The sequence below is a fragment of the Myxocyprinus asiaticus genome, chromosome 14, assembly GCF_019703515.2.
Source record: "Myxocyprinus asiaticus isolate MX2 ecotype Aquarium Trade chromosome 14, UBuf_Myxa_2, whole genome shotgun sequence".
Taxonomy (NCBI): Eukaryota; Metazoa; Chordata; class Actinopteri; order Cypriniformes; family Catostomidae; genus Myxocyprinus; species Myxocyprinus asiaticus.
Genome location: NC_059357.1, coordinates 38,726,237 through 38,848,132, shown reverse-complemented (window position 1 = coordinate 38,848,132; position 121,896 = coordinate 38,726,237). Strand labels below are relative to the sequence as shown.

The following is a 121,896-nucleotide window of genomic DNA, read 5'->3' as shown; positions in this document are numbered from 1 at the left end:
ATTTATATTTAAGTTGTATTCTCTTTGTACTGGAAGCTTCTGTCACCATGACAAGTTCCTTGTGTGTGTAAGCAAACTTGGCAATAAATCTCATTCTGATCCTGATTCTGATTAACTTGTATTGAACCTGGAATATTCCTTTAATGTTATTCTCAAAAGAAAAAAGAAAAAATTTGATTTTTATTTGTCAAATTCATTATGAAAATGTAGTAAATTAGTATCAAAATACCGACTATATATATATATATATATATATATATATATATATATATATATATATATATAATTTATAAGGAAGTTCCTATGGTTATGAATTTATGTATGGTTATATATAAATATTTATTGAAATCAGTCTTTTGATTGAAACTAAATTGACATTTTTGCTGTCCAATAGCAACTCCTCCGCCTTTTGCGGCTAAAACGAAGGTTGAACCAATCGAAAGAAAGAACACACCAGGAAGCGCTCATGAGAGCCAATCAGATATCACGACAGTTGTTGACAGGAGGCGGGACTGGCGTCACCGGTGGAGGTCGGATGTCGCCTGACCGGATGATAGCGAGAAGTTTTGTTTCTTGAGTTTACGAATGATTGAGCCTCTGACCACTACACGAATCTTAATGCAAGCGCCGTAAAACGCATCACCTGACCGTTACTGAATGTTTTATGAGTAATTTGTCTTTGATAGACTGGACTGAAAGTGTTTGAAGGGTGGAAATTGAACACTTGACAGTAACCCGAGCTCCCTGCTGCTGCGAGCCCGTTCCTGAGCGCTGAGAGACGGCCAGAAACCATGGGCAACCGGGGGATGGAGGAATTGATCCCCCTGATCAATAAACTCCAAGATGCTTTCAGTTCCATTGGCCAAAGCTGTAACTTAGACCTGCCGCAGATCGCAGTGGTGGGAGGACAGAGCGCCGGAAAAAGCTCCGTGCTTGAAAATTTCGTCGGCAGGTTGGTTGCTACGTTACTCATTTCACAAACTCTCACCTCGCTACTTGTATCTGTATGCAACTTATTTGTGAGATAAACGCCTCAATCGTTGCGTTCCCAGCTGCGCGATCTATTCACTTACCTAGGGTGTCATTCACGAACGCGAGTTACGTAGTTGACGTAAGCGGACGCCCGTCGCCATTCATTGCAATGAAATGGGCGTAAGTGAGAGGGGAGCGCAATATGGGGAAGTTGGCGGCACATAGATGAAGTTACATAGCCGTAGTGTCCTTGAGAGCTTCAAAATACCAAAAAGGAAAATTAAAACCACGAAGATATCCATTGCTGTTTCACACCATTAAAGTAATTTCATCTTTCCTCTTTTGTTGTTTATTAAGTATTGTGTGTATACAAGGGAGAGTGAACGCCCCCCTGTCCTGTTCTCCCTGAAATGTTGATGTAACCACCTGTTTTGCAGTATTCATGGTCACTGACATGCCTGTGTCAGACCTCAAGCTCCAACACTGATAGGTATTGTCATTAAAGTCTTACTGAATCAGATCTGTTCATTCTCAGACAGGGAGAGGAAGTCTGACTTGGACAGAATATGATTTTAGCCATGATATGTCTCATTTTCTATTGGTCAGACAATAACATTCATTCTTAGACAGCAATAATGAAGACGGTAAGCTGCTTTTGCCAGTAAAAAAGTACAAACAAACATAAGATAGGAGTATTTGTATTTGATTTCTACAGACACCATATAGAGTACCCTAGCAACTCAAAAGATGCTTAAGATGAACATATTAGATAAGTGCCGCACAATTTAGTCAAAAATATTTAGATTATTTTGACAAATATTGGATTTACAATTTGAACTGCTATACGATAAACATCTCGTATTGCTGCTGCTTGAGTCATTTTGCCTCATAAAAGCCATGACAAATCCTCTAGCAGTCATGTCACTATTATGTTAGTTACTTCCTCGCCTCTATTATGCTTTTATGACAACTAGGAGCAAAGGGGCCTGGTGAATGACAGTACATGTCACACATCCACATGCTTGTACACATAACCTTGAGGAGATGTTCCTTTTACATCCGTTCTCCATAACGTAATATAGGTAGTGGCTGACCGATATATCGCTAAGGCCTTTAAATCGTCCGATGCTGACAATTTAAAAATACCAAATATCAGCCGATTTATCGGCCGCTGCAATATATATCAGGCAGCCACTACCTATATTTCTTTATGGATACATTTTCCTGTTTGCCCGATTGGTTTCTTAAAGGACAATTTCGGATTCAATAAAAGTTAAGCTCAATCGACAGCATTTGTGGTATAATAATGATAACCAAAAAAAAATTATTTGACTCGTCCCTACTTTTCTCTAAAAAAAAAAAAAAGGAAAAATGTTATGTCGTCATGGCAATTGGCTATAACTTTACAAAGAAAGGGTTAGTAAGTGATTTTATCACAAAAATCATGTTAAGACGCATATCCTTTATGTGTAGTGGCTGTACTTTTGTAACTGAATATTTTAACATTTACGAATTGGACGCATTCTCTTCCATTTTAAGTGCCTCTATGGAACCCAGATTTTAGCATTTTTTTAAATTTTTTTTTGCACGTACCACCCATGGTTCCTAGACTGCTGTGTGCACTGTTGTTATTAACTTATTCCTGATGTGTTAGCATACAATTACTTTATCTGCAAGCAATTACTAAAATGGGAAGACTAAATAGAAACTAGGAGAAACTAATATCTACCATCTAAAACACACACAATCGTATTCTTAAAAAATATGTATTTTTAAAATTATTTGTTATTGTTACATTTTTGCATTAAAGTTTGTGTAAATGTAATGCTTAATAAAAGTTAACAATTTATTTTTTTATCCCCTTTTTCTCCCAATTTGGAATGCCCAATTCCCACTACTTAGTAGGTCCTCGTGGTAGCGCGGTTACTCACATCAATCTGGGTGGCGGAGGACAAGTCTCAGTTGCCTCAGCTTCTGAGACTGTCAGTCTGTGCATCTTATCATGTGATTTGTTGTGCATGACACTGCGGAGACTCAGCATGTGGAGGCTCATGCTACTCTCCGTGATCCACGCACAACTTGCCACACTCCCCATTGAGAGCGAGAATCACTAATCGTGACCACGAGGAGGTTACTCCATGTGACTCTACCCTCCCTAGCAACCAGGCCAATTTGGTTGCTTAGGAGACCTGGCTGGAGTCACTCAGCACGCCCTGGATTTGAACTCGTGACTCCAGGGGTGGTAGTCAGCATCAATACTCGCTGATCTACCCAGGCCCCCAAAGTTAACAAATTTTGTAGACAATTTATGTAGATGTAATTTACTGTCATAATAAATTGTGTGATATATCGTCATTATAACCACCTGTCGTATACCCTGCTCTCTGGATATTGGCACCGGCCATTAAAAAACCCATATTGGTTGACCTCTAAATATAGGCCTACAGGGTTCCAGGGTTCCAAGTAATGGAAATCCTGGAAATATCATGGAATTCTGAAATTGTGTTCTTCAGGCCTGGAAAACCCTTACAAAAATTGAGTTCATGGCAAACTTGCCAAATCTTTCTGCAAATTCGCCACTGATTCTTTTCACATGCAACTTAGCTTTGCGGCAAACTTGCAGTAAATTTTTATTGTTGCCAAAGGTTTGCTGCAGGTTCACCACTACAGGAGAAGAGATGCAAACTTCTGGCATACATTTGCGGCAAATCACAAGCTCTTTTGCATGTGAAACTAATGAGCGGCAAATTTGTGGCTAGATTGCCAGAACTCAAGATTTGTTGCAAGGGAAGTCATGGACATTCATAAAATCTTAAAAGACTTAGAAAAGTCAAAGAAATTTCTAAAGTGAATATAGGTACATAACTAGTGATAGACCGATATATCGGCCACGCTGATTAATTGACCGATATTTGGCCATTTTGCCAATAACCAAAATTTAAGTGTTTGCTTGGCCGATAAACAGAAGTGTTAATGTTCCCTTGTTTTTGATTCACTTAAGAAATTTTGTGTACATGCTGTTGTATTTTGTATGTCAGCATTTATATCGGTCATTGACCAACATGCTCTCCAGCTATTGGTATCGGTATCGGCATCTGTCATTGAAAAACCCATATCGGTCGACCATTACTAATAACCTAATTGGTTTGAATGATTAACTGGCTAATTGTAATTAAATTTGAATTATCAACAAAAAAATCCTTATCCGTTAATCACAAATGACCAGAATGATCATGGACATTCATTGGTTGACATTATTTTACCCATTTTATAAACATTTTTTCTTGTTGGGACTATGGATGTCACAACAAGGGGATTTTAACAGGTTTTACACACACACACACACACACACACACACACACACACACACACACACACACACACACACACACTTACATAAATAACATGTTTGTGTATGAGAGTGCTATGGTTGTGATGGAGGCAGGGCTTGTCCTTGTGGAGATCAAAATGGTGTCACAGCGCTAGAAATAATCACAGTACGACACTGGAGGGAGGGCCCGCTCACCTGACACCTGACGGCTAATCAGGAATTTCTGGAAGCTCTCGTTTCTATTTACAGACTTTTAGTCCAACCAATTAATTTAGCTATTGTTACTTGCATGACGTTGATATTACACTTATCTGTATGTTCTAGTGCTACCATAATAGTTTTGTAAACTTAATTAGGCCTAGTCATTGTTTATTGGTCTTTAGTTCTAAGGCTGTAAGGCTCAAAGGAATAGTGTGCAGGCGGGTTTTCCAGGAATGGGCTGTGTCTCACAGATGTTGTAATGTGATGTCAGTCACTCTGGTTTATTATTGAGTGTTCTACAAGGGTGGATGAAGAAGTGCTGCTTAAACCCTAAAAAGCTTAAGGAATGTTTTTTAAGAAACATTAAGAACATTTAGAGAAAAATCTGCATTACAGTAAAATAGAGCTGTGGCACAGCGATTTAAAAAAAATTCAAATCAGCAAAAATAAAAGTCTTTACCGAGGGAGTACTACTTGCATCATGTATAAATACTTAATTTCATTAATATCTTATATCTAACAAAGTTACTGCACAACTTGCGCAACTTTTTTACTCTCATTTGGCGCTTGGTGAGTTTAATTTGGAACTTTATGTAGATAGATGTATATGTGTAGACAGGAAGAGTGAGTGTGCATCAAACGCACGCAGACAACCACAGAATTTGAATACAAAGCCTCTGATTCAGGAAGAGGCAGATAAACAGTGTCTGTTCAAATATTAAAACAAAAACCTTAGTTATTTAACACACTCTCTGACCTTCTGTTAGGGTTGTATCTGCCATGTTAACATTTAGACAGCTGGGAATTAACAAACAAAAGCACTATTCATCTCTCGGACACAATCTGACTGCAGTAAACATTAGTAAGTTACACATTAATTAGCCTAATCCATGTTGCATCTGTTTTTTTAAGGAATAGTTCTCTCAAAAATGAAAATTCTGTCATTATTTACTCACCCTCATGTCATTTCAGACCAGTAAACTGTTGTTTTTTGTGAACTCTTAGCACAGCTTTCCATACAATGTCAGTTCATTGTGACTACTTATGTCAAGCTCCAAAAATAACAAAACACATCATGAATACACCATAAAAGTAGCCCATACAACTCGAGCACTATATTCCAAGTCTTCTTAAAGAGCACCTATTATGGTTTTTCAAATATTACCTTCGTTGTAGCTGTTTGTGAATGTAAAAAAGTCTGCAAAGTTTCAAAAATCAAAGTGCACGACAAATGGAGTTATTGACTCCCAAACGAAAGAACCGATTCTGAACACCTGAAACGAGTCATTAGTAATTCCAGACTTACTTCCTGTACTAACCTACATAATTTGGTAACAAAAAACCTGCCTCTTGTCTGTTTACATGTACAGCCAGTGCACGCTGTTAGCCTGTTAGCTGTTAGCCTCTGCTAACCGGCTAACTCAAGTTATTGTCAAACTACATATAAACTTACCACTGAGAAACGTCCTGTTCTCGTGGTGCTTGCGATAGTGGTTCGGTTTGATCTTCCGATGTATCGCTATCGGACTCGGGCTCAAATTGGTAAGGTAAAACAGACATTTTTTCAGACGGAGCTGAAACTCGGATATGGTAGTGGGCGTTTCCTTTCCGACACGCGCTGTAAGCGGTAGACCAATCACAACAGACCGGGACATCTGACCAATCAGAGCAGAGTTGGCTCTCTGAAAGGAGGAGTTTAGAATGAATCCTTTAGAACGGATCATTGAACGAGTCGTTTTTGACACTGGGAAAAAAAGGTAATGCTGCAATTTAAATTTATGAGCAAATTAAAGTGTTTTTTGACCTTGGATGCATGTAAATCTATCGTATGAGACCTTTAAAATAAAATTAGGCACGTTTAAAAACAATAATAGGTGCACTTTAAGCCATATGTTAGCTTTGGGTGAGGAACAGACTGTAATTAAAGGTGTTATTCACTGATGTGATGAAGCTTTCTTCTAGCCCACATTCTTGACGCGACATGTTCAGTTACTATACATGCGAGATCCAATGTCAGTTTGGCATCAATAGCTGGGTTTCCATCCACATATTTTTATGCGAAGTTTGGGATATCACAAAAAAAATAAAATAAATGCTGGATGGAAATAAGATGCGAATAAAATCAACAAAATGCTCATAACAAAATATATATGATCGCTAGAGTAGGAAATATTTTTTATTCAATACGAATATGTGCAGAAACTGTGATAGAAACTAGAAGTAGATAGATATATCGGTTTTACCGATTAATCGGTGTCGATAGTTGCTTTTTGGAACTATTGGTTATCGGCAAAAAATCTATGCAGATAGTTGCCAATAGTTTTTTCATCATTTCAAAAAAAGAATCCCTGGAGTGTTTCAAGCTTGTTTATACTTAAAAGTAGGGATGGGCATTCATCAATAATTTGGTATTTGAATATTTATGCTCATAAAAAACGAATAATCAAATATTCTATTATTTAAATGAAGGTAATTAATGAGAAAGAGACGTTGTAAAATTATTTTACATAAAGTCATAAAGGTTGCAAGCTTCTAATTATATCCAAAACAAGCTTATATTATGTCCTGTTTTTTTTTATTTTTTTTTTTTTTAATATTTAAATGAGTAATGCGTGAAAAAAAGTATCGAATGAAAGCAAAAAGAAGAAAAAGAAACCACAAATGAAGTAGACTGACGCAGTTAACGAATATAAACACTTGACATATAATAGTTATGTTTATATTGTATCTCATGTTTTTGTTGAGAAAAACAAGCATATCCACATGCTCAGCAAACTATACTCATTTATACACACCAATTTAAATGATGGAATGTCCCTCCGCTAGCAAAGTCTTTCTCGGATGCCATGTTTGTTGTTTACAGAAGCGTCACGGGGATTACGTTGCTACAGGGATGCTGCTTTCTGACGAGCTGCACATATATGGGAGTAAAGTGTACACCGCTTATCCAGTACATTTAAACAGGAACCCAGCTTTCTCGCAATAAGCCACATTCTCAAAATAACTCGCTTGTTTGGTGTCCATCTAAACGTACTGACAGAGCGGTTTGCTCATCAAATGTGATCAACTTGTGATCAACTTATGTCCACACTCAACAGCGCCACCCAGTGCATTCTGTTATAACTGCCAGTTTTACTTTGTGTGTTCAGGATTTAACATGCATCTCACATGGCCAGCAAAGCAAAACGTAACAAATTTAGATTAGTATTTTTACTTTTTGCAGAACGAATACTCGAATATTCAACTACTCGTGCACATCCTAGTTACCGCGTTATGCACCAAATCTTCATTTTTTTCTGGGTATTATTGGGATTTTGGTTGAACAAACTGCATCTGAGGTTTTATTCATTTTGGACTCTTTCTCTTTGCCCACCATAATAAAGAAAGAATAAGACATTTTTTTTACATTTATAAATTGATTTTAAGAGTTATCGGCCGATTAATAGGTTATCGGCCTTTCGACCACTAATAGAAACACATTTACCTTTAAGACATAAGGCATCTGCCGCTAAACGCTAGCAAACATGATGTTTTATCTGTGCGCTCTAAACAGCAAGACTAGTGATAGAACGATATATCGGCCAAACCAATTAATCCGATAACCGTGTTTGCTTGAAAGTGAAGTGTTAACTTTCCCTTGTGTCAGTTCCAAAATCTACCAATAGATTTGTCAATGGATAGTCAACACTTTCTGTTTTTTAAGGTTTTTTCTTTTCAATTTTCTGCAAATTTGAGTAAATGCTAAAAATTTTATAAAATGTGTGTACATCTGATTTGCTGTTGTTAAATTGTATTATGTTTATTGGCAATTATACCAGCTTTTGGCCAATAGTGCTTTTTAGACCTTTGCATCGGTCACTGAAAAACCTACATCGGTCAACCACTAATATGGACTACTTTGATGTTGCTTTTTTTAATTCTGTCTTCAATGGAAAAATTAAAGATATATGGGCGAGAATAATGACTGATGTTTCATTTTTGGGGTAGCTGGTTCATTCTATTATTTAGGGTACATTCAGTGCCCATTGATGATAATTATATATTTTCTAACCATTTTCTTCAGAAATATCCCATTTTATCCATTAAGGGAAAGCATGTTACAATATCACACAAACATTTTGTGCACCCCATGTTTCATTTTGCTTGAAATTTCCAAGATGTTTCTTAATTGCGAGTTTTTGCATTGTCCGTTTTTAAAGTGAGTGGGTCTTAAGTTCAAAATAATGAATAATTTTTTTTGTCACCATTATCTATATTTTATTTTTAAATTCTAAACACTTCAGAAAAATAGCCTTTTTTAGATTGAGTTTGACATTTTAATAAAGAAAATATCTTATTTTACTCGTGTCCACAAAAGTTCTGTCAACTATGTTACGAAAAAAGCACCCCCCTTCAACCAAAATATTGTGTATCCCAAAAGCATGTGACTAGCATCATGTGATTTCATTTTCCTCTATGGGGGACATTTTGATCACATAATGGCAATGTCCTTTAATTTTTTTCAATATCTTAACTACTTTAGCATATTGTCAAGTAGTATATTAATTGACTGTCAACTATGTTGGGTACATTGTAATGGTTTGCAATATTTTTATGATTTTAACTAAAATATATATTCAAATTTGAGGTTAACCTGATCAAGAAAATGACATGTTGTTGGCCAGACAAGGCCTACCATTGAACTTATGAGTCAAAATGGGGGAATTGTCAACTCTGTTACGTTAAATATGTAACCTTTTAGGGCCTATTCTTGTGTAACATAGATGACGTGACCCTACTGTGTCCACTGATGTGAACTGATGATGATGAATTATTGTCAATAGATCAGTGTTTTTTTTGTTTTGTTTTTTTTTTCAGAATTTAAGCCTGTATATGTCAGAGGACACTGAGGGTGTGTGTGCCCTTGTGCATGTGTATGCATGTGAATCATGATGATAAGGGACATTTAATTGATTTTACAAAATTAACTAGATATCGTTCCTTGCAAGTTATATAGAGATCTTCCTATGTATATGGTGTCATTGTATTTTGTGAAAAACAAACAAACAGGATATTGCAGTTTCAATCATTTTACTTAACTGTCAACTATTTTACACCTGATTTTACACCTTTTTTACATTTCAAATAACAAGATTGCACCTTCTGGTATCCTTCAAGGTATATTTTACATCCACAAAGGTTAGAGTTTTGCATAACATCTCTTAAAACTACCAACATTATATTTAAGGCATATTTATGAAAAAAAATGTTACTGTCACTAGTGACCATGCTGAAAATATCACATGAATATCTGCAAAAACATAAAATTCTTAAAATAATTTTAAAAGAATTATTGCACATATGGCAGAATAGAAAAAAGAACCCTTAATTGTGTGTGTTACTTGAAGTTTAGCATTTAATCAGTCTCTGTAATGGCATACAGTTTGCCCGTAACATAGTTGACAAACTCACTAGGGAAAACATCCTTTCCCTTGTAATATCAAAAAGGTGTTTGATGCTTAAGCTTTGCAACTAATAGATATGTTACACTGAAGAAATACATTAAACCAATAGTTGCTTTATTTAGAACCACTTTGTTTTTGTTATTTTTTTGTTGACTTGAAATGTACCCCCAATTATAGAATGAGCCAACTATTCCTTTAATGTTTTCAACATGTCAAGTCACATGGGACTAATGTTGAGATTGTTGGTCAGATTTCGTCTTGCAGAACTGGATTTTCAAGATCGATTGGTGGTTTTACACTTTGAAAGAGACCAGTGCCTCCATCTTGGCTGTTTATTGTGGGGCTGATGTCATTGTTCTGCGTGACTTTCACTATCTGCCTTTGCTGGCTGCTTTAGGAGGGGCTGTTGTTCAGTTTGCTGTGTTCACTATGGGAGGAGTTTGAAAAACCTTGTGAAAAGCAGATAATGCCAAGCAGGTTTTGTGTCAAATTTGCTGAGGAAACTGAATCCATAAATTATTAATTGGTGGAGACAAAAAGTTGAAAATGTTTTTTTTGGTATTGCATATGTTGTTTATTGTAAGTCAAGTATTTCCAACAATTTATACCTTTAAGAACTGGTGCAGACCCTTACAAAAAAGAACAATGGTGGTACATGTTACAGCAATGGTATCAGATGGTACTTTGATTATAGCTCTAAATGATTACAATTTTAGTGTACCATGATATTTAAAGAATTCTTCAAAGAAGACCATGATAGTATAATGGTACATCAAATCCATAATTTGAAACAAACAAGGAAAATCCTTTCAATGAGTGAACTCTGCTGAGGTGCGGTGTGTCCTGGAGTCATGCAGTCATATTTTGTATAATGAGAGCAGCCGATAAGCCCACTTTTCTGAGACTCATGCTGAGTGTAGCTGAAAAGAGACAAGCTCTGTCTCTCTCTTTCCACTCTCTCTGCATTCACTTTGCAGTTCTGCATGCATAATGGATGAAATGATACACAATCTGCTCAGCCTCCTCTATCATTTACAGCACATGAATAATGGACAGCCGCCCACCTGCCTATTTGCACTGGAAATAAGTGAGCGTATGTGAACAACAGAGATAGAACTAGAGAAATGGGCCTTCTGAAGTCCAATAGCATATTGTTTCCTGTGGTCAAGTCATTTTTATTTGTATAGCGCTATTCACAACTCGCATCGTTTCAAAGCAGCTTTACAGGAAATCATGCTTTAAAAAAAAAAAAAATGAAACTGTAATATCTATAATGTCTTACAGTGATCATTGAGTAGTTTGATTAAATATAATTGTAAAATGTGTATAGAAATTAAATAATAATTGTATTTAGAACCCCTGTGAGCAAGTTGAAGGCGACTGTGTAAAGGAACACAAAACTCTATAGTGTTATAGTATATGTTGGTGAATGGTAGAGCCTGACCGATATGGGATTTTTGAGACCGATACCGATTTTAGTGAGGGAAAATTCACCGATTACCGATATGGTGGCCGATATATTTAATTTTTGAGCTGGGATGAAAACAGACCTTTTCCATGTGGATTTTTCACCGATTTTGCACCGATATGACTATGCAAAGGTACTCAGAAGGCTGCTTTCTTAAACAAATATTTTTATCAAAGAATATTTGACATTATTATTATTATACATTGTCAACAAATTCTAGAAATGAACACTGAGAAAATAAAGAATAAATAAAAGAAAATAAATAGATAAATAAACATCAGTACTGTTTAGTATCAGTCAAATGCTGACTACATTAATACTGCCGAGTCAAAATAAACAGATAAGCAGCGGTGTTACACCATATTCTGCTATACAAGTTCAGGGGAAACTTTCAACGGTGGAAAACCAGACTTTTAAATATTACATTTTATAAATGCAACGACGAATTGTTCGGTTGAAGGGGGTACCATACTGTGAATCCTGAACAAAACAGTTTGGTGAATACATGTTTACACATTAGCTTCCACTCAGCTGACAACAATAGCCTAGTTTCCATCCACTTTTCGCGCTATTTTGTTATCTACAAAGTGAAAATGCGTAATTTTTTTGCGAAATTTGCTGTCTTCTGCCTGTTTCCATTCAAATGGCCTTTTATCGCTAAAAATGGTGTGCATGATGACGTCATGCCTAAAAAACACTTTGTCGCATAAGTTTTGGTTTATCGCAAAAGAAATCTGCCCTTAAGCCGTTTTCATACAGAAATATGTTTATCGCTGATTCGCCTCCCAGATGTCCTTAATTTTTTTCCTCTGAAGTTTTAGTAAAATGGGGAGAGTATTGAGACAATTCATTGAAATTAGACAGCTAACTGTCATTTTAATTTCACAAATAAACGCAATCAGAAGATGAGGAATTGCAATCAAAAGGGAACAGTTGCCCTTCTGATAGGACTGTAATATCGGTCCTGATGTTGCGCCTAACATAGGTTGCCATCGGTTCCGACCCGAAAGCAAATCGTCATGGCCCTGTTCAAGCTGGCAACCTGCACCAAGTAGTGGGGAAATTTTCGGTCTAAGTATAATGACCATCCATCGACGTGTATATGCTGTGTGCACAGCTATTAAAGAAAAACTGATGCAGTGTAATATTAGGGTTTACATATGATACATTCCTGATATTCAATAGGCTATTTTGAACAATCATCTAAAGCATTGCCATCACAACTGCATTATGTCCCGTATATTTGTCCCACAACTTTTAATGACCAACTGAACTTGATTATCATCTAAAATTAATTTTAGCATCATAATGCAATTTACATTTTCTGAAGAAGCTCAACAAATGCGATCCGAGGTAAAGAGGCTTAGGTTTAAAATATTTAAACATTTTAAAATGTTCAAAAGCTGGTTTTCTGAAAGTGAACTCCGCATTGGACAAATAGTTCTGATAGTTTATAGTCTTGAAGTGTAGACAATGTCATTCAGCCGACTTTATTCGTCTACAGAACAGGGTATGGCTAATTTAAGTTTGTGTAAAGAAAAGGAATATATAGGTCCAAAAATATGTATGTATTTCACAAACTAGTAACTTACTGAGACACCGTTTAACTCCGCCCTGTCTGCAGAGCCACCATCAGCTCAGAGTCAGCTCTGTAAACAATGGAGTCGGAGCACGCTCTGCTGGACAAACTACGCTATGACACCAATTCTAAAGCATTGTTTTCTGCATTATATGTTCTGAAAAAAGTTTTCATATTGGTGCATATCGGTAAAGTATACGCCGATACCGATATATTGGTGAAAGGCTAATATCGGCCGATAATATCGGTTGGGCACTAGTTAATGGAGAAAAATAACCTTGGGAGAAACCAGGCTCACTGTGGGGGCCAGTTGCCCTCTGGCTAAACAACATGAATATAATGCCAATATTAGTTATTTGTGTGCAGTGCAAGTCATGGTTTTAAATGTGTAAATTAAGCGTTAAGGTCCATTGTTTAAAATAATAATAATTATTTATATATATATATATATATATATATATATATATATATATATATATATATGTGTGTGTGTGTGTGTGTGTGTGTGTGTGTGTGTGTGTGTGTGTGTGTGTGTGTGTGTGTGTATTTTTTATTTATTTTTTATTTTTTTTACTGTAAGATTAATGACTAATGTCTTTGAAGTCCATCCTGGATTAACTGCAGAAGTGTACATAGATGCAATTGTCCTTTGTTAGTTGGCTGATGAAGGCTTTTGTTGGTGATTAGTTGATAGTTCATGTATTCCATTTCAAGAGTGTAGTCCATCAGTAAACAAAAGTGATAATGAGGAGGTGCATCGCAGTTCAACCTGCAGGTCATTTCGATGAGGTTTGGTGGGGTCCATCCTAAGTCCAAGGTTCAGGCTGTGGCATATGAAGTATCCGATGTCTTACAGTTGGAGTTGGCATCAGTTCATCCTCTGAAGTAAAAAAACTTAAGTGATGTCTGGCTAGCACTGGCTGTAGTTTGTCGTCATCTCTCAGCAACACGTGGCAGTGAAGTCCGACACCAAGCAGGAATGGAGCTGGATCTTGCAGGCTCTGGTAACCTTGGGATAAGACATGGATACAAATAGAATAATATTAGCGTAGATGCCATTCAATTTTATGTAGAGTTATAGAATATGATGGATGTTTCTGGTTCCGGCAGACCTAACTAAAGCAGCCTAATTGTGAGTTGATGGATAAATTAGGTGTATGTCTGGCTAAATAGATGAGTCTTTAGTCTAGACTTAAACTGAGTGAGAGTGTCTGCATCCTGAACAGTGGGAGACTATTCCATAGTTTATGAGCCAAGTATAAAAAGGATCTACCTCCTTTTGTGGAATTTGATATTCTAGGAACTATTAACAAGCCAGAATTATGTGATCGTAATGAACGTGACGGAATATAGCGTGGTAGAAGGTCACTTAAATACTGTGGAGCTAGACCATTCAAAGCTTTGTACGTAGTTAACAGAATTTTAAAATGAATACGGAATTTAACAGGTTGCCAATATAATGACGATAAAATTGGGCTAATATGATCATATTTCTTCGTTCTAGTCAGCACTCTGGCAGCTACATTTTGAACCAATTGAAGTTTATTTATTGAACTTGCTGGACATCTTCCCAGTAATGCATTACAATAATGTAGTCTTGAGGTCATGAACGCATGAATTTGTTTTTCGGCATCAGCAACAGAGAGCATGTGTCGTAATTTAGAAATATTTCTCAGGTGGAAGAATGCTGTTCTACAAACACTGGAAATTAGATTTTCAAAGGACAGATTGGTATCAAATATAACACCTAAGTTCTTTGCTGAAGAAGATGATGTAACAGTACATCCATCGAGAGTCTAATTATATTTTAGCGGTTTATTTTTAGAGGTTTTTGGTCCAATCATTAGTACCTCTGTTTTGTCGGAATTGAGTAGAAGGAAATTTCTGGCCATCCAATCTTTAATATCATTTATACAATCTGCTAATTTGGAGAATTGTGAATTTTCGCTGGGTTTAGGAGAAATATAAAGTTGGGTATCAAAGGCATAACAGTGGAACTTATTCCATGATTCCTGATAATATTTTCCAGGGGAAGAATGTATAAGGAGAAAAGCAGATGTCCTAAAACTGATCCCTGTGGCACTTCATACTTTTGTTTGATTTGACAATTCCTCATTTACATAGACAAAGTGTTAGCGGTCTGATAAGAAGGACCTAAACCATGCTAATGCAAGTCCACTATTGCCAACATACAGTTGTGCTCAAAAGTTTGCATACCCCGGGCAGAAATTGTGAAATTTTGGCATTGATTTTGAAAATATGATTGATCATGCAAAAAAACTTTTATTTAAAATAGTCTTTTATTTAAGGATAGTGATCATATGAAGCCATTTATTATCACATAGTTGTTTGGCTTCTTTTAAAATCATAATGATAACAGAAATCACCCAAATGGCCCTGATCAAAAGTTTACATACCCTTGAATGTTTGGCCTTGTTACAGACACACAAGGTGACGCACACAGGTTTAAATGGCAATTAAAGGTTAATTTCCCACACCTGTGGCTTTTTAAATTGCAATTAGTGTCTGTGTATAAATAGTCAATGAGTTTGTTAGCTCTCACTTGGATGCACTGAGCAGGCTAGATACTGAGCCATGGAGAGCAGAAAAGAAATGTCAAAAGACCTGCGTAACAAGGTAATGGAACTTTATAAAGATGGAAAAGGATATAAAAAGATATACAAAGCCTTGAAAATGCCAGTCAGTACTGTTCAATCACTTATTAAGAAGTGGAAAATTGTGGGATCTATTGATACCAAGACAGGGTCAGGTAGACCAAGAAAGATTTCAGCCACAACTGCTGTTGACTGCTGAACTACAAAGAAATATCCACAGGTAACCTCAGGAGAAATACAGGCTGCTCTGGAAAAAGATGGTGTGGTTGTTTCAAGGAGCACAATACGACGATACTTGAACAAAATGAGCTGCATCGTGGAGTTGCCAGAAAGAAGTCTTTACTGCGCCAATGCCACAAAAAAGCCTGATTACAATATGCCCAACAACACCTTGACATGCCTCATTGCTTCTGGCACACTGTAATTTGGAGTGACGAGACCAAAATAGAGCTTTATGGTCACAACCATAAGCGCTATGTTTGGAGAGGGGTCAACAAGGCCTGTAGTGAAAAGAATACCATCCCCACTGTGAAGCATGGTGGTGGCTCACTGATGTTTTGGGGGTGTGTGAGCTCTAAAGGCACAGGGAATCTTGTGAAAATTGATGGCAAGATGAATGCAGCATGTTATCAGAAAATACTGGCAGACAATTTGCATTCTTCTGCACGAAAGCTGTGCATGGGATGCTCTTGGACTTTCCAGTATGACAGTGACCCTCAGCACAAGGCCAAGTTGACCCTCCAGTGATTACAGCAGAAAAAGTTGAAGGTTCTGGAGTGGCCATCACAGTCTCCTGACCTTAACATCATTGAGCCACTCTGGGGAGATCTCAAACGTGCGGTTCATGCAAGACAACCAAAGACTTTGCATGACCTGGAGGCATGTTGCCAAGACGAATGGGCAGCTATACCACCTGCAAGAACTATTACAAAAGATTGCACGCTGTCATTGATGCTAAAGGGGGCAATACACAGTATTAAGAACTAATGGTATGCAGACATTTGAACAGGGGTAATTTCATTTTTTTCATTGTTGCCATGTTTTGTTTTATGATTGTGCCATTCTGTTATAACCTACAGTTGAATATGAATCCCATAAGAAATAAAAGAAATGTGTTTTGCCTGCTCATTCATGTTTTCTTTAAAAATGGTTCATATATTACCAATTCTCCAAGGGTATGCAAACTTTTGAGCACAACTGTAATTCTCCAGCCTATTCATGAGGATGTCATGATCTGTGGTGTCGAAGGCAGCACTAAGATCTAAAAGCACTAGAAGAGAAATGTAGCCGCAATCAGATGATAAGAGCAAGTAATTTGTAACTCTGATAAGTGCAGTCTCTGTACTGTGATGGGGCTTAAATCCTGACTGAAATTGTTCATACGTTCCATTTCTCTGTAGAAATGGACATAGTTGGGAGGACACTACCTTTTCTAGTATTTTTGACATAAATGGTAGATTTGAAATCAGTCTGTAATCATAAAAAAATCCTCCATGTGCAGCAATGACAGCTTTGCAGATCCTTGGCATTCTAGTTGTAAGTTTGTCCAGATACTCAGGTGACATTTCACCCCACACTTCCTGTAGCATTTGCCATAGATGTGGCTGTCTTGTCGGGCACTTCTCACGCACCTTACAGTCTAGCTGATCCCACAAAAGCTCAATGGGGTTAAGATCCATAACACTCTTCCAATTATCTATTGTCCAATGTCAATAATACAATGCAGGCTTGTAGTTCTAGCTCTGCTTCATTGGTCCATCTCTTTACAGTCCTTACTACAGGGTTAGCAGATTTAAATTTCTGTCTGTAGGTTGGAAGAAGATGAACCAGACAGTGATCAGATAGTCCCAAAACTGCTGTAGGAACAGAGCGATATACATCCTTTATTGTTGTGTAGCAGTGATCCAGTATATTTCTGTCTCTGTTTGGGCATGTAATGTGCTGTTTTGTATTGGGCAGTTGACGTGTGAGGTTTGCTTTGTTAAAATCCTCAAGAATAATTATAACTGAGTCCGGGTATTGTTGTTCCATGTCTGTGATTTGATCAGTCAGCTGTTGCAGCGCGGCATTCAAACACGCATTTGGCACGATATACACACTCACCAGAATAAACGAGGAAAACTCCCGTGGCGAGTAGAAAGGCTTACAGTTAATAAAGAGCGCTTCCAAATTAGGACAGCACATCTTCTTTAACGTTGTTACATCTGTACACCAACTTTCATTGATGTAAAAGCATGGTCCACCACCTCTCATTTTCCCCATTAACTCGGCGATGCGATCCGCTCTGAACAGCTTAAAGCCCGGCAGATGTAACGCGCTGTCCAGAATGGCTTCACTCAGCCAGGTTTCTGTGAAGCACAAAGCAGCAGAGGTTGAAAAGTCCTTGTTATACAGGGCTCGAAATTAACTTTTTTACTTGGTAGCACTGGTGCTCCCAACTTCAAAAAGTTAGGAGCACCAGCAAAAATTTAGGGGCACCCACCGAAAATTAAGGAACACCACAACTACAATTTATATAATACTAAATAGGCTATGTATTTAAAAAAAAAAAAAAACATCCTCACCATCAGCATTGGCGTGTTCGACCTCAACATGTCCGACGAGGATGTTTGTGGGCTGTCCATCAAGCAGGATGCAGACATACACTATCACACACTCCTTGACAGACAGGTCAGTGTCTCCATCAGTGATGAATGAGATGTACTGAGCTGACGATACTTTAACTGCGGTGTCCTCGCGGATGGTATCTGCTATCACGCCAATGATATGGGCACATGTCATTTGCGTACGTCATGTTGATCTCAACGCCGTTCATTTTCATGAGCTGCAACATGGGTTTAAATTTAGTGAAGGCGAGCTCTTCTTTGGCGATGGTGTAGGCGGTTAAATTTCATGTTCAGCTCTGCCAATTGAGCGGAACGTCCGGCAGCATCCTGATGATTAAAAGCTTCAACAATCGAACCTGATCCTGAATTCTTTGCCACACACTTGTCCCGGCATTTCTTGTGCTTGGTCTCTCCCCGTGTTTAATCAAGCTCTTGTGCTTAAAATGTGTGGATTCAGTGGCGAACGCAGTGTTACCTGCAACCTCTGTCCCACAGGCTTTACAGTGAATGCAGTGCATTGAGCCATTTTCATAGCAGAGCCATTCGAAGTCTTTCAGCCACTCTCTCCGAAAACTGTAAGCTTTCTTTTCCGCTGGTGGATCCACATTCACCACATGATCGCCATCACCAACTCCAAGAGTTACATTATCTGTAACTTAGGCGGCTTACAAAATAAATCTGTGTTCTTTTCATCTTCTCTCTTCAGCTCTTTACATTTTGCACGCTAAATAGCTCCCTGTCACGTGACAACGGAGCACGGTGAAAGGGAGTGATTGATGGCTAATATTAACCAATCTAAAATCTGCATTAAAGTTAAGAATGTAAAGATGAAGTTGAATTGGTTATGTAATGTTGAATAGAACGGTGGACCGGTCACTGTATCAGCTCACAGCAGGCACATAGTGCAGTAATTAGCGAACGTTTTGTAGAGAAGTGAAAACAGGTTGCACCACAACAGTTATTTGCACTCGCACAAATGCTCCCAAATATATTTTGAGGTCACACAGATTAAATTTCGGGAGCATATGTGACCAAAATGGTCGCAATTTCGAGCCTTGTGTATATACAGTGGTGTGAAAAAGTGTTTGCCCCCTTCCTGATTTCTTATTTTTTTGCATGTTTGTCACACTTAAATGTTTCAGATCATCAAACAAGTTTAAATATTAGTCAAAGATAACACAAGTAAACACAAAATGCAGTTTTTAAATGAAGGTTGTTATTATTAAGGGAAAACAAAATCCAAACCTACATGGCCCTGTGTGAAAAAGTGTTTGCCCCACCTGTTAAAACATAACTTAACTGTGGTTTATCACACCTGAGTTCAGTTTCTCTAGCCACACCCAGGCCTGATTACTGCCACACCTGTTCTCAATCAAGAAATCACTTAAATAGGACCTGCCTGACAAAGTGAAGTAGACCAAAAGATCTTCAAAAGCTAGACATCATGCCGAGATCCAAAGAAATTCAGGAACAAATGAGAAAGAAAGTAATTGAGATCTATCAGTCTGGAAAATATTATAAAGCCATTTCTAAAGCTTTGGGACTCCAGAGAACCACAGTGAGAGCCATTATCCACAAATGGCAAAAACATGGAACAGTGGTGAACCTTCCCAGGAGTGGCTGGCCGACCAAAATTACCCCAAGAGCGCAGCGACGACTCATCCAAGAGGTCACAAAAGACCCCACAACAACATCCAAAGAACTGCAGGCCACACTTGCCTCAGTTAAGGTCAGTGTTCATGACCCCACCATAAGAAAGAGACTGGGCAAAAATGGCCTGCATGGCAGAGTTCCAAGACGAAAACCACTGCTGAGCAAAAAGAACATTAAGGCTCGTCTCATTTTCGCCAGAAAACATCTTGATGATCCCCAAGACTTTTGGGAAAATACTCTGTGGACTGACGAGACAAAAGTTGAACTTTTTGGAAGGTGTGTGTCCCATTACATCTGGCGTAAATGTAACACCGCATTTCAGAAAAAGAACATCATACCAACAGTAAAATATGGTGGTGGTAGTGTGATGATCTGGGGCTGTTTTGCTGCTTCAGGACCTGGAAGACTTGCTGTGATAAATGGAACCATGAATTCTGCTGTCTACCAAAAAATCCTGAAGGAGAATGTCCGGCCATCTGTTCGTGACCTCAAGCTGAAGCGAACTTGGGTTCTGCAGCAGGACATTGATCCAAAACACACCAGCAAGTTCACCTCTGAATGGCTGAAGAAAAACAAAATTAAGACTTTGGAGTGGCCTAGTCAAATGCTGTGGCATGACCTTAAAAAGGCTGTTCATGCTCGAAAACCCTACAATGTGGCTGAATTACAACAATTCTGCAAAGATGAGTGGGCCAAAATTCCTCCACAGCGCTGTAAAAGACTCATTGCAAGTTATCGCAAATGCTTGATTGCAGTTGTTGCTGCTAAGGGTGGCCCAACCAGTTATTAGGTTTAGGGGGCAATCACTTTTTCACACAGGGCCATGTAGGTTTGGATTTTGTTTTCCGTTAATAATAACAACCTTCATTTAAAAACTGCATTTTGCATTTACTTGTGTTATCTTTGACTAATATTTAAACTTGTTTGATGATCTGAAACATTTAAGTGTGACAAACATGCAAAAAAATAAGAAAACAGGAAGGGGGCAAACACTTTCACACCACTGTATATTAGGGGTTTAATGGTTCAAATTTGTCACGGTTTGGTTTTTATCACGGTTTTAGGGTCACAGTTTCGGTATGGTTCGGTATTTGTTGTGTTCAGGGGAGAAAAAAAATATTACTGCCAAATAGGGCTGGGTGATACATCGATAACCCACGACATAATCGCGATGATTTTGCTGCCGATGTAAAATTCAACAATATTGTGATGATTTTAATGAGCCTTTTATTTGGCATCAGTAGACTAATTTTACGATCCTTCAGTGCTGGATAATTAATCAAAATAACATCAAAATAGAGATATGACCATATGTGATTGCCAAAGGCTGCGATTAAAGACACCTGCATTGAAGTACTGCAGGTTCAAGCGTTTGCACAATTCCAAACATTAGTAACAACTATTAAGTTATTATACAAATCTACAAACATGGAACAGTAGAGTTTGACAGCAGTTCACAAGGTGCGAAACTCATAACTGTCAAACAAATATGTCCCTTTTCCTTTTCATAATAAAAGCTCTTGGTAAAGGTGAAATGAACACAACTGCATGCAGCGTCAAAATAAAAACCCCAGATTAAGGTGAAGTAAATGGGACAGAAATATTTTTATTTATCTTTAACAAATCTTATCCTGAAAATAATAATAATCCAGTATTATATTATAATAATAAACTTGACTGGGTTCCACAGTAATAATTTAGTATGATGCAATATTCATCTGTTTTCCAAAAAATTTAGTGTAGTAGTTTTTGCACACCTTGTTCATTCAGAAAGAAATATGTTTAAGTAAAAAGATATGAAGGTGAATACGATTTTTATTAAGCTTCCATATATGATTGTATGTTAAACATAAGTATAAACGTGCAAATTAATGAAAATGATTACTCTCCCTTGTTTTAATTTAGTGAAAAACTGTGGGAAACATGCCTTCATCATTTTTAAATAGATTTCTATTTAATTCTACATGGCTACAATGGCTGTTTAAATGAAATGATGGTTCCTTTGATAGAAAAATACAAAATAAACGTAAAAAATACAACTTTATGCTATTTCAGAGCAAAAACATAATTATCGAGATATATATCGAATATCGTCAATTTGCTGAAAAATATCGATATATAAATTTTGAAGCCCAGCCCTACTGTCAAATCCAAAGTAAAAATATTCTATTTGATAGAGACTTCGAGATTTGCCCTCACTACAAATCACCATGCTTTTACTACAGTAACCGTAGTTTAAACATTGTATTTGTTGTAAAATCATAGTAACCACAAAATTAACATGGTTACTGTCATGGTTACAATACTTCAATGTATTAGTAAAATGGGCAGTAAAATCAATGTTACTGTAAACTACAGTATGACTGTTGTAAAACAATGGTTAATTATATCAAAACTATGATTTCTGACAAGAAAACAATGGTGACAGCAGTCATTGTTACTTCAGTCATAGCTAATACAATATTACTATAGTAAAACCATGGTTACTATATGACTACTACAGTATTACTACATAAAACCATGTTTAATTCCAAATTAAACGTGCTGTTAAAATGAATACAAGAATGGATCTCGTAACGCAACTCGAGTAAGTTAATCATATGCGGAAATCCCACATCTTCATCAACGGAGTTAAGGGAAACATAACTTTGGCTATGACAACACCCCAAGCGCTTTAGTTCTTGTTTCATGTCTGTTTGAACTAGCACCGAGTGCCTGCATAAAGACGGAAGGGATTGTGTCTGTGTGCAGTTTCGGACTCACCTGCGTCTCTGAGCATCACACGCTATATATCCTAGGGAGTGGTTAAAAAAATGAGTTTTAATGACTTCAACCTAAGTGTATGTAAACTTCTGACTTAAACTGTATATCATGTAAAGGTGCATTTCCACTGTGCAAAGTTACAAACATATTGTATGCAGGAGGCATCAGATAAGATTACAAAAGTACAAAAAGAATGAGTAAGCTTCAATTTACAACAACTAATTGGAAACAGGCAACAAGCATTCCGCATCATGAACTCTACAGATAGTCCTGGCCCAAACTCAAGCCTATCGATGTGTTTACATGTGCATATATAATCAAGCTACAGTGGGTTTTTGGTGTAGTCAAGCTACTGTCTTCATATGTCTGTCCAAATATACGGAACACAATGCGTAAAAGAATATTTGAAGGAAGGACGTCAGCTGAGGAAGTGTTAACTACATGTTGCGGTTCACCTTTCAGAGGCAGCATGTCGATATTTTTTTTTTTTTTTGTGAGAACATGTTGGCACTATCTATGTCTGTTAGTCCGAATTCGCAAAAATCAGACTAGGACAGTTTCAGTTGGAAGTGCGACCATTTAGATGCAGACTGGAGCATTGCAAATTCTTTAAAGGGAATAAATGTATTTGCGTACATTGGAATTACAATAGAGCGGAACAGTTCCTGCCCACTTTCTCAGCTGTCTTGGTTCCTGCAGTATTTTTCCAATACATTTTTTTCATATGAACTAAAGGATAAAATCATTCATTTAAAGAGTTTGAAGTCATGAACCGAACAATCCATCTCTGACATGAATTGCAACATTACAAACTTTTAGCTGAAGCAAAAAAGTATTTGAAAACCGGGCAAAAAGACAAAGGTTCAAGACTGTGTACTTAACATCTTTAATGGGATAGTTCACCCAAAAAATTTTAATTCTCTCATCTTTTACTCTCCCTCATGCCATCCCAGATGTGTATGACCTTATTTCTTCTTCTGAACACAAACAAGGATTTTTAGAAGAATATTTCAGCTCTGTAGGTCCATACAATGCAATTGAATGGTGGCTAGAATTTGAAGTTTCAAAAAGCATATAAAGGCAGCATAAAAGTAATCAATACGACTCCAGTGGCTTAAATCCATGTCGTCAGAAGCGATATGATGAGTGTGGGTGAGAAACAGATCAAAATGTATGTCCTTTTAAACCATAAATCCCCACTTTCACATTCTTGTTTTTGTTTTTGACGATTCACATTCTTTGTGCATATCACCTCCTACTGGGCATGTAGGAGAATGTATAGTAAACTTACAGTTCATTTACTTTATTGAGGTAAGGAACTACAATCCCATGAAGCATTTAGAAAGATGTAAACAAATTTAAAATGATGGGAAAATATACACAATCATTTATACACAATTTTTATTTTGAAATAATGCGAACTGATGCCTTTATCAGAACAGCATATAACATCGATTAGCAACATTGAAGCTCATGGTAGGTCTGTATTTAAAGGTTTGTTAGCTATTGTTAAAATATCAATCAAAATTAATGGGATTTTTACTTCCGGAACCAGACTGTTGCACTTGATTGCAGTGGGATGGCATAAAAGTTAGTCACTTTGGACATTTCATTTAAACAGCAAAGCTGCCTCTGATACTACATTATTAGACTTTTTTTTTTTTTTTTTTTTCTATTGGTTGTGGAATCTTTACACAGAATTTTGCAACAAGCCACTTAAACTCGCCCCTACACAGTTGCTTTGAAAATTTAGTTGCATCAAGAATCTTTTTAGAAGATTGTGCATGAACAAGGATGTAAAAACATATTCGGGGGGGGGGGACCAAATGTAATTATAATAATTAACCATGGAAAAAACCCATATCAATAGACCACTATTATGAACATTGGGGGGACATGTCCCCCTCAGTGTCTATGGTGGCTATGGCCCTGTGCCTGATTGAAAATAAAATAAAATTGTGAGGTGCCTGAAGATTTGCATTCCTGTCTCAATGGCCTGTTTTTGTTGTTTCCTCTCCCACGATGGCCTCCAGGCTTTGGCTGTTGTCTTGTCATACAGACACGTGCTTCATACAGCCACAAGGAGATGTCTTCACAGGCTGCCTTTCATATACACACACACACACACTTGAAATCTCTGCTTTACTTTTGTGTCTTCTGTTTTTGTATGGCCCTTCCCTTTACTCTATATGTTTTTAAAGCATGATCTCTCTCTCCCTTCAGGGTTCTGCTGCATTGTGCATTAAGTGGGATGAAAGATTTCAGTAAAATGGCTAGATTCACAGCTGACTGCACAGGCTTTGATCAGGCCCAGATGTAAAGCAGGAACTCCTGCAGAGTCATACTTAAGACTGGTGCACTTTAGGGCTATCAGTACAATCATATCGAAGTTTCACAATTCTTTTTCTCACTATATTGCATCGAAAATTTAGATTCTTGTATCGATTTATTTTTTACAAATGTATTCATGTGTGCATTCATATTTGCTCAGTGCGGTCAGCCCTGCTTCTACGATGCGTCATACTGGCCAAATGTGAAGCAAATAAAACTCCCAATTTTCATAATAGACTATGCGGTCGGTTGTTTTAACGACTAGTCGGTTTTAAGAAAATAATGCATAATTGGGCTCTGTTTTGTTCACGTGACCCTGATCAGACCCCTTTTAGAGGGATATATGACCGCTAAGTGCAGCACTTCAACATGGTGACTAACGGATATTCAACAAATAAATAGGCTAATTATCTTATTACACCATACTATCAAAGTAAGAAATAAGAAAGGCTCCAATACAGAGCAGCACGAAACCGCTTATGTGCATCCTGAATGCAGAATGACACACTTCGATGTAACTGGAGTGCTTCAGGGCGATCCGCGCTGCTCATTCAAAAGTGCAGAACCGCAAGATAAAATTGTGGGTACACATATAGTTCATAACATCAAGCAGTTTAAACCTTTCTTTACTGAACTATTTATTTAAGCAGTGCCAGACAGAATCGGCGAAAGACTTTAAACTCTCCAAAGAACCTCACAATTATGGGAGTGGATTTCATATCCAACAGTGATAGTCTTGAAATGTATTCAACATCAACAGCAACAGTGCATAAAAAGACTAAAACTTAAGCATTAAAGAGACGAAACTACCGTGCTGAATGACTCCAGTCAGAGTTCCTAAGCAACCAATTGGCCCGGTTGCTAGGGTGGTTAAGGTCACATTGGGTTAACCTCCTTGTGGTCGCTATAATGTGGTTTGCTCTCGGTAGGATGAGTTGTGCGTGGATGCCGCGGAGAATAGCGTGAAGCCTCCACACGCGCTAGGTCTCCGCGGTAACGCGCTCAAGCCACGTGATAAGATGCGCGGATTGACTCTCTCAGACACAGAGGCAACTGAGATTCGTCCTCTGCCACGCAGATTGAGGCAAGTCACTACACCACCACGAGGATTTAGAGGGCATTGGGAATTGGGCATGCCAAATTGGGGAGAAAAAAAAAAGAGACGAAACTTCTTGCAGAGGGTTTTACTGTGCTGACTGTTATTCACTGTTAAGCACAGCAAGCTATAATCTCGCAAAAACGCTCTCCAAGAAGTTGCATCTCTCAATTAATTTAAGATTTGTATCTCCCATTAAACCATTAAAAATAGTCAGCTGATATAGTCGACCACCCTTACACATCCCTAGAAGTGAACCATACAGGATAGATTGAAACATTTACTTCTCTTGTGTGCATTTCCCGCAGTTTCAGGCTCAATATAACTGTGCATGCCTCTTCTCAATAAATTGCATAATTTGAGGTAGCTTTCATGTCTTTAGCACAAATGGTGCGGCATGAGTTTCGCTCCTAAGTTTAATACTTAGCGTTTTGGATGTTAACAAACCCCTTACCCTAAGTATGAGCATAAAAAATAGAGATGCTTTCCTTAATTGCTCTGTAATTTCCTGTCTCTGGTGCAGTTATTAGAACTGGATATATTTTAGTATTAGGCCTGCAATTGCCCAGCTCTCTAAAGTTTGAACTAAAGTTTGAGGGTGTTTATAATATGAGACAGTGTTATTAAATGCACACCGGTTCGGCTGTGAGTTACAAAAGCATTGCAGCCTTTTGGGAATCGTGGGCCTTCAGGAGATAACGATATGTTTTAAAATTCATTGCTACAGAGGCCAGATACATCTTAGAGTGAGTGTGTGTGTGTGTGTGTGTGTTCTGAGATGAATGCAAAGAGGTTGCTCCTAAACACTCGCCCCCTCACTCATGAATAATTTGATCAGTCTTGCCATCCCTGAAAATTGAGCTTGATTGCTCTGAATGACTTGAGAGTGGCTGTCTCTCCTCCTCCATTGCAAACACTCTCTCCAACGCACATACTCACTTTCTCTCTCTCTTGTTTTTCAGGGATTTCCTTCCTCGAGGTTCAGGCATTGTCACTCGCAGGCCACTCATTCTGCAGCTTGTTAACAACAAAGCCGGTGAGTGTATTGACCAGCACACTGTTCATTTTCAAAGTTTTTATTTTAGTAATAATTTTTTTGTGTTTTAATCATGCCATTCATTGATTTTAGGCATTTTTACTCTGATTAAAATGGCATATAAGTTTAGTTGACAAAAATAGCATATTTTAGTTGACGATAATGTGCAAAATGACAAAACCCAGACCAAACTACCAAATAATCAAACATTTTGAAAAATGTATAAACTACTTACAATTATTTAGACATGTATCAAACATATTAAAGATTAATATGCTCCTGAAATAGTAGCATATAATGAATATACTGAAGTTAGGGCTTGGCGGTATGGCGATATATGTCGTGGCGATGGTATAAAGTGTCAACCGGTAGAGATTTTTCTATACCATCTACACTCACAGAGCACTTTATTAGGAACACCCGTACACATATGTATTCATGCGATTATGTAATCAGCCAATCGTGTGGCAGCAGTGCAATGCATAAAACCATGCAGATACAGGTCAGGACTTCAGTTAATGTTCACATCATCGATTAGAATAGGGGAAAATGTGATCTCAGTGATTTGGACCATGGCATGATTGTTGGTGCCAGACGGGCTGGTTTGAGCATTTCTGTAACTGCTGATCTCCTGGGATTTTCACGCACAACAGTCTCTAGAGTTTACTCAGAATGGTGTCAAAAACAAAAAACACTCCGTGTACTCTGTACAATTGTAGTGAGCAGAGTAGCATCTCAGAATGCACAACATGTCAAACCTTGAGGCGAATGGGTTACAACAGCAGAACACCACGTCAGGCACTTTATTACGACCATAGTGTTCCTAATAAAGTGCTAATTGAGTGTATATTGCGGAACTTAAATGTAATTATCTGTGTGCGCAACGCTCCACCTGGCTACACGCGAGACTGATTGTGAGAGAGACCAACAAACATGGAGAATGATGAACACGCAGGACACGGGACAGCTCCTAAACAAGTCAAACGCAGGAGAAGGAATTTGTTTTTGCATTGAAAGGTGCCGTTTTTACATGTTTTTGGATGAACACCCTTTCTGACACGTGCACAGAGAGAAGAGAACCTCAGGTTCTAATCACTGTACAGGGACAGGGATGAGGTGAACACAGACGAATGGAAAGTAGGGCAGTAAAAGTACAGTTATAGCACTTGAAATGTACTCTAGTATACCATTTTTAAACAACTTAATAAATAAAGGACAATTCCTGATAAAAACTACTTACAGTAACGAGAGTAATTGTAATTTGTTACTTTACACCCCTGGTTTTTCTCGTCATATTGTCGTCAACAGTATGCTTTTATTAAAACGGTTTGATTATCGGCATGAGACTTTTTCGCCTCATCTTCATTACCATTGACAAAATAAAAAATAAAAAATTGTCAGCAATTTCATTGACGCCGCCAGCACAGCTCAGCTGAACTCCACTTCATCAAGTGTGTACGATGGTAAAAAAACTACATTTATATGTGTCCATACATACTGCCCATAATGTTTACAACAGTACTTGAACTGCACGAAGTGTAATGGGGTGTAACATTAAATAGTGCCGCATTAAATTAGTTGTGGGATTTGGCAGGGACCTGGCAATGCAGTATTATATCGATAACAGGATGGTGATACAATAAATTTGAGATTTTTTTATTTTTACTGGATTGCGATTAAAAAGTGTGATTAATAGGATCTTATAAACACTTGTTTCTCATTCATCTTCAATGGACTTGGGTGCTTTGCACTAGAATTACTGAGCTTCCAGCTTCATCAGCAGTGTCAGTATGAAAAATAACGTGAGGGAATAGCGTACATTGATTCCAGCTTGTTTATCATGGCATGAAAATCCCTAGCTGTACATCAGTTATCGACTTGTATTAGGCTATTAGCTCATTCTAAGTTTACATCTTGAGTGTTAGTTGACGCTGTGCATATTGTAATTCTTTTTTTGTCCACCTAAATCATATATGGTGATGATAAATAAATTATTCATACATTAAATGATATAAATAATGATACCAATAAATCATGTGGGGTGTCACACTGAATGTGACACTAGTCACATCACAGATAAACATGTAACTATAAAAATAGTTTTTCAGTACAACTGTGTGGTTTTCATGTTCTGTTTGCTTTCATGTTGAAATGTCAACTGGCCATTTCGCTATCATCCTAAACCACACCCTCTCTATCTTTGTCTGTAGAATATGCAGAGTTCTTGCACTGCAAAGGGAGGAAGTTTGTGGACTTTGATGAAGTCCGGCAGGAAATTGAAGCGGAGACAGACAGGATTACAGGGTCCAATAAGGGCATCTCTCCAATCCCCATAAACCTGAGGGTCTACTCTCCAAATGGTAATACCACATAGGACTCAGCCCACAAACATAATGATGGCAGTCATTATTAAAAATGTCACCCATCTGACACTCCTCTCTTTGTTTGACAGTATTGAATCTGACCCTCATCGATTTGCCGGGTATGACCAAGATTGCTGTGGGCGACCAGCCACCAGATATCGAGCACCAGATTCGAGACATGATTCTGCAGTTTACCACAAAGGAGAGTTGTCTGATCCTGGCCGTCACCCCTGCCAACACTGATTTGGCCAACTCTGATGCCCTCAAGATGGCGAAGGAGGTGGACCCTCAAGGTAGGGATTGCTGGGAGTTGGGATCCACTGATATTGAATTTCAAGGCCGTTTCGGCTGAGCTTGTTCTAGCGTAAACCGTTAGATATTATGTATGCATTTTAACCCATTTTTTTTATTTTAAAGTTTAAAATCTGGACTTTACAATAGAGACCAAACCATATGCAATTTGACCAACTCTTAACTACTGCTTTTTAATTTGCTGAAATCATTATTAATAGACCGATATATCGGTCATGCCATGCATTTGGACATCGCAGAATATCCAAATATCGGCCAAGGACTAATGATTATGTTTATTTTCTCTAATTCAGCCAATTGAAATGCAATATTTAAGAGCTGGTCAAATTGCATAACCATGTTCACTTGGCCGAATAACAGATGTGTTAACTTTCCCTAGTGTCAGTTCTAAAATCTACCATTATATTTGTCAATGGATAGTCAGCACTTTCTGTTTAAGTTTTTCTCTTTTTAAGTTTATGCAAATTTGAGTACATATTGCTTAAAATAAGTTTTTGATTTACTTAAGAATTTTTGTGTACATCTGGTTTGCTGTTAAATTGTATTATTTTAATGATAATTAATATCGGCCATTCTGCAGTCTAGATATCGGTATCAGCACTGGTCATTTAAAAAAAAAACATATCAGCCTACCACTAGTAATTATGATATGAAAAACAAGATTCGTAAAAAATATCATACATATCGAATAATCGTGCTGTATCGTTGGAGAGGTCTCAACTAGTAGAGTACAACAAGAATATATATTTTACTTAGAAACTATAGCAAGTATTTGTAGTCAAAAATCTTGGGACACATATGTTAAAGGAATAGTTCACACAAAAATAAATTCTCTCATTATACACTTACCCTGATGCCATCCCAGATGTGTGTCTTGCAGAACACAAATGAAGATTTTTAGAAGACAGAGCTCTGTCATGTCCTTATAATAGAAATACATGGGTGCCAGCATTTTGACAGTCCAAAAGTCAAATTTAGGCAGCATAAAAGTAATCCACATGACTCCAGTGTATCAATTAATGTCTTCTGAAGCAAATTGAAATGTTTGTGTAAAATAAGATAATTAATAGATAATAGATAATTAAAACTTCATAAAATTTTAAAAAGCGCTTCCTGCCAGTAGGTGTCGCAGGACATAAGCGTGTTGGCGAGTTCACGTGAGAATTCGGAAGTGTATTTACAACAGAAGAACGAACATCACGTGAGTGTTTCAAACAGCATCAGAGCCCTGGATGGAAGCGGCGATTTAATGTTAAGAACATTTTAATCATCGACTTGTTTCTTACATAAGCCTATCGATTCGCTTCAGAAGACGTTCATTAGGGCCCAAGCACTGAAAGTGCGGAGGCTCTATTGTTCTTCTAAGGATTATTATTATTATTATTATTATTAGGGCCCAAGCACTGAAAGTACGGAGGACCTATTGTTCTTCTAAGGATTATTATTATTATTATTCTTTTCAAGGTTTTTGGTACTTTTGGGGTACTTAATGTGTGAAAACTCTTGAAATTTTGCATACACATCAGAGTCATCAGCCATTAGGGCTGGGCAAAGTTGTAGGGGGTGGCGTGCCGGAGGGTGGCTCTGTAGCACCCCCTTGAAAATGGGCATGTAAGGGGGGTTCTGTAGCACCCCCATTTTCACCTACAGTCACCAAAATTGGTACATATATCAGAATCAGTATGAGCTTTTTTGGTGATAGGAGAAACAAGCAAGCAAGTGCACACAGAACATTATAGTGAGACACAGAATATAAAACAAGGTAAGAGTATAAATAGACACAAAAAAATAGGACATATAACATAGAATGGCGTATGTACATGTGCAAGTGGTAATATATGTGCAAGGTAGGGGTATGTACAGTTATTGAATTAAATATGAGTGAATTTACATATGTACATGATATATTTATACATTATTGCAGTATGTGAGTCCTGAAGGCAGTTAATTGTTCATGTGGTAAATGGCCTGAGGGTAAAAACTGTTCTTGTGCCTGGTTGTCCTAGCGCTGAGTGCTCTGTAGTGCCAGCCAGAGGGCAACAGTTCAAAAAGGGAGTGGGCAGGGTGTGTGGGGTCCAGAGTGATTCTACCTGCACGTTTCCTCACTCTGGAGATGTACAGGTCTTGGAGGGTGGGCAGGGGTGCCAATAATCCTCTCAGCAGTCCTGACTGCCCCTTGTAGTTTCCTTCTGTCTTATTTGGTGGCTGAACCAAACCAGACAGCTATAGATGTACACAGGACAGACTCGGTGATGGCTGAGTAGAACTGAGTCAGCAGCTCCAGTGGCAGGTTGAACTTCCTCAACTGGCAAAGGAAGAACAACCTCTGCTGAGCCTTCTTCAGTCTATGTGGGTGTCTCACTTCAGGTCCTGAGAGATGGTGGAGCCCAGGAACCTGAATGACTCCACTGCTGCTACAGTGCTGTTTAGGATGGTGAGGGGGAGGACTGCAGGGGGATTTCTCCTGAAGTCCACTCTCATCTCCACTGTCTTGAGTGCGTTCAGCTCAAGGTTGTTGTGACTGCACCAAACATAGACGTGAAAGCGACAGGTCTGTAGTCATTAAGTCCTGTTATTTTCACACTGTTTCAGTGATCTATTGAAGATCTGTGTGAAGATGGTGGTCAGATGGTTGGTCAGCACAGACTTTCAGACAGGCAGGTGAGACACTGTCTGGGCCTGAAGCTTTCCTAATATTTTGTTTCCGAAAGACCCGGCACACATCCTCCTCACAGACCATAAGTGCAGGTTGAGTAGCGGGGGGGGGGGGGGGGGGGGTTGTGTCTTATACTTTTGTAATGCTTTTCAGGCCTTTCCACACAGATGCAGGATCGTTGGCTGAAAACTGTTTTCAGAGTAGCTTCTTTTAGCCATGTAGAAGCCAATAATGTAATAACTACTGTTAATGTAATAACTGCCAATAACGTAATACATTTTCCATTCTTAATGTAATTAGTCAATAATGTAATAAATACCAATAATGTAATACAATTTCTGAACCAATAACGTAATACCTTTTTGCCTATAATGTAATAAGTTCTTACATTATTGGCTGGCTGTTACATTATTGGCTGGGATAATAAAAATTGTATGGAAAATGTATTACATTATTGGCAGTTATTACATTAATGATAGTTATTACATTATTTGCTGCTACAAGCCACTCTGATTTCCTTAGTGTAGGAATTTTAGCTCATTATTGGTTATAAGGGGGAATAATGATCTAATCTCTAGGGAATCTAACAGAATTAATATTTAACACCCAATCAATGTATTTGTCCATGATATGTTGAAACTTGCATCTTTATCCATTCTGGAAGGAATATCACCTTGTGGCCAACAAAATAATATCCTAAATTTAGCGTAAACACTGTGTTTAAGCAAGTAAAAGGATCAGACAGTTTAAGACATTAAACTTATGAGCATGAAGTACAAGATACTTCTCTTTCAATACAAACAAGACCTTATTAAACTTTTCTAAACCTAATACATAAACTAATCTAGCGCGCACACACACACACACACACACCACACACACACACACACACACACACACACAAAGTAAACAGTAAAGAAAACAAGATTTGGAATACTGGAAATGCAGAATATTGAGTTATGGCAATGTATGTAATTTAGCAAACCATGAAAGAACGAACCATCAATCTGTTAATTTCACCTTCGTATTAGCCCGCATAGCGTTATCGATTTTTATCTAATACACCAGTTTAGCGAGACATGGAAATACTGTACTTGGTTACTTGGTCAGTTGATGGGTTATTTCCTTCGTTGCGTCGGTGGTTTGGGAGTTGAGCCAAAGATGATGAAGGGGTCAGAGAAGCCAATCGGGAATCACGAGTCAAGAGATGAATGAGCCGGGTTTCATTCATAGGCAGGTTGCTGCGGTGCGTTCAAGGGCCAAAGGCAGTTGCGGCGAAGTAAACCGCTATCGAGAAAGACTTTTCGGAAAACAAAGACTGTATGATAATGCTAATAGCTCAAAAGAAAATGCAGACTTGGCGTCGACTTTGTGTTCAGCGTTGATTCGTTGCTCAGCATAGACTCGTATTAGGCATAGACTCTTTGTTTAGCATAGACTCAATGGTTTGTTCAGTGTCATGAGGTTTTAACCTTTCTGACTGGGCACAACCCAAAAGACTTCTGACCAGTCAGAAATTAACTTGACCACGGGCGTAAACAGCTTTTCCCGCCTCAAGTCAATTAGCATATCATTCTCTTGTTACTTGCTTTTCTTTAGTTTTCTGCTCTGACTAGAGGTACTTCAGACTTACACTTTGATAGCAACAATACAATGCAAGTTATAGGATTTAACCCAGCATCAGCATTCTGGAAATTAACTATGGACCTCATAGATACCAAGCATGGGGGGAATTATAGTAATTGCAATGGAAATAACATGCAGGAAAAGCGATTTAAAAGAGTAATAAGAATAAATCATATGGTTAAAGCAAGGATAACATTACATGAGGTAGTCTGACAATCTCAAAGGTAGATGTACATATTAGAAAGACAAGAACAACATTAGTTCCATGTATTTAAAAGGGTAAAATATTATTAAACCCAGTCTTGAAATTTCAAAGCTTCAGATCTTGCTCCTTTGAGTGTAACTTCAAGAAGGGGGGTGGGGGGGACCTCCTTTTGTTTTTCAAAAGCCACTGGGTGGAAATGGACCAGTTGTGCTTGGGCCTGCCATTGCAGCTTGCAGATATATTTGATCGACTGGAGTCGCATGGATTACTTTTATGCTGCCTAAATGTGACTTTTGGACCATCAAAGTGCTGGCACCTGTGTACTTCCATTATTAGGACCTGACAGAGCTCTATCTTCTTCTAAAAATCTTCATTTGTGTTCTGCTGAAGAAAGATCAAGGGATGGCATCAGGGTAAGCGATTAATCATTTTTGGTGAACTATTCCTTTAAGAGCTGATCACACAGGACATGTTCTTGTGTTTAGTAACAGCTAGACAGAGTGAAATATTGTGCAAATCTGACTGTGAGGGTCACTCACAGCTAAAGTACAGAGAGTAGGTGGATTGGACACAAACGCTGATAAAACCCTGAATTTATATATATTTTTATTGTACTTTTTTTCCAGGACTTTAACATCAAGATCGATACATTTACAAAGTTATACTTTTTCTTCCCACATCAACCCTTTCTGCCTAATAGTTAACAAAATTATGGTTGAAGTTTCTTATTTGACAAGTTACTTGGTATATATATATATATATATATATATATATATATATATATATATATATATATATATAGAAGGAGACCTATAGAAGAGGGGACATCTGTATCAAGGAATTTCCAGCCAACATGACTTTTACATGATCTTTACATAAGATCAACTTTGACTCAGATGGGCCTGATTAATCCAAATATTCACAGTGACATGTTTTACATTGTTTGTCAGTGATACTCCATTTTCCAGGACTCCGAAAATAGCAGTTTCCACATTAGGTTTTACATTCAAGTTGAAAACATAATTTAACATTTTAAATATGAATGACCAGTAGTCTCTTAATTTTTGGCATGTCCAAAATGTGTAAAAGGTTTGCATTATTACTTTTAAATCTGTCACATTCGTCTTCAACCTGGGGGTACATTTTTGAGAGCCTAGATTTGGTATAGTAAGCACGGTGAAGGACCTTAAATTGTATAAGATTATGACGGGCCTGATTTATTTATTTATTTATTTATTTTTAAACATGTATTTGTTTCTGTGTCAACAGGACTGCGTACCATTGGTGTGATCACGAAACTGGATTTGATGGACGAAGGCACGGATGCCAGAGAGATCCTAGAAAATAAACTCTTACCACTGCGTAGAGGTGGGCAGTTAGTAGTGACATAACCACACTGTATGGCTGGTCAGTATGACCAAAATCTTGACAACTAAATAGTTAATGTTGATAGAATTTATATTTTAGAGAAAGAGGTCTTTTTGGGGCCCACTATATATTAAATAAAGTCTCCGGTAACGCATATAACCTCTGTTCACTGAGATGAAGGGAACGAGACATTGCTATAGGGAATGGTACTTTTCTCGACGACCTAGTTGAAACCCTTGTACAATAACGCCAATCTTTCTGATTGGCAATGGTGTTTGAGCCCCGCCGCTTCAGGCGTGCACTTGGCCTATATAAGCGAGTGCTCAGTCACCATTACTTCAGATTTTTTTAACTGAGGGACAGAGAGAATTACTCTTACCTCAGTCTTCTGAAGTAGTAGTGCGGCCAGCTTTTGCAATGTCTCGTTCCCTTCATCTTAGGAATCCCTTTCGATTCAGTTCACTTTGACATTGTTATTGGGAACAGAATCCCATCCCGCCACACTACATGATGTTACACTCCCAGGGAAATAACACTTAATTATAGATATGAATAAAGAGGTCCGCAGACCAATGACTTAAATTACATATTTTAAACGTGTTTTATATATATACACACAGATCAGCCACAACATTAAAACCACCTACCTAATATTGTGTAGGTCCAACCCGTGCCACCAAAACAGCGCCAACCCACATCTCAGAAGAGCATTCTGAGATGCTAGTCTTCTCACCACAGTTGTACAGAGCGGTTACCTGAGTTACCATCCTGTGCGGTATGATGGCTGCGTGGTCTCATAGTGTTTATATTTGCATACTACTGTTTGTACAGATGAATGTGGTACCTTCAGGAATTTGGAAATTGCTCCCAAGGATGAACCAGATTTTTGGAAGTGCACAATTTTTTTTTCTGAGGTCTTTGATGATTTCATTTGATTTTCCCATGATGTCAAGCAAAGAGGCACTGAGTTTGAAGGTAGGTCTTAAAATCCTTCCACAGGTACACCTCCAATTGACTCCAATTAGCCCATCAGAAGCTAATTGGCTAATTGCCTAAAGGCTTGACATCATTTTCTGGAATTTTCCAAGTTGCTTAAAGGCACAGTTAACTTAGTGTATGTAAACTTCTGACCCACTGGAATTGTGATATAGTCAATTAAAAGTGAAACAATCTATCTGTAAACAATTGTTGGAAAAATTACTCATGTCATGCATGAAGTAGATGTCCTAAAAGACTTGCCAAAACTATAGTTTGCTAATATGAAATCTGTGGAGTGGTTAAAAAATTTGTTTTAATGACTTCAACAAGTGTATGTAAACTTCTGACTTCAGCTTTATATGTATATATGTGTATATATGAATGAAAAACCCATGTGGAAATACCAGATGGGAATAAATATAATCTGGGGTTTTTATAAAGATACACATAGTGTAATATTAACCCTTTTACAAACACGGTTGGAAAAGTTGGTTTTATGTTTATAAGGAGTGCTTGTGACTTTCTAGAGTGGGTATTATAACCACAGCTCTACATACAATTGACAGCCTACCTGTAACAGAGGGTTTCTGGTTTAACATACTGGTTATAAAAGCGCTCTAAACAGAGAGGACTTGAGAAGAAATAGAAGTCACATCGAGGTTGTAAAACCTCGAAAATGTATTATGTGAGGACCATCCTGCTGCCAAACATATGTCCTGTAAGGACACGCTGTTTGTCCATGCCCATGATGATGCCATGCCTCTAGTTGAATGCACTTTGACCCCGATAGGCCAGTTTATACCTTGCGACTCATATGCGAAGCTGATCGCATCTATAATCCAGTGCGAGAGCCTTTGTTTGGAGACTGAAATGTAACCTCTGTAGCAAAGAGCTGGTCCGACAGCCGAAACTGATGGGTGCATTCAACATATGTATATAATTCCTGCACAGAGCATAACAAATGCACTGATCGTTCCTCATCTGAATTAAAAGGTAGGGTTTAGAAGGCTTGCAAACGGACCACCTGAGCCCTGAAGGATGCTGATAAAACCTTAGGCACGTAGCCTTTTCTAGGTTTATTTGTGGCTTTTGAAAGGTTTGGTCCGCACTCCAGACATGAGCTGACAGTTGACAGCACCTGCAGTTCACCCACCCGTTTAAATGAGGCCAGGTCTAACGGAAGTGCGGTCTTTAATGAAAGAATGTGTAACTCAGTAGATTCCAATGGTTTGAACGGGGAGCTTGTAAGTGCTTTCAGCACTAAATTTAGGTTCCAATCTGGCACTGTAGCGGGGCAAGAGGGGGTCAACCGCCTCGCTCCTCTAAGGAATTTTATGGTCAGATCGTGTCTGCCTATAGAGGAGCCTGTCTCTGGGGCATGAAACACAGAGATTGTCGTTACATAGACCTTAAGCTTTGATTGGGTAAGACCAGCATCTAATCGCTCTTGAAGGAATTCAAGGATTTCAGCTATGGAGCAATTGACTAGGTCTTCGCTCCTTGAAAAGCACCTGTTTGCAAACACCTGCCGTTTTGACACATAGAGACGTGTTGTGGACGGTGCTCTAGCCTGTAAAATGTTGTTTAACACTGACTGAGTAAATTTCGGCTGGTTCGATGTGCTCCATTCAGGGGCCACACATGTAGGTTCCACAGCTCTGACTGGGGATGCCAAGTCGTGCCTTGGGCTTGAGAAAGGAGGTCCCTCCTCAGTGGTATTTCCCATGGGGGGCTGTTCAGTAATTCTGTCATCTCCGCAAACCAGGACTGGTTAAGCCAATATGGCACAACTAACAGAAGCGTTTCCTCATCTTCCCTAATTTTGCTGATTACAGAGTGAAGAAGGCGTACCGGGGGAAACGCATATTTGCGTTTCGCAGGCCATTTGTGGGCCAATGGGTCTACTCCCAGCGGGGCTTGGGACATGGAGTACCAAAGAGGGCAGTGGGTGTTCTCTGTGGAGGCGAATAGGTCAACTTTCGCTTTGCCAAATATTTCCCAAATCCTTAGAACTGTCTGAGGGTGGAGCCTTCACTCCCTCTATAATGCTCCTTGGCATGATAACAGGTCCACGCCGTGATTCAGATGGCTTGGGACATATGTATCACGTAGAGAGAGGAGATGACACCTGCTCCTTTGGAGGAGGCATTTTCTCATGCTCATCAATTGTGGCAAATGGACTCCGCCCTGGCGATTTATGTACGCCACCACCGTCGTGTTGTCTGAACGAACCAGGACGTGGTGGAACGTCTTGAGGGCTAGAAATATAGCCAGTAGTTCTAGGCGGTTGATGTGCCATGAGCGCATCGCATCTGTCCAGGTGCCAGAAGCCCGCTGGCCATCGCACACTATGCCCCATCTCGTGTTGGACACATCTGTGGCCACCACTTTTCATCTGAATACTTGACCCAGCATGACCCCTTGTTGACAGAATGCTGGAGCTGTCCAAGGTGCTAAAGTAGCCAGACAGCGGCGAGTTACTTGAATGCGCATGCGCCTGTGGCGCCAGGCGTGTTGCGGTACATGCTGTCTGAGCCAATACTGGAGAGGTCTCATGTGTAACAGACCTAACGGTATGATGGCGGATGCTGCTGCCAGAAAACCCAGTATTTTCTGAAAAGACATAAGTGGACATGTCTTCCTCAGTTTGAACTTAGACAGACACTGAAGAATGGCCTGAACGCGCTCGCACGTGAGGTGTGTACGCTTGCTCACGGAATTGAACTGAACCCCTAAGAAGGAAATTTGTTGACTGGGGGAAGTCTGCTTTTCGCCCAGTTTACATTCAGACACAAATTGTTCAGATGTCAAAGCAACAAGTCTCTGTGTTCGCTCAGCAGATTCTCTGATTGGGCTAGCAATAGCCAGTTGTCAAGGTAATTCCAATACATGCTCGCCGTTCATCTTGAATGGGGCGAGTGCCACATCGATACATTTCGTGAACGTACGGGGAGCCAGAGACAATTTGAACGGAAGGACTTTGAATTGATAAACAGTTCATTCGAATGCAAATCTCAAAATCTGCAGCGCAATTGGTACATGAAAGTACGCATCCTTCAGGTCTATTGATGCAAACCATTCCCCTGGACGGATGTGCGATAAGATCTGTTTCTGAATTAACATTTTGAATGGGCACTTCTTTCGATTCAAGCATCTTAGATCTAGAATTGGTCGAAGCCCGTCGCCCTTCTTTGGAAAGAGAAAATAAAAAATTCCAGCAAGTAACATCAAAAAATAAATAAATAAATAAATACAATAAAAATGTATTGTGAAGTAAATTAATGAAAATAATTGGCTTAAAAGACCATTGTCCAGCTTAATAGACAGTAGCTCTATGGTGTTATAATTCTGTTAAATGTCATGAATGCATGCATATCATGCGAGAGCGCATCTGTACTGGTTGCTTGAGTGCGAATCTTTCCGCTCGCACGTGGATTTACAATACGCTGCTCTAATGAAGACTGTTCCTAAAAAATTAATAGGTCTGGCATCAGTACAAACAGTGTCACATTATTTCACACTTGATTTTAAAACAGACACAAAGCAGTAAATCTAATATTATAAAAAGCATGATTCTGACTATAAATTCTAATTGGATAAGCTACATTGGAATTATTTTTAAAACAGCCAGTACACACACACCTATTACTTACATTATGCTGTGAAATGTACAATGTTAAGTCTGTTTCTCTGTCTCAGGTTATATTGGCGTGGTGAACCGCAGTCAGAAAGATATAGATGGTAGGAAGGATATTCGTGCCGCGCAGGCGGCAGAGAGGAAGTTCTTCCTGTCCCACCCCAGTTACAGACACTTGGCTGAAAGAATGGGAACACCACACCTGCAGAAGATCCTTAACCAGGTATGACCAAAATTTGCCATTGACATAATTGATTTACTAAAGCCAGCTTCCCATTTATCAATTCAAACACCTCGATATCAGTAGGGAATGTCACAACCATTGACTGATGTTGCTGAGATCTGGCCACTCACTTGTGGGTCCGTCACACTCACTGCTGGAAATGGAAGAGTGAACGGCTGTATGATTGAACGACTGCCCTCTAACTTTTCTCTGATTTCCTGCAATGCCTCATTTTGAGAGCAAATCAACTTGTGGTCTTGGTTTTAGATGGCACTCTGCAGAAAGCTTAGCACACTTTTACAGAACACCGTTAATTTTTATATCACACATATTTTTACGTATCACACATGCAATTCCTCTTTTTCTGTCATTTTTAGCAATTGACCAACCACATCCGAGACACACTGCCCGGCCTGCGAAGCAAACTCCAGTCTCAGCTCCTGTCTCTGGAGAAGGAGGTGGAAGAATACAAGAACTTCCGCCCAGATGACCCCACACGAAAGACCAAGGCCCTGCTACAGTGAGTGTTTACACTGAGGTGGCCTGTGTTTTGTTTTTGCCACACCCTGAGCCTCTTACTTGAGTGCTTGCAAAGCTATGGCACTGTGTCTGTGTAGCTATCTAAACTGGAAGTGTTGAAGCTGCATGTCTTCTCAGAATGTTTACTAACAATGGACCAATCAGCTATAATCTCGAGGCTAGACTTAAAGGGAAATAGTTCACCCAAAAATGAATCCACTGTCATCGTTTACTCCCTGTAGTATCGCTATAAAACCCATCTGACTTTCTTTCTTCCTTGGAACACAAATGGTGAATTTTTAAAAAGTCTTCACATGATTTATTTGCCATAGAGCGGGGCGATTTTTAATTTTTTTTAATTAATTCGAGGTTTTGCATAAAATATAAGCAGACGCTGTAGATGGATACACTTTTAATCCACCAATGGCTGAATATAAAAGAGAAAAACAAATGCCCCGAAACAAAGTGTGTTGCAAGCTTTATTTACCATCTCACATGTGGCTTTGACTTACAACTGAACATTTAGTCCACTTTGTAGAAAATACTGAGATATACAGTACTGTGCAAATGTTTTAGGCACTTGTGAAAAACTGTGTGGATTTCTTAAAAAAAAATAATGCCATAAATAGTTTTCATTAATCAGTTAACATCATACAAAGTCCAGTAAACAGAAAAAGAGCTAAATCAATATTTGGTGTGAACACTTTTGCCTTTAAAACAGTACCAATTCTCCTAGGTACACCTGGACACAGTTTTTCTTGGTTGTTGGCAGATAGGATGTTCCAAACTTCTTAGAAGAATTGTGGTAAATTCTCCATCTATTTAGGCTGTCTCAATTACTTCTGTCTTTTTATGTAATCTCAGACTGACACGATTTTCAGTGGGGGGATTTGTGGGGGCCATGACATCTGTTGCAGGGCTCCCTGTTCTTCTATTCCATTCTATTTGCAAAAGGAATGTTTGGGAGTATAAAATTTATATTACCTATTGACACAATAAAGTAGCAGATATAAATAACCATCTTAAGACAAATGCTTTTGCGAAACATCTTATGTGCCTAAGACTTTTGCACAGTACTGTATATCGTGTATCGCCATTTAACCTAAAAATACAGAGATATGATTTTTGGTACATATCACCCAGCCTTAATGCCACCCTCAATCTGATAAGCTGAACATGTGTGGAAATATGCGCTATGTTCTGTTTAAGTCATGAAGCACTAAGCTACATTTTCTGAGATGTCAACAGAAATTGATGTGTTTATAATGAAGATGTTTGAACATACATGACAGTTATGGGCGCTTCATATCAAATCATATAATGGATAGGCTATAAATGGGAGAATCATCCACATCTACTTCTACCATGATGATTCAGATAGATCGCTAATTATTGATTTGTTTTGTGACGAGTTTCAAATGTACTGCATTTATAGCTAACATTTAGGAAGCGAAGCGATCATTTTGACAAATAGCAATATTATTTAATTTTGCTGCTCTGCTCAGCGTGTACCGCTAGATGGCGCCGTGTGCTCACACCACTGACTGACACCATTATTTTAAACTGAGCTTTTTTTCTTGCATCTTCAACTACACTGACATTTTTCTGATATCTGGACTGTACATACAAATTGATTGATATACTAAAAATACTTTATAGGTAAACATGACTATTTCTAGATACTGATTTCTAGACAACTTTCTAGATGGACTTGATTTAGATAAAAACAATAGCTAAATTGGCTGTGAGGTATTTTGTAGTTTTCTTATTTTCTCAAAGCTGTATACCCCATGTGCATTTACTTTTAAACTGTAAAATAATTGGATAGTTTAGCATGTTCAAAGGCAAGATGACGCCTTACCTCAGGCAAGAAGAAGATAAACTTGTTCCAGCTGTCATCTGATTTTTATAAAATGCATAAAATACATCTGATATCATTATTAAAAAATATATTTTTGTCATTTAATTTTTGTCATTTTGTCCCCTCGACCAAGGGAAGGCTAAGCCTTGCCCAGCTTTGCTTGCATTCTAATAAGGAACATGTTATTTGAATCATGTTGGAGTTACTTTTTTGAAAAATACCTTTAAATGTAGGAAAATCTAATCAAAAATCATAAATCATCCTTATGTTTAAAAAAAAAATCAAGATTTTATTTTTTTGCCATGTCGCCCAGTCCCAATTTGCCATAATGTAAGTAAATAGTTTCTAGTCTGTCAAGCTCAAAAAAGGAAAAAAACAATAAGAACACAATAAAAGTTATCGGTATGACCAGAGGTTATTTAACAGAGACAGGCCACTTCTTTTCAAATGAATGGGAGATATCTGAACACCCAGCGGTCAACAGATGTAGAAAGGAAGTCCCACCTTATAGGTAAAAGAGCCAATCACCTTTTAGATACAGACATCGCCTGTCTATCAACTCGAGAATGCGCATGAGCTATATAAATCGTTTTTTAGCGTAGTCTGAGGTAAAGAAGCACAATTTATGATTCCAGTGTTGTCAGTTTTACTGCTGATTTGAAATATGTTCTTTGATCGTAATCTTGACCAACTGTTTTTGAGATTTCAGTCTTTCCCCATTCAAGTAGATAGGAGCTGCACTTTCATGACTGGAAATAGCTTCCTGGGAGCATTTCAAAGATGGCCGACAGTGAACTGACTTACTAGAAAGACTTTGGCATGACTCATGCACTTTATTCCAAGTCTTCTGAAGCCATACAGTCATTTTGTGTGATGAACAGAATTAAATTTAAGTCATCAAAAGTTGAGTTGGATAATTTGCGTCAACATTCTGGCAACCCGCATGAGCTTCAAGTCTGCATCGGGGCAGACAACTCTCCAATATTTTGAATTTGGACTGCAGTACCCATTTCAAACACTTGTTGTCAATCTTACATATAGCACCTTTAACTTTGCTAATATGATTTGATTTAAGTGAAAAATTATTCTATAGAAAATATAACAGATTGAGTGTTAAAACCAAACAAAACTAAATTAAAATGAAATGACAAATTGAATATAAAATAGAAATATTAACTAAATATCCAAAACCTGACGTGTATTGATTACTTTTATTGTGGTTGTAGGCTGTTTTTGTCCTTTGTCCTTTTTTGAGCTTGAAAGACCAGAGTCATCATTCACTTACATTTTGGCAATAAATCATGTAAAGACTTTTGAAAAATTCACATTTTGTGTTCCACGAAAGAAAGAACGTCATACGGGTTTGGAGCGACAATATAGTGAGTAAATCTTGATAGAATTTTCATTTTTGGGTGAACCACTCCTTTGAAATCAATCAGACATTAATTGCATATTTTCTCACATAATGTTAGTATTGCTACTATTCCGTATTCATATAGGCTTAGTTAAAAACAAAAGAGTTTAGGATAGAAACCACATATCATGGGTTGGCTTCTTGTTTTAAGCCAAAAAAGTTTTATATGTAAAAAAAATGGAAAAATCACGCTTTTGGTATTTTTTTATAAAATCATGGGTTGAGAAAGTAAAAGTGACTTTAGTGACTGTGGATCGCATCAAAAAAGAATCTGGCCATCCGTCAACTAAACGAAAGCTTCCAGTGTAAATAACCTTTCAACAATTCAGATACTGCTACCAATTCAGTTGACGCATGGCAACACGGCACTTGCATGCGTTTTCGACATGTTGTAGAGTGTGGGGCAGATGTCTATAACTCTGGATTACACTCTCAGGATGGTCCAGCAGTTTGGAGTGGACTTTGAGAAGTGCATCGAGGGGTCTGGAGACCAGGTGGACACGGCAGAGCTGTCTGGAGGTGCCAGGATTAACCGCATTTTTCATGAGCGCTTCCCCTTCGAGCTGGTTAAGGTAAATGCAACATCCTTCCGAACTTTCAGGTTTGAGCTGTTATGATGTTTCTAAAAGATTGTCTTGCTAACTCCAGCAAATACGGCTTTAATGTTAAGATAACAAGTTGCAGCAAGTTCCTGGAAACCCCAGTACTATACCACACAGGTGCACTGGAATGCCTCTCTTTCTCTTTCAGATTGTTTTTGATGAGAAGGAGCTACGGCGAGAAATCAGTCACGCCATTAAGAACGTCCATGGTGTCAGGCAAGTTGCGTCCCTCTGATTTTGCAGGCCATATGGTGGCCAGAAAGCCACACCAGTTCTTCCATTCTCTGTTCACTGACTAATCCTTCGCTCTATCACTCTAATCACACACTCTTTGTCTTTGTTTGTTTTGATAAGGCCGTGCTCTCACAACAAGAATGGCAGACTTCCAGAATCGCTGTACTGCTCACTTTATACACAAGAGACATACTTTCATGTCACCAGTCGTGTTATTTTCGTAGAAGCGCACATACAAGATTTAAGTGTGTTTATTTAATTCACGTTTAAAAATGTCATTATATTTAACAATAACATTATGCATTAATAAATCATGTATTTAATTTGTTTAAAATGCAGTTAAATATAACAATAAAATAGCACATTAATAAGTCATTTTTAAACGCACCTTTTAATTGTGTTTTAAAAAAGCATTTGCCAATGGCTTTTCTTTTTCGTTTGACTTTGGCTTTTCTTTTTCCATTTACCAATTGCTTTTCTTTATCCATTTGACAATCGAGTTTAAAAATGCCATTGGACAGTTGACACGTGGAAGCAAACAATTAATTTTTGACTCAGTTTTAAGACACACCCCCTCTTGCACGTCCCACTCGAAGGAGCTGTAAGACAGCCTGTCATTGGATGGTTATTTATAGAGGTTTCGAGCAGTTTGTGCTCTATGAAACCTGCGCAAAAGAAGGGGATGCCAAACGTATCAGAAGTTAATTGTCTCTTGTCACCTCCAGAAGTGGGTAGTAACACACTACATTTACTCCGTTACATTTACTTGAGTATCTTTTTGGTTAAAATGTACTTTTATGAGTATATTTAAAGGTGGGTACTTTTCACTCTTACTCATAATTTCTATTGAAAAACGTACTTTTACTTTGTTACAATGGGCGACGTTCCTGTTGTTACATTACTGGTTTTAATTTAATAAATGTAAATAAAGGCGTAATTTATTGAGAGATTTTGGAAAGGCACTTTTACGACAGCGGAACTTTACATCTGCACTCTGTAACTGGAGTCGAGTCCACCACTGCAGCAGCAACAAGCACGCCAAATAAACACTTTCTTTGCTCCACACCATGAAAAAGAGTAGTTTCATCATGCAGTGCCTTCACTTTACACCAAGGCAAGCAGATATTTCAAGATTAAAACTGCAGCGTGGTAAGTTTTGGTGATTACAATAGCGTGGGCTTGTCTGTGTCACTGTCATTTTCAGGGTGATTCTGTAACTATGGGCTCTTATGACATCAGTTTATAAGTATATATTTTTATATCAGTGTTGCATTATATCAGATCCTAAATCCATGTAAACATCTGCGTTAAGTGTAAATGTCTTATGCTTTGCGGACCGTGTGCTTGACTTCTGGAGCACGTGCTGACAGTATATCTGCGCCTGCACAGCATTTCTGCGTTTGACAGATGTGGTGCGTTTTTCACATGGACAACAAAAAGCAATATCTGAACTTCAATAAGCCCAACATGCTTCCAAATACAGAGATAAGTTGCAGTTTACCCTTAGTGTACAAAACTAATGATCTAAATTATTTCAACACTTAAAATATTGTAACTACACTGAACTAAGAATTCATACAGGACTTTAAAAAGCGGCAGGAGTTTTGAAATAGCAACAGTAGGCATTAATAAAGCATGATCTTGTTTCGTTTTATTCAGCGTTACATATATGTTTTTCACCATAATAATTACTAGAAACTGGTTTCCAAACTTCTCTTCTAATTGACAGATTTGTCCAAATCTGACAATTATCCTTAAATTGATTGTCCAACCATAAATTAATATGGTCATACTTTCACGCCCTCATGTTGTTCCAAACCTGTGTGACTTTGTGTATTTTGTGGAACCCAAAAAAGATATTAGACATAATGTTAGAGACTGACAGTCTCAGTCACCATTCCCTTTTAAAATATGGAGGAAAAAACGTGCAGTGACAGTAAATGGTGACTATAAGGCTAATATTCTGTCTGACATCTCTTTAACTGTGTTGCATTGAAGAAAGTCAAATGGTTTGAAACAACACGAGGGTATGATGACAATTTCCATTAATAATAATAATAATAATTATTATTATTATTAGTATAATTATTATTAATCTGTAAGACATGTTAAATATGTATTGTGTAATGGAATATTGGGACGTAATCATCCATTATTTTTTATGTGGAAGTAACTAGTTACTCACTACTTGAGTATTCTTTTAATTGGATACTTTCTTACTCAAGTAGTTTTTTTACATAACTACTTTTACTTCTACTTGAGTAATAATTTTTTTTAAAGTAATTGTAATTTTACTTGGATAAAGATTTTGGGTACTCTACCCACCTCTGGTCTCTGCTGCTGTTAAATGCCGAGCGCGACCCTCCTCGAGTGTGCACAATGGAAGGTAGCCATTAAGGTACCGAGCCGCTAGAGAAAGCCGCCGGACCTCCTGGCTGCAGTGGCAGGGGCAGATCTACCGGGGTGGCATGTGGTGGCAAATGCCACCCTAAGAAAAAGCATTGGCACCCCAGCATATCCAATTGTATCAAATATAAATTGAAGTATATTATCATTGATTTTGACATTGTGTAGGGGTTTATTCATGTCAAACTGCCTAAACTCTCACGGAACACAAATGACTGCGGACTCATTGATTGATTACAGCAGCAACCAATCCCGTTATTATTTACAGCAGCAGCCAATCACAGCATCAACCAATTGCCTTCATACTAGTGCAGCGCATGTACGGTGTTTGGGCTCTCGCGGGTTGATGAGCTTATTTCCTCAACAGTAATTATCACAATGACAAATACGTGGAAAAATTTAATTTCTCAGTTGTTTCCAATATTCACTGAATGATTATAGATACATCGCTGTCAGTTATGGGTTGACACGGGTCCTCAACACTTTTTGAAATAGCTTCCGTCAGGTACAACATGTGTATTATCCAGATGAAACATCTCCAGTTCTAGAGTTGGAGTTTCTATTTCATCTGTGTGTGTTTTGACTGGTGATCCGACGCTGGAATGTGTTATTTTGAATCTTATGATAAGTGTTTGTTGCAGCTGTTATCAGTGTCGTTTAGCATCAGCAGTTTTGCCGCAGCTTGCGCTCCGTGTCCCCCATTGTGATGACCTTCTCGGCTGTATTGTTTGTGTGTATGTAGTGTATGTGTGTGTGTTGTCTTTTTCTCTTTCTTTCCCTCTCGCTTAATCACTTTCAGGTGTGGGGTAACCAGGTGAGCTAATTGTTGATGCAGTGTGTTTCCTCCCTATATAAACTGAGTGTTCCGTGGCTGGGTTGTGCTATGGGAGAGGGTTGTTCGTGAGCTGTGTCATCTCGTTCACGGGAGCTCAGGCGCATATTGACTTCTTTTCTGGGTTCCCGCTGCTGGAGCGTAGAGTTTGTGGTTGTTGCTGTCTGAATTTTGGAGTTTGCTGTTTTTCATATACAGAACTGTCAATAAACGTGTCTGTGTTTCCGCTACTCTTGTCACCCCTCTCCATCTTTTATTGCATTTTATTTTTAAACACCCATCCACTGATGTACAAATGCAATCTTGTTTTATTCAAATAAATAGTTATATTGGGGCAAATTAGAATCCAAACACTCTAAAAACTAAAGGCAAAAAGTTTCCACTAGATCAATCAGTCATATTCTTAATCAAAGTGCTGATCTATGTATTCATCTACTGACATGAAATGAAATGACCATATTATGTGAAATATTTATTTGGGTGCTTGAATCAGTCATTGAGAATTACTGTAATTTAAAAGAATCTTATACTGTGCATAACATAATATTCATGAGTTTTGCAGCACTGCCCCCACAGTACAATTTTCTGTACAGTTTATTTTTATTTAGACCTAACTTTGTGTTAATCTTCGCTCTCAAATGGATTATTCCAGCTGTTACATAGGTGATAGGCCTTCAGGACTTTATTAGCAGAATAACATGGGATATGCATGCATTTTCCATCCATGGGTACACTTAACAAAGGTAGTGACGTTTAGTCCAGATTGCCGGTTCTAAATGTCAAGCTAAGGAACATTTAGTATTTATTGACATGTTTAATAGACAATGTCTTGGTGCTCTGGAGATATACATTTTGTTACTTCATTTTTATATATACACTACCATTCAAAAGTTTGGGGTCACTTGCCTGAAATGTTTCTCATGATCTTAAAAATCTTTTGATCTGAAGGCGTATGCTTAAATGTTTGAAATTAGTTTTGTAGACAAAAATATAATTGTGCCACCATATTAATTTAATTATAAAAAAAAAAAAAAGTTTTTGAAATTGATGATTTGGACCAAATAATAAAGAAAAGCAGCCAATAAGTGCCCAACATAGATGGGAACTCCTTCAGTACTCTTTAAAAAGCATCCCAGGGTGATACCTCAAGAAGTTGGTTGAGAAAATGTCAAGAGTACATTTTGGTGACTACTTTGAAGATGCTAAAATATAACACAGTTTTGATTTGTTTTGGATTTTGTTTAGTCACAACATAATTCGCAAAGTTCCATTTATGTTATTCCATAGTTTTGATGACTTTATTATTATTCTAAAATGTGAAGAAAAAAAAATTATAATAAAGAATGAGTAAGTGTTTCAAAACTTTTGAACGGTAGTATATGTCTGCAGAAACATTAAAAATGTAGTCTTTTCGAGTGGCGTCCCCTTCACGCAGTGCCCTTTAAGAGCGCAAAATGCTTTTTAGAATTTGCCCCTTATATGGAATTGTTTATATAGTGTGGTTTTCCCATGCTTTAAACACGCGTTTGAATCCCAGCATGTTAATTTGGTGGTCGTGTCTCCTAATGGATAATATGGATTTGAATAAAACTTTGGACAGTGAGAAGCTTTTAAAAAAAAAAACACAATTAATGTAGCAAGATTTGGAATTAGTTTGGGGTTTGCCTGATGAGACTGGGAAAATCCATCTGCCGTGAATGTCGACAAAGATTTCAAGCCAAAGGGGGAAACACCAGCAACATTATTTAACACCTTCGGACACATCCCACTGCTTCTGCAGAATACACATGGGTTAGTGTCACTTCATTTAGCCTAAATGCTTTATCTTAACATTTACAGATTTACCATTTCTCTGAAAAATCGAATGTTACACTCGTTTATTTTTTTTTTTCCAATTACAATTGCATGGTGGCGGTGACTTCACACTTAATACCAGAGCTGCGTTTCCCAAAAGCATCGTAAGCACTGGTGCCAGTGGTCTCTATGATCAACTTAAAGGAGCAATATGTAACATTGACATCAAGCGTTTAAAATGGGTACTGCAGTCCAAATTCAAAATATTGGAAAGAGTTGCCCCCTCCTCGCCAGACTCGAAGCTCACGCAGGTTGCCAGGTTGAGGACATGCAACAGGAACGAGCAAACTGACAATGGCAAGTGACAAGCCTTTCACTGTGAGCTGATCAGCTAATGTATACTTTTGCCATGTTTTTATTGTTTGCAAATTATAAACCAGCTCATTGTCAGTCAGTGTTAGCTAGATGTATTGCTGGCTTTCATGTCTGCAGCGCGCTGTGTTTGCCCGCTAACTTGTTTCAAATCTGGCAACTCGGGGTGTCGAAATTCTATTGGGAAATGGGCAGTGGGTGGGATCACACAGGCCAAAACACAAACAGAAATTCCAGCACGGAATGGACATTTCAAAGTAGAATATACTGGCTGTAGCATTGTTTTCGGTGATGCCAGTATTTCAACTTAGCATGTTTCCTAATCTCTGAAAACATATTATGATAATTTTATGCTTTAGTACAGTAAATATATTACATAATTCCCCTTTAAGCTTGCAATGCTTTTGGGAAACGCAGCCCAGATCGGGTTGGTCACAGTTTGCTCGCGTCCCTGAGCCGTCGCGCTGCTCTTTACCAGGAGAGAGGGGCTGAAGTAGTTGTAATGAGAGGAGATGAAGTGGTTGTAATAATGAAACGGCTGCTCAAAATAGTCTTTTCAATGTTACAATATTTTTTATTTTTGTTACCAACATTCAAATAATCACAGAATAATGGAATAAATGTTTAAAGCTTTTGCTGTTTGAACTGGTTGTTTTGATGCGGCGAAGTTTTTTTTTTTTTTTTTTTTTTTTTTATACATCAAACTAAGAATGTATTAGATAACAAGTTTGTCCATTTGAGCCTTCTCCTAGTTCATCCATCAGTTATTTTTAGCACTTCTGGAGCAACAAGTGGAATGGCTAGTTTCTAAAACCCACTATGACAAACTGTGTTAAGAATTAACACACTATCGTGTGGTATCTTGATACTACTTGGTATCATGATACTTTAGCTGGTATAGTATCGTTAGATATGATTATGGTATCTTGTCAACCCTAATTTGCACAACACAAGATTGAGAAGCAGACTTTATTTGCGACATTTAAACATTCATGTACAAAGTAGGTTGATTAAAAAAATATATATTATATTTAAATTAGTAAAATACTAACAAGTAAAATACAACAGTAGTTTAAGCTTTACCATTTTTTCACAAAAGTGTGCTTGCTTGCCTCCTGTGTATCCTCTGCTGGTCCGCCTTTTCCCGATACACATGCAATTATTTTAAAGAGCCCATATTATGCTAATTTATAGGTTCATAATTTTATTTTGGGGGTCCACTAGAATAGGTTTAAATGTTCAAAAAACACATTATTTTTCTCATACTGTACATTTCTTTTCCCCGCTCTTCATACTGAAACGAAAATGCTCTGATTTACCTCCTGTCTCTTTAAAGCCCCCCTTTGCGAAAAGCCCAGTCTGCTCTGATTGGTCAGCTGACCCAGTCTGTTGTGATTGGTCAACAGCGTAGTGTGTATGTCGGAAATGTAACGCCCCTTTCCATAACTGAGTTTCAGCTCCCGAGTCTTCCTGAGCAGCTGTAAACACTACTGTAACTATGGTAACAGTGACGTCGGTTTTTGCCGTACCAGTTTGAGCCAGAGTCCGATAATGAATTAAATAATGAAAGTTATCACCTTCGCACGACTTGAGCAGGACGTTTCACAGTGGTAAGTTTTAATTTAGTAGCTTTCTTTCAAGTACACTGTTGATTATTGTGGACCTAACAAAGTTTCAAGTAAAAGATACGTAGTGCAACTAAATTAGACATCTTTTGCTGGAATGGGTGTAGCCAAACTTTTTTCACCCGAGCTATGAATGGAGAACAGAGGCTTACTCCCGGTTAGTGAGCAAGTTTGCCGGGGAGTACCGTGGATAGCGGCTGTAACATTACAGCTTATAATTATATAAGACTCTTGAGATCGACCATTTTGTTACACAGTTTTAGGTCAAAGCCGGCCCACAGCTGAATAGTAAACTCTTACCAAAACAATATCATACATAGCAAGTTAGTCGTCACTACAGTGGATTGCAGATTTAAAATTAGATTTATATGTAAAAATAAATCCATCTCCACACTTGATCACTATTCATGATAGTAAGAATGACAAACAATCTGCATAATTCTACACAGTTGTAGGTAAAAGTGGGCCCGCAGCTGATTAGCAAAGCTATTTCAACACAATAACGTTAGCTAGCAGGTTAGCAGAGGCCTACAGCTGTGCACTGGGTGTACACCATAGCTACAACACAAAACTCTGCATTTGAACTCTCGGTAGAAGATAAATCCACAAATAATCAAACATACATACAGGTGATCCTGAAGCACCAGATTGTCCCAACAAAGCGGGAACTACACCATCTTTCAGGGGTAACCGACTTGAAAATCCGGCATTGGTTGTGGATATACTGCTGAAGAATAGTGGTAAAAATACATTTTTACCACTTATTCTTCAATTCGTCTGCCTTTGGATGTCCAAACATAGAGGTTTCGTTTTCGAAACAGTGTCTTCTCGACATGGTGACAACACTAACCCAACTCATTTGTTTGAGGGCGGGCCAATGTAGCCCTTAGGTGGGCATTATGCAAATGTGTTGCATAGTGACGTAGATACTTTATGGAAGAAAAGGCTGGACTACAATCCAGCCATTTTGTGTAGTTCTTGAGCAGTGTTATCTGTGGGTGAGTATAACTTCCTTTTGCGTGACTTTGTTCTTTGTAACTTTGCAGACCTTTTACATGCACAAAGAGCTATGTTACACACTAAAGGAAAGGTCAAATATAAGCAAAATAGGGCCTCTTTAATAAAAAGGACCTTAACATATTTAAAAGGTGGACATAAAGTGTCTTAAAAGGAATGTGATATAACTGACAGTGGATGTGGTGTCACTGCTTGACAGGAGTTGCTGAAGGAAGATTAGGCAGCACACGGAGAAGCGTTTGCTTCAGGTAGGTTTAAGATCCGGTGGCCGCTGCATCCCGGAGGATTGCCGGCTTTCTCCAGTGGCTTGGGTACCTTAACGGCTCTCTTCCATTGTGCACACTCGAGGAGGGCCACACTTTGCATATAACAGCAGCGGTTACAAGAGACTATTAGCTTCTGATAAGCTTCGCGTCCACTTCATTTGTGTGGGTTTCATAGAGCACAAACTGCTCAACCTCTATAAATAACCATCCAATGACAGGCTGTCTTACAGCTCCTTCGAGTGGGACGTGTAAGAGGGGGTGTGTCTTAAAACTGAGTCGAAAGTTCATTAGTTGCTTCCACATGTCAACTGTCCAATGGCATTTTTAAACTCGATTGTCAAATGGATAAAGAAAAGCAATTGGTAAATGGAAAAAGAAAAGCCAAAGTCAAATGAAAAAGAAAAGCCATTGGCAAATAGATGAAGAAAAGCTATTGTCAAATGCTTTTTTAAAACACAATTAAAAGGTGCGTTTAAAAATGACTTATGTGCTATTTTATTGTTATATTTAACTGCATTTTAAACATAAATTAACTACATGATTTATTAATGCAAAATGTTATTGTAAATATAATTAACATTAAACATTTAAATGTGTCTATTTATTTGTCCATTTATAAATTGGTTTATTCACTATTTTATTTTCAAATTAATAGATTGATAATTTATTTCTTCATTCTTTATGACTCGGCACTCTGCGGCTTTCTTGCGCAAAGACGTGGACTGTCCGCAGGTCTGGAAAAACTAGGCTGCACACAAAGAGTCGACGCATACTGCGCCGATGACTACATTTGTGCCATGGAAACCTAAGTATACTTTGTACTTAACACGCGTTGGCACCTGGAACGAACACCGATTTGGCTACGATCTGTTTCTGTTTTGTTTTTTTTCACAGACCTTGAAAATTCTACAAAAGCAAAATTCGAACAAAAAAATTGTGTAGTGAGGGCATGGCCTAATGTGCTTTAGAATCACCTTGATGTCTGAAATGTCTTTGAAATGTCTAATTGGCTTTTTATCCAACAGAGCTATCCACATTTATCCATCCATCTATTTCATTTGATTCACTTTCATTTGTTTTTGTTTTAGTACTAGTAAGCTAAACCTATGTTTTTCACTCATGCTCTACCATAACTTCTTGATTTCACTTCCAATATTTTTAATTTCCATGTTATGGCAACAAATATCTGGTTTGAGTTTTTTGCTACTTTTTTGTTTATTTCCTTCCTCCTTTCAAAAAAGTTTTTTTTTTTTTTTTTTCTTTCTCCTGTCTCTGTCTGTCAACATCCTCTTATGTCCTGCTGTCTGTCTGTCCCTGTGCGTTCTCAGAACTGGGCTGTTCACTCCAGATCTGGCGTTTGAAGCCATCGTGAAAAAGCAGATCATTAAGCTGAAAGAGCCCTGTCTGAAATGTATCGATCTGGTTATTCAAGAGCTCATCAACACATTCAGGCAGTGCACCAACAAGGTACTGCAGTACCCCAGCCTGGCCACCGGGGGGGGGGGCTTCCTTACGAGGGGGTCACACGACACCTGAGGCAAACAGATGATGCTTTCAGTGAAAAGCGCAGAGGGAGAGTTGGTTTCGGAGAGTGTGTTGCATGTTTGCGTGTTCGTGTGACCCCTTCGGCCCTCCGGCTGCCTTGTGCACAGGCTCTGCTGTCGTGTGTTGGGGTGTTGTGACGGTCTTGTGAAAAGGTGATGAGCAGAGGGAGACTTTCTCTGGTCATCTGTGGTTTAAAAGGGATGAGCCGTGGGCCTCTTTCACATCCTGCTTAAGTACTTTAGGGCACGGATGAAAGGTTAAGGCTTTCTTGAGGCCTATTCACACCAAGTCTGAATTTAACATTTTCAAGAACTGTTAACGGAACTGAATGTTATATATCATTTGGTTACAGTATTTTTTTTTAAATTTTTTTTTTAATGAAATGCATCTATATTTCCACCCCTAATGAAAAGATTTAAAAATAAAATGATGCATCTCTATAAACTCCTTCACAACGAATCCAAAATATTGTATTGAGACGATTTTTTTTTCTTTCTTAATTTGATCAGTTTTTTAATTGTTTGGATGATGATAATTCAGTTCCGTTTTGGTGTGACAAGGCTTGTAGAGTATGTTTATTGTGGTGCAGCAATACATAATTCAAGGTGTTGTTTTTATCATGATGTGAAAACCTGCGGCTGCCCCTTTTGGACCTCATTTTCTATCTGTTCATAGATAAGCAATGATTAATCAACTAAATTTTTCCTTTTTATTCTTCCCCTTCTTCATGTCCTCTTCTCTGCCTTCTCTCTCTTTTTTGTCCTCTTTTAACACATGAACACTTCTCCCCCCTGCCCAATGGCAACCCCCTTCCCCCCTCAGAACAGGGTTGTTTACCCCTGACCTGGCCTTTGAGACTATAGTGAAAAAACAGGTCCGCAAACTGAAAGAACCCAGCCTGAAATGTGTGGACCTGGTGGTGTCCGAGCTCACCACCCTCATCAGGAAGTGTGCCAACAAGGTAACCAGAGTCAAAAAAAGAGGTGGAGTCCCATGAATATAGCCTAACTCCTCCCACCGTTTCCACATGCTGCTGCCCACCTGCCCATTCAGCTTTCCATCAATATGAAATCAGCCCGCCCCCTCCGCTGCACCCATCATGTTTTTTTGGGATTGTATTCATATCACCCTCATGTCCGAGTTGGTGTACAGTCCCGAAAAATTTAGGCATCTTGGGAAGTTTCCAAGTTTAAACGACTCCCAGCTTTAGAGATCCATTTCCAGCATTCTTTAAAGGGATTATTCACAAAAATGAAAATAAAAATTCTGTCATCATGTATTCACGCTCATGTCATTCCAAACTTGTATGACTTTTCTTTCTTCCTTGGAAGATGTTAGGCAGAATGATAATTTCAGTAACTATTTACTTTGTATGGGGGAAAAAAAGATGCAATGAAAGTGAAAAGTGATTGAAACTAACAAATTGGTGAACATCTCATGTTGTGCTCCACATAACAAAGTCATCCAGGTTTAAAGTGACATAAGGGCGAAAAAATCATGACCCGTTTCATTTTGGGGTGAATTACTCCTTTAGTTGCCCTCCCAATTTCACTGACTCTTTGTTGCTTTAGTAGAGCATCAGTTAGCCTGAATCACTGACTGTAAAACTAGAGATTTTTTGCTCAATGCTCCAGACTTGGCCCAATACAAAAGGCTGCTGCTGTTGCCATAGCAACAAAGATTGTTCACCTGCCATCTTGTGGTCGCCGGATGAACTGCAGTGCAAAACTGTCATTGATTTTTTTTTCCTTCCTCCCCAACTTCACCTTTCCTTTATGAAATGTTATCCATTTTCACATTCTTTCCTTTCTTTAATCTGTTCACTGCATCACTTTCAGTGCTGGAAGAGTATCCTTGTGACTTTAACCTCAAATATTTTGAGGTTATTTGCAGCAGTTCATAACATATTTATCATGAAAAAAATGTTAGCACCTTTTAAATACAGCTAGGATTGGGAATAATAAGGAATTTAACAATTCTGGTTCTGATTCTATAAACAATTCTTTGTCTTTTTTAGGAAGCACCAAATTATTGATCCTAAATAAATAATACCATATAATTATGAAAATACCAAAAATAACTGTTTTGGTACCAAATTCTGACACTTCTGACTGTATATAATTGAAGCCAGAAGTTTACATACACTTAGGTTGAAGTCATTAAAACTAATTTTTTTTAACCACTCCACAGATTTCATATTAGCAAACTATAGTTTTCGCAAGTCATTTAGGATATCTACTTTGTGCATGACATGAGTAATTTTTCCAACAATTTCTTACTTTTAATTGACTATATCACAATTCCAGTGGGTCAGAAGTTTACATTACATACTAAGTTAACTGTACCTTTAAGCAGCTTGGAAAATTCCAGAAAATGATGTCAAGCCTTTAGACAATTAGCCAATTAGCTTCTGATAGGAAGTGTACTGAATTGGAGGTGTACCTGTGGATGTAATTTAAGGCCTATCTTCAATCTCAGTGCCTCTTTGCTTGACATCATGGAAAAATCAAAAGAAATCAGCCAAGACCTCAGAAAAAAATTGTGGACCTCCACAAGTCTGGTTCATCCTTGGGAGCAATTTCCAAACGCCTGAAGGTACCACGTTCACCTGTACAAACAATAGTACGCAAGTATAAATGCTATGGGACCACGCAGCCATCATACCACTCAGGAAGGAGATGCATTCTGTCTCCTAGAGATGAACGTATTTTGGTGCACAAAGTGCAACTCAATTCCAGAACAACAGCAAAGGACCTTGTGAAAATGCTGGAGGAAACAGGTAGACAAGTATCTATATCCACAGTAAAACGAGTCCTATATCGACATAACCTGAAAGGCTACTCCGCAAGGAAGAATCCAGTGCTCCAAAACCGCCATAAAAAAGCCTTTGCACATGGGGACAAAGATCTTACTACTTTTTGGAGAATTGTCCTCTGGTCTGATGAAACAAAAATTGAACTTTTTGGCCATAATGTCCATCGTTATGTTTGGAGGAAAAAGAGTGAGGCTTGCAAGCCGAAGAACACCATCCCAACCGTGAAGCATGGGGGTGGCAGCATCATGTTGTGGGGGTGCTTTGCTGCAGGAGGGACTGGTGCATTTCACAAAATAGATGGCATCATGAGGAAGGAAAATTATGTGGAAATACTGAAGCAAAATCTCAAGACATCAGCCAGGAAGTTAAAGCTCGGTCACAAATGGGACTTCCAAATGGACAATGACCCCAAGCATACCTCCAAAGTTGTGGCAAATTGGCTATTCAAAGTCAACAAACAAAGTCAATTGGAGTGGCCATCATAAAGCCCTGACCTCAATCTGACAGAAAAGTTGTGGGCAGAACTGAAAAAGCATGTGTGAGCAAGGAGGCCTACAAACCTGACTCAGTTACACCAGTTCTGTCTGGAGGAATGGGCCAAAATTCCAGAAACTTATTGTGAGAAGCTTGTGGAAGGCTACCCAAAAAGTTTGACCCAAGTTAAACAATTTAAAGGCAATACTACCAAAATACTAACAAAGTGTATGTAAACTTCTGACCCACTGGGAATGTGATGAAAGAAATAAAAGCTGAAATAAATCATTCTCTCTACTATTATTCACATTCTTAAAATAAAGTAGTGATCCTAACTGACCTAAGACAGGGAATGCTTTCTACGATTAAATGTCAGGAATTGTGAAAAACGTACGAAAAGTTTAAATGTATTTGGCTAAGGTGTATGTAAACTTCTGACTTCAACTGTATATTTAAAAGGATAGTTCAAACAAAAATGATTATTTCATCATTTACTCGCCCTCATGCCGTCTCAATCTCATAGGACTTTTTTTTTTAATTTTGCGGAACACAAACGAAGATTTTTCATTTTTTTTGCAGGATATACGGTTTGATGTGTCTTATATCCATACAATGGAAGTCCATGGGATCCAAAACCTTTAAGCCAATAATTACATTGATTTTAAAGTCTCATAAACCTTAAAGGAATATTCTGGGTTCAATACAAATTAAGCTCAATGTACAGCATTTGTAGCATAATATTGATTACCAAAAAAAAAAAAAAAATCTCATATGTCTTTTTCTTTAAAAAAAGCAAAAATCAAGGTTACAGTGAGGCACTTACAATGAAAGTGAATGTGGGTTGAAAGGCAGAAATGTGAAGCTGATAATTTAATAAAAGCACTTTAATTTTATCATATTAATTCTCCTGTTAAAACTCATTATTTGAGTTGTAAAGTTGTCTAAATCATCATTTTAGGGTTTGTTGACATTGCATCATCATGGCAACGAAGTTGTAAAATTGGCTATAACTTGCACAGAAAAGGTTAGTAAGCGATTTTAACACCTTTAAATCATGTTAACATGCATATTGTTCATGTCTTGTGGCTGTACTTTTGAAATTATTTGCCAGATTGGCTCCATTCACTTCCATCGTAAGTGCCTCACTGTAACACAGATTTTTGCTTTTTTAAAGAAAAGGAGAAACTAGTTGAAATTAATTTTTGTGGTAATAAATATTATGGCATAAATGCTGTTGATTGAGCTTAACTTGTATTTAACTGAATATTCCTTAAAGTACAACATAACACGTTTTTCGGTTTATTTTGAGTCAGACTGAAAGTAATGATTTGTGTGAGTCAGTGTTAATACTGTAACCATTCTGACTGAGTCGCTTTTAGATCAATGAGTTTGAGAATCATTTTTTGAGTTATTTTGAGTAATTCATAAAAAAAAGTAATCTATACACAAATTAGACTACATTCAGTAAATTTGCATGCCCTTTAAAAGTTTTTTTTTTTTTTTTTTTTTTTAAACAATGTATATGCTTTAGTTTAACTTAAAAACCTAAAAAAAAGTAATCTATACACAAATTAGACTACATTCAGTAAATTTGCATGCCCTTTAAAAGTTTTTTTTTTTTTTTTTTTTTTAAAAACAATGTATATGCTTTAGTTTAACTTAAAAACCTAGATAATGCATTTGTAGTTCAGTTTCATCCAGCATGCTTACACTAATCAGATTTAATAATTTAACCACAACTAGACTCACTGTTGTGGCATGCCTTCTCTAAAAACATATCTTCCGTTGTGTTTTCTATAATAATGAGAAGAATTAAAACAGCAGAATTTTGTCAAAGATCTAATATTTCTGTGCATAAAAAAGATTTCCCACCATTGTGATTCCTGTATACATTTTTGTCACAGGTAAACATTGCATTGCATATGTCAGTGCTCATTCTGGAAGAGAGAGACCAAATGATTCACTGCAAAAGTACAGTATAATTCAGGTTTAGTTAGAACTAGGAATGTTATTTGAGAAAAAAAAAAATCAATAATATAATTACATGAGATGCTGATGAATCGCAATTAATCGTATATTAATCGCCCCTTACATTATTATTCAATATATAATGATTAAATAATTAGAAATTAAAAATATATCATAAATACAATAATTCCGATAGTAAAAAAACATTGTGGCAGGTGAGTAAAGCATTGATAAGACAATACAAAAAGTGGCTTGTTTTTTTTTCCATATTGTTAAACATAAGCCTATCATTAGCCTATAGTCCACAGCAATCCATTTTGCAATTTAATTCTTCAATCTGTCCGAGATAGCTTTATTATAAGGTCTTTTCTAAGGACGCATCAGTGTACACATGCATCAGACGTACACTTTTGGAGCGTCTCACTTTGGTTGCATCGCTTCATAAACTGAGCGTTTTTTGGTCGCTGTGTCAAGTTAAACATAGTTTAAAACTTAGAAAAACATGTTTTGCGATCCCTGCACTGGGGAATGTGCACCGTACAGTTGTGTTTGAACGCAAGAACGCGTCCTGATCTTGTTATCTTGTCCTGAAACATGTGTATACATACATATATATATGTACTATACATATACATGTACTGACTGATTGCGCTGTACAGTTATTGTGGCATGTAACCAGCGAGGACAACATTATTCAGACTGGAAGCATACAGTGTTCATCGGCACAAGGTAACATTGTCAGAGTATTTTAGTATTGTGTTCCATTCGCGTCGGCAGAAGAATGCTTAAGAACTTTTAACAGAACCGAACTTCATAGAAATCATCTAGTTTCAGTATTTAAAAAAAAAAAAAATAGAACCGGTTCTGAAGAACCAGTACTCAATTCCCCACCCTAGTTACAATATCCATAAAGTGAATGTTTACTGCAAATAGAATTTAATTCATTGATTCACTGTACTTTCTTAGCTGAAAGTGAATGCTCTCTTACCAGCACAACTTGCTGAAATAGACAATTCTGTGTGTGTGTGTGTGTGTGTGTGCACATGCTCTCTCTTGCATTGATTCCTCTTGTGCATGGTGGCTTAGCTACAACTAGTCCTTGTATACATCCTGTGTGAAAAGGAGTTGTTGTGGTTAGCTCTGTGTGTGTGTGTGTGTGTGTGTGTGTGTGTGTGTGTGTGTGTGTGTGTGTGTGTGTGTGTGTGTTTTTATGCAATTGAATGTGGCTGTGGTAGCATGTACATGCTGTAGCCTGCATCTATGTGCTGTTTTTCCCCACAGCTGGGCTCTTACCCCAGACTGCGAGAAGAGACCGAGAGAATTGTTACCACTTACGTCAGGGAGAGAGAAGGCAAGACCAAGGACCAGGTGCGAGACCAGCGAGAGCACTTACCACTTTTGGACTTTTGTCCTATTTTTGCTCATATAACTGAATTATTTTCATCTCCAGGTTCTTTTGCTGATTGACATCGAGCTGTCTTACATCAACACCAATCATGAAGACTTCATTGGATTTGCAAAGTATGTGCAGCAACTCTTTTCTTTCTTAACCAAAAGCTTGACCTCTAACCTTCAGCAATGCATAGTGGGTGAATTCCAATTAAAAGTGATGATCCCTATGCCCTATTCTCTTCAAAGGGCAGAGCCCTTGAAGTGGGTACTCTAAAGTAGTGTTTCCCAAACCAGTTCTGGAGGCACCCCAACACTGCACATTTTGTATGTCTCCCTTTTTTGACACACCCATTTCAGATCTTGGATTACCCTACTAACAAGCTGATGAGTTGAATCAGGTGTGTTTGAGTAGAGGGATATCCAAAATGTGTAGTGCTGGGGTGCCTCCAGGACAGGTTTGGGAACCACTGCTCTAAAGCAAGCATGGCATGACTGTATGAATGTACCCTTCATTTAAGGTGCTGTAAGTGTATTTTTTATTTATATTTATTTATTTATTTTGTATGATATGATATGGAGAAAATATTCCTTCTCTCTGAAAGATATCACTAAATAAGTGTCCTGAAATACCGCACTGGTTTCTGTGACAGCACTAGCGGGCCGCGGTCATATTCTTTGATTGACCAATCAGAAGACTATGATGTGCTTTCTGCCTGTCAGTCATTTTGCGTATTCTCTGTGTGTAGTAGTTGAAGTGGATCATTCAGGTTTGATGCAATATTTAGATTTAGAACAGTCATCAGTTGAGGGTGCTATTTTGTTTCTGTTGTGAATGACAACCTTGAGAAGACGCACTGCTGCTCTTCTGCTTGGTGACGGTCTCAGTGGTACAACCGTATCTTTAGAGGGTGGGGTTTTGGAAAGAGGGGTGTGTCTATTTCAATTGCTCAGTTTCGTGGAAATTACAGAATGGCTAAAATTGCTTACAGCACATTTAACAGTCTTGTGGAAGGGCCCTGAAAAGATACATTTTCTAACTTTCATTTGGAACGACTCTTCGGGTGGCGTCCTCTTCACGCAGTGCCCTTGAACGGCGCAAAAGTGCTGTTTGGAAATCGCCAAGTGTCAACAAGGTTGTGGGCATAATGTCTGATCTGCATTGCAGCTGACTCATGTAGACAGGAAGGGGCTGTCTGACCAACATGTACAGCATTCAACAATGGTTCGCTTATTTATATGACGCTAGAACAAAGCAGAATATACAAGTGTGCACAATATCTTGTTTACTTGCTGCTAAAGGCTGGGTCACACCACGTGAATTTAAAAATCTGAACATATTCCAAAAATACTAGGTAGTATCACATGTCTCGAATAGGAAAGGCAAGACAAAATATGACCTCTAGAGACAGCAATTCGAGTTGGACTCGAACTCCACTTTTTTCAATTTCTTGAGATGTGCCAACCTGCATGCTCGATTTCCATTGGATGCTCACCCTATGACTTCAGACTCCAGAGTCATGGAACATCAAACAATATGTGATTTCCTCTTTTGTTGTTGACAGTCGGCTCAAAAAGATGTAACATGTTTGATATATCCTCAGACTAGATGGAATCGTAGTTGGAGGGTAAGAAATCAGAGTTTGTACCCATCAAAAACTATAAGAATTTGTCAACTTCGACTGCCCCAAAATCTGCAGACTGGAGCCAACTAGCACTGACTTGACCAACTACATATCGGGGCTTAAATTGGTATTAAAGTCATGTATTGTAATCCAGCCTTATGTGTCTCAAACAGTAGTCTTAATATCTTAAACATTCGATGCTAGGAACTTTGACTAGGTTGTCCTTGCAAGCACTCATGAAACAGTGAACTTGTAAACACAACTTTGGCAGTGCTAGCGTAGCTGCAGTAGCACTACTGATCGCCATGTTTTTCTGTTGTGCCTGTAAGTATTCACGCTTTCATTCAGGCAGCACACAGATGCAAATGTATTCATTTTAATTCTGTCACCTGTATCTACTTGTTTCGAAATTAGTTAGTACTACCAAAACTAAAAAGAAAAATTTGTTTAATTTTTTTTTTTTTTTTTATTGACGTGGTTCTGAAGTACCAGTACTTTGATGCCCCTATACTGAATTACCTTCTCTATATAAAAATAGATGTTTTAGCATGTTTTTATCCTGAAAAAATGTAATAAAATGATTAGTTTCATTCCCTCGGCCTGTGCATTTTGGGTAAAGCAAAAACATAACCAAGTGCACTAAAATCATTAGTGCATGTCCTTGACCTCTCAGACAGCAAGTTTACAACTAAGGACTGATTGCATGTACAATGTTGGCATGCTCAGTTAACGTAGAACTGGCAAGAGACCAAGGCAACATAAAGCATCGACCCTGCTCGCAACTGCGTGTGACCCCATGCGCATGCTGTGAGTTTGCTGGCATTAGCTGTCACTGCCTTTCTGATAACGGTTTTCGTGCCGTCACTTTCAGTCTTGACTTCAGATGGATGGATGACGGTACCCTGCCAGGGTTCGGGAACAACAGGTGTGCTAGCACCCCCTGAAACACCCACCCACATTCAGATAGATCTTAACCAGGTCTCCCATCTCCTTTTTTTCTACCCACCCATCCTCTTCTCATGCCTAAGTGGCGGGATTGCTCCCACCCAGAGCGCCAAGGAAGTTTATAAAGTCATTGCTTCACTGTTGTGCTATTTTCACAAAACTGACAGCGGTGTTCAATCAGTGCATAATCAGTGTTTGTCTGCATCTTTTCCCCACCTGCAGTGCCCAGCAAAGAAACACTGTCAACAAGAAGAGGGCCGTTCCCAACCAGGTACAGATCCCTTTGCTTCCAGAAACTCTTGAATCCCTGCTGATATCCCACTTTCACTTCCTCAGTATCCCTTGCTCCAACACCATTATCCCCTCCACCATTTTCACTAAACGCACAAGGCCCTAACCTTGAATCTTGTCGAACCCCTTTCATACCACTTCTTTCTCTTTACCCTATATGATCTATCATATTCAAAACTAAACGATACATTTTCCCAAGGTCTCTGACTTATTCACATGATTATCCTCAACCTTTTACACCATGTTCTAACCTGGCATGACTCAATAAAACTATAAAAGCAATAAACAAAGTGTCAAGCATTAATCGGTATTAATTGTTTTTTGTCCTAACCAGCTGTGACCACGAAATGCATCAGGACATTTTGTCAGTCGCTTGGTTCCTCTCTCTGCTGCATCGTCCTAGATAGCCCCGCCTACAGTGAAATCTCATTGGTCCAAAATACTCTTTCTTAGAACTATATATTATAAGTCAAATATGTTCAGATTGGCTTTATTGTGCTGCGTCATGCAGCATTTTCGCTTTCACTGTGGACAAATGACTTTTGCTCGAATCTTGTCGCATTGCACCTGGTTAGGACACTGTTTGTATGTGTACCGTTTTATATAAATAAATATTGCTCAGCGCTGAAGAGTAACACGTTTAAATTGGTGAAAGAGCCAAAAACAGCCTCCTTATGTATAAAGGTTTTGAGAGAAAATTACATAAGCATCTCAAAAGCACACTGTGTTTTTAAAAGGGGGAGTTTAGACAGGGACATTCCCTCTCATTTCCTCCACTGCATTTGAGAAATTGCTCTCACTTGCATCACCGCAATACTAGCCGCTAGTAACACTGACACATGCAATGCAACTTACGTAACAATGACAAAATGAATAATCAATGCTTTATTTTTTTGTTTCTATTTGTCTTGCCCTAATTTAATGCAAACTTCCTCTTTTTTTGGAAACGCCATGTTAATAAAAAGGGGAGTTTAGACAGGAACATTCCCTCTCATTTCTTCCCTTGCATTTGAGAAACTGCTCTCACTAGCATCACAGCAGTATTAGCCGCTAGTAACACTGACACATGCAGTGCAACTTCTGTAACAATGACGAAATGAATAATCGGTGCATATTTTTTTTTTCTATTTGTCTTACCCTAATTTAATGCAAACCTCCTCTTTATTTTGAGTGTAATTCAGAATGTGCATGGATCCAGCTGTGACAATGACACAACCTTAGATAATTCTGATTTGTGGTAATGTCATGTGTGTTAATCTAATTGCATGTAACTTTGTTCTGTTGCTCTCTCTCTCTCTCTCTCTCTCTCTCTCTCTGTCTGTCTGTCTGCCTGCATCCATGTCTTTCCAACTTCTCTCTCTCTCTCTCTCTCCCTCTCTCTCCATTTCCATTTGGAAAACATGTGTCTTTCTAATCCACTGCCTTGGACTGTCTCCCTTTTCTCGCTTTGCTTGTTTCTTGTGTCTCTTTCTCATTTCTTCTACCCCAAACTTGCCCCCACCCCCCATTCCTCCTTATCACTGCAGGGTGAGATACTGGTAAGTACAACATGCATACAAGCCACGCCCAGTTAGAGGTCACCAGCACTCACCCATTCATGAGAACTGAGGCCAGTATATGTCAACCAATCAGAACTCATGCTTAGCAATGGTGGCAAGATGTTTGTGGGATTGTGGCAAACCCTCTAAACTTGATCGCGAGCATTAATAAGCTGACAATTCTCTTTTACTCTGCAGCTAGGTGGCCTGAGAGAAGGAGAACCTGAGAAGGTATAGTCTTGAGGAAAACTAAAATGGTGAACCTGGAACAAATTTGAATCATTACTATATTTTATTTTGTTTACTTCGGTTACGAGTAATCAGTAACCGACCTCAGATCCACCATAAAAAGTCCACTGTAATTAGTGGCATCACCTAACAGTTAGTAATTCTTGTAATTAAACAAGCCGAGAGAGTGTTACTAACAATTTATTTTTAGATAATTTCATAGTTCACACTTTTTATCATAAATCGCTGTATTTTTTGCATGAATTGTAAAAGTTTTTTAAAGAGAAAAGTGTGTTTGTATACGAGTGAAACGGAGGCCTCAGTTGTCCTGTTGCTGAATGTGAGTCCTGGCGACCCGGGCTGGGTGAGCAGAGTTTGCCTTGTGGAGAATCAGCCTCTGTCACTATGGGGGGTATTGGGGGTGGGTGGGCGGGCGGGTTGGGCCAAGAACACATCCAATCAGGTTGGGGAGCCAAACTCTACTGCAAGATAACAGTTTTACATGTGGTGTGTGGTTTTGTTTTACCTTCATATAGACTGAAATAAATATCTAGTTATTTTATAATAAATAAAATGAAACATTTAATGAAGTTGTATGAAGATCCAATCAAGATCATTTTCAACTGGAAAAATCATACTAAAACGTCTAAGGCAGGGCTGGACGGTATAGCTAAAATTAGTTTGATATTTCTGATCATTTTGACTATATTCAGTGTCAATATTTGTGGATTTGCTCTTATCAAAGGAACTATCATTTTAACAAACTAATTTAAAATGTTTAAAGCAAGAAGTAAAATACAGTAATAATCTAGTTAAATTCACTATATGAATGTAAGAGAATATTTAATAATTTATATACACCAATATAATAATATGTAGTAAAAAAAAAAAAAAGCAATATTTACCTACATATATATTTTTTATTGAAGTATTTAAAAAACAATACATCACATATGCCATTTTGAGACTTCCATAAACGTTTTTGGTTGATGAGACAAACCGAATCACTGAAACAGACAGTTTGTACTAATTTGCAGGGATTAAGTAAATTTACCAACTCTATGTCACGGATGCAAAGACAGGACCCAATCGCAGAGTTAAAAAAGCAGGAATTTGTATTTAATAATACTAAAATAAAGGGGGGAAAACTCAACCAAAACTCCCACAAGGGGGAAAACAAACATAAACTACCCTGTAGGGGGAAAGGTGTCCAGACTGGGGCAGAGGGTAAAGGAAATGGGCAGGACTGGAAAACGGGGCAAACACACGACCGAATGGAACAAGATCAACCAACAGGACCGACTAGAATACACACAAGACGAACTGGCACTGGACAGCACACACGAGGAGACTAAAATAGGGAGAGAAATCAACAGGTTAACAAGACAGGGCAGGTGTGACTAATAAAATATTAATGGGCAAACAAGGAGGCGGGGTATGACGTAAGACATGCGGTGATACAGAAACAAAACAAAGCCACGTGCTCTCACAAGACAACAAAACACCTGAATGGCATGAGCGCACATCGCCAAGAAAATAAGGCAATATACGCCCATGCCAACAGACAAACAAGACGAGAGAATGCATAGCAACGCCAAACAAAGCGATGCCACGCATTCTGACACTAAACTAAACCTGAGCGTACATCACGAGGCACGCAACAGCTGACAAAAACAAGGCAGGACACCTGTGCGAGAGTTCGGCCACACACACACCCGACACCTTAGACCAAAGTGACCGAACCTCAGCACAACATGAAAACAGCTCACGACCCAGGCACACAACATGAGCGTGATGCGAGGGGCAGACATAAACCATTGACGCGAGTGAATGCTGCCAAGATGACATAAGCGCGGTGCACCCACGTCATTAACAGACAGACATGGAGCATGAGTGTCCGGATCACAGACCGAAACTGAACCAGACAATAAGTCAGGACCCAGACACCATACTCCAGACATGAAACAAGACAGACCAAAGAGCGCACGGCAGGGAATACAACCGAAACCATGCGCTCACTCAAAGACAGACAACGAAACACAAGACAGACATGGGACAATGAGGCCACGGTCCTGTCAGACAAAAACCCAGACTGACAGAGTGACAGGACCGTGACACTATAACATTAGTTTTGCTACTGAAGTTTAAATCAGAGATGCCAAAAAAATGTCTTGCCGCTCTCATACTTGCAAGTCAGGAGGGATTGCAAAACATATCTAATGGCGCTGTCTTTAGGAAACATAATGGACTAATAAAAAAAGCTCATTAAAATCATTGCAATATACTCATGTTGCTTAATTCGCCAACAAAATCATTGTGAATATATCATGAATATTCATCCATCATATTCTACATTGCCCAGCCCTAGTCTGAGGTTAACTGTCCCTTGTTGTTGAGATATTTAATTATTTTTTGTTGTGCCAGTAATGGCCAGACTCTGGCATTACTGGTTTCCTTTTACTAATCAATAGACTCCAGTTTAGCTGCTCAACCATAGGGAAATCTTTTCTGGGGCAAAATCAATTAGGAAATTTCTATCGGGGTAATCATTTAATCATCTTATCTTTTACTTCTAAATCACACCACCTGTCATCAAATTTTCAATTATATTGCTGATCATACTTTGCCAAATCTATTATACTTATTGATAATTGTGTTTTTGCATGTACAGTACATAATATTTTAATTAATTAGTGAAATTAAGAGAGAAAGTATAGAGTGGAATAAAGAACGGAAAACAGAGTCAGTCTCTCGTTTCTTTCAGCTGTGGGCGGCTTAGTGAAATTGGATCCATGTTAAGAGAATTCAGAGCCTCAACCAGATGCTGACCGCAGATATTTGCTGGCTTTCAGTCTAATGAAAACATATGCAAAGTTTTTCCCCCTCTCTCAGTTATGGAAACTCGTTCTGGCTGCTACAGTACCTTCTGGCACGAGACGCATGAAACGTACTGTCCTGTCATCTTTTCTCACCTCATTAATGTTCTATCTTTCACCCCTCATGTACACAGTTCCACCCTTCTCAAAGACGATTATCAGTTTTTTAGGTTTAAGAAAGTTGATGGCATTTCCCCTCCAAGGCAAACAATCTATATACCCTGTCTGCCATAGCTTTCTATCTGTGTTGTTTCTGTTGGCACTCTCTGACTAACTTTTCCCAATCCTCTCAGTTTCACTCCAGCTTTAGAGAGAATAAAGGAAAAGCGGGAAAGCGAGAAGGGGGATGGTATCGTAAAATGTTTGTGGGACAATATTTTAATTTGTTAAGGAAAGAAATTGTCATTGATACCGTATGGTATTACAACATGATTAATTACTAGCAAGATGGAACTACTTGCAAATAAATATTTGAGCAGAAGATGTGGTTTAAAGTCAACATGAAACAAAGTTTGCAATCTTTAACATGAACCAACAATGAACAAAACTTCTTCAGTATTTTTATTTTTTTTAAATCTTGATTAATGTTAATTTCTACATATATTATACTAATACATTTTTAACATTCAAAGTTGTATGTTAATATTATTTAATGCATAATTAGCATTAACTAAAAATGAACAATAGTAGGTCTGTTATTTATAAATGAATATAACCTATAATATTTTAAGTTGTTTAAGTGTTGTTTGCTGTTTAAATAATTGTTCTTTATTGGTACCTAATGCATAAATGCTATTGTATACAACCTTATTGTAAAGTGTTACCTGTATTTCCAAGTGAAACAGGATATTCAATGCAAACAATGTTCGACAAGTCTGGATTTTACCAATCGGGAATTGGATCGTAAAAAAACAGAAATGCGTTACATACCAGAATGTATGGCCAGATGGTTGGAGCGAAGGGGCTGAAAAAGTTTGAGATAACATGCACTGATGAATCATTCACAATCAGACCATGAACGTACATTAATAAAGCAAATAGGATACGTTTTGTATTCGTGTTGACTTTACAAAACCATGTACCCACAATTTCAGGTACCTTTTAACCCTCAAAAATAACACTGCAATCCTGCTTAAAGCTCTAGCTATACCTCCCTCCCTTTTTAAACCCTGTTTCCTTCAATAAAGTTTTTCATGTCCCTTTCTTTCCCAGCTTCTGTACCTTCTTCAAACAAATTGCCTCTACCAGTTTGACCTCCTTTTCTTTTTCTTCTCCCACTATTTCTTCCAGTTTAATAGTTTTTCTCCCCTTAGCCACACTTGAGTGTCTTTCTCCATTTAACATCACTAACACTGCTCTGTTTTGTTTAGCAGCATTGTAGACTAGCTTTTACTCACCAAATTGACCCTAACATACCACCGCCGACCTCTAACCTCTGTTCTTCTGACAGGCCAGTCAGTCTGGATGGCATCTGCAGTCAAGTTGCCCTGTGCTTTAGGAAAAACTCTTGTAGAGAAAAGAAAGACAAGCACAACAAAATTGTTCCATTTGTTCTTTTATTGTTCTATTTCAAGACTTCACAGACACTCCCCAATGGCATTTTGAGTATTTACTCAGTGTTTGTAGTGGATTTTCGAGACAGTTTATTTGTGACCAAGCTTTAATTGTTGCCTTATGTTCTGGCTCTATGCAGAATAGTACTTAAGACTTTGTTATACTAACAAGCCACAATTATACGGTTAGGGGTATTTTTATTATTTGCATTTAGCATTGCTATCAGAACAGACCCGCAACACATTTTTGAGTTGCGACCCACCAGTTGAGAACCACTGATCTGCTGAGCACCATTGTTTAGTAATTCATATTAGCCACGATAAAACTAATAGACCTTGCAGGGTACCACAAAATATTTCACCACCAGGTAAATCACAAGGCTTTTGTTTTTTTAGGTTAGGGTAGAAGTTTCCAGAACAAAAAATAATTTACAAGTGTGGCTCTCATAAATGTTTCCCCACCCCTGTGGCATGCCCTGCACCCTCCACCCCCTCCATCCCCTATTCCACAGGTTATCCGTAAAGGTTGGCTGACCCTCAACATCAGCATCATGAAGGGTGGTTCCAAGGAGTATTGGTTCATCCTGACGGCCGAATCACTGTCCTGGTACAAGGACGAAGAGGTGAGATCCATCTGTTCTTTGTTTTTCTTTTTCAATCGCTCCCCAAGTTTAAAACTAGCGCCACTAAAGTCCCTTTTAAGGCAAGTCAGTTCACTCTCCAGTAAAAAAAAAAAAGGCAAAATACAAAGTAAAAATTGCAGTAACTACAAAATCCACATTAAAACTAAGTGGCGTAGTTTCTGCAATTTTTACTCTCCTGCAATCTGAGCACAGTCGAGCCAAACCTTTCACAGGACAAATCATAGTCTAAGGGGCTGTTCACACCGAAACCTCCTTGTGCTAAATAAAGCTGTTTGCAGCAGCACAAACAGAGCAGAACACTGGTGTCTCGATATGTTTGAATATTTCTAACAGTTCTTTATAACTTGACATGGCATCTGAGAAATGTGATGCTTCTACAAGATGCACTGCAACAGTCAAAGACATCCGTCTAGCTCATGTCTACATAGAAAAACAATGGAAAATGTGAACTGACACTAATGTGTTCAGTTTGAACCGTGCTTAAAAATCTCCTTATTTCGGCCCTTATGGTCATCATATTTGTCATCAAATTTGACAAATTGTATAGTTATTGCGTTTTACTTTTGCACAGCAGAGCTCTTTTCTTTGTAAGCTATAGGCATACAAGTACAGCTCCTACTGTATCTACATGATGAGGAAAACACCGAAATCTCAATCTCTTTGTCAAAATTATGTTTCAGTAGCATATTTTAAATCAGTATCATACATTTTTCTTCTTTTACATCAGATCATTAAAAATTATTATTATTTTTTTTTAGACCTATCCAGTTAATCCAAATGCATGTTCTAGAGTAAACAAGCTTTCACGTCTAAAGTAAACAACTAACTTTATTATTTATTTATTTTAAATGACTTTATTAAAAAGATGATTTGCTCTTTTAACTTAAAGGCAGGACTTCTGTTCTTTCATCCAGCATATTGAGCATTGCAATATCTCTCATTCATTTTTCTATGAGTTGTCCGTCTCCTCCCCCATTATACTGTAGTCTCTGGTGCCACTGAAGTAGGATTCGAGCCCCATGTGTTTGTTTAAAATTAGCACACACGTTTCTCTCTTTCTTGATCCCTCTGAGAGAGATTGTTTATGCGATTCCCCCTGAATCTAGCAGTGAATGGTAGAGTCCTGTTGCTCGCAGCGCGGGTGTGTGTCCCTGCCCAGCCTAACCAATGTGCGGACTACTGTTCAGCTTCAGCGTGATGAACAGGTAGTCTGAACACTGGGCAGGCGAGGGGGAGGAGAAGGATGGCTGGACCGCAGGTCACTGCACTGTGACAGTACTCCACTGCAGAGAGAGTAAACAGATCAGACTGGCACACTGATAACCTCAACAAACCTGTCAAGCACATGTTCAGGACATATTGCACCACAAAATTAGAAGTTGGAAATAAGAAATAATTTTTTTGCTTTAAAGAAAATATATATATATATATATATATATATATATATATATATATATATATATATATATATATATATATATATATATTATTATATTATGCTATTACAGTCCTTGTTTACTGTTATTCAGTGTAATACTGTATTACAGTAATGAGAATCACCATTGAAAATAATGGGGATTAGAAGAAAAACTCAAAATACAATGTTCAATAACAAGAATTTTGGAGGGAAATGTGCTTAAGTGTCATGAAAATAATGTCACAACGCAAAAAATAGTAATGGTGCAAAAATAGGCTTTGTTTTATTTAACACAAAATATCTTTTGATTTTGGGGTGAAATGTGAGCTGGACGCGTTCTTATATGAGGCACCCTAAACTGCGCACACACTTTTATCATCCATAAAATGTAAAATAAAAAATAAAAACCCGTTTTTACGTTTGAAGTGTTTAATATTTTCACTTGAAATAAATGTATCGTGCTGAAGAATGAAGGCAATCCGTATCCAAAATCACATTTGATGAAGTATAATTTAAGTATAACTAAGTATGAAATCTAGGCAGCTCCACAACGTAAATGAATATTCAAGCATTATTTCTCGTTATTTTTATAAAGACGTATTCGGTATACTCACATGTCCACTGCTGTATGGCAACACATATTCCAGGCCTCTGCAGTTTTCTTCATTACAAATACTGACTATTTTGCCGCCATGACTTCTTTCTCACATTCTGTACCACGTACAATCGTAGTTTTCGCACTTTAGTGTTGCTATATGAAAAACAGCAAGGAATGGTCCTTCAGCGATGGTTCCTGAAGTAAAAAGAAAGCGTTAAATGGTGAAAAGAGAGATGAAGATAGAGAGAGCGAGACGAAAGGGGAGGCAAAGTGACGTGGCATACGGACTGAAATGTTCCAGCCGGTATCCGACTTTGGAATTTGCAGGAAATCGTACTGGGTTGCTGGGGGGTGTTGTGTGTGTCTGTATGTGTGTGCATACGATTGTGTATGTGTGTGTTGGGGGCAGGGAAGTGTTCCTCTGAGTGATGTAACCGTTGGGACCGTAGCAGTTCTTTCTCAGACATAAATGCTTCCAGATGCTTCTTCTCAACTCAACAGACAAGTTGGCAGCCGTAGTGCTTACCCAGACTCCTCCTTTGCTCTTTCTTCTCTCTGTCTCACATCCCCCTCTCTGGCTTGGCAACCTGGTGGTCCTTCTTTAAAGGAATAGTTTGCACCAAAATGAACATTATCTCCCTTATATTGTTCCAAACCCCAAAAAATGCATTTCTTCCCATTTATTACTTTAGGAAGGGCTTTAGTATTGCTTTAGGAATGGTTACAATATTTTTGGCCTGTTCTCTGAAAGTCGCAAGGTTTGTTACCACACTCAAGTGACTTGCAAGATTGTTGTGTAACTCCTTTTCTCCCTCCCTTGCGCCCTCTAATAGGAAAAAGAGAAGAAATACATGCTTCCTCTGGACAACCTGAAGCTCAGAGATGTGGAGAAAGGCTTCATGTCCACTAAGCACATTTTCGCTATCTTCAACACTGAGCAAAGGTCAGGGCTTACTGCAGCTCTTTGTGTTTGTGTGTTTTTGTAAGTGTTCGGTCGGTTCATGTGCGGGTTCGATTGCTTTCACAGGAATGTTTATAAGGACTTGCGTCAGATCGAGCTGGCCTGCGACACTCAGGAGGACATGGACAGCTGGAAAGCCTCTTTTCTCAGAGCGGGAGTTTATCCTGAGAAAGATCAGGTACAAATGTTTGGGCTGCAAAAATATACACTACCAGTCAAAAGTTTGGACACACCTACTCATTCTTTATTGTTACTATTTTCCATTTCTTAGAATATCTGTAAAGTCATCAAAAAAATTACAGTTACACAAATGGAAGTATGGGAATTTGCTTTTACTTTTCCAAACAATTGGAATTTTCCTGATAGACAATAAAACAGATGAAAGAAATCCCATAGACTTCCATTTCAAGGAAGGACCCAAGCCATATCTAGGGACCAGAATATTATAATTACTTGAAGGTGGACTCTTTTATCTTGGGCCAATAACCAACCATGCAGAACTCCCTAACAACCACATAGTGACTCCCTGGTAACCATCCAGAAAGCCACAGCATCATAGCAGTGACTTTTGCATTGTCCCAACACATTTTCTTAAAAAAAAAATATATAAAAGGTCAAATCAACCAAATTTTAGAAACTTCCTCAGCAGAAGACTTTTCTGAAGTAAGATAAACATAAATGAAGATGAAAGTCCAAATATTAAATGGCATGGATCATCATTTTCTGAGCAATTCATTATATTTTATGGGCTCTGTTCGTGCTTTAAAGGGGTCTGAGATCATTCATTCACGTATGGGTCAAAAATCCAGCGAACCATGCTCAGAACCATGCTTCTGAAATGAATCAAGTGTGAAAACACCCTTAAATTCTGGTTCAGAACAAACTTTCAAATGTAAGTGATTGTAAAGAAGCTTAAATGTGTTTGTAGGTGGAGTCAGAAGAGGCCGCTCCAGCAGACACCTTCTCCATGGACCCTCAGCTGGAAAGGCAGGTGGAAACCATCCGTAACCTGGTGGACTCCTACATCGGTATCGTCAACAAGACCATCAGAGACCTCATGCCCAAGACTATCATGCATCTTATGATCAACAGCGTAAGTGTTTGTTAGCAGTTTCTGTTGTAATGTATAGAAGTGTCTTGCAGAGCCAGACTTGAATATTGGCATATTCTGCCCCACTGCTTACTGGTTCTGCCCACTGCCTACTGGTGTTGGTTCCCACTGGGGAGGAAGAAGAATATAATAACAATATAATAAGGCTTGTCCAGGTGGAAAATTCGAACCCACGACCTCTGGAACTGTGATCCAGAGCTTTAGACACTGCGTTACACAACTGACAAGTCAACGTGACGCAAAAGAGGCATTTTCCAAGCTGAGAGTACAATCAATCACTGAGAAAATGTTGTTAGAGCTAAGTGGTTTTGAATTCAAGCAGATATTATGCAATGTAGGAAGCACGATGTGAAGTCTCAAAGGTCAGCAGAAGTACAATTTTGTTAACTGTTCTTTGCTGGACTCAAACTCACACTCTTTGGAACCATAGTCCAACTACTGTGCCACACAATCAACTAGACGCCAAAGAGACAAACCAACTTGAGAGTCAGTACACAGAATCATTGCTGAGATACTGCTGTTGTTCATCCAGGTTTTTGATTAAAATTTTTTTTTATTTTTTTTATTTCTCTCTGCCATTGTCTGAAGACTTAGGAGAAGGAAGCAATGATACATAAAAAGTTTTGTTTAAATTGACGAATTTTGACCACTATGTGGCGCTGTTTCCAAACCGTTCATGTACCCTCAGGACATGATGTTGACGATGCATACCTATTTTCTTGTAAATCTGACAAAGCGTTTAAACGATACATTACTTTATAGGAAAATTCTAAATGGAGAAGAGGCAATATGGGCGGTGTCGTGTAATGTGGTATCGTTAGGACATGCAGTTAAAAAGTTACAGGCAAAAATAGCAATTTTTGACATTTCTTGACCCATAGGCGGAGCTGTCACCAAACTTTGCATTTACCCTTGGATCATGGTCCTGATGAAGCAAGTTTTGTTTTGATAGGACAAAGCATTGCCGAGATACAGCCTCAGTTCCTGTATTACATTAACTTCGTTAACTTCACGTGCCGTAACTTTTAAACAAAGGCAAAATTCAGTTTTGTAATGTCTGTGCGGCTCGGTTTGGAGATTATTTTGAGCCATTGTTTGGGCAAATCTGACAAAGTGTGAAGGACATGAAAATCTTAAACTGTAAACATCATAATCCAAGATGGTGGCCACTGTAATGGGTGGAGTTTTAATGTTAGGTGTACATTTGAATCATCAGGAGGATAGTAATCAGACAAAACAAGAGTTACGTTTCTAGGAAAAACAGTTTAAAAGATATGCTCAAAATAAAAGTGAATTTTTGAACTAGTGGTGGCACTATAGAGTTTGTTCTAGACACCCCACATTTTGTCTGGGTGCTGTTGATAGCCACCCCTAACAATGTGCTAAATTTCAGCATTTTCCTATGTACAATTATATGCCATAAATCAAATCACTTTTATTGTCACACAACCATATACACAAGTGCAATAATGTGTGAAATTCTTGGGTGCAGTTCCGAGCAACATAGCAGTCATGACAGTGATGAGACATATACCAATTTACAATAAACATCAGATAAACACAACACAATTTAAAATCTAATATAAACAAAATTACACACAAAACAATATACAAATAATAACATACAATGTACAGTATACAATACATAAACTCCCATTGGGGAATAATAATAATAATAATAATAATAATAATAATAATAATAATAAGTAAACTAACAGAATACAATAGGGGCTACAGCACCTTCGGTGTTATATGCACCAGACAGTCCGTAGGCGATTATCATTATTTTATATTTTTCACAGAAATTATTCTGAAAACTCTGAATATTTGTTGCTGAGACTAGTATTGAGTGTTTCTGAACTTTCTTTATTCCTTTCTTTCCTGTTCTCTTGTGCTCTCTTTTTCCAGGCTAAAGACTTCATCCATTCAGAGCTGTTGGCATACCTGTACTCATCAGGAGATCAGAACAGTCTGATGGAGGAGTCTGCAGACCAGGCCCAGCGCAGAGACGAGATGCTGCGCATGTATCACGCCATCAAAGAGGCCCTCAACATCATCGGTGACATCAGCACCAGCACTATATCCACCCCCGTGCCTCCGCCCGTCAACGACAGTTGGATGCCAGACACTAGGTTAGAATAGCCCATGCGCAACATGATGGTGACCAGCTGGGAGGGCGGTATACACAGTGTTGGGTAGTAATGGACTGGATGTAATCTGGATTATGTAATCAGATTACAAAATCAAGTGCTTGTAATTAGATTTCATTACATTATTAATTGTTTGAGTAACATTTAATGGATTACATGATTGCCTATGATTACATTTCAGTCTTTCTTTTAAAGAAACTTAGAAGGGGTTGCTGTTCTCATGATTACGTAAGGAATATTTGACAACGGACCGTTGAATACTATATATTTAATTCAACGGTCCAGAGCCAATTATACCGCTTATACCATGGTTACCACAACTTAAGACATCATTCAGGGTTTTATCTCAAGACATTTTCTGGTTTTCGTTCCTAAAACACTCTTGTGAGTGGAACTACTTTCTTCTGCTATGGATTCAGTGTCTTGCTTTGATACAGCTGAAGCCTTCGTTGTTAGTTCGAAAAAATGTCACTTTAGAGCTAGCAACGGAGGATAGCAAGGCTTGCGCTGCTTTACTGGAGCACTTACTGGAGTAATAAGGTAGTGCGTTTGTGTGTGTGTGTGTGTGGGCAGGTTTGGGTGGTTTACGAGGACATTTTTTTAGGTTAAAAACTGGTAATTACAAGGGTATTATGCTATAAATGTGGTTTATGAGGACATTTCTAGTGTCCTCATAATTCATATCGCTTAAAAAACAAACTAAGCGATGTTTTTTTGAAAATGTAAAAATGCAGAAAGTTTTTTGTGAGGGTTAGGTTTAGGGGTAGGGTTAGGGTTAGGGGACAGAATCTATAGTTCGTACAGTATAAAAATCATTGTGTCTATGGAGAGTCCTCATAAGGTTAGCCGCAATAATGTGTGTGTGTGTGTGTGTGTGTGTGTGTGTGCTTGTGTATGTATGTGTGAGAGCGTGTGTAAGTGTGGGTGAGACGAGGAGCATGAGGGTGCTTTTCAACCAAAATTGAAATAAATGTAGGATATTGTAGACATTGTTTGACATTCTTAACCGATTTACTTTAACCAATGTCTTTATTTATATGGTTATTTTGCTGTGGTAGCATGTACGGTGTGTGGGGGTGTGGGTGAGATGAGAGTGAAAGATAAAGGGAGAGAAAGAGAGGGAGCCCAAGGACGCTTTTCAATCAAAATTGAAATCAATTTAGGATACTATAGACATTGTTTGACATTCTTAACCGATTTACTTTAACAAATGTCTTTGTTTATATGGTTATTTTGCTGTGGTAGCATGTAGTGTGGGTGTGTGGTGTGGGTGAGATGAGAGCGAAAGATAGAGGGAGCGAAAGAGAGGGAGCCCAAGGATGCTTTTCAATCAAAATTGAAATAAATTTAGGATATTATAGACATTGTTTGCCATTCTTATCCGATGTAGCCTTGTTGTGGTAGCCTTTTGTGCTCTTTGAAATAACAGAAATTATTTGTCGAAGTGATATGGAACCGTTATGTGGTCAAGACCTGGAACAACTTCACAGCCGTGTGTTTACTTGAAAAATAATTGCACACCTTAGAACGTCTGTCAACCAATCAGAATTAAGCATTCAACAGACCCGTGATATAATAATGTTTACTAATGAAAGGAGTGTCATTTGTTGCTTAATTATTGATTTTCATCAAAACATGCAATAAATAATCCAATCAAAAAGTAAGCAGCTGGCATGGGATGGAAATCTAATAGATTACATTACTGATTACAATTTTAATTGTGTAATTTGTATTCAGTACCACATTACATTTCATAAATATATATACTACATAATAGTATGTTCAGAATTGTATGCTAACATACTGCTGGCATGGGATAAAACTTAATTTGAATATCTTGATAAACTGACTGCTAGAATGCCTACGGCGTCATTGCTATAAGTGGAGGATTCGTGGATGAAAAGAAAGTATGGAGAATACAGAATTTATTGAAATAGAAATAGCTGTGTGTAACATTATAAATGTCTTAATTGTAATTTTTGATCAATTTAAAGCATCCTTGGTGAAAAATTAATATCATGTTGATTCCAAACTTTTAAACTGTAGTGTATATACTGTAGAAATAGTGACCGTATGGTAGTGTGCTATTCCGTACATATCCCATATTTTATAAACTTCTTTTTAATACTATATTTCTTCTTGTCCTGTTCTTTGTAGCCCCACCCCCCAGCGCAGACCGGCGGCGACAGCCCCTCCTCCCAACAGGCCTCCAGCAGTTAGAGGCCCCACACCAGGCCCGCCTACTCTTAACCCCACCCCTGCCTACGTGGCTCCGCCCATCCCCTATCGGCCAGTCCAGCCCATGAATGCCTTCAGCAACAGTGGCCAGGATCCTTTCAGTGCTCCTCCTCAGATCCCCTCTCGCCCTGCACGCATACCCCCCGGCATCCCCAGGTAAGACCAGCAACCAGTGTGTCCCCTCTACTTAAATGTGTATTCTGCTGTCTGTCACTCTGCCGTGATCCCCCAGGCTTTGTGTGTGTGTGCATGACTTGTCTCTGAAGCTCAGAGAAGAAAAACGTCAGTTGACATTTAATGAGCAAATGTGAGCGAGTGTAAGCACTTCCCTGTGTTGTGCTCTATGATACAGCTAACTGATAAACAAGCAAGGTTTGACTTGTTTGTTTCGTCCTGTGTCTCTTCAGCTCTCTTCTCTCACTAGCAGCAGCCTGCAGATCATCTCTCCCGTCCCACACTAATATTCTATTTTCCTTTCCTAAACATTGTAATAAATTCCAGTGATGTTGATATTTTCCTCTTTTGAACAGGTCTCACATCTAGCCTCTTCTTGTCTATTTTTGTCAAGTCTTATCTAGCCACTTGTCTCCTCTCATTTTGACATCTATTCTGATTTAGTCTCTTCTCGTATCTTCTCTGTTCTCATCTCTTTTTTTCTGTCTCTTCTAGCCTCCTGTTTTTATTCATCTAGTCTTATCTAGCATTGTATCATCTAGTCTCCTTTCCACATTTCTTCTAGTCTAGCCTAATCTTTTACTGTCTTGTATCTTCTCGTCTAGTCTGATCTGGCCACTGCTTGTCTAGTCTCATCTTTTCTCTTCTAGTCTTGTTTTTTCTAGTCTTGTCTTTTCTTGTCTAGTCTCACCTAGTCACTGCTTGTCTAGTCTTGTCTTTTCTAGTCTTCTCTCTTCTTGTCTAGTCTCGTCTTTTCTTGTCTAGTCTTCTCTCTTCTTGTCTAGTCTCGTGTTTTCTTGTCTAGTCTCGTCTTTTCTTGTCTAGTCTTCTCTCTTCTTGTCTAGTCTCGTCTTTTCTTGTCTAGTCTCGTCTTTTCTTGTCTAGTCTTGTCTCTTCTTGCCTAGTCTAGTCTTGTATCTTTTTGTCTAGTCTTTTCTCTTCTTGTCTAGTCTAGTCTTGTCTCTTCTTGTCTAGTCTCATCATTCTTGTCTAGTCTAGTCTTGTCTCTTCTCGTTTAGTCTCATCTTTTCTTTTCTAGTCTTCTCTTGTCTAGTCTCATCTAGCCACTTCTGGTTTAGTCTTATCTTTACTTATCTAGTCTAGTCTCTTCTCATCTAGTCTCATCTAGCCACTTCTTGCCTAGTCTTTTCTAGTCTTGTCTCTTTTTGTCTAGCCTAGTCTCGTCTTTTCTTTTCTAGTCTTCTCTCGTCTAGTCTTATCTAGCCACTTCTCGTTTAGTTTAATTTTTTCTAGTCTCTTCTCATCCAGTCTCACCTGGCCACTTCATATTTTGTCTAATCTTTTCTTATCTAGTCTAGTGTCTTCTCGTCCAATCTCATCTAGCCACTTCTCGTCTAGTCTCATCTAGCTACTACTCACCTAGTCTTTTCTAGTCTTGTCTCTTTTTGTCTAGTCTTGTCTTTTCTTGTTTAGTCTTCTCTCGTCTAGTCTCATTTAGCCATTTCTTGTCTAGTCTCGTCTTTTCTAGTCTTCTCTCGTCTGGTCTCATCTAGCCACTTCTCGTTTAGTCTCATCTTTTCTTATCTAGTCCAGTCTCTTCTCGTTTAGTCTCATCTTGCCATGTCTCATCTAGTCTTGTCTTCTTGTCTCGTTTAGTCTTGTCTTTTCTTGTCTACTCTTCTTGCCTCGTCCAGTCTTGTCTCCTCTAGTCTCATCTTGTCTAGTCTTGCCTTTTCTTATCTTTTTTCATTTAACTTTGTCTCCTTTCGTCTCTTCTCGTCTCTTCAGTTCCATCTTGTCTCGTCTCGTCTCATCTCATCTGTTCAAATCTAGCCCCTTTCCTATACTCCCCCTCTCTTCTTTCATTTCTCCTGTGGTTGTGGGAATGTCTCAACTCTGTTTCTCACTCTTTTCTCCTCCTGCAGCAGAAGACCCCCTGGCGCTCCCAACCGGCCCACCATTATCCGCCCTGCCGAGCCCTCCCTACTAGACTAGTCCCGTGCACTGGACACCATAGTTTGTTGGCCTCACACAAAGAGAGAGAGAGAGAGAGAGGAAGGGCTGAAGAACTGCACTGAAATTATGTGCACATGTGTCTACACATACAGCCTGACCAATAGACCTAAATAATCCACTCAAAACTGTTCTTTAATCAGCGCTGCTATTTACATCCTTAGTTTTTAAAGCCCACAGTTCTAAATTAAGCACATAAATATTACAATTATTATTATTATTAATATTTTGTTAAAATATAGAGTGAACTAAAGGGTGTAGTGGCCTCCAATTTTCAGTCATTTCATCCTTCACATAGTTCAGGTGACCACCAGAGGGTAGCCTACTCAACTTGTATAGATAAAACAAAATTATGCCTCCTCTAGTGATCTAATGGGGGATAAATTGTACAAAAGCACTGTGCAAGCTAGATGCTGTTAAACTAGCCTGCTTTCTTCCTGTTCTTGGGTAACTTAAGGGCGGTTAAAAACTTTCTTGTAATAGACACACAATGTATTTTTTCCATTCTGTGTTTCCCTAACTCTTAAACTTGATATGCTGTAAAAGACACCACCGCTGTTATCATTATTGATATTTGGGGTTTATTTTTATATTCTTTTTTTTCTCTTGAAATTGTTTTTCATGCTCAATTTGGCATATTGTATAAGCAACTCTCTAAATTACTGATGAACTCTCTATTCACTCAATTAGAAAAGTGTAAAGTATGGTTTTTCATTGATTTTGATGCTGTCCGAATTGGCACTTGGTCCCGCACGACTGTTAATTGTGACTCCGTAGCAGCTAACCAATCATTATTAAAAAAATCCTAGATGTCAACTCTCATTTTTGGTGTTAAGAAATCCAAAACTGCCTTTCTATTGTGTCAGGAAGGCACGTCTATTCTTCTAGCTACGGTAATTTCATGGATAGTTGGAGGTAGCGGTGTTTGTATGCACATTTCTGTAATGATTTGTTAATACAAATAATAATTTGTGTATTTAAATATAATCCTGGAAAGCACAGTAACCACTTGTGACGGGCCGACCCATCAGCGCTCTGTAAGATAGCGTCTCAGGTAACATCCCACTCCAAATCTGGTAACATAGTTTACATTAGCATACCAGTCCTGGTTTGATCATTGTATCTTAAATTCATCTGCAGGACCTTGTGGGTCGTATTGACTTCACATTCACGGATGTTAAGGTTTGGGGTAGAGTGCTACAGGAACTGGGAATGCACTGGAGGTTAATTTTGGGCAACTTCAACACAGGGTCACTGAAAAGGTTATATGCAAGCGTATTTGGGGTCATGGGGTGTTTCGTACTGGACCGCAACAGGGAACCAGTCTGTTCTCACATACAGACAGACACTGGGAACATTACGAAACTTTAAGAGCGAAATGATGAACCTTTAAATGAATAGTTCCCACAAAAATTAAAATTCTGTCATTATTAACTCACCCTGATGTCATTCCAAACCCATATAACTTTTTTATTCTATGGAACACAAAATAAATGTTAGGTAGGATTTTCACACTGCTCTTTTTCATGCAATGAAAGTGAATGGTGACCAGGGGCTTTCATCTCCAAAAAAGACCAAAAAACTCCATAAAAGTAGTCCATACAACTTATGAACTGTATAAGAATTCTTCTGAAGTCATACTCTGTGTGAGGAACAGACTGAAATTTAAGCGGTTACAGAATAAAAAATCTTCCCCTGCGCCATAGCTCTAAAATATCATATGTATGGTTTGAATATACGCATATTCCAATTTGTAACGAAACACAAGAATTAATGACATATGGCATCATTGATGTCAAACCTGGTGTGACTTTATGCGAAATGATTTTCAGTGAGTAGCAGATTAAATTTCAGTATTTTCCTCACACAAAGCTATTGTGTTGCTTCAGAAGACTTGGAGTAGAGAGTATGCATCATATACTTTTATGGTGCTTTTCACCTTTTTTGGAACTTGACAGCCTCTGGTCACCATTCACTTCCATTGTATGGAAAAGAGCAGCGCTAACATTCTGCTAAATGTCTCCATTTGTATTTCTATGGAAGAAAGTAAATTATACCGTTTGGAGCGACATTAAGGTAAGTAAATGATGACAGAATTTGAATTTTTGGGTGAACTATTCCTTTAACATAGAGATCATTCTAGATTTACTAACACAAACGTTGGTGGTGTGGCTTGGGCAAAAGGGTAATCTTATTTCTGAGTGTATTATTTATAACCTGGGCATTTGTCTTTTTGTTGATTTGCATTTCATTAACTGTTTGTTTCCTTTTTTTTTTAAATAGCACAATATATTCTTCCCTTTTGAACAATACTGATAAGGGCGTAAAGAATTCAGAGTGAAAACGGTCAAGCTGGTTTCCTGTTGATCCTGTTTTGATTTGCTCTAGCTGAAATTTTTGTTGTTTGCTTGTATTGATCAGAGGGAGATGGGACAAATTGTTTTGTGTGAACTATGCCTTTAATTTTTGAATTCGCTTGTCTTATGGCTACAGTGATAGCGACTGCCCCTCTTCTCCACAATACACAATTCACCTGATTTGAAGGCTTGACTTGAGCTTGTGTGCATTTTCAAATTATATTTCAAATTACAATATTTTTGGGCTGGATAAAGCTCAAATCACTGTAGCCATATCTTTCATTGACACCCTGTAGTTTTTAAGGTTATGGTGACCCTGTCCCTGTCCCTGCCCATTCCTCCTGTCTCCTTTTGAATAGAGAGGGGGACTGAGGACATATTTAGCATTCTTTTTTATGCTTTTGGAGTAACAAATCATTGTCAAGTGTCTGTGTAGCAAATAAAATGGACTTGGAGCAGAATGCACAGTGAGAATGGTAAAGTGAGATAATTAAAGGTGATGTGTATAATAAAGATCTGGCGCTTTGGTGGTCGGTGTTTTCTTGTGTCTTGTCACTTGTCTCTATGACTTACAGTCCTGTTTACGGTATGTACAGTACTATGCAAAAGTTTTAGGCTCTTGTAAAAAATGTTGCATAGTGTGGACGTCTTCAAAAATAATGCCATAAATAGTTTTCATTTATCATTTAATGTCATACAAAGTCCAGTAAACATAAAAAAGCTAAATCAATATTTGGTGAGGCCACCTTTACCTTCAAAACAGCACCAATTCTCCTAGGTACACCTGGACACAGTTTTTCTTGGTTGTTGGCAGATAGGATGTTCCAAACTTCTTGGAGAATTCACCACAGTTCTTCTATCTATTTAGTCTGTCTCAACTGCTTCTGTCTTTTTAGGTAATCCCAGACTGACACGATGTTCAGTGGGGGGCTTTGTGGGGGCCATGACATCTGTTGCAGGGCTCCCTGTTCTTCTATTCTAATCTTTTCTATTTGCAAAAGTAATGTTTGGGAGTCTAAAATGTATTTTTCCTATTGCCACACTAAAACTGAAGATTTAAATAACCATCTTAAGACAAATGTTTTTGTGAAACATCTTAAGTGCCAAAAACTTTTGCACAGTACTGTATGTGTCTCCCTGCATGCATCTCTGCCACTTTTGTACTCTCAGAAACAAATCAAAGTTTACGGATGTAGTGTGATAATACTCCTGACTTTTGGGGACTTTTATTTTTCAATCCTACCCCCCAGAGGCCCCCAACACAGTTTTAAGTATTTTTCCCATTCATGTTTTCCTCAGAGATTTACTAAAATCCATCATAAAAGAGTTCTTAGCTATGAATCAAACCAACCAGCTCCGAGGTGAATCACAACAATATACAAATTTGGACAAAATGACAATGGTACAAAGCTGTGATTTAATTAAAAACGATAGAAAAATATAAAACTTTTGAGTTAAAGTTGTTGGTTGCAAATATATAAAAATGTTTTAATTTTATTTCCAAATTTTCAGATATATACAAATAGCCAATATAAGTAGTTTGAGCGGCTATAGCGAGCTCTTTTGATGCACTTTGTTTGCTGCGATTCTCTGATTGGTGGATTTTTCTCTTCAGGATTATGGGTAGTGTAGTTCTTCACCAGAAATTCCGCTAATAAACACGATTTATAGAAATGAAGTTGAAATAACTTGGACTGATATCTTCAACTGAAGTATATACATTTCATATGCTTCAATAAACAAAAGCTCTCACGGTAGGTCGGTCCTTAAAGGTTTATAAGTTATCGTTAAAAATACATTTTCCTATGGAGAAAATTAATGGAATTTTACCTCTGGAACCAGACTGCTGTGCTTTGTTGTCACAATTTGCATACTTCAATGCACGAAAAGTATGTATTTTGCTGCTGATGGGAAAGTCCATTCTACTGAGTGTATAGTAAGACTACGCTAGTATGGAGGCTTACTACCATCTTATAAAAATGCATCTTGATGTCACATTTGGATGTGAGCATTAAGTGTCTAGCTAAACTCATTACATTAAAATTTGTTATGTCTTTAAATACATTAATATTACTTTTAGCTGTAACAGCTTCAACCTTGCATTCCTTGACCCTTTTCTTAAAGGTGAAGTGTTTAATTTTGTTCAATGTTGAAATACTAGCCTATCTTAGCTTAATATGCAGACAGCTACAGGCCAGTCCTTTGGCAACGTCACCGCTTGCGTCACACATGGAAGTGGTGGCAGAAACTGCAAACAGTAAACTTTTATTTGATTCCATTTTTGAAAAATTTAGAGGGTTCTCGTAATAGGCTGTGGCTTTAAGCCATCAACAGAGCTGACTGAGGAGATCATTTCAACTCACTGCTTTGCAGAAAACATATAAAGCGAACATTAATTCAGATATGTTATTAACTCACACCATTGTAATAATTGTATAGCTAAGAATATTTGTGTATTTATGATGGTTTTGTGTCGTACTTTCGTTTAATTGTCTAATCTGTCAAATCTAACACAACAATCTATCGGCTTACAGTGCTGAAATTTTTGAAAAAAATAGGACTGGTCTAAGAAAGTCATTCAAAGGGTGAAAATATTAAATACATATGTTTATGACCTTGAACATCTCTATGTTGCTTAAACATTGTGCTGTTAGTTTGACTAGTTGACATAGATGCAGACTGGGAGTGTTCGGGGAAGCTTATTGAAAATGGTCATTCGTTTTTAAAATTCCATTTGGTGCCTGTTGTAGTGTAAATAATTACACACTTCCCCTGAAAAAGTTGAAAGTGGCCTGTCACAATTCTTCTGATGCGCAGCAAAGGGTTGTTGGGGACAATGTTAGCCCAAAAGGAAGCATGGTTGCATACTTCGAAAATTCACCAGAAAATGTTTATCATTTGGTCACTTTTGGCTTTTAATATCTGACATGATGTTTAGGACAGATATTATGTGAATTAGGAGGCACTGCAGGTAAAGTATAGTGTTGGGGGTCCCCATGGGCATGATTGAAAACTACTGGTGAAAACAGTAGTGTAGTTATATCTTCTTATTCATAGTAGCGCCATCTTTGACTTTTGACAGGAATGAAAACATCTCCGGTTACACATGCAAACTTGGTTCCCTGAGATGGTGGGAACGAGACATTGCAGTAAACGCTTTTGGGGAATTCCTTTGACGACCTAATTGAAGCCATTGTATAATAATGCCAATCCTTTGATTGGCAATGGTGTTTGAGCGCCGCCCCTTTAGGCACGCAGTTGGCCTATATAAGTGGCCGTTCAATCACCATTTCTTCAGAATTTTCTGACTGAAGGACAAAAGCGCATTGCTTAGACCTCGAAACTACAAAGTAGTAGTGCGGCCAGCTTTCGCAATGTCTCGTTCCCTTCATCTCAGGCAACCGAGGATACATGTGAAACCGGAGAAGTTCCCTTTCGATTAAAATTCACTTGCCATTGTGGTAAACGCTTTTGGGGAACAGAGTCCCATCACGCTGCACTACATGACTTCATACCCCGAGAGATAAACCAGGGTATAAACACTTGTAAAAGAATATGTATATGAGGTCACGGGCCCACCGGGCGGTAGTAGTGTATAGAAAAATGAATGGTGCCAACCAAATGGGAAGTTAATCTTATGGTGGGGATATATATGAGTCATATAATACACACAGTATAAATTTAACCCCCTCATAACCAGAGGTTGGGAGGGAGGTTTTTATTTTTATTGGAAGTGCTTGTGACTTTAGAGAGAGAAATTTGGATAACAGCCTATACAGGTGGTTGTATTAAAATTATAACAGGTAACCTACCCATAATAAAGGAGCTTGGGCTCACCCGCAGGTTGTTAGGATAGTAAGCTCTCTAGACAGAGAGGACTCACGAAAAGATGGATGCCACGTCTAGATTATAAAACCTAGCGAACGTATTTTGCAAAGACCATCCTGCTGCAAGGTATATGTCCTGCAGGGACACACCATTTGTCCATGCCCATAAGAGGCCATGCCTTTAGTTGAATGTGCTTTCACACCAATAGGGCATTTTGCGCCCTGTGAATTATAGGTGAGGGCGATTGCGTCAACGATCCAGTGAGAGAGCCTTTGCTTAGATACAGACATGCCTTTTATGCGTCCTTCATAACAAACAAAGAGCTGATCTGACTGGCGGGTGCGCTCCACAGGGCATAATAAATGTGCTAACTGCTCCTCATCTGAATTAAACGGTGGGGGAGAGAAAGCTTGTAGGTGAACTACTTAAGCCCTAAATGCCGTGGAAAGCACCTTAGGCACGTAGTCTTTTTGGGTTTGATGGTGACCTTTGAAAGCCCCATCCAAATTCTAGACATGAACTGTCAATTGACAGTGCCTGAATATCACCCACCCGTTAAACTGAGGCCAGAGCCAACAGAAGTGCGGTCTTTAAGGAAAGCACACGCAACTCAACGGATTCTAATGGTTCGAACAGAGGGCTCATGTGCACCTTCAGCATCAGATTTAAATCCCACGTTGGGACTGTAGCAGGGTGAGGGGGGTTCAAGTGCCTTGCTCCCCTAAGGAACTTTATGATTAGATCATGTCTGCCTATAGAGGAGCCAGCCTCTGGGGCATGAAATGCAGAGATAGTCGCTACATAGACTTTAAGCATTGATGGAGTAAGACCTGCCTCTCTTGACGGAATCTAACAATTTCTGCTATCGAGCAATTCAATGGGTCCTTGCCACGTGAGGAGCACCAGTCTGCAAACACGTGCCATTTTAGTGCAAAGAGGCGTCTTGTGGATGGTGCTCTAGACTGCAAAATACTGTTTATTACCGACTGAACCAATTCTGGCTCGTTCGCTGTGCTCCATTCAGGGGCCACACATGTAGGTTCCACAGCTCCGGCTGGGGATGCCAAATCATGCCCTGCGCTTGAGAGAGCAGATACCTCCTCAGTGATATTTCCTATGGAGGGTTGTCTAATATCTCCATCATTTCCAGGACTGGTTGGGCCATTTCGGTGCGACCAACAGAACCATTTCCTTGTCTTCTCTGACTTTGCAGATGACAGAGTGAAGGAGACATACCAGGAGAAACGCATATTTGCGTTTGGCCGGCCACTTATGAGCCAAGGCGTCCACCCCCAATGGGGCTTGGGTCATGGAGTACCAAAGAGGGCAGTGGGCAGTCTCCGCGGAGGCGAATAGATTGATTTCAGCTTTGCAGAATACTTCCCAATTCGTCCCTGGCATGACAGCATGTCCACTCCACAGTTCAAGCGGCCCGGGACATATGTCACTCTGGGGAAAGGAGATGGCGCTTGCTCCACATGAGGAGGTGTTGCGCCAGGCTCATCATCAGTAGAGATCGAGTTCCGCCCTGTCGATTTATGTATGCTACTACTGACATGTTGTCAGACCGGATCAGATCATGATGATTCGCTATGTCAGAGTGAAAAGCCTTCATGGTTAAGACAGCTAGCAGTTCCAGACAGTTTATGTGTCACGGCCATTTCGCACCTGTCCAGGTGCCAAAAGCCGGGCATCCATCACACAGTGCGCCTCAGCCTGTGTTGGATGCATCCGTGGTCACCACTTTTCACCTGAAAACCTGACCCAGCATAATACTCTGCTGATAAAAGGTTGGAGCTGTCCATGGTGCTAGAACAGCCAGAAGTGGCGAGTCACAGTGACGCGAATACGCCCTTGGCAGCAGGCGTGACGTGGTACATGATGTTTGAGCCAGCATCGGAGAGGTCTCCTGTGTAAAAGACCTAACTGTATGAAGGCGGATGCTGCAATCATTAAACCCAGCATTCTCTGAAATGACTTCAGAGGAAATGCTTTCCCCAGTTTGAACTGAGACAGACACTGATGAATGGTCCGAACCTGCTTGCTCGTGAGGAGAGAAGCCTTCCATATCATTGCCAAAAATGCCGTCAGGGACACGGAAGTGCCGAGGAGGGTGGCTTATTCCACGTCACGCATCTCCATGAGCATTAACCAGACATGCCGGTCCAAAACCACCAGATTACTTATCGCTTTTCTGATGGCCTGCATGGTGATTTTTGTAGCATGCAGCGGTGCGGAGCTCCTTAAACACTTCAGGGCCTTGCTCATCTATATCTTTAAGAAGCTTGGCCTGGAAGACTTGAAGCACTGCCATGCTATGAAGTGCAGAGCCAGCCTGGTCCACTGCCATATAAGCTCATCCAGCCAGTGTGGACGTCAGTCGACACGGCTTGGAGGGATGGGTGAGGTGTGAATTGCATCCCATAGTGGTAGTTGGGCAGATATGGGCTGCAACCTCTTCAATAGGGAGAAGCTTCAAGTATACCTTCTCCTCTACATGGTCCACTTTTGTTACAACTGCAGCTCCTCTGATCTGGATGTGAGACGACTAGGGTCTTCGTGAGCTCTGTGTGGACCTCCGGAAAATTTTTTGCAGTTTTCCGGGCCAAAGTCTGCTGGCAGTGGCCAGCCTGCAGGAACCACTCGTACAGGCAGGACTTTACCTGCTTCTCTAGAGGGGACCACTCGATATTGAGCTCCTCAACCAGCCATGTGAGGACACAAAGGAGCTCTCGGTCAGTGGCCTGTGCACGTTCCTCGCCCTTCTGGGGGAAGGGGCGGCGACATCCTCTGTGGACCATTCGCCCATGTCTGATGCTGCGAAGGACATGGCATCATTTCCGCCTTAAGAACCGCCGAATGTGACCAGACCGTGCTCTCCTATAGAGGTCCAGAGTTCATCACATGCATACTGCACTGGCGAGGACGCTGCGTGGGAAGATCGAGGGGCTCGTGGGGCTTGTGCCTGCACAAGATTCTCCTCAGATTCTTCCATCTCTACCTCGCTGCCCTGCAGTGCCTCATGTGGTCCCTTTTCTGGTCACCCAGAACTTCAGACAGATGCGGCGGATGGGAGAGCACGGGAGGTGGAATCGTCCCTCAGAACGAGGGTGGAAAAAAACCCCAGTACAACCCATTGAGGAGACTGTATGAGAGTACGTCTATCTCTCACAGCCTTGTTGTCGTTACCGTCAAAAATCAAAGATGCTGCTGTTGTGAATAAGGTCATAAACCCTCTTTAACAGTACGGGTCATTATCAAGTTTCTTTAGTGGACTAAAAAAAGCACACACACAAAAAACAAGGCATTAAGTCATCCTGGTTGGCTTTCTAGTTTCACAGAGTACTGAGGTGTAATTGTCAGCATATATTCATATCATCATATACTGCAGAAATGTTCAACAGATGTTTTTATAAAACAAATAAGTGGCTTCACTGCTCTTACAGGGATGGTTCTCTCAAAAATGAAAATTCCTTCCTTAATTACTCACCCCCAACTCATTCCAAACTTGTGTGCTGTTATTATTATATTCTGTGGAGCACAAAAGGAGAATCTTAACACTGCTTTGTTCAATGATAGTTCATAGTGACCATGTTTGTCAAGCTCAAAATAGAATAAGCCGCCATAAAAAAAATTGTCCATATGACTCGTACAGACTATTTCCAAGTTTTTGAATAGAAGTGTGAGTGTGAAAGATTTTAGAGCTTCGGCGGAGGGGAAGATTATCAGTGAATGAATACCGACTCAAATTTCAGTCTGTTCCTCACACAAAGCTATTGTATGACTTTAGAAAACTAGGACTATGTAATGGTGCTTTATGGTTTTGTTGTCCTTTATGGAGCATGATGACACCCTGTTTTACTTTTATACCTGTATGGTATGCATTATGTTTTAACGATGGAATATGTTTCCCCTTTGATTTTCTGACATAAAATAGCTCTAATAACAAAAATAAAATAAAGTCAGTAAAAATAGAGGAAATGTTGCCATATGGCAACTCGATGGAAAATGGTCAAAAATCAGATCTTCTAAAAAAAAAAAAAAAAAAAAAAATTGATTCCTTGTATAAAGAAAGATTAATTCCTTGAATTAGATTTATATTATTTAATTGGTGTATTCCAGTTTCACTCATCAGAACCTATTTAGTTGACTGTAAATGTACACGTTTCACTTTGTACAATACATAAATTAATTTCTCACTGCTATTCTATGGTTTGGTTGCGGGTTTGTTGTTGAACAGACGTCCACCACCTCGGCGGCCAGAGAACCAGTGGTGAAGATAAACCAGAGCTGTGGAGGAAGACCAGGAGACTGCTGCTGTACTGCATACAGACAGGAACATACAGGAGACATGATGCCAATCCAAACTACACAATAAGACAAAACTGTCCAGTTGGCTTTATAGTTTTCAAACCATATTCATTAAATAGAAAAACACCACAGAAGCCCAATAAATTGTTAATCTTGCTATGTAATTAAAGAAATAACCAAAGTTGAAATTCCTGCGGAAAGTTTTTTTTTTAACTTAACACAAAGATATTTAGAAGAATATTTCAGCTTTGTAGGTCCATACAATGTAAGTAAATGGTGGCCAGAACTTTGAAGCTCCAAAAAGCACATAAAGGCAGCATAAAAGTAATCCATATGACTCCAGTGGATTAATATCCATATTCAGGAGTGATATGATAGGTGTGGATGAGAAATCCTTTTTTACTATCAATCTCCACTATCACTTTCACATTCTGAAGGTGAAAGTGGAGATTTATAGAACAAAGGATTAGAATATTGATCTGTTTCTCATCCACACATATCATATCACTCCTGAATATGTATATTAAACCACTGGAGTCATATGGATTACTTTTATGCTGCCTTTATGTGCTTTTTGGAGCTTCAAAGTTCTGGCCACCATTTACTTGCATTGTATGGACCTACAGAGCTGAGATATTCTTCTAAAAATCTTTGTTTGTGTTGAAAGAAAATCAAACACATCTGGGATGGTATGAGGGTAAATTATGAGATAATTTCCATTTTTGGGTGAACTATCTTTTTAATAAATATGGTTGTAAATATTACAATATTTTTTTTTTTTTTTTTTTTTTTTTTTATTATTATCATTTCCTAGACTTATGTTGGCTATAATAAGAATATTTGTATATTGTTGTTGGGTGACTGAAGAATGTTAGAAATATTATTGAAAGAGAGGTGTAGTTGTTAATGTGTGTGATTTTTATATATTTTTTATTTGTTTGTTTTTGTTTTCTTTTGTATGTGCTCATGTATGACCACAGGGGTGTTTGTTGAGGGGTGGGGATGGGGAGGGGTGGTAGTGGGTGTTTAAAGTTGATTCAGTGTATTTATGTTTTGCTTTTCTGTATTTGAATAAAAATATTAATCATAATAAATATTATTGAAAATGAACTCATATAAACAAACAGATATGAAATCAAGGCTACAGACTAGAGAATATTATTTTTTAAAAGCAATGTGATGCTGATCTTTATGTTTTTCAATGCAGTCAACGTTACTAATCCAGGTCAGTTTTAAATTCATATTGTACTTGCAAAATAAATGAGTTGAATTGTCCCAGATGGTAATGTGCTGTAAAATAAAACCATTCAGAGCAAAAAGTTCCCATGGATTTTTACTTTACTGCCATATAAAGAACATGTATAAATAAAGAGACGTGTTAGTCATAATTTACTGCAATTGTATTTATTTTTCAAAAGTCTCATAAATTTAACCATAATGTTCTAAAAGTCATGTACAAAAATTACATTCACAATCAAGCTACAATCAAAATGTGTGTTTGAGCTCTAAAAAAAAACCTAACAATTCAAATTCAGTCCAAAATTGGATATAAAAAAAGAAAATCACTGATTTCTCTAGAAGCCTTTTTAAAGGCTTTTGACATAAAGACCTTAGAGTCCCTTAAAAATGAAAATTCCCCAATGTCATACCAAACCCTACTTTTTCTGCACTACACCACAGTAGAAATTTCTGAAGGATCATTAAACAGCTCCTGCCATTCAACAACAGTTTATAGTGACCATGCCTGTCAATCTCCAAAAAGGACAAAAAACACCAAAAAAGTAGTCCATGTAACTTGTGCACTATATTCCAAGTTTTCTGAAGCCACACAACAGCTCTGTCTGCAAAATTTAACAGAAATTTAAGTCTGTATTCACTGATAATCTTCACCTCAAAGTTCACGTTTTGAACTTGGACACATCAACATCATTAACGCCAAAACAACATTGTATCTCCAGTGTGTAGTGACAAAATATGGATTTGGAATCTGGATGTTAACGTGACGACTTGAAATATAGCACATAAATTGTATGGACTACATTATGATAAATGTCCTTTTTGGAGCTTAACAGTTGTGGTTAATATTTACTGTAGCTGTAAAGCAAGACCTGTGTAAAAATTCTTTAAAAGTTTCTCCTTTCATGATCCACGGAAAAACAACTACGGTATATTGGTTTGGAATGATATGAGGGTGAGAAAATGATGAAAGAATGTTCATTTTCGGGTGAACTAACCCTTCAATGTCTTAATTATTTTCCTGTATACATTAGAACATACTTTTATTTCATTCTTCAGTAGCTGTAATCATAAATTCTCTCAAGACAGTGCCATCACCATCAGACCCATCTACGACCTGAGCAGTTATTGTCTCTTGTACTGTAAGTCGTGACAATGCTAACAGTGCAAACAGTAGTTACAGCACATTCCTTCCAGTAATTCTCTGTGACTTCACAATGTGCAAATTCTGTGTTTGTCACTGAATAATCTGCATACAATATAAACCTGGGTGAGAGCCACGCTGAGCATAACCAGCAAACTGACGCTGGACGAAAAGGAAACACGCCACAGATTACCCTCCAGCAGGTAGCGATCACGAGCCTCGAACGCCCTCATTGTCGTCTGGATCTTGCCACTTCGTTCCAGGTTCCTGTGCACAGCATCCATCGTCTCCCGAGTGATGAGAGGAGACATAATGCAGTCTATCTGTACGGATATCCTTACAAATGAAGTTATAGACTTGCATTTTTAGCTCATTAGAAGTTTGTATTTTGGTCCAGTAGAGATAATTCAGGGCTAATAGTGCAGTACGTGTCATCTGCTGACACACGTGCTCTAAATGGTGCTCAATCTCTTATTCCCCAGAAATGTTCAAGTGAAAAATGTAACTAAAAATATATTTTCTTGGCATTCGAATATTGATATCATGAGGGAAATTATTTTTTCAAGATGATAAGGGATGCTTTAAACACTTTTTTACAGGTAAAATAAATGAGTAAATTCTGTATGATGGGATATTTTTCAACCAACTGAAAACCTGCTAAATAACTAAATGTAAAATGTAACCAACGTCATAGTATATGAGAGTGAACTGAAGGCTACATCAATATTGATTATTAAGTGAACTGTTTCAACAGCTGAAATATGATGAATTATGTTGAGAATAACACTAAAGGACAACACGATACCTTGTAAAGCTTGAAATGGTTGCTGTGAAGCATTCTACTGTATTTCAGTGGGACAAAATCATTTTTATCTCTATTTATCTTATTTTTATATTATTTGTTTAGTTTACCTGTAATAAAATATGCAAAGAACATTCTGTATATACATTAACATCTGATTCCACATGCGACTCTTGTCATCTTGGGGTTGAATTGCTTGTCTTCACTGCTTTTGTCTTTCAGAAAAATCTGTTCAGTATTATTTGCTTTATTTCAAGTGTAAAAACAACAAAACATAAAAAGGTGTTTATTCATCTTCGTGTGCTTTTAGCACTGTGGACTTAAAAGTAAAGTCTCAAAACATTTTCACCCTCTCACAATTTTTATTACAATTTTTGTCTACTAACAATATGTATGTACATGCATCACAGGAGATTTATGTCATTTTTGTCATTTTTTCTGAAAGTCATGACAATTCCCACCACAATGTAATTTCCAGCACTTCTCAAATTATGATGTGTTCCAGTTATTTCGACCCGGACAACCTTTTTTTTTTGGAATAAAATTCCTTGACTTTGTTGGCATATGGTATCTGAAAACACACACAAAAAAATTGACAATTTTCTTTACATTTCATTGATTTTTTTTTTCACTTTGTTACACCTGTTGTGTTCCCGGTCAAAAATGACTGGTCATTGGAAATAAATGGGCGGGGCTACCAAAAAAATAAATAAAGAAAAAATGAGTGTTCAGGAGCCTGTCCAACCATCTGATGAGCACTTATGTGCATGTGTATTTGCACACAAAGTACATTTATATACATTTTAATGGGCCGGTCATTTTTGACTGGGAACAACACAAGTGTGCCTTTCTGCCATTGCTTACAAAATAAAAGAGTTTAAAAAAAAATAAAAAATTCTGCTTAAGCATTAAAACAAAGTAGTGTGATAAACAGGACAGAAAATTGTATATTTGGTATTTAATATAGTAATATTTCCATGAAAAACGCTTTTTCAATGCAAAAATTTAGTTGCATAAGGTCTTTAGGCCTATTGTCAATAAATTCCATGAAGAAGTACAAAATCTGTTCTAGTTTTAGTAATCAAGTAAAAAAAAAAGTCTAATGTATTATTTAATGATAAAATATGGATTATGTGATATTCATAAACCCTTTAAATGGGTTGGCCATTTTGACCCGAGAACAAAAAGAGTGGTAGCCAATGAGGAACACAACACAAGGGTTAACAGAATTCTCTGCTGGAAATTACGTTAATAGAAATTAAATTTTTAACGTTTTTGAAATAAAATATTAGACTCCTTTGTCTTGCTAAGGCTAATAACAAAGCTGACATTTTATACATCCCAAATACAGACAATTAAATAACATTTTCAGACATAACTTGGCAAAATTACAGCTTAATTAGAAATGACACATTTACCCTTTATTTTATTTATTTATTTATTTGTGGGTTTTCTTCAAACACCATTTGTCTCATATTTCATCTCAAGCATGCTCTTCACTGATACTTTTTTGTCGACTTGGTTAACAAGTACACTAACTTTTGAAAAAAAAAAAAAAACTTTATTAGGGGCAAAATTGTTTGGAGTGGTGGAAATAACAGCAGTTGTAATTTTTGAAAAATTGATAGAAATAACTTTCATACTATAAATATAAAATGGTTTATGTCATTCTTTGTTTAGATTATTACAGTTTTAAACATGTAATAATTTGTATAAAAAATATATGATTAAGGCCTGGTAAAGAGTCAGTTTTACCTTAACATATACAGTTAAAAATTATTATATATTTAACAAGAAAATACATGTAATTTTACTGTCAAATATTGTAACAATTTAGTTTTTTAGATATAAAAAGTATGATTTATAGTATAATTATTGGTAAAAACATATATTATGTTCAACAAGCAAATATATGTAGTTTTTACAGTAATCTATTGTTAAAATTATGGTGAAAATAATAATCTGCGTTTCCAGAAATCCCAGCGTGACTCACCAAATTTCATTATATTTTATGGGAATAGTTATATTTCTTCTTATTTTTAAAATAAGTTATGTACATTGGGGTGTTCAGTGTTATATATAATGTCGTTTAGTTAATGTTTATTGCATTATTTTAATTTCACATGTGTTACCCTGATGGTATTTTGTGTTTGTGTGAGTAACACTGTGCATTGTGTCTACATATGTACTATAGAAAACCTTGGTGTTTCAGTACCCTTGTAGCACACTGTTGCCCTGAGGCAAAGAACCAATATCTGGTTGGGGGCGGGGATGGACGGACACATTTTATGATGGATATATTATCAGGGTCCCCCTGGCTCCCAAAAAATGGGGTGAAATATTTTTTTCCCCCCAAAATAAAAATTCATGCCATAGAACGTTCATTAATGCTCCTTGAAAGACCACTCTTGATGAACTTTTTTACTTGAAATCTCCACTTTCACTTTCTTCTTCTTTTGTTTTTGGCAATTTGCATTCTTTGTGCATATCACCATCTACAGGGCAGAAAGGAGAATTTACAGTAAAAAGACTTAAATATTGGTCTGTTTATCACCCACATCTATCATATCACTTATGAAGATGTGGATTAAAACACTGGAGTTGTATGGATCACTTTTATGCTGTCTTTATGTGCATTTTAAAACTTCAAAATTTGGATTTTCAAAAATTGCATTATTTGGACCTACAGAGCCGAAATATTATTCTAAAAATCTCAGTTTGTGTTCAGCAGAAGAAAGAAAGTCAAACACATCTGGGATAGCGTGAGTGTGAGTAAACGATATTTGTTTGTTTGTTTTTAACACCATGCCAGCTTCTGTGCCAGGCTGATTTCATGGAGTTTGTTCATGGTGCATTGATCCCACTCAGTTTGCCATATGTTTTTAATATATGAATTTATTATGGGTTTTAGTGGGAGGTATTGGGACACTTTTTGAAATCTGCTGATAAAGCCTCTTTTGCAGCAATGTCTGCTTCCTCATTTCCTGGGATTCCATAGTGTCCAGGTTCCCAGCAGAAGCAGATATTGAAATTCTGGGCCTCCAAATCCAGCAGTTGCATAGAATCTTTACAAGCATTGGGTGATCATTTTTTAAAGATGACATTGCTTGAAGACATGATTTTGAATCTGAAATTATCAGAAAGTTTCTCTGTTGCATAGTCTTTATGAAGTCCAGTGCTAAGACGATAGCGTTTGCCTCTGCTGTAAAAATTGAGCTGTGATTGGGGATGGATATTCCTTTTTTTTTTTTTTTTTTTTGGTGGTTAATCACAAATGCAGATGATACATTATCCTCAGATTTTGATCCATCTCTATATATAGGGATATGTGATGGAAATATTTCTCTAATGAAAAGGAGTTGTTATTGAAAGTCATTTGGGTGTCTAAGATTATTTTTGTTTTTTTACTGAAGGGTGTCTGTTCCAGTATGCTCAGATCTACTTTGAGATTTTGTAAATGTGGTTGATCCGTAGTCCAAAAGGACAGATACAGTATGTCTTCGTTCCCTATCTGTCACTCACTCGACGTTGTGTCGATGTAATGACACTAGAGGACACTAGGGGTCACTCTTGGGAGCCTCAAACACCTCTGCTTTTTTGAAAAAAGGCCAATGAGAATTGGCGAGTGGAATTTGCATGCCACTCCAACTGACATACGGGTATAAAAGGAGCTGGTATATAACCACTCATTCAGATTTTTCTTCGGAGCCGAGTGGTTGTATTTATTGCACTGAATTCAATTCTCTCCAAAGACGCACCTCAAAACTGCTGGATTTATGGTGCATTTCAGCGGCTTCTCCCCCTCTGCACCCATGGAGTGCAGAGAACGCCCCTGGGCGCTTCGGCAGAGCGAAAATAAGACAGTATATTCTAAAAGAGTATATTTACATTCACAAAAAGAGCGGCACACATGGAACATCTTTTTAAAGATGACTTTCCGTTTGTGTGTTATTCCTGATTGCCGTCGTTATCTCTCTGCTTCTGACAGCCCTGATCGCTGTCTTACGTGTCTGGGCACTGCCCACGCAGAGACATTGTTCGTGGATGAGTCATGTCCTCATTGGGAGAACATGATCATGGCAATGTTGCGGTCGTGCGGCTCCCCACACCAGTCCTTCTACCTACGGGTTTGAGGCCGCGTCGGTTAGCACTGGGGGCGATTTGGGGACATCAATGGACCACCTCCGCCGGGTATTCCCCCCACGGACCTCCCATTCCCCAGCACGCTCGCTTGCCCTGATCAGGCTCTTGCACGAGACCGCCGGCTTGTCTCAGCGCAAGTTCGACTTCTCGTTCGGAGCTCGGGAAGACGACGAGTTATCGAGCGCAACATCGGAGAGCGGGCTCGTCCATTCTGACGCAGAGGCTTCGACTGGGCTTCTTCCTTCGGGAACGGTCACCCAGTCTCACGCCGATGCGGAAATGATGAACATGCTTTCTCGGGTGGCCGCGAGCGTCGGGCTAGAGTGGAACCCTCCACTCTCCCCTGAACCCTTGCGGCTCGACGATTGGTTTCTGGGCTCGGGGTGACACCCATGGCCCTGCCCCCGTTCCTTTCTTCCCAGAAGTGCATGAGGAGCTGACAAGATCATGGGAGGCACCTTTTACTGCACGGTCCTGGCCTTTCAGCGCCCCTGCTCTCACTACCCTCGATGGTGGAGTGGCCAGGGGGTATTTGGTGATCACCCAGGTGGATAAGGCGCTCGCGGTGCACTTGTGTCCACAGAGCACAGCCACCTGGCGCGGGTGCCTGAGGCTCCCGTCCAGAGCCTTTAGGTTTACATCGTCCCTGAAAACTGTGGCCTGTGGTGCCACTGGACAAGCCGCCTCTGCCCTGCACGCCATGGCTCTCCTGCAAGTACACCAAGCCAAGGCGATAAAAGAACTGCACGAGGGTAGTTCTGACCCGGGATTAATGCAGGAACTGCACTTGGTGACTGACCTCGCTCTCTGGGCATTGAAGGTCACAGCGTGGTCTCTCGGGCAGGCGATGTCCACCCTGGTGGTCCAGGAGCGCCACCTCTAGCTCAACTTGGTCGAGATGGGAGAGGCGGACAAGGCATGGTTCCTTGATGCCCCCATTTCCCAGGTTGGCCTGTTTGGCGATGTTGTCGAGCACTTTGCCCAGCAGTTCTCGGCGGTGAAGAAGCAGATGGAGACCTTACAATATATCCTGCCCCGCACACTGTCTGCTCATCGCCTCCTGCAGCAACAACACTGGCAGCAGCACACCACCCTGGCCTGGCTCCGGCGTGGAGCCCTCCACAGGAAGCAGATGCTACCCGTCTACCAGAACCTGAGGAAGGCTTAGAAGCACCCCTGAGATGGGTGACCCAGGGGCTGGTCGACAGGGCTGGGAGGAGAATATTTTGTCGCCGCATGCCCATGAGGCTGCGGCATCCAAAAGCCTGACAAAAGAATGGTTCCCTCGTCTTCTGGGTCACATATCCGGTGCGCACGGCCGTCATCACGACCACTGTCCACCATCCCATTTTGGCAGGTATGGCACTCCAGCGACGGACCCCCCGCCCCTGTGTGTCCAGCTGTGGCACAAACACGCCCACACGGGATTGGTTCCAATGGACTACGAGGACGAGAGTCCTCCTCCCCCCTCCTCGGCCAATCTTATGGTGGACGGCAGGAGCCAGGTAAGTGCTTCGATGTCCCTGGACTCAGCACGGCCATGGGGCTCGAATCCCTTTGACGTGGCACCTCGAGCTCCGCCCAGCCACGAGGCCCCACCCGTCGGTACGTCCAACGTGATCATTCTCTTGGTCCCCCTGGCCCGGAGTTTGGGCGCATGGCTCGCACTCTCAACCCGTCGCGATGGCTGACCCAGACCGTCCGACTCGGCTACGCGATTCAGTTCGCCAGGCGTCCGCCCAGGTTCAGCGCCGTCCGCTTCACCTCGGTGAAGGGCAAAAACGCTGCTACCTTATGTGCGGAGATTGCTACCCTTCTGCGCAAGGGCGCGATAGAGCCTGTCCCTCCAGCCGAGATGAAGAAAGAGTTCTACAGCCCTTACTTCATCATACCAAAGAAAGGTGGTGGATTGCGACCAATCCTGGACCTGTGAGTACTGAACCAGGCTTTGCTCCCATCCAAGATGCTGATGCAAAAACGCACTCTAACGAGCAACCGGCATCAAGATTGGTTCGCGGCGGTAGACTTGAAGGATACGTACTGCCACGTCTTGGTCTTACCTCGACATAGGCCCTTTCTGCGGTTTGCCTTTGAAGGCCAGGCATACCAGTACAAGGTCCTCCCCTTCGGCCTGTCCTTGTCCCCTCGCGTCTTCACGAAGGTCGCAGAGGCAGCCCATGCCCCACTAAGGGAAGTGGCCGTCCGCATCCTCAACTATCTCGATGACTGGCTAATCCTAGTTCACTCTCGAGAGTTGCTGTTCACACACAGGGACCTCGTGCTCCGGCACCTCAGCCGACTGGGGCTTTGGGTCAACTGGGAAAAGAGCAAGCTCTCCCCGGTTCAGAGCATCTCTTTTCTCGGTTTGGAGTTGGACTCAGTCTCGATGACAGCGCGCCTCACGAACGAGAGTGTGCAGTCGGTGCTGAACTGTCTGAAGGCATTCAGATGGAGGACAGCGGTTCCACTGAAACTTTTTCAGAGGCTCCTGGATCATATGGCATCCTCAGCGCTTGGGTTGATGCATATGAGACCACTTCAGCACTGGCTTAAGATTCGAGTCCCGAGATGGGCATGGCGCCACGGGACACATCACGTGACCATCACGCCGATCTGTTGCCACCTCTTCAGCCCTTTGACCGACCTTGCATTTCTATGGGCAGGGGTTCCGCTAGAGCAGGTCGCCAGGCACGTCGTGGTTACATCAGATGCCTCCAAGACAGGCTGGGGCACCAGATGCAATGGGCATACAGCTGCCGGCTCCTGGACTGGCCCACAGGTGCATTGGCACATCAACTGCCTAGAGTTGTTGGCAGTACTGCTCGCCCTGCGGAGGTTCCGGCCGTTGATCCAGGGCAAGCACGTGTTGGTCCTGACGGACAACACAGCGACAGTAGTATACATAAACCATCAAGGTAGTCTACGCTCCCGTTGCATGTCACAACTTGCCCGCCGTCTCCTCCTCTGGAGTCAGCAGCACCTCAAGTCGCTACGAGCCACTCACATCCTGGGCGACCTCAAAACCGCAGCGGACACACTGTCACTCAGGGGAGAGTGGAGACTCCACCCTCAGGTGGTCCAGCTGATTTGGAGTCGATTCGGTCGAGCACAGGTAGACCTGTTTGCTTCCCGGGAATTCTCCCACTGCCCGCTTTGGTACGCCCTAACCAAGGCACCCCTCGGTATAGATGCGCTGGCACACAGCTGGCCCCCTGGACTATGCAAATATGCATTTTTGCCAGTGAGCCTACTTGCACAGACTCTGTGCAAGGTCAGGGAGGATGAGGAGCAGGTTGTCCTAGTAGCAACCTACTGGCCCACCCAGACATGGTTCTCGGATCTCACACTCCTCACGACAGACCCCCCCCCCCCCCCGACGAATTTCCCTGTGGAAGGACCTTCTTTCTCAGGGATGGGGAACCATCTGGCACCCGCAACCAGACCTCTGGAATCTCCACATCTGGCCCCTGGACGGGACGTGGAAGACCTAAGTGGCCTACCACCCACGGTGGTAGACACGATCACTCAGGCTAGGGCTCCCTCTACGAGGTGCCTGTATGCCTTGAAGTGCCGTCTGTTCGCTAAGAGGTGTTCTTCCCAACGGGAAGACCCCCAGAGATGCACAGTTGGATCGGTGCTTTCCTTCATGCAGGAGAGGCTGGAGGGGCGGCTGTCCCCTTCCACCTTGAAGGTGTATGTAGCCGCTATTTTGGCTCATCACGAAGCAGTAGATGGTACGTACTTGGGGAAGCACGACTTGATCATCAGGTTCCTGAGAGGCGTTAGGAGGTTGAATCCCTCCAGACCGCGCCACATCCCCTAGTGGGACCTCTCTGTAGTCCTACAGGGTCTACAGGGAGCTCCCTTTGAGCCCTTGGAGTCAGCTGAGCTTAAGGCACTCTCATTGAAGACTGCCCTCCTGACTGCGCTCACTTCTATCAAAAGGGTAGTGCCCAGCAGGCATTCTCTGTCAATGAATCGTGCCTGGAGTTCGGTCTGGGTTACTCTCACGTGATCCTGAGACCCTGACTGGGCTGTGTGCCCAAGGCTCCCACGACCCCTTTTAGGGATCAGGTGGTGAACCTGCAAGCGCTGCCCCAGGAGGAGGCAGACCCAGCCTTGGCGTTGCTGTGTCCGGTGAGAGCTTTACGCATCTATTTGAATCACACGCAGAGCCTTAGAAGCTCTGAGCAGATCTTTGTCTGCTTTGGTGGACAGCGGAAAGGAAGCGCTGTCTCCAAACAGAGGATCGCCCACTGGGTCATTGACGCCATTGCAATGGCATATCAGGATCAGGACAATCCACCCTCTGCGGGATTACGAGCCCACTCTACCAGGAGTGTGGCGGCCTCCTGGGCCCTGGCCAGTGGCACCTCTTTGGCAGACATCTGCAGAGCAGCAGGCTGGGCAACACCCAACACCTTTGTGTGGCTCTACAATCTCCAGGTTGAGCCGGTCTTGTCCCGTGTATTGGCAGGCACGAGCAGGTAAGTTCCGGGACAGCTGGCCGGGTGTACCACTTGTGCATAGTGCCTTTCCCCTCCCTTGACTCCCAGTTATGTTCACAGACTGTGATCCCTGGATGACTTTACTCCTTAGCCCTCTGGCAGTTGAGTTTGAGGAGAAACTCGCTGACCGGCTCAGTACGTACTGAGGTAGGTGCTCCACATGTGCTGGTTCCCCGAAGGCGACCCCATGTGATATCTTCCGCAAAATCGTTTCCCTGTCGGCAAACTGCGTTTTCCTTGGGCAGAGGCCCCTCTGCCCCTGGTCACCATGCTCTGTAGAAACTCCTCCCCCTTTGGATAGGATCTACCATGGGACCTCTCCACATGACATACTTCCGACAAGACTCTGTAAGACCATGTGACGTATTCCACTCAAAATACCCCCTCCCCTCTTTTTGGGTGGGGTGTGCTCTCCGCGGTGTCACCCCCCGACGCAGACACTTATGGCTCCCAGTCAGTTAACAAATTCCACTCTTTTTGGGGAGAAAAGAGAGGGAAAGAGGCCTCGGCCTGTCCCTGTCCCTATAGTTGTGCAGTCGACTTGTTCCTGATGGACCATTCGACACTCATATGAGCGTTGGGGGAGGTTATGTGATGGCCTGGTGCGCTGGCTATGAGGCACACAGCGGTCTGCCCATCACACACCGCCAGTTCACATAACACAGTTCAGATAGTTGTGACATTTTGGATAGGGACCCCTAGTGTCACTACATCAACACAACGTCGAGTGAGTGACAGATAGGGAATGTCATGGTTACTTTCGTAACCTCCGTTCCCTGATGGAGGGAATGAGATGTTGTGTCCCTCTTGCCACAACTCTGAACTACCCACTGAAATGACCGGGACCTGGTCTCGGCTCCTCAGCACAAAACCTGAATGAGTGGTTGCATACAAGCTCCTTTTATACCCGTATGTCTGGGGGAGTGGCATGCAAATTCCACTCGCAAATTCTCATTGGCCTTTTTTCAAAAAAGCAGAGGTGTTTGGGGCTCCCAAGTGTGACCCCTAGTGTCCTCTAGTGTCACTACATTGACACAACATCTCATTCCCTCCATCAGGGAACGGAGGTTACGAAAGTAACCATGATGTTTTTGTTCATATAGTCTTGAAGAAGGGGTTGAAAAAACAGGATGGTAGGCTGGGTTTTCTTTGTTGGTCTTCAGCTTTGTTGTATACTGTAGGGCTAGTTTGAGGCGTCTGTTCTCCAGAGAAAGTTAATTTGCTTCTACATGCAAACTTTGAATTGGCGATGTCCTAAAGGCCCCTAAAGCCAGACGTATGCCTTGATGATGTACTGTGTCCAAGAGTCGGATATATGATTTCCTGGCTGATCCATACACTATACTTCCATAATCCAGGCATGATCGAATTAGTGCTCTGTAGAGATTTAAAAGAACGGAACTTTCTGCACCCCATTTAGTTTTAGCTACAACCTTTAAAATGTTCAAGACTAAGACATTTATCTTTTAAAATGTTTATGTGAGGGATAAAATTCAGTTTACTGTCAACAGTTACTCCAAGGAATTTGGTTTCCTTAACAACTCTGAACTGTTCACCATCCATGAACATCTTTGGGTCAAGATGGAGAGAGCATAGCTGGCAAAAATGTATACAAACAATTTTAGTCTTTGAAAACTTAAAACCATTTGATACTGACCAGGACTGCATTCTGTTAATTGTCAGCTGGATTTTCTGTTCAGTGTTATTCATTGATTTGCTTCTGTAGCAAATACCGATGTCATCAACATAAAGACTGCAATGGATTCTCGACACGATGGCTTTTGCAATGCCGTTGATATTGATACTAAAAAGGGTAACTGATAAAATGTTTCCTTGTGGTACTCTTGTTTGTGAGGGTCAGACAGGGTATTACCTACTCTGACTTTAAAATGTCTGTTTGATAGAAAATTAGCAATAAAAACGGGTAACTGTCCTCTAAAACCAAGTTTATATAAATCCTTTGAAATACCAAACTTCCAAGTGGTGTCATAAGCTTTCTCCAAGTCAAAAAAGACAGCCACTGCATGTTCTTTTCTGATGAAAGCATCTCGTACGTAGCTTTCAAGGCTGATAAGGTGATCTACAGTACTTCTCCCTTTTCTGACGCCACACTGAACTTTACTTATGAGATGTTGCGATTCCAGGATCCATACTAGACGTTCATTAACCATTCTCTCCATGGTTTTGCATAAGCAAATTGTCAGGGCTATTGGGCGGTAATTGTTGGGGTCATTATGATCTTTTCCTGTTTTTGGGATGGGAATGATTATCACTTCTTTCCAAGAGAGTGGAATATTCCCTGGTTTTAAAAGTAGAGACAGGGTAATGTGAGGCAAATTGTTTAAAAACTGATAGTGTATATCATCTGGTCCAACTGCTGTATCATGTGCTCTATTTATAGCTTGTGTCAGTTCTTCCATTGTGAACAGTTGATTATAGGGTTCCTTATTATTAGATGAAAAATTGATACCTTTCTTTTCATCCTGTGCTCTAAAAACTTGGAAGGCATTAAAGCAATTTTCAATGGAGTATTTGCTGCTAGGTTATTTGCAATCTCTTGTTTTGAAGTTAGAACAGAGTCTTGATATTTGATGTGCTGAATTTGAGTGCCATCATTCCTGCCCTTCATCCTTTGAATCAGATTCCAGACCTTTCTTGTTGAGGTACTTGATATGAGACCAGATACAAATTGTCTCCAACTTTTCCTTTTAGCTTCATTTATTATTCTTCGAGCTTGTGCCCTACTTATTTTAACCTTAACAAGATTTTCATTTATTGGCCTTCTGAAGAATAATCTTTCAGCTTTCTTCCGTTCTTTTATAGCTGTCTTGCATTTATCATCAAACCATGGCATCCGTTTGCATTTTGCGTTTGATGATGTTTTTGGAATGGTCTCATTTGCTATGGAGATGAGTGTGCTGGTGAACTGTTTAATAGCATCTGGATCATCTTCAGAGGCTTCATTAAACCTTTCATAGCAAAGCGTTTAAAAATGATACCAGTTTACTTTTTTAAACTGCCATCTTGGTATTCTTAGAGCTTCTTCTTTTCGTTTTAGGGTTAGTATTAATGGAAAGTGGTCACTACCACATAGGTCCTGACATACTTTCCGTGAAAGGTCTAAAAATAATTTGGGTTCGCAAATCATTAGGTCAGTTGCCAAGTATGTTCCATGCCCTGGGTGTAGGTAAGTGCTGGATCCATCATTTAGATGACATAAGGCGTGATTGTCTAGGAATTCTATCCTCTTGGTGTCACAATGGGTATTTCCCCATAGAGTGTTGTGACTATTAAAGTCTCCCATGAGTATATATGGAGAAGGAAGTTGGGCTACTAGGCCATCCAGGTCCTTGTGTGTTACAGTAAGATTTGGAGGAATGTATATGGAACACATTGTAACAGTTCTCTGTAGGGTCAAACGCACTGCTGTTACCTGTAAATTACTGTTCACATTTATGCAACTATGAATCACATTGTTTCTGATTAAAATGGCTGTACCACCAGAAGTCTGTCTATTAGTGGGACCAAAAGTATTTAAAATTGTAACATTTTTAAAAGAGAAGGTAAAATCTGGTGGTAATTTTGTCTCCTGAAGCCAAAAACCAAGGGGGTTGAGAACTGTAACTAAGCGTTGCAACTCTGCAGAATTTGCCCTGAGTCCACAACAGTTCCATTGGATAAAAATATTTTCCATTCTCATATAGGAAAAATAGGAATATTTCCCCTGATTTTTCTTTTTGGGGATGGACTTCTACTCTGACTATCCCTTTCTTTCATTTCGACATCTTTGGTTTGTTTTGTCTTTGCTATTTCATCTTTTGCTTGCGAACAAATCAATCTTCTTGTATTTCTATTTGTAGTTTGATTTTCTATTGATTTCTGATTAGACTGAGTATTGATTGAGGTAGATTCATTTTGGGTTCCTGTATTCTTGGTCCTTGGGAGAGATTTATTGCAGTTTACATTTTGGGGTTTATCTTTGTGCATCAAGGTGAAGTCTGTCTGGCATTCCGTGGTCTTCACAGATTTCTTGACAACAGAAGCATATTTTTTACTCAGTGTAAAAGAAGGGACAGGGTCTACCATTTGCCTTGCCTCGGGGTAGCTGATCTTCTTTGTGCATATGATTCTCTGTATTTCCTTCTCCTTGATCCATGTAGGACATTTTTTTGATGCAGCCGAATGATCTCCTGTACAATTACAGCATTTTGGTGATTTTTGACAGCCTTCCATGTTGTGGTCTTCTTCACCACACTTGCAACAGAAGCTTTTATTTTTGCAGCTATTGACCCATGTCCATATTTTTGACATTTAAAACAATGTAATGGATTGGGCACGAATAAATCCACTGTGACACTGAGATATCTGATTTGAATTCTTTCTGGGGGAAGAGGCTTATTAAGAGTGAGGATGTATGTACCAGTTTTGATAACTCGGTCTTCTCTTTTGATTATTATTCTTTTCACATTTACTATTCCTTGGGGTTTGAGCTCACAGGTAATCTTCATCTACATCATCCAATTCTTTGGTGCGGATCACGCCTTTATATGAACTCCAGCAAGTAGTGTGGCTCGTGGTAAATTCTCTGCATTTGCCTTTTTACAGTATTCCACTAGAATTTGTCCAGATTGTAAATTTTTCACTTCTTTCACTGTTCTTGCTATTCCTGTGATACCCTTGTGTTAGCAAATGGAGAAAGTTTAGTGATTGGCAAATCTGGTGATGCTGCTTCAAGGATTATAAACCTTGTCCACTCTTCACTATTTGGCATGAGTAAACATTTACTCTCTGAAATACAGTCTGTTTCCAAGTCTAAAAAACGCTTTTTGGAAGTATGTTTTGAAGCCATATTTTAAGTTTTTTGTTTCATCATTCTTATTCCCCACCCACCTTGGAGCCCAAAAAAATTGATGCACAGTGCCATGGAATTCCAACAGGATATGCATCAGGCCTATAAGAATGATATACTCGAGCAGGTAGAGCAGATTGTAAACTGCTCTATCCACTCGATTGACCCTTAGCCAACACTTACTGGGGATTCTGGAAAGTTAGCAGTTGTTGAGCTATCACAGAACTCTTAGAGCATGTCTTGACAAGCCGATTGAATGGAGTGAGCCATTCCAACCTCCCGTCTAGGTGAAGTATGAGCCAAAGTACAGTGTTGAAATAGTGGCAGCCACAGCAAACCGTATTTCTCAGGCACCAGGATCTCTTCCTCCACCGACACGGCATACGGCAAACAAGTTGCCCCTTTTTATCACTCCTTGCGAACAGCATTGGGGTACTGAGAATCCATTTTACTCTGGATCCTTACAGAGAGATGAAGGATGGTATTAGCACATCTAGATGGAGAAGACGTGTGCAAAAGGTATAATAAAGAAAGTTGTAACCCTCATGAGGGGGGCTCAAGGGTTGTTCTCTCTTGCAAAGGAGAAGACCTTAGCACTACGGAGGGAAGGAGCGTGCCACTGTTCCTTTCACGAGCTACCACCAAGAAGATGGGTCTCGTGCCGTACCCGGGTAAGTACTATGGTTATTAACAATACATTTTAAAGTAAAAAGCAGACTTTTATATTAGTTCCAAAAGGGACAAAATATTAAGTTTACATAATAAAAATAATAATAATAATATATATATTTTTTTAAACGGTAATGAACTGTAAAATATACAGGCATCAAAATTACATCATGTAAAGCCTGAAACAAGGTAACTGTATTTTTTTATGGTAAATTACTGGCAACCAAAGCTGCTGGTATTTTACTGTAAATTTAAAAGTGTTTTTTTTTTATTTATTTTTTATTACAGTGTATGATAATCAGGTTTGTTTACCCCCACTATCTTTTAGTAATGGACTGATTTTATATTGATGATTTGTTTACCCTAATATCCTCTAGTTTATACTCCAGTGAGTCCTCAGTTTCTGCCAGACCAGCCCAATCTTCATCATCCTCCCCATCCTCCTCTGCTGCATCCATAATCACCACCACATACACCATCTTCTCTGACATACGACTGAAGCTGTTATCGAAGCAAATTCTGTAGTCACCCAACTCTGTTGGGTCCACCCTGACAGTAAACCACACAACAGACACAACGAAATCACTATAAACTTACTTGTTAGGACTGTTCACTGACAGGTTTGTTTGAAGTCTGAACAGCAATAAACCACATGAAAATCTGTTTTGCTGGTGATTTACACATTTTCAGTTGGCTACTGTGTAAAAGCACTGAAAGTGACATTGCTGGGAACAAAAGCTTCATTCAAGCAGTCACATTCTGTAAACAGGCTACTGTTATCTCTAAATGTGGTCGATGTCTGCCTGCAGACGGCACGCAAACCTGCAGCAGAGTATATGCAAATAAGGTTGGTTATGACAGTCCAAAACTAACATGAGTGCATGAATAAATTAGTGAAGGTTTAGCTCTGTGCACTATGGGATGTGAAACCTACGTGTGGATACCATCTGATTTTCTGAAGTCGGAGACCAGTCTGTACCCACGGGGGGAGATCAGAGTGAAGCCGACGTCCAGCCCTGAGCCTGCAATGACTTGCAATAGTGCTTGACAGATATCTAGAGAGCAGTGTGACCAATGGGACACCAAAATATACATAACACCATTTAATTGCTACATAAAACATTTGAAACCCATTTTCCTTCCATAATGGGACTATTTATGAGTGACTCAACAGAGGATTCAAAAAGAAAGCAATACTGTGAACATTGCGATGATTTTAATGCGCTTTTTATTTGGCCACAATGTTTCCTGAAGAGCGCATCATTAGACTAATTTCACAATCCTTCAGGGCTGCACAATTAATCAATATAATATCAGATGTGCAGTATGGTCATATGTGATTATTTAAATGCAAAAAGCTGCAAGGCCTTTGTGCTTTAGAATGAAGAGGTGGCACACTGTTTTTGTGAAATTCCACTTTCAAATTTCCACCAAAATAAAAGCTCCAGGTAAAGTAAAGTTGACAGACATTTGTATAAAACAATTCTAATCCTCATAATAATAATTTAGTAATATATTATAATAATAAACTTCACTGGGTCCCACAATAATAATTCAGTATTATAATAACATTCAACTGGGCTCCAAAAAAAAAAAAAAAAAAAAAAAGTGAGTGAGTGAAGTAGTTTTAGTTGTATAGTTTTCTTTCCTAAAAAGGAAATAAATCCATTTTGACAAGAAAAGAAGTATATATAGAGTCAAATTTCAGCACTTTCAAAATCTGCGATTAATCGCAATTAACAATGAAAATTAATTGCGATAAAAATATTTAATCAACTGACAGCACTAATATATATTTTTATATATAAGTGCTGTCAGTCAATTACATTTTTTAATCGTGATTAATCACAGAATTTTTTAGTAGTTAATCACGATTAATCGCAGATTTTGAAAGTGCTGAAATTTGACACTATATATACTTCTTTTCCTGTCAAAATTCATTTATTTCCATCTTAAGAAACAAAACAAAACAATATGTAACAATATTATGCTTTATAAACATTTTCCAATCAAACCTTACACAGTATAAAGACAGAAATGCACTTAAAAAGCACCAATTCATGTCACATTAAACATTTCTCAAAGTCTAAGTGGCAATTTGATTAATTGAAAGAACTAGTCCCCACATAGGTTGCATATTCATTGCAATGGGCATGAAATCTCTTAAACTCTCATCCTCAACAATATTAATCTGCTGGTAGACTGCGGCTATCCGCATTGCTACAGTAATCGTGAATTGTTCATGATTCACATCAGGGTGGCAGCGCCAGCATCAAGCGCCGCTTTGAACTCCACATGAAAAGCGCTTGCAGACTAAAACATCTCATTCTGCATTTTGGTAATAGTTAAGATTTGCCGTGCTTTTGTGGTAATTAAAACATGCTTTACACAGGCGGAAAATTACTTGATTTCTATCACAAGTCCCATCTGGGCTTGTTTTGTACATCAAAGAGTGTTAAGAGGTGCCTTCTCCATCACTGACATGAAGCACTATTGTGCGTGTGTTGTGAAGTGTGCATCAGTGTAATGACTCTGGGTGGACACATTATAAAGGTTCCGCCCTTCTAACAAGTGTTTATGCTGGTTTATGCTGTATTAACGGTAAATGCGTTAATCACGATTAAGAAAAATTAACGCGTTAAACTTTAAAATTAATCGCATGTGTTAACGTCTTAATTCGGACAGCTCTAATATATATAAATTGAATACCGTCAACAGGCTGTAAAATATCAAGATATAATTTTTGTTTACATATCGCCCTACTCACAACTGAGTTCAATTGAGTTTGGCATTAGCATGTTGCTATACTAGCGACACATAACACACAAACATTGATTACACTATTTTTATTGATTCTTTTCAGTACTGAATAATTTACAGTACTATGCAGAAGTTTTAGGCAGTTGTGAAAAATGTTGTATAGTGAGGATGTTTTAAAAAATAATGCCATGAATAATTTTTATTTATCAATTAAATGTGCACTCAGTCACTTTTGTCTTTGTGTCATCTTGGACTTACACTGACACCTAGCTGCTTGTATGCAGCATAATTTAAAATCAATAGTTTTCAGTTTCAGATGCCATTGTAGAAATGTAGTATTCACAGTCAGGCATGATTACTTTAATCAATGAGTGAAAGTGTCAAATAACAGGACGGTTACTGAGATTCAGCGAGTAGTATTCAGCTGGTCATGTGATTCTAACATGGCAGCCCCCATGTGCGGACCCTCTCCATGTAGAATAAAACAGCTTTTAGAAGATTACTGATATGACTGGAGTCTTCATTTTAATGTGAGTGATCATGATTTCTTACATATATTGCAAAATTACAATTCATGTCTTCAGGAGTTTAACTTTTTAAATGAGGAAAAATGACTGAGTGCATCTTTAACTTTATTTAAAGTGCAGTAAACATGAAAAAAAAAAAAAGAAAAAAAAAAAGGCTAAATCAATTTTTGGTGTGACCACCCTATGCCTTCAAAACAGCAACAATTCACCTACAATAGGTACACTTGTGCAGTTTTTCAAGGTTGTTGGCAAGAATCTTGGACAACTTGCCACAGTTCTATGTATTTATGCTGTCTCAGTTGCTTCTGTCTCTTCATGTAATCCCAGACTGACTCTATGATGTTGGGATCCGTGCTCTGTGGGGCCATACCATCTGCTGCAGGACTCCTTGTTCTACTTCTATTCTATTCTATATACAAAATAAATATTACCTATTAACACACTAAAGCAGAAGATATAAAATAACCATCTTAAGACAAATGTTTTTGTGAAACATATATATGTGCTAAATACTTTCACACAGTATATATTTTTTGCTTTACCTGCTGTCTTTGTTGTTTTTCTTGTTGAGCCTGTTGCAATGCATTATGGGATTGGCTTCTCTTTAAGAAAGACGGTTGTGATGCTGCCTTAGAATTTGGCCCAAAGATAGTTTTTTACCCATCTTCTGCTCATTAGGTTTGGGAACAAAGCCTACGTGTCATGATTAACAGTTCTCACCCTTTTTTTTTAACCTAAGCAACTGACTAAAGACTTTCTTTATGACTATCCATATCTGCCCTGTTTCTCCATATTTAAATTCTGTTCTATTTTTTACTGACTGATAAAGCAGTCCAACGAGCAGCCAGTGTGCTGTCACAAGAGATAAAGTGTGGCATGCAGCACAAGCTGAGACACAGTGATCTTTCTGGAGCTTTGCTTCGGGTCAGCTGTTCTGCAGCTGTGCCTGTTTTTAATGTAAAGCGGGATGGCTCCACAATCAAGCCCCCAGACATGGTCACAACACTGAGGACTGTACTGCAATAAATGCCCAATGTTGAATGTCTTATAAGTGTCATAGCTAGGAGTCTTCTAAGTATGCAACTGACTTTACTGTGAATAATAGTGGTCTTAGTATCAGTACAATGCTTGATACTTCTGAATGCACTCTGACCTAAATGTGCGCCTATAAAAGAAAAGTGCTACTTCATGATCAGGTAAATGTAATTGTAATGTAATGACAAGACAAGGCACACTAGACAAAACTTTGACAACTTTCTCCTTTTCCTAGAGTGACTCATTCTATTGAGTTAGTTGACTTTGTATTATTTTGAATGCAAAGATATTTCAAAGATTTATAAATACCTGATACTCCACTTCCAAGCTGCCGTTCATTGTGGCTGTTTGGAAGAAGCACTCGGTTCATCCGGCAGGTAGAAGGAAAGTGAATTCTGTGTCCTGGTTCGAACCGAATGCAAATCTAAAGTCCACACTGAGCATCAGAAAGAGCAGCAAACACATGACGAGATGTACCTCTTGAAACCACTCCATTACTGCGCTCGTTTTAAATACACTAGAGCAGCTGTTTCAAACAGCCTGTCTGCAGTGCAAGCGACGCGACGAAACTAGAACGCTCCCGAGTCTGGACTGCAAGTGCATCGTTGAGGACCCTTGCGAACTCGCGCTGCTGTACGTTTCAAATTGGCAGCGTCGCGTAAAACGCGTAAACATCAATATCATGAGATCAGTGGCGAATGATCAGACTCTGGTCACTGCCATCTCACTTGACACCGATAAGGCGTTTGATATGGTTGAATGGGATTATCTTTTTAAGATTTTGGAAATATACGGGTTCGGGAAAACTTTTATTGGGTGGATTAAGTTACTTTATAGACACCTGGTGGCGGCAGTACAAACAAATGGATTAATTTCAGATTATTTTACTCTGGATAGGGGCAACCGGCAGGGTTTCCCTCTTTCCCCATTATTGTTCTGTCTTGCCCTGGAACCATTAGCAACCACAATAAGAAAGAAGGATGATTTTCCAGGGGTGGTGGCAGGAGGTGTGGCAGATAAGAGTTAATTTTGACCCCTTAATAAAAAGGTTTTCGAGCGATGTGAGCAGATGGGCTTCATTACATTTATCTATGATCAGGAAGATTAATGTTATTAAAATTAATAGTATTCCAAAATTCAACTACCTGCTACAATCTCTCCCTGTAGATGTCCCTGTAGGCCTACCCAAGATTTTGTTTTATTATTATGCATTCGGTCTCAGACATTTGGCTCACTGGTCACTTCCATCTGAGAGAGCCCCTCCCTGGTTTTGTACTGAACAGGAAGTTCTTGCCCCTATTTTGCCATTGCAAAGCCTTTCTATCAAACTAACCGGAGAAGTTAAGTTACACCCCGTTATCTCGCATTTGCACTCGGTATGGACAAAAGTGTCCAGAGTGTTTAATTCGGACATTTATTTAAATGTTGCCTCAAGCATATGGCTAAACCCCAAATTATGTATTTATAAGTCCCCTTTCTGCTGGACAGAGTGGATTGTGAGGGAGGTTAATACGCTCGGTGACCTATATGAGAGTGGAATGTTGAGATCCTTTGAAAATGTGGTTCAACATTTTGGGATACCCAGGTTTCAATTCTTCAGGTATTTACAGCTGCACCACCTGCTTTGCACTATTTTTGGGAGTAGTATACACCCCCCAGAGCAGCAGATACTCTGGGAATGGTGATTACTGCTTTTGGAAAAGGTCATGAGGCATCGGTGTATTACTCCCTGCTAATTCAGAGTCTGGGGGACAGAGCTTCAACTTCTCTCAAGAGATTATGGAAGAAAGATTTAAACTTGGTATTGGAGGAGGGAGTGTGGGCTAGGATTCTAAAAAATGTCAAGTCTACATCTAGAGATGCAAGGGTGCGCCTTATCCAATTCAAGATTTTACATAGATTCTACTGGACCCCCTCTAGATTGGATAGGCTTGGTTTTAAAGACACACCCACCTGCTGACGATGCCAATCAGAGGATGGAGACAACCCATGTTTTTTTGGGGGTGTGTTAAGATCCAAGTGTTTTGGTTGAAGGTACAGAGTGTCATATGTGACGTTTTGGGCACTCGAGTTTCATTTTGCCCCAGACTCTGTATTCTGGGCGATGGGGCGGTCATAAATTTGGGGGACAAACACATAAAAAATTGGGTCCTGACCAGTATTATTATTGGCAAACAGATTATTTTAAAAGGATGGAAGTCAGATGGGGCTCCCTCATTTCCGGAGTGGTGTGCGGAGACTGGGAGGGTGGCGGCTTTTGAGGAGATGCCAAGCAGAGGGCTGGGGGTTCGAAATTTGTTTGCTAGGAAGTGGGGCAGGTATTTGGTGTTTTTGGGGGACTCTCAGGGAGGGGCTGTGGAGAGAGGTTTAGTTTTAATTATATATGATTATTAGATTTTCTTTTTATATATATATATATATATATATATATATATATATATATATATATATATATATATATATATATATTTAAATTTTTGTGTGTGTGTATTCTATTTTGTGACCACAGGGGTGTTCGATGGGGGTCGGGGTGGGGCTGGTGATTGGGGAGGGGCATGAGAAATAGTGGGGGTTAAATGTATATCTCAATATATATATGTTGTGTTTTTTTCTTTCATATATGTTTGAGTCAATAAAAAAATCTTAATTAAAAAAACCCCCGCATAAACAAAGGCTTTGATTGGTCGACTGTGTTCTTCTGTCGTCAAGATTCGACAGCTTGAATGACAGCGCGCATTATTTCAGCATGGACAGCTTCGTTGACGTTGATAGCAGCATTTTATAGACAAATATATTGAATGTTTTAATGTTAGTAGAGCGCACAAGTGTCTCTATTTGTAACCTGCTCTGGGGACAAATTAGCAGCAAAATGTCCCCATACTGTAAGTTAGTTAATGTACCAAACTTCCTCTGTAGGCATCGTCGAAGGGAAAGGTGGTTCATAAATATATAAACATAAGTAAATTTTTTAGGGATAGGGTTATGGACAGTAGAAATTACCTTTATTTTAAAATAATAAAGGTCTAAGGTAAGTCACCTTTAGACAGGCAGGTAAATACACATAGTTATATAGTCAAGTCAATAAGTCAAAAATTAAATGGAGTAGTAGATAAGGACTGATTGAATTAATATTGTGAGTATTTAAGTGAATATTCTGTTTTGACTGGGCTGAATAAAGCCCAACGTATTCCTCCTCTCTTACTGTCATGTGCAGACTCTGTTATAAAAATATATACGCTACATGCAATAAATAGTAGTAAAGCAGCCTGTGTATGTCACTTGTTCTTCGTTGTTCTATAACTAAAGCATATTAAAAAAAAAAAAAAACATTTATCCCCTTTTCTCCCAAATTTTGGAATGCCCAATTCCCACTACTTAGTAGGTCCTCGTGGCAGAGGACAAGTCTCAGTTGCCTCGGCTTCTGAGACAGTCAATCTGTGCATCTTATCAAGTGGCTTGTTGTGCATGACAACGCGGAGACTCACAGCATGTGGAGGATCATGCTGCTCTTCGCGATCCATGCACAACTTTACCACACACCCAGTTGAGAGCAAGAACCACTTAATTGCGACCACGAGGAGGTTACCACATGTGACTCTACCCTCCCTAGCAACCGGGCCAATATAGTTGCTTAGGAGACTTGGCTGGAGTCACTCAGCACACCCTGGATTTGAACTCGAGACTCCAGGGGTGGTAGTCAGCATCAATACTCGCTGAGCTATCCAGGCCCCCCCAAAACTAAAGCATTTAAAACCTCTTTTTCTTACAGTGAAAATGAAAATATTGTCATCATCAGTGTTGGGTAACGTTACTTTTAAAAGTAACTTGTTAGCATATTGTGCTACTCCTTAAAAAAGTAACTTAATTAATTAAAAAGTTAATTTTTTTAATGGAAAGTAAAGTGTTATGTAACTTTTGAGTTACTTTTGAGTTACTTTTTTTCTCACAGCCACTTTCTCTTCTGTTATGCTTTGCATTCCATACAAATAAGCCATGCATTGCATGACATTACAGGCCATGCTAGTATAGTATATTTTGATATATTATAGTATATTTTATATAACAAACATAGACAAAGTGCTTATATGGAGTAGTTTGAGCATTATTTTAATCCAGGAAAATAAGGATGAGACTGTAAGGTCTTCGTGGTCTTCGTGAGTGGTTAAAGTTATTGTATACTTTCATAATAAATGAATTTAAAAGGTTATTTTAAAAAATAGACTAACTATCAAAATTCCACAATTAAAGAGAGTCTGTGAAATAATAGTGGTGAACAAGGAGCGTGGAGAAGCACGCTTATTGGTTAAGATAATAGGAGGGGTGTACATATGAGGTAATGTGTGAAAATGAGAGGATCAGACGATACAGCTGGCGTCTCGGCTTTGTTGTTTTGCTCAATAAAATCTAACCTTTGACATCTGGAACCCCTGACTTCAAGAGTTTTCTTACTGAGAGAGAAAAAGACTCTTCAATATTCCACGACATAAATTTGGCGCCCTACGTGGGGCTGGAAAAGGGGCCAAGAGAGCACTGCTGCAGGTTTGCTGACACAGACTACACAAAATCACTGGTGCCAAAAAACTTAGGTAAGCGATTTTTCTTAAAAGGTGTTTTGTGTAGGCTGTTGTAGGTTAGACCTGGGTAGTGATAAATCAAAGAGCCTCTCCAGTCTCTAACTTAATTAAATGAATAATTGGCTAAAATAGAAAATTGGGTTCCAGATTTCAAATACTGCACATGCAAATAAAAATCCTGCAGATGCAGCTCTCAGTAGTGCCACAGTGATGAAGAAGGTGCCTGCACTAAGACAGTGACCTTGAGCTGGCTGAGAGGCAGTGAGCCCACAATTAGATGGTTGGCACTGCATCTCAAAGTAGCACTGCTGAGAAGTCTGGCGTTGGCAGGTCATGCAGAAGTAGCATGTATACTCAGAAGTAGGGTGTGTGGTAAATCCTGCTGAATACCACTTTCTGTAGTGACAAAATAGCACTGCAGATAAGGACTGGATTAATAGGGTTGCCACGTAGGATAATAGATTTTGTAGTATATAGTAATGTAAGCCCGGGCTGAGTAAAGTGTAGAAGTCTATTGACAAATTTTATATGTGTTGGGTGTGTTGAGCTATGTGTGGAATTGATTGTATTGTCTGTTTATATGTAATGTTGGCTTTAACTGTGCTGTGTTTATGTTGGCTGGGCTGTGTGCTTTTGCTGATTGCGCTATATTGTGTTGTATGTGTGAGTATACAGTTGAGTTGATTGATAAAATCTCAAAGAACTGGAAAAGAGGTAAAAAAGGGGGTGAAACTGACTAATAAGAAAAAAAAATTCAAATTTCAAAGTATGAAAAGTAAACCTTAAATGTGAAAACTTTTTCATGTTAAATGTTGTTTGATCTGTGACCAATCATGCCAGATTAAATGTAATATAAAGTTCCAACCTCCAGTAAGGAGGAAGAACTAAGCAAACGTTGTATACAGTTTTGCTCAGATGCTCTGATATCTAATAAAATAGATGTTTTCTTCTTTTGAAAGTGCATATAATGGAAAATGTTATTTGATTGTAAAAAGTGATTGATAATGGTAAGGAAAAATTGGTCGGTAGTGGCAGGTGAAACCCATGGAGAAACATTAAGATTAAATTGAACATCATAACTTCCTCAATTATGAATGTTAAGAACTTCATATTCATGCGTCTATTCTGTGTGTGTTTTTGATATTAACCATGTTTTACCCTTTCTTTTGTCATCATTATGTGTATGTTGTTTCACTAACTCATTCTGGAACTAGTCTCTCACCATTGCAGATGGCTGGGCCAGATGATTTATTGAATCTGCTAATACTGCAGGAGAAAGTCCGAAGTAAAATAAGACTGAAAATGAGGCGGGCTTTTATCCGATTGGTCCTCCCGCTCTCATGATTGCTGGTAATCATTACTGATTTGCCATTTCTAATGTGGATTAAAATTTCTCTGGATAAGTTGATTTCAGTCTTATATGACTAACCAGATTGCCATCAATGGGTTCAAAACCCATGTCTAAATTGTTCTGAGGGTCTAAATTTAAATTCAGCATCTAACCACTGATTTATTGATTTGAAAAGTAAATATTACAAACTTGATGGCAAAGTTAGAGTTACCTATTGGATTGGTTACTCCCCCAAATTTTCCAGAGAATACCCTCACTTTAAAAAAATAAGGTTAGTGGGTGCTACAAAAAAGGGATTGAGTGTCTTTTTCTATTACTACTATTTTTATTTGCCATAGTTAATCCATGAAAGTATAATTTTAGAGGCATACAGTGAATTTTGGTTCTGCTATTTAACTGAATAATTTGTTAAGAAATGCTGATAAGTATAAGAGAATAAGAACTGAAAAATCTTATTGTTAAATGATGCTGAAATATTTGGATATAAAAAAAGAGAGTCATGAGAAATTATAAGGACATAATGTAATGAGCAATTATTTCAAAACACAAGAAAAGTGATTTGTTTGAATTTCCATTGTGCCTTTTTACTACTTCATCCTGTTTAAACTTTTACTTTTCTGTTGGTTTAAAAACTTGATTAATGTTATTTTATTAGATAGAATGGAAGTTCCTTCTCCTGAGTGAGTAAGGAAAGGGAGAAAGTAAACATAAGAGAGTTGTTATTACTATTTACTGTTGAAGAGTAACTTAATTATATTATAATGAGATACTAAATTAAAAAAAGAAGGAATAGCTGTAATGAGATTAGAAACAGTGGGAGGGAGTGGAATGTCCTCCCTCCTAATTTCTCCCCCGCCCTACACTCTCTCACTCTCAGGCTAAGTTTGATAAGTGTCTGCTTGAAACAGAAATAGAACAGCAGATTTCGAAGGCACATCTCTAAGTTGTTTTATTTTATTATATTTTGATTTGATTTGATTTTATATGTAAAATGATGTGATTTGACAATAATGGTAGATACAGTGATATGAAGGAGAGGTTCAAACTGCTTTCCTCATCATAATTAAAGATTTTATATATTCAGAGGGCAATATAAAGTTAAGGGTTTATACTAAAGACAAGAGATTCAGTTCAAAGTTGATCTGACACATTTAATGTATGTTCAAAACAATCTAGAAACTATTATTGAATCAAAGTGATGTTTTTAAATTATGCTTCCTAGAAGCTTGACAGAGGCTACCCTTTATTTTGTTTTGGTCTGATGTTAGTCCCCACCATGATACTTGGTCTTTTGTGACATTTGCTAAAGCAGCAGAAACACAACCTGAATGGAAAATAGTGATCTGTAGATGAGTTCAATTTTAGCATTGTTATTTCACTTTTAATTTGGACAATTTTAATAGGTCGATGAATTTTGAATAATGTTTTGTGAATTTAACCATGTTTTGAATTGTCTCCATATTTAAGCAGTTGTAGATGGTTCCATTGGCTGTGACGGTTCTCAGATGATACTCCCTAAAACAAAGGAAAATATCTGTCTACTGATACCAAGGATTGGCCTATAGGACTGAGCAGTATCAAGACCAGTCGCAAGAGGTGATGAACCAATGACGGGTAAGACTCTCCAATATAAAAAAGGGGGCAACCTAAGGCAGGGCATCACCGCCCTGGAAGCGTGACCAAAAAGGTTTGATATGGGTTTAAGGAAGTGGATGAATGCTCTTAGGTCAGAAGCATCAAAAGGGAGGTCTAGAAGAGACCTACCCGAAAATTGTGAGTTCCACTCAGCCCGACTGCATTTTAATAACCGCTTTACTAAAACAACTTATCACAGTGTTAAATACCAAGCATTCTGTCACTGTGCCATCAGGGGATCATACCCT

At 39.0% G+C, this 121,896-nt stretch overlaps 1 protein-coding gene and 1 long non-coding RNA gene across 8 annotated transcripts; one reads left to right on the top strand and one right to left on the bottom strand.

Moving 5' to 3' along the window:
• The first annotated feature begins 522 nt into the window (after positions 1 to 522).
• On the top strand, positions 523 to 84,803 carry LOC127451631 (dynamin-2-like). Of its 7 annotated transcripts, none has more exons than XM_051716456.1 (21): positions 523 to 952; positions 27,022 to 27,095; positions 29,306 to 29,455; positions 29,548 to 29,751; positions 35,527 to 35,625; positions 40,303 to 40,463; positions 40,841 to 40,983; positions 44,694 to 44,829; positions 45,008 to 45,075; positions 55,773 to 55,911; positions 61,489 to 61,575; positions 61,658 to 61,728; positions 64,389 to 64,437; positions 65,984 to 65,995; positions 71,165 to 71,275; positions 74,145 to 74,254; positions 74,339 to 74,450; positions 75,201 to 75,365; positions 77,292 to 77,515; positions 79,691 to 79,927; positions 81,832 to 84,803. In XM_051716456.1, the coding sequence occupies exons 1-21, from the start codon at positions 792 to 794 to the stop codon at positions 81,899 to 81,901; spliced, it is 2,583 nt and encodes an 860-aa protein (XP_051572416.1). In that variant the 5' UTR covers positions 523 to 791; the 3' UTR covers positions 81,902 to 84,803. The 7 variants fall into 7 exon arrangements, with proteins under 7 accessions (XP_051572416.1, XP_051572414.1, XP_051572415.1 ...); XM_051716454.1 differs by lacking the exons at positions 55,773 to 55,911; positions 65,984 to 65,995 and adding exons at positions 54,734 to 54,872; positions 66,194 to 66,226; XM_051716455.1 differs by lacking the exon at positions 55,773 to 55,911 and adding an exon at positions 54,734 to 54,872.
• Positions 71,954 to 74,124, bottom strand: LOC127451660 (uncharacterized). The gene is made up of 2 exons (XR_007899123.1): positions 73,328 to 74,124; positions 71,954 to 72,579 (listed from the first exon to the last, which is right to left on the bottom strand). It is a non-coding gene; the product is annotated as an uncharacterized LOC127451660 (long non-coding RNA).
• Positions 84,804 to 121,896: the final 37,093 nt, after the last annotated feature.

What these genes read in the sequence shown, in the direction of transcription:
- LOC127451631 (XM_051716454.1), top strand. Translation starts at nt 792, where the DNA reads ATGGGCAACCGGGGGATGGAGGAATTGATCCCCCTGATCAATAAACTC. An exon ending in AAGGCAAGACCAAGGACCAG is followed by an intron (nt 61,576 to 61,657) that starts GTGCGAGACCAG and finishes TTTCATCTCCAG; the next exon opens with GTTCTTTTGCTGATTGACAT. An exon ending in AGTTGGATGCCAGACACTAG is followed by an intron (nt 77,516 to 79,690) that starts GTTAGAATAGCC and finishes TGTTCTTTGTAG; the next exon opens with CCCCACCCCCCAGCGCAGAC.